General features: G+C 41.4%; 5 protein-coding genes, 3 long non-coding RNA genes and 1 pseudogene across 11 annotated transcripts in view; 3 read left to right on the top strand and 6 right to left on the bottom strand.

The window, feature by feature from the left end:
* The window catches only part of LOC148641892 (uncharacterized), an 8,364-nt gene extending 7,248 nt beyond the window's left edge, over window positions 1-1,116 (bottom strand). Inside the window, exon 1 of the long non-coding RNA XR_015929577.1 lies at window positions 965-1,116. This is a non-coding gene — a long non-coding RNA (uncharacterized LOC148641892). The remainder of the gene's footprint in view (window positions 1-964) is intronic.
* A 6,862-nt stretch (window positions 1,117-7,978) lies between these two features.
* cdc42 (cell division cycle 42) lies at window positions 7,979-41,775 on the bottom strand. Of its 2 annotated transcripts, none has more exons than XM_088617445.1 (6): window positions 41,649-41,775; window positions 21,736-21,882; window positions 20,615-20,687; window positions 17,559-17,668; window positions 16,513-16,710; window positions 7,979-9,280 (listed from the first exon to the last, which is right to left on the bottom strand). In XM_088617445.1, exons 2-6 carry the CDS (start codon window positions 21,838-21,840, stop codon window positions 9,191-9,193), a joined length of 576 nt encoding a protein of 191 aa, XP_088473571.1. In that variant the 5' UTR covers window positions 21,841-21,882; window positions 41,649-41,775; the 3' UTR covers window positions 7,979-9,190. The 2 variants fall into 2 exon arrangements, with proteins under 2 accessions (XP_088473571.1, XP_088473572.1); XM_088617446.1 differs by lacking the exon at window positions 7,979-9,280 and adding an exon at window positions 11,363-12,109.
* Window positions 41,776-48,214: 6,439 nt separating this feature from the next.
* On the top strand, window positions 48,215-54,743 carry ap5b1 (adaptor related protein complex 5 subunit beta 1). 2 transcript variants are annotated; one of them, XM_088616949.1, is made up of 3 exons: window positions 48,215-48,336; window positions 48,649-48,885; window positions 50,529-54,743. In XM_088616949.1, the coding sequence occupies exons 2-3, from the start codon at window positions 48,736-48,738 to the stop codon at window positions 53,178-53,180; spliced, it is 2,802 nt and encodes a 933-aa protein (XP_088473075.1). In that variant the 5' UTR covers window positions 48,215-48,336; window positions 48,649-48,735; the 3' UTR covers window positions 53,181-54,743. The 2 variants fall into 2 exon arrangements, with proteins under 2 accessions (XP_088473075.1, XP_088473076.1); XM_088616950.1 differs by lacking the exons at window positions 48,215-48,336; window positions 48,649-48,885 and adding an exon at window positions 48,889-49,008.
* A 580-nt stretch (window positions 54,744-55,323) lies between these two features.
* c23h1orf50 (chromosome 23 C1orf50 homolog) lies at window positions 55,324-64,257 on the bottom strand. Its single transcript, XM_088616951.1, has 5 exons — window positions 64,045-64,257; window positions 62,906-63,021; window positions 60,785-60,871; window positions 59,456-59,587; window positions 55,324-56,245 (listed from the first exon to the last, which is right to left on the bottom strand). The coding sequence occupies exons 1-5, from the start codon at window positions 64,094-64,096 to the stop codon at window positions 56,060-56,062; spliced, it is 573 nt and encodes a 190-aa protein (XP_088473077.1). The 5' UTR covers window positions 64,097-64,257; the 3' UTR covers window positions 55,324-56,059.
* A 3,077-nt stretch (window positions 64,258-67,334) lies between these two features.
* On the top strand, window positions 67,335-92,291 carry p3h1 (prolyl 3-hydroxylase 1). Its single transcript, XM_088616889.1, has 15 exons — window positions 67,335-68,063; window positions 69,102-69,254; window positions 70,443-70,632; window positions 72,488-72,619; window positions 74,844-74,983; window positions 75,473-75,562; window positions 77,840-77,892; window positions 79,395-79,516; window positions 79,995-80,122; window positions 81,080-81,175; window positions 82,927-83,077; window positions 85,417-85,534; window positions 86,798-86,873; window positions 87,603-87,743; window positions 90,206-92,291. Exons 1-15 carry the CDS (start codon window positions 67,599-67,601, stop codon window positions 90,524-90,526), a joined length of 2,376 nt encoding a protein of 791 aa, XP_088473015.1. The 5' UTR covers window positions 67,335-67,598; the 3' UTR covers window positions 90,527-92,291.
* A 1,469-nt stretch (window positions 92,292-93,760) lies between these two features.
* LOC148641887 (uncharacterized) lies at window positions 93,761-97,828 on the bottom strand. Of its 2 annotated transcripts, XR_015929624.1 has the most exons (3): window positions 97,787-97,828; window positions 97,549-97,655; window positions 93,761-95,385 (listed from the first exon to the last, which is right to left on the bottom strand). It is a non-coding gene; the product is annotated as an uncharacterized LOC148641887 (long non-coding RNA). The 2 variants fall into 2 exon arrangements; XR_015929623.1 differs by lacking the exon at window positions 97,787-97,828 and having other exon boundaries at window positions 97,549-97,734.
* Window positions 97,829-105,724: 7,896 nt separating this feature from the next.
* Window positions 105,725-108,591, bottom strand: LOC148641886 (uncharacterized). The gene is made up of 3 exons (XR_015929637.1): window positions 108,328-108,591; window positions 108,011-108,114; window positions 105,725-105,752 (listed from the first exon to the last, which is right to left on the bottom strand). It is a non-coding gene; the product is annotated as an uncharacterized LOC148641886 (long non-coding RNA).
* Window positions 108,592-124,615: 16,024 nt separating this feature from the next.
* Window positions 124,616-143,927, top strand: LOC148641884 (up-regulator of cell proliferation). Its single transcript, XM_088616874.1, has 3 exons — window positions 124,616-124,954; window positions 132,928-133,038; window positions 136,417-143,927. Exons 2-3 carry the CDS (start codon window positions 133,017-133,019, stop codon window positions 141,153-141,155), a joined length of 4,761 nt encoding a protein of 1,586 aa, XP_088473000.1. The 5' UTR covers window positions 124,616-124,954; window positions 132,928-133,016; the 3' UTR covers window positions 141,156-143,927.
* LOC148641885 (uncharacterized) lies at window positions 128,006-131,120 on the bottom strand (annotated as a pseudogene).
* Window positions 143,928-144,179: the final 252 nt, after the last annotated feature.

The raw sequence follows: 144,179 nt of genomic DNA, 5'->3' as shown, positions 1-144,179 counted from the left end.
CCCAGGTGGGACCAGTTCCATCTCTCCTTCGTTATTCCTCTTAAGCTGCTAGTACGTGTTCCAGTGGTTCAGAGTCTTGCATTTGTAACATGACTATTAATATTTAACTAGGGTCACATTACCCTAACTGCCAACTCCTCAAATTTTCCAAATGCCAACATGGTTTTGGGGGTGTGAAAATGCAAATGACATCTTTCAGGCGTGACATTACTCTAAATGATGCTCTCCTCTGGGGGACTTCTAGGGGTTCCTAGGTAAGATGGCGGAGCTCTGTCTACTTCCCACAATTGGTTTTTCTGAACAAAACATAGGTGATATTTGTAGTTATTAATAGGAAAATGTGGAGCACACATCTACCACAGATATATTTCCAGCCCCTGTATCTGTTCTTGTCCCAGCTCTGCTTATTCAGTTTCATTCTGAGAGTCACACACTCCAGCCCCAAGCAGTTTAACACTTGAGGCTCTCCCAACTTGACAGTGCCTTAAAAAGCCCTTCTTACTGCATCTCCTTGAGAGTTCGAAGGACTTTTTCCTTCAACCATAAAGGAGAAATTACACCACGTTCTTTATTAGGGCTGCTGCGCTGTTCTTCCTTCTAATCTGGACAAAAGCCACAGTGAGCAAAGATCAAGTCTCAACGTCTCCAGCACTGGTTTCTGAACTAAACCAGAGGGCTAAAAACATGTCTAAGAAAATATTTACTTCCCTCACGCTGGTATTGACCAAAATGGATGTTCTTTTTATCGAGTTTGGGGAACAACATGTTGGAGACTACAGTGACCAGATGGAATTAAAATCAAATACACAAACAAGAAATTAAAAAAATACAAGCAGTTAGAATTTCAAATGTTCTGAGGACTAGCATGTACAGTATAGGCATAAGATATGTACAGCTCACAGCATTTCTTTTTATCAGAGACACAAGAAGAAAAATTAACCATGAAACATCACATTCTTCTGACCTGCAGTGCTCAGGGCCACTCCTCCACTCCTCCTTAATTCAATGAGCTTTTTCACTTCGATTTCCAGCTTTGCTGGGGATCGGAGACAAAACCCCAGTGTCACGAACAGTTCTTTCCGGGCCCTATGCGGACGACACGATCCGGAAGGTGAAGAATCAATAGGGGGAAAATATCATGCAGGAGTGGGTCAGGACACAGGGGGGCGTGTCCGAGGTGAGCAGGTGTCCAGGGGAAGTGAGTCCGGGGGCGAACAATCCAAGCATAAACCCAAAAGGGAAATCCAATACGGGAGGCAGAGTCCAAGACCAGGGGATACATCCAAAGTAATTAAAAACCAGAACCGGGTCGGGACCGGCAGGGCAGGGAATCAGGAACAGGAAACTAATACCATAACGGAGCCAGATGCGGCAGGACCCCGGGCTCTCACGAAACGGGATTCAATGAGAAGCCTCGGGCAAACGCCTGCATCTGGCTTTAAAGGTGGAACTAAAGAAGGGCTGGAATAAAGAACAGGTGTGGGGAATGGGACAGAACGAGGAAGGGCTGGAGCACCCTTAAGAGGAGGAGTAACAAACGTGACACCCAGTGGAATTAAAATCTGCTTATAATAAACATAAAGGTGATTATTAATAAACTATGTAAAACACTGAACAAAGTTAACATTTGCAGACCAAGAGCTGCAACGTGGCCATCATGTTGACCTGCCCTTATTTTCAATTCTCACTTCTGCCCCGGATCTGTGTGCAGTGGGGCTGATGTGTGTCACACAGGTGGGGCTGCGCTCCAGTGGAGGGTGAAGTGACTCCACTCCTATACATGAAGCACTGTGTGACCCTTGAGGATTAAAGGTGCTATGCAAACACAATTAAATCCCTTGTTACATCATCAAGATGTCTGCATTATATAGCCTGTTAATAGAGATAAATGATCACTATCATCACTTTGGTTTTAGTAACCAAAGCTGTGTCAGTACAGATTGAAGTCTCTAGTCTGTGTAATATACAGTATATATGCATATTCTGCATTTCAGAATGTGATACATTAATTTACACACTTCCAGTTTGACTGGAGAGTCATTTAATGAACCAGAGGAGACACAAGTGGAAAGTATAGAGAAGCGCATTTAAAACTGACCGTTCTTTACACAAAGTGTCGTTGATGTCTAGGACAAGCTACTGATCGAAACTGATACTCTGGCTCAGATAACTTATCTGCTAGAAACTAAACAAGTTCGATTGGCCAAAAGGCCTCCTCTTGTATCTTTTGTTCTTCTGCAACACTGTATGTGTTACCCTTATCCAGTGTTGATACAGGATATAACAGCCTGATGTTGTAATGTAAATATCTGTCATATGAAAACATAGCTCAAACAGAATCTCCATAATTGGCATCAACCAAAACGTGTATTTTTTTATTTTTCTTTTTAAATTGGGAAAATCGTGTCCTGCGAAATCCTATTAAATCATGTTTACTTACCTTGCACACAGCCAATGTCCAAGCATTTATTTCCACTAAATTCTTTGCTAGGGAAAAACATAATATTTACATTTAACAGACAATTTTTACTTTTCAGAGTTTGCGGAAAAACACAAATATTTGTTTTTTCGACCGAGACCCGTTTGTACTGTATTTGCGTATTGATGGGTGCTGGCAGTTCTCTAGAAAGTACCTGAAACTGCTCCTGTTTTTCATGGCCTTGAGCTGTGGGACAGGCTTTCTGACATAACTGAGCTGCAGGTTCATGGATCAGCAGCACTTCCTCTGGGAAATAAATGATCTTGGACTGCAGTTCAAGTAATTTGTTTTGTTTTTGTAAAGGTACCTTGGAGAACATTTAGATTCTGTTTATTTTGGTATCTCACATGTACATATTGTCTGTCAGTGCTTTGCTCCTGTTATACAATGCTGGTATACTGTGTGGAATGAAATAGGTTTGTTAAATGACTGCTGTACACATTTTGTAATGTATTTTATGTATAGATGTGTTATTAAGTATAATACATTAGTTCAAGTAGGTGGCTGCGTCAGCTGCTCAGGTGTGAAGACTCCACAGCCGAAACGTTGTGTTTCTTTTCTTCTCTTTTCAGCATGGAATAAACCTTTACTTTTTCTAATACATTATTTAGATTGCAAAAAAGTCTGCAACTAACAAGCCATTTCTTTATCCTTTTTGCAGTAACCATTTCTTCTTTAAATATTTTGCTATTGCTCAGGAGATACGTGAAGTACGTGAAGATCAGCCTTAATGTCTGGTAGCCTTGAACACGTTCTACAGATTTGCTGGAGACAAAAACAGTGCAAACATTGCAGAATGGATGTCATGTCCCAATAATTTGAAAGGAACCTCACTGCAGCCCAGCAATGTAATAATAATAATAATAATTGCTTACACTTATATAGCGCTTTTCTGGACACTCCACTCAAAGCGCTTACAGGTAATGGGGTCTCCCCTCCACCACCACCACAATGTAACCCTGATTTCCTACGTGAGAATGAAGGGTTAATGTGCTTTTTAAACAGCTGTTAATTCTTAAGAACTTCACACAAGCACATCTGGTCTGGCTGAGGCACATTTGCAGGTTGGCAATTTTAGCCATTTGCTGTGGCTGTAAACCAATAAGAATGCAGGCTTAATTCCAACTCCATCAAATTAATCCCAGTCACCCAGGAATTCAGATGACAGGCTCCTATCGCCAACTAGGAGCATTCTTACCTGCTTGTATGCTGATAAAACAATAGCCCCACATAACTTAAAAATGCGTTATCGCCCTGTGTGCTGATTTAGAGGAAGCATGTGTTTTGTTAATGTTATGTTGAGGTTTTGTGAAATTTGAGCGACAGCAGGCCTGCTGATTGTAAATCAGGCATACCCAGTGCACACAATGCCTTCTGTATGAGCACATAACAGCTACTGCAGGCCCTCTGTTAACAGTATTTATTATCCTGTGTGAAATATTTAGAGACACTAAACCCTCACCTCTTTATAACTTGCAGTTGCCTGAAAGATGCTATATTTAAATAGAGATGGTTAAGAGCTCTTCTGAGTGCACAAGCTTACAGTAAATAAAACATTCAATTAAGCATATTGAGTAATACCATTTCTTTCACCACTGGAAAGCCCTTTGAGACCAGTAGTATATGTAACTGAGTAAACACACCAAAGTGTAGGAACAAGAATTTATCTAGAAATATGCCAATCAAAACTTGCTCAAATATTAAAAATAATCTTAAGAGAATATCAAATCAATATGATGGAGATATTGGTGATTTTGTTTAACTATTATTCTTGCCCTGCTAATTGGCAGTACTAAAAAGCTGAACAAAATGTTGGTTTTTACATTGAAGACTAATTACCATCAAACTCCAAACCACATTCTCTTATAAAAGCAGTTCCAGCTTGCGATCTCACAAGTCAACATCAAATTGCAAGGAACTAAGCTGTTTGAATTCTTGACTCGTCTTTTACAAAAAAACAACAACTTTAAAATGGATTTGATCTCCTGGAGCTTTTATTTTGATGGTTTGTTTTCAGTGTTTAATAAATCTATTAACTTTGGACAGAAAGAATAATACTCATAGTATATCGCACTTCATATGCATCCAGCGGAGTATTTAATGGTTATTTTTTTCATATTACCGCTTTAAAAAAAACTCACCTGCACTGATGCTGGAAGTTCATGTCCTGTGTGTCTGAAACAGTTACTGGTGTGTTATTGTCAACACCAGTAAAGAGCAGATGGCACCAATAATCTTAACTTAAGGGTTAAACTATGTGTTTTTGCCCTGCAAATCAGCAGTACTAAAAAAGCTGAAGAAAATGTTGCTTTTTACATCAAATCACCATCAAACTGCAAAGCACATTCTCTTAAAAAAGAAGTTCCAGCTTGTGATCTCTGTGCTGGATTTCTTGTCTTGTTAGTCCCCACTGCGAAATCGTGGTGTAGAGGGTCTGATATCCCTGCTGAATGAAGGGGGTTAAAAGACAAATCACAGGGTTGCAGGACGGCTCAGCTGATAAAGGAGCATCTCAAACCCAGGTGCTGGTTCAAGTCTGGGTCAGGTCAGCTGCTCAGGTCAGGACACCCCAAGCAGCGGCGCTCCACTGTCTGGATAAGCCAGCTGAAGCTCAGGGGTCATCGCAGGCTCAGAGACGCCACTCCTTCAATCCACACTGACCCTCCGGGATGTGTATTTTGAGAAACACATGCCCACACAAAGCTCCTGACAAGTCGACATCAAATTCCAAGGAACTAAGCTGTTTGAATTCTTTACTCGTCCAGGACTTGATCTTCTTGATGGAAAAAAAATGAAGTACACCACGGAAATTAAATCACTTTCACATTCACCATCATTCATTCGTGGAGAGTATTCACATTACCATTTAATTTGTGAATTTTAAGAGTGCTCTCCATAAAATGTGCACAATATGCAAATATACAGGTAGTGGACAGACCACTGTAATAGGGCATTTAACCTACTGTATTGTCTTTATTACCAGTGAAAGAGTCTGCCAGTGTCTGGAATTTCACAGGACAGACAGTATCACGGTTTAATGAGAATGTTAATTAGCTCACATCTGGGTGATTGAGGTGGAAAATGCAGTTTTGTGAGTTGATCCACAACCACCAATAAATGTTTGATAGGGTTAAAATCCATGAAGGCCATGAAGCGTGGTTAGCGTCATCACTAACATCAGTGTCAGGCTCATCAAACACTGGGGAGCATCACGTGTTTTGTGGATAAGGGCATTGTCACCCTAGAATATACACTTCCCAAAAAGAACAAGATCCTGGAATATAAGATCCTGGAATGGTGATGATCAGCCCTCTTAAGAGAATGGGGGCATCCAAACCATGCCAGGAAAAGGCACAACCATAACATGACAGAACTAGCAGAACCCTTCACTACTGGAACCGAGCACTCAGGACTGTAGAGTTATTTGGTCCGTGTGTGGAGAATATGGTGAAGGAAGATTCATCCAACCGCGTCACATTTCCTCACCACTTAGTTGTCTATTGGCTGTGCTGTTTGGAAACTTGAACTTGCTCTGTGGAGCTCTTGGTGACTATACGTGATGAAACTGGTTGCTCATGCCCCCGGTTAAAAATTGCCGTTAAGAGATGCTCACCTCTTTTGCCTTGAACTTTAAATGAGTGCACGGAGATTATGGATTAAGCCTTAATCTCGCAGCCCCTCTTTCCCCCAGAGTTCCATGCTGACACCTAAGACACTACTAATTACACAGCTGCAGGTTGAACTGTCCTGGTCATGGATTCGACTGCCACAGGTGCCCCAACAATCACCCCTCTGTTAAACTGACAGGTCTCCTCTGACAGGCCAGCCAACCAGGGCTGTCCCACATCTTCATACATGACCTAAGCATGCTGGCATGCTCAGCATCCTTAATTAACACATCAGCCATGCTGGTGTGGAAGCCCTTACTTTCAATATATTTGGTGTCCCTCATGTTTTTATTATTGTACACTGTACTATGCTAGCATTCAGTATTTAACCAGATAAGTCAATTGAGAATTTTTCATTTACATTTATTTGTACAGCAGTGCATTTAACTGAATCGAAGTGAAGCACCTTCCTCAAGGGTGGAACAGAAACTGGCCGCAGCATTGAATCCCCAGCCTCAAGATTTCCCACTTCACAGGACCAATACACTATACTGCAGCCTTAAAATAAACCCATGTGTTTTCATACAGCAGCCTTTTCTTCAGGTTGACAAAACAGAGAAGCACATTTCATGTCAAAAGACCAAAGGGTTTCTGAGATTTGAGGGTTTTACACATTCTTTCATGACTAAATTTAATTTGACTTTCATGACTAAAATTAAATTGTATTGTTTACAGCTCACAAAAATCAATATAGTGGACATTCCAGGGACGGGTTCACGTGTTTCTACCTGTATCTGAAACTTCATGAAATGCCAAACAACTTTGACACCAGATTTTAATTGGTCAGAGCCTGCCATCATAGCATACCTACCACATTTTCAGTTGGACTAGGAGTTTCTGAAGAGTCGCTAAGTGTATTAGCCCCTGGAAAGCATGTAACTTCACTGCGGCCACGTACCCGAAAGGTCTGAAAGCAACAGTTACAATGGCTCTTGAAAGTCTTGCAGAATCAAAAGGGATTTTTGTCCTCCTGGGACCAGAAGGATATAAAATGAATCTTTACAAGAACAGGAGTCTTCCAAACTTGGACACTGAAATAAAACATCTGCTTATAACAAAGTTTAAACACTCCAGGACTTGCATGATTGATTTATTGGAGAAACACTCGATACAAAGGGTCTTTTTCATTCTTGATTAGTCAAGTACTGGTAAGAGGATGCATTTACCTGTATTCACCTCTAACTTGTAGCAGAACAGGTATAGCTGCCCAGATCCCCATTTAACCCTGATGCTAGACATAGCAAAGTAAAACTTTTATATTACTGTCTTACATTCAGAGCTTCATTTGTAGCTGGATGCTTTTAAAGGGGATTTAACAATCTGCATGCTGAAGATCAATCGAGATGCACAAATTCAAATTGGTCTGCATCCCTTCTTGTAACTCCACTTGTCCAAAGAACTCACATGTAAAGTTTTACATTAATCTGCAAATTTTCTGTTCAGAACTCTGAGCTCAGTATTGTGTCAGTTAAAATCATTACTTCTTTGAATGGAAAGAAGGTGGCAAAACAGCACCTGTGGCTCCCTGCAACCGGATGTCTGCAAAAGGTCATCAGCAGTGCTAGCCGAGCAGGAGGAACTTTTTCCAAAGTTTAAAATGACCAACTACTTCACTCATTAAGCAATGTTAAACCCACACTGGATCAATACCAATGCAGTCACAATGAAAGAGGTTCGATCGATTTACTGCAGCAAATGTTGAAAGGACAAGCCTGTTTTGTGGAGAGCACTGCTATGTTAGAAATCAGGATACTTCAGGAGCTTGGCTTATTGTGTATCTTCCAGAATGAAAATCAATTTTCCAAAAAGAAAAAAAAAACAAAGAAGGTAGTAAAGGCAATTAAAGTATGTTTAATATTTTTGAAAAGAATGCATATACAAAGAACTGAGACATCAGACAAAGCATTTGGTTCAACACCAAAAGGTTATAAGATCTAGTTGGTGAAAAGTGAAACGTTCCTTTATAAAATGAAAAACAACAAAAAAGGTTTTGGTAAAAATACATAACACTGGTGTCTACAACAGCAACTTTACCAGCTTACATTATCAGTATTAATATTAATCTAACCAGAGGAACCAGACTTTGCTCACATTTACTTCAACAAGTTCTGGCCAACGCCTAATTGGTCCCGGGCACCACATCAGAATACCACTTGTTCTGCTAACACTGTAAAGTTACCTGCCTTCCAGACCGTTTCTGATTCTCCCTCCCTTGCCCCCTTAAATACTCCTCTAAAGAAAGGTTTTGTTAACGCTGCAAACTAATGTGAGTTTCACGGAACAAAAAAAAACACAAAAAATTATACATCTGGCATAAAAATCTCCATGCACTTCATTAAATTCCTATTATACAGTAAGTAAACTACAGAGCTGCTAAGACTGTAGTCTGCGTGGTGACTAGGGCACGTTTTCAAATCCGGACGTGCACACAGGGCCACTCGTGCAGACCGCTGCTTTGTTTCGGAAGGGGGACGAATTAAGGCTCATCTCCCACTGCTCAACAATAAAGAAAGCCAAGCTCCTGCTAAAGGAATCTCTAGACACTCTCTGAGCTTGACGCTAGAACTGTAATGAAAAGTGGCTTAGTCAGCAAATCATGATCATACGATGCTTTGCCTATGAACTTCTATTTTAAACCGTCACCCATCACGGTTTTAAATGGAAAAAGAAAAATCTACATAACCCTGTTTTTGGTTATTCCAATGTGGCACTCAGGATTGCAATTAAGATCTCCCCCCAACCCAATTTACTGAAATGTTACAAATGGATAAATCACAGCAGTGGCTCTATAAAATAAAATAAGATCCTGACAGTACAAATCATTAAAAACGTCAACTACTACATTGTTAGATTAAAGGGAATGTGGTCACAAAAAAGGTATGCTTCATTTTTTTTTCAGCCCATGCTGAATGCAGGGGGATTTCTTTAATTCTCTATTGCAGAAAAAAATCTGAATCTTGTATTTGTTTTTTCAAACATTGCTTTAGAGTACAAAGCTGACGAGCAGCTCTTAGCGGAGGAAGGAAGGGGAGAGGCAGGGTGCTCATAGCAGCTTACACTTGCGTTTCTTCTTGGGCTCTGGTGGCTCCAGGGCAGCCAAAATTGCTTCGTCAAATACATTCTTTAGTCCTTTCTGAAAACAGAGAGAGTGGGAGACAAGGCCGGGCCTCATTTCATTGCTCGGAAAACACAGATTAAAACAAGAGAACAAGGAAGAGAGGGCACAAATCATGACAAAAACAAGCATTTCCTAGAAAATGGCTTCTATATCTGTGGCTGAAAGGGCACTAGATCTGACAACCTAGGAGTGGATGCAAGTGGGTCCATTTGTATCCCTGGGAGAGATCAATTTAGAGAAGCTCCTTGCACTTTCCACTTTGGGTGGTCAGAGGTACAGTTTAGGATATCCATATAAAAACTCAATCCATATAGATATAGAGAGTTTTGCACTCATCAAATTGTTCTATGAACACTACTAGATAGCATTAATAAAGCATTTAGAAACGTCTTTCTCCATTCTAAAGTAGTACCTAAAATAAATTGCACCATGCGGAGATTTGTTTTAAATTGTGTAAATGTTTAGATGGTTTAATATTTTGATCTTCCATCTCTTTTCCTGGAAAGTTACTGCCCAGTAAGTTTTATTGCCCACCTGGAACCACATTTTGACCACTGAAGCAGATACATTTGTTCAATTAGTTCAGTAATCGCCTAAAACAGTGGACCAACTCCCTGTAGCTTTAAAGCTCAGCAGAGTAGCAATTCCCGATTTAACCAAATCCATTAACTTTCTAAACTGCTCAACCCTCACACAGGCTTCAAGTCAATTTTAAAGGGTGACAGAAGACCTAATGGGTAGTGGCTCTTCAGGACCAGGATTGTCCACTTCTGCTCTATATATCAGGTTTAACATTTTACACACTTGGGTCATGGAGAAACTTCTACAAGTGTGGAACTTTGATAGATTCTCTCCGACTGTATAAAACCTCAACAGGATTTGACAGGCTTTCCAGCACTTTCAACCCATTAACGTCAGGCGTGCCTTTAGCCATATTTATAGCTTACGTTGAACAGCAGGAACAACCCCAATTGCAAATGCAAAACTGAAAACAAGCCAGTCATTTACACAGTACTGTGTGTATATCACTAAATACATAAAGGCACAGATGTACAGACATTGTGCTGATAAGAGTCTTGACATAACTGGTCAATTATTTTGACAAAACCTACAATGGGGAAAAAAATGTTTAGTCAACATGCGTTTGACAAGTGGGAAAGTTTGCTGGCAAAGAAAAAATAAACCCACATTCAATGGGAGGAAATGCATGCCAAAAAATGAAAACTCAAGACAGGAATGTGACCACTGAAAACGAGACGGTTAACAAGAAAGTGGAGGTGTGGAGCACAGGTAGACACGGATTGCTCAGGACTCAAACAATTGGGGCCTAGGTGAGGGGTGAGGGGCTGCAATACACAAAGCCTGGCTTTAGACAGAAAGAAAAGAAAACGGGACACCCTGCTTACTCCGAATTGCAGGCTTTGAGCCTCATCCCCCTTGTTGCACATACCTCGGTTTTTACAGATATTTCAATCTTCGCTTGCCGTCAGTATTTGATTACCTTCACACATGATTTCACGGTAAGTCACACTGCCTCCCTGCCTGAGGGAGTGCAGTATCAATCTGTCAATCACAGACCTCAGTCCTTGTGTTTAAACAGGTAACAGGGAGCTTACAGTTATTACTGGCTTTGTTCTCGGTGTAGGATCAACTGACAACCAGGCAAATATACCAACTAAGCAAAAATCCACAATTCAGTTTTGTAGGGGCTTCGAAATCTGCTCATTAGCAATAGGAAGTTCATACAGATTATAAGACCTGTGATGGAAAAACAATCGATTCACCTGACAGCACAGAGCAGAGAGGTCATCCAACCTAGTTTTCAATTCAGATTTTATTATGCCCGTTTTATAGGCTGAAACACATCAGTCTGTAATCACATGATTTAACCATAAACCTACAGGGAAATCAAAGCATAATCTCTCCCTAGGCAATAAAATGATGTTTTAGGTAGGAGGAATAAACAATTTGCATATTGCTCTAAAGATAACACTATAATCCATAGCCCTATTGTAACAGTCCAAACTGGTGCAACAGTACGTTTTCTGGAGTTCTGCTGAAATATTGCAGGAAAGCAAGAGATAGACAAGAAGAGGGTGACAATTTCAGTTTCCTTTATTCAGTTCACACATCATTTCACAAGAGTATACTGGGTTTGCATTCAAGATCTCATGTTGACACCAACATCTTCCTCCTATGGCAAACTACAGCCATGGTGTACCATGTATAGAATTAATATTCTATCATACATTTGTAGTAGTACAAAAAAATAATACATTGACATAAGGAATGGAAAATATCTTAAAATCAGTATTAATTCACAATGCATTCAGCTGTAGATAAAGAAAAAACAGCTTCTCTTGAATCCTATCAAAAAAACACCAACCACTGAGAACACCATATAAACCATTTCTTTTCCTTAAAAAGAAAGTAAAAACTGACTCCAAGAACTATTTCAACATCTTTATCGCAAATGCCTATAAAGTGCTGATGTAGAGAAGGCGATTTTCAATGGAGGAATACATGTTAACATCCTCTTACTGGAGGTTATTCAAGAATGTGTTATTAGTCCTTAGAGTAAGGCAAAAGAAAAAATAGCACAATTTACAGTAAAGCAAGATTCCCTCCGAGGCTAGGAAACCAGTCACAATTTTAAAAAGGGGGGGGGTAGCGGAGTTTATTGGATGTAGAGACATCTTTACAGAAGAGGTGGAAGGAAAAAAGGAAGCAGCAAACAATGGGGAAAAAAGACTTTTAGAATATACAGCACTTCCGTTTTCGCTGAGTTTCAGGTGGTTCGAGGGCAGCTAGGATAGCTTCGTCAAATACATTCTTCAGACCTCTCTACAAAGACAGAGGGGAAGGGGGAGAGAACAGCATCAAGGTTAGCAGTCACAGCAAACAGGTTAGAGAGCAAGCACAACAAGGAGTCCTTCTGTGCGTCTCGAGGACCTGGCACAGTGGCTGGACAGGAAAAGACGCTAAGCTTGGCAATGATAGCGCTGAAAGAGAGGAACAGTATGAGAGAACAAAGCTCAGATACAAGTACCCAAAGGCTGCCAGCATCTGCAAGCATGTTAGAAAGTTTGGCACTCCTCAACTCCCATCCTCAAGCTTAATGGTCTACTGCTCTTTAGGCAAAAACAGAAGTATAATGGAACCAAATATTCACCTCACTGAACCAGTTTTACTAATTTCTCAGGTAAGGAAGGCAAAGCTTGGCCATCAAGGACAAGGCATTTGCTGGAGGTTTTTCCAGAACTAGAGATGCAAATGAATAAAGTCAGACCATGAAATGGTCGTTCTAATGCACCACCACAAAAATAAGACCTCCATTCTCTTCACTGGTTTTCATAACCCATGCGGCTTTTGCAAAATACTAGAGGTAGCACAACTATTAAATGATTTATACACAAATGGTGCTTAAAGTTTCCCTATCAAGAGCTACAGTATCTTTACTGACTAGTCAACATGCAAAGCTATAAAGGTGTTTTCCAAAGTGGCAAAAACTCAAAACCGTAGTGGTAGAAGAAACTTAACCTTTGATTTTCAGCAGTGATGCCATAGAATATCATCATGGATACATTTATTGTTCAAAACTGGGCCTTTTGAAAAACTAATTTGCAAAAGGAACGCAGGGTACGAAAACAAGTGTATGCAGCTTCAAATGTAGTCTCATCTGTTGAGAACCACTTGCTGTTGCAGGCTGGACAACCCCAGACATTAGAATATAGGTTTCTCAAGAGACAGAAGTGGAACAAAGTCCATCCTATTACCCATGACACCACAGAACAGAATGCAGAGTACAAGTATAGATCCATCCTTCTAGGATCAAAAATGTATCCTGTAGGTCCTTGGTGTGTCCTTGTAAGGGAAATACATTTTTATGCTAGCTGAGGACAGACAGCTGCCTCAAAGATTCGCACTGGCGTACCAATTTGTATGACAGTGCATTAAACACAGCTTAAGGTTAAAATGTCATTAGAATGGGAGCAAAACGAGACGAGCATGTTTCTTAAGCAGTTACAGCATGTTGATGCTCCCCATCATGAACCACTAAAAACCGAATGAGCATTATGGCCAAACAGCCTCATCACATTTGGAAACTATGTTCTTAGGCACAATTGTTTTTTCAACCTGCTTTCTTAATAGGACAGATAGCAGAACTCCTCAGTTGAAAATATTTTGCTAGTGCTTAAACTCAGTCCTCACAGTTTGAAGATTAATTTTAATTGACTATCTTGGATATTAACTTGTCCATCTGTTAACATTTTTAGAGCTTTGAGTATATTAAAATAAAGGTTAATTGCCAGACTACACTTGGCTGCTAAAAGAAATGTCATATTACATAGAATGAATGGAAAACACTGCCATTGGTACAGTTGTGGAATGCCGCTTACATCTAGGAGGGATTTTACACAAAATGCAGTTTAGTAGCACACTTTATGAAGCAGAACCAGGAAATTAAATTATCCCCTTGGGATATACGTTCTGGCCCTTAACATATAGGAACTCCAAGAAAGGAGACATCCACACACCTGTTAGGCCAGTAACAGGGCATGCTGAAGAACTGTGACCTGTTCATTTTACATGTATATTAATCACAGAGATATTAACTACTTCTACAGTCTTCTCTCCTTTAATGTGTGACAAAATAGCCTGGTGATGCTGCTAGTTTTTATGGTCTTGTCTAAGATATCCATGTTTAAATGGACCATCTTATACCCTTAAACTACAAACTACAATGTACAAAAGGTGCACATCAGTAGAGTAACTTTTCTACTAGAATTCAGTTTTATGCAGTGAGATACATAAGCTTTTAGCTGGATCCATTATCATATTGAAGGCCAAGAGATCAGCAACTGGATTTAGAGAAGGAAAAATTATGGAAATTAACAAGTGTCCATAAAATATTTAGATTTCTTGACTGCACAATGTCACATTGCAGTATTCAATCCCAAACATGGCTGAAGAACATGCATACCAAAGAGTTTGTAAGCAGGTTTCAGAGGACAGTTGTGTCCTTACAAGGAGTGATGACCTTTGATTAATCCTGATACTATGGAAGCAACAACATATGACAAATCTGTTGTACTTTACACAAGAGCTTTTGGTAGCAATGCATTTAAAGGTCTGAAAAGCAGATCATACATATATATGCAGCCATGCACTCTGAGGTCACAGAGTTACTATGCAGGCTCTCTATTTAAAATACTGGCAGCAGCTACTGATTCACTGCATGTCACACCTGAGTAAGAGGTAAATGAGAAAAACTATAAGCCTATTCTAAGTAACTTTGTAGGACTGACGTCAAGCCCCCTAGTGTCAATACATCCCTCTGGAGAAATAATGCAATATAAATCATTATGCATTTTAACACTCATACTTCATCTGCCCACTGATCGCTTAGCAGAAGGTTCCCACTGTTTAAAACAGAAGGCTAACAGAAGGTTAGCTTGTAGGGACTGTGTAAAATATGGGAGAAATGACGACGATTGAGGGCTGAGGCCTAGGAGGATAAAAAATTGAAATCATCACCACATTCAATTAACTCTTGCTTGTAAAAAGGAACACTGCCATATGCAAAAAATACTGTCAGTGTCAGCAATTCTGCAATAGGTTCCTGCCTCAGCAGTCACTCTGACTCTACAGAATATACTAATTTCCCCTATGTTCAGTGGATTTTGCTCATGTTTTGAAAACAAATTAGGAGTAAACATTTTTTAAAACGGGGCAGGTAAAACTTAAACAGCATCATACTATCAACTTTCCAAAACAGATCTACATATTCGGACTCAGTTTCAACAGCACAATAAATGTCTTCTATTAGAATTGCCTTTTTGCCTTTAAATATCATTAAAGGAATAAAAACTCCCAATACTTCCCAATGCTTTAGTTCCAGTCCAACACAAACACAATAGCAGCATGGTGGCACAGTGGTTAGCATTGGTGCCTCGCAGTGCTGGGGCCCTGGGTTCAGCCCCTGGGGTGCTGTCTGTGGGGAGTTAGTATGTTCTCCCTGCATTTACATGGCTTTCTTCAGCATCCTCTGATTTCCTCCCACAGTCCAAAAACATACAGGTCAGACTGAAATGTATTTCAATTGTCTGATACAAAAATCTATTAGGTGAATTTATGCACTGTTTAAGCTTCTCCCAGGAAATATAAAGCAACTAATTAAATCTAACCCTGCACTGGCTTAATAAATTGAGGGAAAAAAAGGAGTCCTGAAAAGTGATAAGTGGAATAGGCAGATTGGGGAAAAAACAGCACAACTAAGAGCAAAAAATCGGTTTAAATCACCTGTAAAATTCCAACTACCAAATCCAGACACACAGAGCCATAGTTCAGAACCTCATCTACTAATGACAGTACAGTCTATATAGCAAGGTATGACTTTAGCATGCAAAGTTGCATACAAGAACACTGGCAGGAATCTAGCTGGGAACATAAGTGAAATTTAACCACTGCATTCCGAGTGACAAAAAGCCATTTATGCCCGTGTCTCTGTGCAAACAAACAAGGTCATGCCTCCACTTTCTTGTTTTTACATTTTTTCCACGTTTCATGTATTAAAAAGTCACATTATGAAGCATTCCATTGGCAACATTTTTTTTCCCCTCAGTGCTGAAATAAAAACACTCCAACTTACCTTGGGCAGTCACAGAAATTGTACAGAATGCAAAGAAAACTCTTTTCAGTAGTGAAAAGCAATGTAGTCCTTTAACGAATATTACCCAAGTTCCACCACATAAGCAAACAATATATAATAATGGTAACATTTGCATGCTTGAATACTTCCATTGATTTTGTTAGGCAACAATTAAGTTAGTGTATTATACATGACTGCTAAATTAATTTTAATTGTGTAGGTTAAGCTATTACATCATTTATCTTTGCACTAAAAGTAGCAAAGTCTGAAGCTCCAAATATTTCAGTTCCACTGGCTTCATGAGACTCCCCTGGTTACTGCAATGTATTTGATTATATCTTAGTGTAATGGAACTTTGATACATTATAAAACATCAATAGCCTCTTTTCCATTATTCCTTTTTGCACTTATTATTGGCCCCTGGAGCTTATCATTGTCTTTAGTCTCTCTTTATTAGCTCATGTTTAATGCTGAAAATGATAGAAACCAGCACCTTATAGACCCCAAACCTCCCATGACAGAAGGCAAAGTGGCACTGCCGTGTCAGGGGGTGGGCTTTGGTATTATTTGATAAAAGTTTGGCTGTGCGTTTTACCTGCGTGAGAGCGGAGCACTCCACGTATTTGACAGCCTTCAGGTCGCGGGCCAGCTTCTCGGCCGTCTCGGGGGTAATGGGCTTCTGTTTGTTCTTGGCAAGCTTCTCGATTGTTGAGGGGTCATCTCGCAAGTCGATCTGTGTCCCCACCAGCAGGAATGGAGTCTTTGGACAGTGGTGAGTGATTTCAGGTACCCACTGCAAACAATGAAGACCTCGTCAATAACTCCCTTTCTGAAAGGAAACTGAAGGATCCATTTCGACATCCACTCCCAGTCCATTTCACTTCAGCTTGCCATCAAGAGGGCCAAATTCTTAGACTTTTCTACTGTAACATACTGGAATGCCATTAGTAGGAGGAAAATACTAAACTACACTTGATTTTATATCTGCACATAGCAACATACTTGTCACAGAAAGACACAGGTAACTAAACCTTTCAACAAGCATTTTTTTTAAAAGGACAAAAGGCTGACAACTGTGACATTTTCAAACACTATTGAAAAGGCTTACTTGAAAACACTGGCTTCATGCATTACCTACTGCATTTTTTCTTATGAAAACCCCATGAATAATGAAACTTTATTAAACCAATTCCCATCAGAAATCTAGAAAAACAGTTTTGTTTTTCACACCATTCCCAAAGGCAATACCAACATCACACTTCACTGCGTGGGAAGAGGTGCAGTTTAGTACACAGGTTGGTCCAGATGAGCCTTATTTTGGCTTTTGAAAACAGAACATGGACATAGATCATATTAAATGCATACTGTAGCCTAGAAGCTCATCAGACTCAGCCTTCTCCCAGAGTCAAACAATTTTTTTTGACAACAGGTTTATCGCCAACAATGCTGGCACTCATTTATAGACTTGGGTGGACTGGGGCAATGTGGGTAAAATAACTTTCTCAAACCCACAATCCTCCAGGAAGGAGTTCAGAAACTTTTACTACTTTACACCAACTCCCACTAACACACTAAGAAAAGGTAAAAAAGTTCAAGGTGGCAGTCAGTCAGTTTTCTCTATTACAAAATAAGAGAACTCACCTTTTCTTTAACGTTTTCAAATGAAGAAGGTGAAACAACAGAGAAACAGACTAAAAAGACATCGGTCTGAGGGTAGCTCAGTGGTCGTAACCTATCGTAATCTTCCTGACCTGAAAGGTAATAAAAAAAGGGTTAAAACTACTTTTGGCTTCTGCCTCGGTGAGCTGCAGAGAGGAACTCCAAGGAAGTGGTTTTCCAGCAAGGGGACTTAATAGCCAGCAGCCATATCATTCTACAACTCACAGCTGGCAGCCCACTGGAGCTCAGCAGGTGTGAGCCTGGTCAGTACCTGGATGAGAGACCTCCTGGGAAATACTAAGGTTGCTGCTGGAAGAGGTGTTATTGGGGACAGCAGGGGCGCTCACCCTGCAGTCTGTGTGGCTCCTAACGCCCCAGTATAGTGACAGGCACACTACACTGTAACCAGGTGTTGTCCTTCGAATGAGACGTGAAACTGAGGTCCTGACTCTCTGTGGTCATTAAAAATCCCAGGGCGTTTCTCGAAAAGAGTAGGGGTGTCCTGGCCAAATTTCCCATTGGTCCTTACCAATCATGGCCTCCTAATAATCCCCATCTATGAATTGGCTTCATTACTCTGTTCTCCTCCCCATTAATAGCTGATGTATCTTGAGCATTCTGGCGCACTACAACTGCTGTCGCATCTTCCAGGTGGGGCTGCACATTGGTGAAGGGGATCCCCATTACCTGTAAAGCGCTTTGAGTGGAGTGTCCAGAAAGTACTATATATAATGTGTAACCAATTAGCACTACACCTCTCTCACAAGGTTTCCATCGGATGACGAAGGTGCCTGAAAAGGTGTTCCTTCATGGGACAACACTGCTCCTTCAGACAGAGCTCTCGCAGAGGAACATTTCCAGTGAGCACATGAACACAGCTGTGGTCACTCGTGTCTGGTGTCCTGCTGCGGGCCTGAGCCAGGTACAGCTGCAAGCCGGTTTCCACACCTGGTGTCATCTCTTACACCCATGCAGGACAAACAGCTGTGAGTGGGCACCATCTTCACAAAGGATACTCAAGAGCCAGGAAAACAGAACTCAACAGAAAAACTAACCTTGAAACTCAAGAATAATACAAATTGTAAGTTACTGGAAGGGACAGAGGTTTTTATCACTATCTGGTATGGACAGACATAACACTGATTTTTAAATAACCGAAGACATAATGAGTATACTGCTTTAAAATATAATGAGGTAGTTAGATCCTGAGAAAACTTTTCTGAAATGATCACATAATCACAAAAATAAATAAGAGCAGCTGCAGTAACAAAAACCACCCAAAATCTGACTTTTGTTACTGATGATAATTTTCACCCAAGAACAAAACATGCATAAGAACACGTATTGGTGCACTGACTGTTTTTTCATTAAGGGATTATGCTGTAATGTTGTTAAGAAAATGACGGCTTTTAAAGTTCTGGATGAAAATAAGCTTCAATTAACAGCCATGCATCCTGTGTGAATCTATAGCGCGTCTCTACATCACTATGTTCCAGTGTTCGTCACACGTCTCCACTACCTCGTTCAAGTCAAAATCAATACTGTTCCTGCTTCTGCTCTGCCTTGTCCAAGTTAAAGGATGAGGGCTGTACTGGTCAAGTAAGAAATGATTGAAAAACTTCAGAGCAAACAGTTGTTTTTAAATGGGACAACAGTGAGTTCATCTCAAAATCACGTACATTTAAATGTGTATTTTATTTAGTGATTTTGCCAAATAACTTCCTCCCAACACAGCGTTGCAGCCAAGAGAGCAGAAGGGAGGGGTCCTGTTTCATATATTCAAATTACTTTGGCCAGTTTTAAATTTGCCATGTTTATATTTTCTATTCATCTTTTGAGCCCTAAAAAGAAAACTAAACCAATGTGTACAAATATCTTTAAGGCTTATTCACGTCTTCTTTTCCTTACACCTTAGATATGTTAATTATAATGCATTGCGTACTGCTCTCTGTTAATACTATAATGCAGTGTTCACGCCAGAAAGATTTTGGAATTAAACTTATAAATGTATGAAAAAAACTGCTATGAACATTCAGATATGTTTACGTATCTTTGACACCCAGGTCAGCAAGAGCTTTTCCTCTGCAGGTGAGACTTCCTCACCGGTCGTCTTGCCTGGGCGGGCAGGAGGCACAGTCCTGCAGCTGGGCAGGGCAAGGCCTCCACAGCGCAACTTGAAACCGGAGTAAAAGGCATGCAAGACAAATGCTCACTGGCATGATCGGCTCAGTCACACCCAAGAAACGAGCCACTGAACCCCATGTGCAGTCAAAGCCGAACGTGACTGAGGTAAGTTTACCAGTCACCCCGCTGAACCGACATGGGAGGGTTTTTATGGCAGGCAGCTGAGCCGCCCAGTGCTGCGGCACACTCCTTTCCTGCACAGCTGGCCTCCGCGCCAGGAGACTCTGGCAGGAAGCACGCCCAGTGGCACCGATCCAGCACTTCCCTTTCCACACCACAGTCTCCCAGAGCCAGAGCGCATGAGAGCTAGAAATGAGGTCAACTCCAGGAACGCCTCTTGTGTATGGAGAACAAACCCTAACTATTTTCAACAGTGGGTAGAGAACATCTGGATACATGTCAGTCCTTATTTCATATATTTGAGGCTTTTCCTAGAAGAGCAAAATTGTTTTCTAAGGCTAAGGTTTCCGATCTTAAAGCAATTAAATCATGCTTAAACAGGAAAAGAGTAGGGATCCAACCTGCAGGGGGCTTATAGACATTCAAAAGGGAAAACTGAACATTGACTATTTAACAGTATTATCACTGTAACCTGCTTCTGAAGGTTAAATCTCAATTCTAACCTGAGCAAAGACTTAAAGGTTTCTGTTAATCTTCATTCCAGATTTAATATGCAACAAGTCAGAATGAAGGAGATCTGGTACTCAGTCATGAAAATCTAGGCTAGCACACTTTTATACAGACAGACAAGTGGTTTTTGCACTTTCAATATATGGTGTTTCACACCATTAAACATCTGAAGTAGACACTGTATATACAAAAAAAAATACTGTCATTAAAAAAAAATACTGTACCTGCAGTATCAAATAATCCTAGGGTGTATGGCTCCCCACCAATCATAACCGTAACTGCATAATTATCAAAGACCTGAAACAAGACAGGGAAAAGATAAATGAGACCTTTGTTCAGTACAAATATTTCAATTATTTTTAAATAGACACTAGAATGAGCCACTTCAGTATTTTCTTTCTAAAAGAAACAATAAGCAACCACAAGGGATTGAGGAGCAGTTCTCCCCTTGCACTTCAGAGCCTGTGATCAAGACATGTGGAGAACGTTATTCTGACAGCTATCTGCCATTTCAAAGTCCGACTTCCACATGATTCAACTGCCAAGATGTTTAATGCATTTCTTATCGCGAATTGAACCAGAAAAGCAAAAGGTTTTTATTTTCTTGTCAAACTTCAACATTATCTCCGATATCCAGTTAGTGTCTCCACTTAAATCAAACTACCCCTCTTCCTCTAACAAACTAGCCACATTTTCATGAGGATCCGGTCATAATGGGTATGTGGGTTCACTTGTTAAAGCAACTAGATCAGTGTTTGAAAAGCTTTACTTGGCAACTACCACTTCAGTCTGGGGTTCTTAAGAAGTTTGTATACAAGATACTGCTTTCTGAACCGGCAGATCATGACTGCGTCTTAATCTATGAGCTAAAATCTCCACCACATGATCGGAAGGTGCAATGGGAAGACCAAGTCCACACACCAGAGAGAGCTGAGGCAGCAGATCGAGACTGTGGCGACTCCCACAATGACTAGTAATAGGCCACTATTAAACAAAGAACCTAAGGTCAGCTACCCACACCCGGGGGCCCTTAAGCATCCCCCGAATCATCTACTGAAAAAATCCCGATTTGAGCAAGTTGCCTCTGGACTACAGGCAACAACCTGCCCTCTGGGCACACACCTATAACAGCTCATCCACTCATCATTTGCAACACAAAGCTCATAATGTGGCAACATGCTTCCTGCACGATAGAATAAAACACTTCTCAACTCGCCTCCCAATCTAGACCTGCACAGCATTTGACTGCATTTAAACCATCACACAACAATGGCAGCTGAGGTGCGAATTTAAAGAACAATGCCCACATATAAACAATATTAACTCCGAAGAGAACAGGACTTACCGTTGGTACATATTCAGAGGGGAATTTATTGGTTGTATACGAGATTAAGAGACAAGTTTTACCCACAGCACCATCCCCCACCACAACGCACTTAATTGTCTGCATGGCTGCGCTCGGTTAAAATCTGCTACTTTCATTCACCAGGACCTGGAAAAGAGGACAGAGTAGGAGTTAGCATTCAGTTGTATAGCTAAGACCACAATTTTAATTGTACACTAAAAAAAAAGATGTAATAATTAAACTTGGTGTTGTGCACGATAGTAATGCACCCATGTCACTCTGCAACTCACAACTGGCAGCCCACTTGAGCTCAGCAGGTGTGAGCCGGGTCAGTACCTGCATGGGAGACCTCCTGGGAAAAACTAAGGCTGCTTCTGGAAGATGTGTTGGGGGAAGGGGGAATGTCGAATTACAACACGAGTGAGACCTAGTTATCACGTGACCAAGAACGTGGAAAACATTTCAACATGAGTGGTAATTATTTCAAGTAAAAAATGTTACGAATTTAAGTTTTCACTTAAAATGTAAACCCTTCCTCCATCTTCATCACATTCTTTCCCTGTCCTCCACTGCAACATTTCCTGACTCAAGCATTTTCACAAGCATTCAGATAATGAACGATATCACAGAACTGTAAGATACAATACTGTGTAACAATTTTCCTCCATGATGCTGCTATCTAGATCTTTCCCCTGCCTAATCCCAGTCTTACCCCTTAATACAAACTGAATACTTATGGAAACTCTGCATGATCAGTTTGCCAACCTCAATTTCATAGAAATCCTTAATTTTAAATCAACAGCAATATCGTACATTATAACCAAGACAGGAAGAGGGGCATTCTTTTGTCAAAACAATGGATATTACCCATCTTCAGGGTATGTTTCTGCATCTTTTGTTATTTCAAGTGTGTGAAATATAAGTATATGTGGCCCAGACTGATGACCTGTTCTTTCCAACGAAAGGTCTTATTTGCATTTGGATAGACCATCTCGAAGTGCTTTCGCCCACCTGGGTGAGGAGGAGTAACCATCCTGTGCCAGCAGACCCTCTACACACCAGATGAGCTAGCGGAGTGAGGAATGATTCAGCTAAGGGTGCAGGTGAGGCCGGGTGAGCGCAAAGCAGAACAGCACAGTCCTGCCACCACACCAGAGCACTGGTTCGGAAATTCTGGTGCACAAGGAAGAGCATCACCTGGATCACTTACGGCAGCAGCCTGGAGTTTTCTTTCGAAGTCACTTAATAGTTCTGAGCAGACTTAGTCCTACTTAGATTTCAACGTGAACCTGAGGCTCCAAAGCGGTAATGCTCCTATAATAATAATAATTTGCTTACACTTATATAGCGCTTTTCTGGACACTCCACTCAAAGCACCTTACAGGTAATGGGGATCCCCTCCACCACCACCAGTGTGCAGCCACACCTGGATGATGCGACAGCAGCCATAGTGCGCCAGAACACGTCAGCTATCAGTGGAGAGGAGAGCAGAGTAATGAAGCCAATTCAAAGATGGGGATTATTAGGAGGCCATGATTGGTAAGGGCCAATGGGAAATTTGGCCAGGACACCCCTACTCTTTTCGAGAAACGCCCTGGGATTTTTAATGACCACAGAGAGTCAGGACCTCAGTTTCACGTCTCATTCGAAGGACAACTCGTCTTCATGTAAACGAAGTCGGGAAGTGCGGATGCAGTATCTTTGAAGGGGTGAAACGAGGCAAGACTGACCAGAGGATGCATGTTTTTCATCGTTTCGTCTGATTGCATGCAATGCAGCCTGCTAATTTTAATTTACACATTACAGTCAAGTCGCGATTATTCAACCTAAACAGGACCGATAGTTTGTCAGATAATACAGAAACTGAGTAGACAAATCATATATTAATTGAAGAGCAGTATAAAAGTATAAGTATAAAATCTGATTTATTAATCTACTGTAATACTAAAATAACAGAGTACAGAACTATTGATAGTTATTATTTAAAAAAAATGAGTGACTGGAATCCGTTTCCCAGATGTGCTTCTCTTCCTTACAGCAAGGTCTCGCCCGCGTCTTAGTAACATGACAGCAGCAGCAGTGGCCTCCTCTTGCTGTTCAACGTAAGCTAGTGCCGTTCCGAAAAGACAATCAGAAAAATCAGCAAGCGAAGCACGTGACACACGGAGAGACAGAGCAGCATCGGACTGGGCAAAATATTATGCACGCGCACACAGTGTACTGTATACACTGCACACTGCGGTGATTGGCTATGTCTGATGAAACGAAATGTTGAATAAACGTAGGTCGGATAAGCGCAACTCTCCTGTACTTTTGTTTTTCTCGACATTACAGTACTCATTGACCACATTTATGGCTGCCAACCTCTCAAGAGCATACAACAGGTTAGTCCCTCACCATTTCTTATTAATAGAGAAAAGGCAGTTTCGCATATTTTGATTTGATTATAGTGTTAGTCCTCAATGTGTATTTGCATTACCCACTTTGCTACCTCACAGAAAGGTACGCTACTTTTCTGTATACAGAAATGCCAGAAAACTGCATTCTGAATTCAGACCTCATACTGTAAGGGATACTGTAACTTTCCCCACGAGCCCAGATAATTGAGAGCAGTCTGCGGCTGGCTCAGTCAGGGGTGTTTTCTTACTGAAGGCTGTTCTGTTTTTACAGACTGCAGCGTAACAGAATCCCGTTAAGCCTGAAGGGAGACGTTTGCGTTTCTTTGCAGATTGTGTTTCACTCTCTCTGGGTTAAAAACATGTGCAAAGCACAAGAGAAAAATCAGCACAGGTCTTCAGAACAGCTGTGTAAAAGTAGGGTGGATCCAGCTGGAGGGCTTTTTGGGGTTTGTACAGTGCCAGCCCGAACAGGCGTTTCTCATTTCAAGGGTATCGCGGATTTGCAGATAAAAAAAGAACTGGTGCAAAAATCTATTTTACATAAATTCAAAATACAGCCTTTCAAAAGGCGTCACAGAAAGCAGGCAGTCAAACATGAACCCCACCCTCCCTCCGTAAAATATTCCTTCACTTGATCGCCCAGGCAACACACACTGCAGAAGAATCTCATGTGTTTTACAGACATCTTGAAACAGCAACAGTTAATGGCTTTGCTTGAAATATTTAAATATGTTGCTCAAAACCACACCACAGAAATCTATATTTGAGCAACAATGGACACAAATGTGCGGGGAAAAAAAGTCATAATAATTTTTTCACAGAGCAGTTATGCATTTTACTCCATTCAGCCCCTTGTATTTTTTACAGTGTGCGAACTCAAATGAAAGCTTGCAATTCACAGTATAACTTGTTGCCAAACTGAAGACTTAAGAAAATGCAAACAGGGCCAGAAGATTACTTTCAATAAATAAATCATGTATTTAAGGCTCTCCCCAGAACAGTTTTCAACCTTCGTGCTGCCTTACAGCATGAAAAAGTCATTACAGTAAAAATACTCGTAATGCTTAATTAACTCACGGAAGTGGCCTGTAATGGGCTGTTCTATAGCTGGAAGCATTACCCTTAAAACCTTATATGTACAAATTATACAACATACAGTTCTCAATTTATAAGTATGGTAATTGTAGTTCAAACATACTTGTTATATGCAATGTATCTTCTTTTAATTCAGTATTTTTTGTATACAGAAATGCAAGAAACCCTTTGGCAGATGGAATAAAGTTGCTTCATATCAGAGATTGACTTGAAACAGATCTGAACAGCAAACACAAGTTCTGTACAAGTGTGATCTAAAAACTAAAGAGATCAGTAGCGTGTTCAATTTCTCCACATGACCCTCTTCCAGACAGTCAACTTCATTCGCTTCATTTTAATTCATGTAGGTATTAAAAGAAGGATAACAAATGCCTGGAAAAATCAGGATGGAGGGCAAACGTACTCCTTTTCACACCCATGAAAGCTCATCACAGGTGTGAAGCAGTGAAACTTGCTCCTAAAGAGGAGCTTTCATCAAGCGTCACGCTGCTCATCGAGAAAGCCACCTCTGGAAATTCTGGACAGCCCAGAGAGAGCGGCAACCCATTTGGAAAAGTCCTAAAAGAACATCCTTCACACCAGAGAAGGCAAGAATACTCCTGGCGGTGGAGAAAAACTGCTTGAATGAACAGGGCTGCCGCTGGCCTGGAAGAGATGGACGGCGCTGACAGAGCTTTATTAAGTCCACCTCCTTCGCTGCTTATTGTTTTTCTTGGAAGGGCCTGTACATGCTGACCCAGGCTCTTCTTGCAGGAAATTAACACATTCCTAGGCCAGCCACACCATCACATTTAACTACTACTTTATTGCTCATGGAGGGCATATGCAAACAGCTCCCACAGCTTGTTAACAGAGCGACGGCTGTAGAACTTCGCTAACGGAGTGGGTCAGCGCTCATTTACAAACCTAACTTAAGCCCAATGACAAACTATACCTGAAAACAATGGCAAATCTTAATCAAAGGCACTAGAATCCCAGTTCCGAGGGTCAATTATTCATTCATGCTTTTAACCAAAGTAATAGCTTAATCTCTACTAGTTGCTCATTTATGCCTGTAAACCGTAGAAACAAAAGCACAATGAAGTTAAGATGCATTAAAGAAGGGCCAATTACATCAAATAAGGTTGAGTTTGAATTATAAGGAAATGATGAAAATGTGACCCTGAATGGTAGGGTTGTGGCACTGATGTTAAAAGAGTATCCTTTCCCCAGAAGAAAAAAAAAGGTCCTTTCTGCCTTGTCATGCAGTAGCAGTTTCACCACCACCTTAAGAAAGGATGGAGCTGTTTCTGTGGCTCCTTCTGGTTAAGCTGAAAAGCCAAAACCCTCAGACTGTTGCTCTTGAGCTGCTCTCTCTGAACATAACAGCACACCACTAAACATGCAGTGTTCTTATTATTCACCGCACATCCTGGACAATGTCAGTTACATCTATTACAACACCTTCACATACTGATTGAGCCCATGATAAAATGGAAAGTTAGGTTCTTAGTCCCTGCACTTGACGGCAAGGGTCATTAATATCTTGAAATTGTCAAGGTTTATTCCCAGATAGAACAGCAAGAATCCCAGATAAAAATAATAATAAATCCATGTAGTATTCTAAATACATCTACCAAGTTATTTCACTATTTCTTTTTCTCTTCCTAGATCAACTGCATGTGTATATCAGGTCCTTAAATCATTTAATTGAAGTATTTTAAATATAAATTTAAAGGTCTCATCAAACAGCACAACGTCCCCAGTTACCAGTCTAGGGTATTGGTTTACAAAGTCTGGTCTAAAGGGAAAAGCACTGCCTACTGGTCTTCCAGCACCAAGCACAGCTGCAAATGGGTTTTCCTTGGAAGTCACCCATCCCACCATCCCAGTACTGATCAGGCCTGGCCTGTCTTCCGAGTTCTGACACAACCGGTCCACAAGGTGGTAACATTTCTGAAAGTTACTGCAGATCCTTCTGCAGAAAGCTGAAGCTTATTTTGAATGATTTCTGGGATTTGCAGTAAGCACAGTTGTGTAGTACTTGAATGGAAACTACAGTACAATCTTTACTATCTGGCATTCATGGTGCCAAATAAGCTGGTTAATCAAAATATAAGCACGTTATCACAAAAAGCAAGTTGGAGCACATTCTTTTTCTTGTACTGTAAATTCACTATTACAACTTTTTACAGTGCAGTAAGTAATTACAATATTACAGTACTGTAAAGTCACTAAGAATTTATACTACAAACTGTAAAACCTATGCCAGACCATGTGCATGTAAGGGAACATACGACTCAAGCTATGCTGGATAGTGAAAATATTTTGTGATAAAACTAAGCAAATGATCTACTGTCTGTGCTATGGCGAATGTCTACTGTAATGGAGCGCACTGAATGATGGCAGCGACAGAGGATGATTTTAAAGTGGTTTATGGAGAAAATTCCAGTTAGTAAACAACTAGATACTAAAGCTTTTTTGAGAGTTTACAGTACAGAATAGGTCTCCTCATGCAACCCAAGATCTTGCATTAAACAAATTACAGGACCAAGTATACAATTATGCCATCAGAAGTTACCAGTTAGGAGGCAAGTCGTTCTTCAAGAGAACAGTTTGATGACGAAACGTCATTACGGCAAGAATTAACGGCAGGTGGTGAATATTTTAGAGAAAATCGCCTGGAACCCAAGACTCCTTATCGAATCACAGCTAGCTTTCCCACTGACAAAGTAAGCAACAGTGAAACAAGTGGAATACCGCTGGGTTAACTTAGCTTTGTAAGTAATGAGAGCTGTCAAGCTTTATTTATCTGGCAAAAAGACTGAACAAAGGGACAAATAGTCCAAGCTGCACCATTTGCTTAAAACAAAGCAACGCTGCTTAGAACTGAGCCAGGATACTTTAACATAAACCTGCTTATCAGGCAACAGAATGGATCCCTGAAAAAGTCACTGCAGAGTAAAACTCCCTGGCACAAGGAAGCTGCCATGACAATTCTATTTTCTCCCACAAAGTTTAGATCAATTGTTTGCACTGTGAATGCTTCGCCTCTGAAATGCAGTCACCTCTCTCAAAGGCATATCACTGATCGGTGTCTGAAAGCCCTGAGTTCACTGGCGACAAGAAAAAACTGGAATCAGCAGCCCAAGGATGGTAGGAACGTAGAAAACAAGCTCTGATTAGCACTGCCGATGACACTTGTGATTCTCAGCTCCAAAATAGCTTAGGACGTTCGTCATCTATGCACTGAACATTTGGTGTAAATTAAGAGTGAGAGTGTTTCAGAATTTCTTCCAATCTAACAGTACATCAAATTAACAGTTTGCAGTTACAGATATAGAAGAGGGTAAGAATTCTTAGGTATGCAAATTAAGTATGATTCTTACAAACACAGGAATATAAAATTTCAATCTTGAATTAGACTAAATTATTAGATAGATTACTCAGTTGCAAGAGTTTTGGAAATCACACTGGAAATGTAATTAAACAACATGTTATAACCTTAAAAACTAAACATGCATTTTAATCACAATATATTGTTTACAGTATATCGGTGATAAAGCAGTGAAACCCATACATTTATTCCAGAAATGTGCTACTTTAGAAATGAAGTCAATCAGTAGGGGAAGATACATATATGGTAAAACTTGGTCCATGGCTGGGTGGCACAGTGATTAGCATTGCTGAGGGGTTCAACTGCTGTTTCAACTAGCCGTGTGGAGTATTCCTCCCCGTATTCACTTGGGTTTCCTCCCACAGTCCAAAGACATACTGGCAGGTTAAGTGGCTTGTGGGAAAAGCGGCCCTGGTGTGTGTGTGCATGTCTGTCCCGTGCTGGACTGGTGTCCTGTCCAGGGTGTAGCCCGCCATGCACCTGCTGCTTGACGGAATAGACACCGCCTCCCCCGCGGTCCTGAATTGGATGAAGGGGTTAAAAAAATGGGGGGACGGAACATGGCGAATTTCTGAACAATGCATGCGCCAACTGCTGGTTTTCTGCAGCAAAGTCTCCTCAGGACCCACTTGCGTGATGATTAGGTGAAAAACGAGGGCCAAGTGTGCATTTTTCTAATATGCTTACTGCGGTGTTCTTGTAACAAGCGAGGGACCAGCAACTTCCACAAACCCTCCTGGGTCCCCTCTCCTCTAGGTCATGAGTGCTGTGAGCTGACTGATGTGAAAGCAGTTAAGCCACTTTCCTACAACGATGCTAACTGCATCCTCAGGGAACCTCAGGGTGAAGCCACCAGAATCAAGAGAGCTAGCTGACTCTTCTTGCCCTTAGAGCATAGCTAATAAGCTAACAGCGCACTTAAAATGGAATCTTCCATCAATGCTCATAGTGGTCACTAGTGCCTGAATCATGAGTGTCAAAAACTTTTTTTTTTTTGCTTTTCTCATTGATATATTTAAATAAACCACACACTGTTATTCAGACTTAAAGTATACTGCCGTCTGTACCTTCACTGTGCTAGTGCACTTTCTGCTAGGAACTACTTCCCAAAGCTACTTCCCAAAAAACAAGCTTTTTTCCCCACTATAATGTGCACATCATGGCAGGTTATTACAACAGAACCAACTCAGAATGCAACCCAGGGTTAAAGCTGTAGGTCAAGTTCAGAGTCTGTGCTTTACATGAGGACTTAAATAAAAGTGGTTAATGTATTCTAAGTGCAAACAAAAAGAACAAAGGTATGTAGGAAGGGTGGCTCACCCTAAGACACAAACATGTCTGTTCCATTTCTCGAAAAAGGGTGAGGAGTTTAATTAAATATAATAATAATTGCTTATACTTATATAGCGCTTTTTCTGGACACTCCACTCAAAGCACTTTACAGGTAATGGGGACTCCCCTCCACTACCACCAATGTGCAGCATCCACCTGGATGATGCGACGGCAGCCATAGTGCGCCAGAATGCTCACCACACATCAGCTATCAGTGGGGAGGAGAGCAGAGTAATGAAGCCAATTCATAGATGGGGATTATTAAGAGGCCATGATTGGTAAGGACCAATGGGAAATTTGGCCAGGACGCCGGGGTACACCCCTACTCTTTTCGAGAAACGCCCTGGGATTTTTTAATGACCACAGAGAGTCAGGACCTCGGTTTTACGTCTCATCCGAAGGACGGCGCCTGTTTACAGTATAGTCTCCCCGTCACTACACTGGGGCATTAGGACCCACATGAGTCGCAGAGTGAGCGCCCCCTGCTGGCCCCACTAACACCTCTTCCAGCAGCAACCTTAGGTTTTCCCAGGAGGTCTCCCATCCAGGTACTGACCAGGCTCACACCTGCTTAGTTTCAGTGAGTTGCCAGTTGTGAGTTGCAGGGTGATATGGCTGCTGGCCAGATCATATTTAAATGAAATCTACAGTCCTGCTGAAAGAAGAATCCATTGCAAGGAACACTGACAAAATACAAATAAGATGCAGGGCTTCATGGCCAGCTGGTTTCAACTCAAGATCTCTCTGCACAGGGAGAGCAGGGGTGAGAGCTGTGTCAGCAACAGACCAGCCTAATTAAAACTGAGGGGTTTCTGGGAAACCAGCGTTAATAAGCAGTTTAAATTTGGCCAGAACACCAGTTAACACCTGATCCAGCAAGAAGGACTTGGATCCTCAACTTACAATAAAATCCAGAACACATGAACTATATATAGTACCAGCGCATACAATATTAAGCCACAGATAGAAGCCCAATCAATAATGATTAAGAAAAATCAGCTGGATTGCTATAACCAGTAGCAATCTAGTACTCCAAAGCACACAGGCATACCTGCCTCATTATCTCTTTTCCCAGTCCAATCGCATGAATAAAATATTAACTTTAAGAATTTCTCTACTGTAGCCTTACAGGCTGGCAAGTCGGACTTCTGTTTGGAGATACTTTCTATAGTTGATTTGGGTTAAACAAAATATTATAACACAACATTTCATATTTTGTGAAAACTAATTTACAAGCATTAAGGTACTGTCCCTGATATTAGTTTTGAGAGGCAAAGAACATTAAGTTTGTAACCTCTGTTTTCAACAGCTAAACAAGACTTTTTAAGTAAATTAAAACCACTTCAGAATAAAGCACTGAAAAAGTGTTTCCAGTGCAGTCCAGTTCTTTGTGAAGAACAGAAATACAAAACTTAACTCAAAACGAATTAACAGCTTTAAACATGGGTCAACTGTCCCATTTGAAGGTGGAACTGAACAGGTTTCACCCTTCATCACAGGTTTTAAGTGGCTAACGACCTTAAGAGACTTTCTGGGCAGCAGCTCTTTAACGGATCTAATCCCAGAGGCTTGTTTCTCACGACTTGAGGTTTCCAAAGACAATTCTCAATCGGAAAACGAAGAAACGTTTCTAAAGCCCATGAAGGATTTAGCAACTAACAAAAACAAACAGAATTCTGAAGGACAAGGGCTCCGACTGAATTAGAAAGCCAAGCCACCTGCCTCTTGAGATCTAAACCAGACATAGGGGTTATAGGGGTCTAAACCAGACATGCAGGGTGATATGGCCAGCAGCCATATCACCCTGCAACTCACAACTGGCAACCCACTGAAGCTAAGCAGGTGTGAGCCTGGTCAGTACCTGGATGGGAGACCTCCTGGGAAAAACTAAGGTTGCTGCTGGAAGAGGTGTTAGTGGGGCCAGAACGGGGTGCTCACCCTGCAGTCCACGTGGGTCCTAATGCCCCAGTATAGTGACGGGGACACTATACTGTAAACAGGTGCCGTCCTTCAGATGAGACGTAAAACCGAGGTCCTGACTTTCTGTGGTCATTAAAAATCCCAGGGTGTTTCTCGAAAAGAGTAGGGGTGTAATTTCCCAAATTTCCCATTGGCTCTTACCAATCATGGCCTCCTAATAATCCCCCTCTATGAATTGGCTACATTACTCTGCTCTCCTCCCCACTGATATCTGATAAGTGGTGAGCGTTCTGGCGCACTACGGCTGCCGTTGCATCATCCAGGTGTAAATCTATTACCTGTAAAGCGCTTTGAGTGGAGTGTCCAGAAAAGTGCTATATAAGTGTAAGCAATTATTATTATTATTATTATTATTATTATTAAACATCTTCCTATGGTCCACACTACCTTACGAACAAGTGAAGAAATGACAGCAGATTGTCAATTTACTTAATCTAGGGCTAGGCAAAACATTAACAGCAGTTCCATGTATGTTACCATTGCAGTCCAGCCACTGGCTATACTCGGCAAATTCAGGTTCAACCTTCATTAAACCAACATATAGCTTTCACTTTTTCTGGCTCTTGAATTCCGAAAGGAGCTCCACTTGAGACCTGAGTGGCCGTATTAAATCAAAGTAATCAATACACTCCCAAGAGCAACAACCACTCGCGCTGAACGGTGCGCTGAGCTTCTCGAAGTGGAAAATGCACTTCCTCACAGGGTCTGCCAGAATGGATTTTTGAAAAAACTCCAATTGCTGGAGAGATTACGTCAGTTCAGAAAGGGGCTGTTCAAGTAGGACTTGTACAAGGCTGCAATACGGAGTCCCCCTCAACTAACAAAAGTAAACTAGACAGGATGCATTTAAAAGAAACCTTCAATAAGATCTTTCAGATCAAAGCATCCCTACAAATGGCAAGATGCACAAAACCGTTATATTCAATTATCTGATTAGATTTTCTGTTATTTCAGAATTACATTGAAGCTACTCACACTTCAAATTGAAGGAAGACGGGCATTGAACCAGTGTGAAAGTCCAGTTCACCTGGTTCTAGAAGGAAACGCTCCACATGGCTCAGAGTACATGCGTGGAGTCTGGTCAGAACCGACACAAACATCTCCAGCTCCCAAGCAGCTGAACAATCATTCAGAACGAAACTAACGATTGGCATCTCAAGTTCAGATTCAGCTCACCTTCTAAAATGTTATCTCCAGATACGAAACATTGGAATTAAAAAACTGTATAATACAGCTTAATATTTTTAATTATGCCATTATGGACTTGAAGAAATCTCCCATCACAGTTTTAAAATTTCATTCACAAAAACACATTGCATCTCTCTTTGAAAAACAGGCAGCACAACATTGATGAATATATGTTGGTGTTTTGGAGCAAAGCCACCCAGCTGACAGGAAACAGAAAAAAGGTTAATTTACAAAGGCATCAACCCTCAGAGCCTGTCTGCGCACAGACGCTTAAAAACCAGGCATTCAAACTAATCGGAACAAGAACCTACAGCAATAGTATTACAGCATATATCTAGATCAAAAGCTTTCAGATTAATAACCAATATACATAATTGGATCACTACTATAAATACCCTGCTCATCACTGCCCAAGCAATTTTGGAGAAGAAAGGGCTTCATTAACATACAGGCTTGACTAGCAGACAAACTCCTTGACCAAAACTGTCCCCAAACTCATATGAAACACACAAGGCAACATGTATGTGCTTTCACCAGCAAATAACAGAAATTCTCTCAAACAGCAGAAGTGTACAATGGGAATCAAATACCAGCAAGGCAGTATGAAGACATCCATTTCCACAACAAGCCCGTTAGGATATTAATTTGCCTATTTCTGTTTCCAGGCTGCCTAGAGGTAACTCGAAATAAACAACCAGTATGCATCCTTGACCCATCCCTGGGAGACGATCCTTTTCAACACAGCCTGTCACTCAACAAAAACACGGCAACATTCAGTTCGTCACCCCCCCTCCCGTGCATGCTTGCAGTGGGGGGGGGGAGCACTGCGGCTTTAAAATAAAGCATGACATCATCTCGTTAACAGCTACACCACCCATGCATAAAACAAGAAGCAAGGGCGTTTGCGACCAGCTATAATGATAAGGCGTGAGCGCTTGCAGCAAATGCTAAACGTGCAGACCGATACATCTCCCCCTGCTTTCTAAAAGAGAACATTCTAAAACGTCTCTACCTCCTCCTTCTGTTGCAATGAGGCCGTGACAGGCTGCTTCTCTCCTCGGTGCATTCACTGCCTCTGCAGAGCTGCGCTGCAATAAGGCAACAGCACACTGAAACCAAGGGGGACTGCTCAGCCCTGACTTCCTTCCACGCAGCCCGACAGCTGCGGAAGTCGGCTCTGACCTCATCTCTGCAATTCAGACCTGAGGAGCAACTGCACTGCAGCCATCTCCCAGCCTCCCCAACTGCAGCGGGCTGCCTTACAGATGGAGTATCAAATTTATGGGAGTTACAATGAACAGCAGCTCTCAATATTCATGCTTTTATTTGACCCAGTAAGTCACAGTGCGTTAACACCGTGCTCCCTTTGCATTCAAAAGCTTTTCAGCTCAGAGAACAAAAATTACTCCAGAGCACTAGGGTCCATTTACGAATTGGAAGCTGCAGAATTTTACAACCTATACTTATGAGGCAGGAAAAAAGGTTTATGCATCTCAATTTGCAAAGAAATTGCAATTAGTGAAACAAGCCTGAAATATCAAACACCTGCTGTGTACTTGGGCAAGAGCCTGCAGCACAGAAACTAGATTACATCCCACTGCTACAAAAAGTGGACACTTATGTGCTGTCTCAAGAGATTCAGGTCTCTTCGCCTTGGATGAGAATTTAAAACCAATCCTCCAACAAAATGGCCAAGTCCAACAGTGGTGACCAAAGGACTGTACAGCAACAGCAGTATTAAGGTACTGACCACTTTGTCAATAAAGATGCCACAGCACTGTTCCTAAAAAAAAGGGTGTTAAGCGTAGTGCCTGGCTGAATTCCACTCGGGGCTTCCTTACTTACCTCTTGCCAGTTAAAAACAAATCAGAGCAATTTCGCACATTTCTACCCGATTATTGTTTAATGGGATTACTAAAGCAAAACATGTACCGTATGTACAGGTGGTTGATCCTCTCCTAGACAAAGATCTTTGAGATCCTTTAGGACAAGGGGTGCTATAGAAAAGCAGGTGCTTATTTAACTTGAGCATATCCGGAGTTCAGTATGTTTTAGATGTCTGATGACATTTAGCTTTTATTTTTCTTCTACTGCAACTTCCAACATGGAAAAACAGTACTTTTCTGAAACCACACAAAAAGTAAGATCCATTGTTCAAGCCATGCACAAATGCAGAGTAATCCCCTTTTTCCTAACAATCATTGAAAACAGCACTGCTGAAGAAGGCAGAAAGAGATCTCTTCACTGCTGCTCAGGCCCTAAAGCTTCAACACCTAAAACATTCAAACAGCAGTTCAACATCCCCAGACTGTCCAGCAGAGAGGGGTTTTCCAACTGAATGTCAGAACAATCAAAATGGAAAAAAAAAGTCAAACAATACCAACCCATCTCTTTTTGGAAAGAGATCTTGAATTCTGATTCTTATACTTCCGTTGGATTAAAAATCACCAACAGTTCCTGTAATACTTCCCAGTACTGTGACTTAATGATATTCCATTTTATTTTTTTCCAATCTGTGCTGTGATCAACATCAAAGGTAGTATTAGTCTTGACGGATCCCCTTAAAAACTAAAATAACTATCAAAGAGATGCATGCAACTTCTTGGGTTTTTTTCCTTGTTCTCCAGTTAGAAAACCCTACAACTGCTTTTAACTCGTACCTCATTTCCATCAACAAGGGTAAAATGTTATACAGCCTGTCACATAGCAGAATTATTTTGCATCCTATCAAGAGAAATGTTCCATACTTCTCTGGCACAGCTGGAAACACAAGGCAGCCACCTTCCTGTAAAGCACAAACTCCCAACCACAGACTGAACAGGAAGCAGCAGTTCCCCGCTGCCCTTAGCCCTAACTTTAATTCAGCAAGACAGAGAAAAAAACTGCAGAGGATTACTTTCTGTAACCTCAAACTCCAGTCTACTGTAGAAAAATCCAGTCAAACTTATATATTTAAGTTTGATAGAATAAACCTGTAGAACCACATATGAATCTAGAGGTGCTGGATAATTTAAAATGCCAAAATATCCAAATTGTGAAAAAAGAAACTTCCCATATGTTTTAGCAGATCCCTGTTCATTGAGATTCATAAACTGAACCAAGCATCAGCAAAGCTAAATTCAAAAGAGCCACAAATTCAACAGCCCTTTTCACCAGCACTTCAGACACTGAACCGAAGTTACATTAAATCTAGCATTTGGATCCCAAACTGAAATCATTTTTTGTGAAGTTAACATTTCACATTAAAGGTTAGCCCCATTACAATTTGATTAATTATTTCTTGCAGTATTAGTTTTTAAAAAAATTTTTTTTAATTATTTGGTGTGGAAAGCTTGGGACCCTAGGTGTGCTACAAGCTGAAGGTTTGGGAAAAGCTGCTCTACGCTTCATTCACAGGACTATTTTGTTAAGCAGTTTAAACTCAATCTCTTGCTCAACAGAGAGGAAGTTGCACAGTCTGCAGAAATGTGCCAAAACTGGACTGCACCTTTCCTATACCACCCTCACAATGTCTCTTCAGTGTGGCTGTAAAAGGCTTTGCAGATCAAAGCTAGGAGACCTGTAAAAATCTTACATCCGAAAAGGTAAAGTCTGTTAATTGGCTTCATTACTCTGCTCTCCTCCCCACTGACAGCTGGTGTGTGGTGAGCGTTCTGGTGCACTATGGCTGCTGTCACATCATCCAGGTGGATGCTGCACATTGGTGGTGGTGGTGGAGGGGATCCCCATTACCTGTAAAGCACTTTGAGTGGAGTTTCAAGAAAAGCACTATATTAATGTAAGCAATTATTATTAATATTAAAAGCAGGCATGCATATTCTGATGACTGTCACCCAAACATCTGACAGGGGAGAGATAAAACACAGATCAGACTTCAGACTGAAACTGCGCAACATTTGGTCATTCCATATTTGAGAAGATCAGTGATGCTGGTTTTGCAACACTGGGACCAGAGAGCTCCTCAGAGCAAAAAGCATTCACACATCCCCTATTTCAAACAGAATGAGGACGTGGGTATTTTATTATGAAACGCAGAACATCAGCAACCCCCAGGTTACAGACACTTAACCCTTTGGAAAAGTGTTAGGACTGGGGGAAGGGTGCAGAGCGAGCTTCACCACATAGGGCTTCAAGCAGGGACCGGAGGAAGAGGGAACAGAGTCTAGGCTCTGATAATTAGACCAGACTGTGCTCAAAGGCACACCCATTCTGAAACATGGGAAAGCTGCTAAAACTCCAGCTGACAAACCCTGATTCAAGGATGCGCTCCACCCTTTGGTCACAGTGATAAAGTGCAGAAGTAAGAAAATAAAGGTTACAAAACAAGAGGCCCTTCAACCGAAGAACTCACCCAGCTGTTGTTTGAAAGAAGCCTGGACATCGGCTTTCATAACATGACTGGTTAGCTGCTCCAGACACCCACAGCCCTTCACGTAAAGAAGCCTCTTAAGCAACAATCAAAATCGCTAAAGGACCACTAAAAAGAGATCAGCTTTGCACACCGCACAGTCCAGAACAACGCCAACTACAACAAGTTCCAAGGAGAAACAAAATAGTGAACCGGGGGGGGGGGGGGAGGGGAAGACAGCATGCAAATAGACAGAACGGGCCTGTCTGCTGGGCGCCCTCCCAGCTAGCCCTGCCAAAGACCCAGGTGCAGCGAACGCGGTTTCCAACACGGCACGCGGGCGTGCTCCGCTAACTGCGGCGCGCCCTCCCCCTGCACCGGCAGCCACGCTTCGTGGGCACATTGTCGCCCTCCACTCATGTGGCAAGCAGTCAGCCTCAATCCCCGTCACCGCTCCGGGACCGCCAGGGTACGAGCGGCCCACTGGGCAAAGTGTTCGCACGGCACGACCAGCAAGGCGAGCAAAGCACGCACCCCGGAGGGCAAGCTCCAAGATAACAAGATTGGTTATTGTTCGATAGTAACAGTAACAAAAATGTGAGTACAGTAATAACATTCTACAGCACCCTGTCTTGCTGCACTAATAAAGACAGCAGTTGAGATACAACACTGATCTGGCAACCAGGACTAAATTTCAGTCAGAAGTAACCAAGGCGTCTTGCTACAAAACTAACATAAATATGGCTGGAATCGATCTGCATTGCATTGGATAATTTACACACAGATTTACTGTTAATTTGGCAAATAGCTTTATCTAAGCTGCACGACTGTTTCAGGGCTACAGTGTGTACCAAAATGACGCACAAAGGGAAACAAGCTACAAAAATGATCAACAAGATTACAATAACTTTTTTACGGTGTGTTATCACTCATCAACTTAAGAAAGACAACCGTGCTTAACTTACAACTACAAAAATCTCTGAACTCAACAGTCATAAACAAAAAATGCTACAGATTTATTGCTTGTATAGATACAAACGTATTTATAGCCAAAACAGAACAGGTTGAAGTTAAATATCCCATTTCCTAAATTTTATAGGAGAGCAGAATGCCTAATGCATTGTAAGGGAAAACGGTAATAAATTCAGGAGCAATTAGTCTTCTGGACAGCTACAGAGAACATGTCTGACTTTCAGTTGATAGAAGGTAAATGCATACGATCACTGATGCAAGAAGAAAGAGACGGTTTTGAATTGGTCAGCAATGGGGGGGGTCAGGCTGCTTCTGGGTCAAAGCCATCAGCTGGCAAGAAGAGGTGACGATGTGCCGTCTTCTGCGCAGAAAAAGAAGAGCCTGGTCTCCGTTAGCATCCTCCTTGCATTTTGTGCGACGTCCACATTCACGTTCACACAGCGGGACATGACGACCGATCAACATCACGAAGTCGGAGCCAGCGAGCCACCGTGTGCTCCGCGCCTTCCTTCAAGACCACATTTTCCTAACCAAACATCCCAGTGTGGCGACAAGAGACACTGTGAGGGTCCTGGCCTGGAACAATCTGGTCCCCCTAACGTCCCCCCTTACATTCCAGTGGTGAACTGACTCCTCACTCCTCCCCTGATGTGCTGTGCAGTAGCTCTGCTGGGGCAGAACGGCTGCACTGTCACCTAGGCCTGGTGCTTCACTTTACGTCAAGGTCTCTGGGACCTTTGGGGATGAAAAACGCAACTAACTACAGCTCTGGAGCACTGGATCCTTCAGGAGAAACAGAAGAGATCCCTGGATCAATAAGCTACAAGCAACCAAGCATGCGATGGGCTGGGCTGAATGGCCTCCTCTCATCTCATCTCAGACCTCTGTTGTTCTTGCATTTTTCATCAGAAGACAATGACACAAATATGCAGCTGAAAAAGCACTAAGGCCAGGACTAGTTTTAACACGGAGAAAGCAGAAGGTAAAATAACTGACCCTAAAAATCTATCCTTTACTGCCTATAGATCCTGATAATCCATCATTTAGACAGACTGAATCAATATATCTGATCATGGCTTTTAGTCAATAACAGTAGCAAATTGGATGTCATTTGAAGATGAAAGAAAAGTGGGGAAAAAAAATCTCAGGGGAGAAAAAAGTACCACTCCTAAATAACTGATTTCCTGTTTCACAATGCTTACTCATTTGAAAAGTTCACATAAAATAATAAAACACGCATGACAAAAACAGTCCATGCAGATCCAGAAAAACAAGCGATTAACTTATATTGTCAAGCTACTTTTCATATTTCAAAAGAAAGTTACAGCCCTGTCAATTCCATTCAATGATTCTCTTTGTAAAACACAGATTTGGAGTTACAGAGCACAATTTCAACATCTCTCAATAATCAATTGCCCCTTCCTCATCATGAAAGGCTTTTCCAAGCACGATACTGACACAATGTAAAATCCTTTCTAAATCATTTCACAAGTGAAAAAACGAGAAGGGATTAAAAAATACTGGGGGATTCTTCAGCAACATTTACACAGGCAAATGCTCTTAAAAGGCACAAGAGGAAAAGGGATGAAGTTATTTGCCAGCATCAGCAACCTTTGAAAACAGCCCTGGCAACCAGCGTATCAACCTCTACCATCGAAATGTTGCTGTATTAAATCCTCCAGCTGGTACATACAGTCATAGCCAAGATTCTCCTCCCACAAATGACCAACTGGGCTCAGATTTATTTTGCTTGAAACAGATGCATGGTTTCAGAAATATCCTGAAAATAAGCAAACCAGTTTCACAAGTAGGTTTTTCTTGAACAATTCCCCCCCAATACGTTGTTGCCATAATTTGTTTTCAGTATTTATTTTTAAACAACTGGTTGTTTTCTAGACTAACAAAGGAGATCACGTCCTCTTAACTCAGCGCCCTTATCGCGGTGTTCAGTAAACTACACTGCTCCAGGACACACATCTAAAAATACAACTCCTAGACAAAACCCCTCTGGGACCTCTGCGAAAGTGGGTTACCAGTACCTCACACCCCATCAGCAAAACTGACCTACGTTCAGAAGCACTTTCTTCCCTATGTGAGAAGAGGTGTCTTTGCGAGCTAATTCTTCTGCCAAGTCCCGGTTTTGAAACTACATTAAAAGACTACTGCCAACCTCCGACAAACCTCAGAGCCACAGACTATTGATATGCTGTCAAATAATAAATCGATATGCATATCCAGCCAGGCAACCATACCCCCCTACTGGGGGAGCTCTCAAAACATTTTCACACAACATCACTGTGGCAGGAACTGAAAAGCGCTTTCAGGGGCGTGAGAAGCTGCCGCGAACAAGGACGGGGCTCCTGCTGGAAACACCCGGGCGAGCGAAAGGAGACGGGACGGCACGGCGAGCTGAAGTCGGTGGCATTTCACCAGCTGCATTTCACCGTGTCCCGGCGGTACGGACAGGAGCACCCCTCCCCGGACATGGGCAGTAACGCTCTGGCAACCTCCAGCCGCTCAAACCCCCGACGAGCCGCAGCCCGTTACCACTCCAGAGGGAGAGGGACATGTGCCTAACGGGTTTTTTTTCTTATCCTAAGCAGGTCACGCCTCTCAAACCCACACAGATGCCCTAATCTCTCGCCCGGCCAGCAGCCCCTCAGCGCCCGGCTTCCGGCAGGGCATTTAAATCGCCCAGGACCCCCGCTTCCGGGGGGCAATCACGGGTTTCGCTGCCGTACAATAACCGCTTTAAATCGCTTAACGGGGGCATCCGTATCGGGGAATCCCAACCGGTCGACAGCCGGCCTTATAAACCGCTGGTCGATGTGTCTCCCGTTTCCTTCCTCCCCCTCCTGCGAGCTCATCGCCATTCCGCTGCCGTCCGGCGCATAAAAGACAGAGGTCTCAATTTTACATTTAAAACAGAAAAACAGTCCCAATCGCTCCCGATCTTAATGCAAGCATTTGTCCTCCTGGGTGCGACGGTCGGACACTTCCCCAGCTGTCCGCCGCAGAACATTTTATTGTTATTTTTTTATTGCTGAATACGAGAAATCCGCTCGTCCGCAAAAGCTCCTGGCTTTCACGCACACTAGGAGAAAACAAAAGCGAAAACCGACGTTCGGCGGGAGAAGAGACGCGACCCCGCACGGGAGCCGAAAGGTGATCCGCCGCTTTTTTAGGGAGAAATGTGAAATAAATTTCGGACGGGCAGCCTTACCGTGCCGCTCGCTGCTGGTGTCTCTGCGCCGGGCGTTGGCAGCTCCGCGCTCGGGGTTCCTCACTCAAAGCTACAGGGGCACGTACTGCGTCGCGTCGGACTTCCGGTCGCTGGGGAGAGCGACGTCACCGGGGGCGGGGCAGCGCTGCGGCGTGCCTGGGTATCCCGAGCCGCCAGTTCCCAACATTTCAACAGCGTTGGTCAGTCTTAAGGAAATCCTTTCTAATCTGATGATTAATGCAGGGCTTGAAAGCAGCACAATCACGACGTTGTCCCTTTCTTAATTGAAGGAATGGTATATTGAGGTGTTTTATTGTTATGAAAGCATTGTTTTCTAAGGAAGAACAAATGTTTCTGGAGAGCTAACTTTGAAACCAGCTGTTGTTGTAGGCTTCCCAGTCCGTCCTGGTCCTGCTAGCTGTCAGTCTAGCTGAGCTGTCAATTGCTGTCTTTATTTGGTCATCCCGGTTACTGAACTGATTACTTGTTTTTAGTGTTTTTCTTTCTTAAAGTGGTTCAAGTCTGAAGTTTTATAAGTAATCTGCAACATTTTATGGAAGACAGGATATTCACTTATCAAATTAGTTCATTTAGGAGTTTTAATTAATTAATAAAGGATTCAACAGGAATGCACCACCTACAAAGACTGAAGTGATGAGGACAACACAACTGAAGTCAGTCTCTAAAGCAGGAATTTCCAACTTGCCTCCTGGAGGGACAAATATCTTCTATTTTTTCTTCTTTCCAAGCCCTCAGTTTCTAATTATTGGCCTAATAATTAACTCTATAATTGAGCTTTTCATTGAGCATGTTTCATAGTCAGCTGTACTTTAATGTAGTGAACTGTAATGTAGTTTTGAGTAATAATCAGCTATGAAAGAATGATTCTACTTATGTCTAAGAAATAGATTAAGTTGTGTAATTGACTGTTCAGTTTGGAACAAAAACAGAAGCCATTATGCCCTCCAGGAACCAAGTTCGAGGTGTCTTCTCCAAAGCGTTGTTTCCCAGATCTGGTCCTTGAAGTACCCTTGTGTCTTTTAGCTTGAATTCCATCTGAACTTTTAGTCAATAACACTTGCCGAGTCATTCATCCATCGTCTAACCTCTTCATCCAATTCAGGGTTGCAGGGGAGCTGGAGGCTATCTCAATAAGTAATGGGTGCAAGGCAGGATACACCCTGGGTGGGACGCCAGTCTGTTGCAGGGCAAACAGCAAATACACACACTCACCCCAGTTCCAGTTTTCCTGGAAGCTAATTAACCTACCTGTATGTTTTTGGACTGTGAGAGGAAACCAGAGCAGCCAGAGGAAACCCTCACAAACATGAGCAGCACATACAAACTCCACCCAGATAGAACCCTTAGTCCAGAACCCAGAGTCCCTGCACTGTGAGGCAGAAATGCTTAACCACTTTGCCACTGTGTCACCCATAATTGACCCAATGGATTGATTTTTAACATGTTTTCAGTGCCCAGGATTTATCTCACTATATCTTTTATGTGCATGTTTTCCAAGAAACAGAGTGAGCAGAGCACTTTCAACTTGATTTAAAATGATTGTTCCTCTAGAACTTTCTAAACAACTATTGTTGTGTATTAATGATGTGCAGACAAAGGTGGGAGTGATACTGTCAAGCACTCTCACATCCTGCATTCTTAGTGCTGCATGGGCCCATTGTTCACTCGATCAAGTCTTTTAAACAATAAACCTGACTATAAAGCGAGAGGGGGGTTGAAACCCAGGAACTGGCACAATCTATATGCTTCAAACCTCATTCTGCTAACACTCAAATGGTTTTAAATATCCAAACAGGTCAATTTAAGAGCAGAATGATCGGAACAGACATCTGTTAGAATGAAAACCACCAACGTAAATAATAATAATTGCTTACACTTATATAGAGCGGTGGCTCTGTGGCTAAGGATCTGCACCTGTAGCTGGAAGGTTGCTGGTTCCTGCTGCCAGCAGAGAAATCCTACTCCATTGGGCCCTTTAACCCTTTAACTGCTCCAGGGCTGCTGTATAAATGGCTGACCCTGCGCTCTGACCCCAAGCTTCTCTCTCCCTTCTCTGTGTGTCTCATGGAGAGCAAGCTGTGGAATGTGAAAAGACAAATTCCTAAAGCAAGAAGGAGTATATGGCTAATACAGTGATCTTATCCTAACTTAGATGGTGCTTTTCTGAACACTCCACTCAAAGTGCTAGATAATGTGGACCCCCTCCACCACCACCAGTGTGCAGCCCCACCTGGATAATGCAGCGGCAGCCATAGTGCGCCAGAACGCTCACCAAACATCAGCCATTAGTGGGGAGGAGAACAGAGTAATGAACCCAATTCATAGATGGGGATTATTAGGCCATGATTGGTAAAGGCCAATTGAAAATTTGGCCAGGACACCGGGGTTAAACCCCCTACTCTTTTTGAAAAATGTCCTGGGATTTTTAATGACCACAGAGAGTCAGGACCTCAGTTTTACATCTCATCCAAAGGAAATGCCTTTTTACAGTATAGTGTCTCTGTCACTATACTGGGGCATTAGGACCCACATAAACCACAGGGTGAGCGCCCCCTGCTGGCCCCACTAACACCTCTTCCAGCAGCAGCAACCTTAGTTTTTCCTAGGAGGTCTCTCATCCAGGTACTGACCAGGCTCATACCTGCTTAGCTTCAGTGGGCTGACAGTTGTGAGTTGCAGGGTGATATGGCTGCTGGCTGTCTTTTTTTTATAGACTCACATTAATTAAAGGAAGCATTAAAAGTAAAGTTTCTCTACTACCTATCATCAATTGCTTTTCCAAACACTTAGATTCTTGAAATAAACACATAAATTAGTTAAATGGCAGATATTTTGTACTCATTTAATGGCCTTTTAACAGTATATTTGTAACAATAATTTATTCACTATAAAACAAAGTAACTTCATTCAATGTATGAGAGAAAGAGAGACAAAACTCACTCACAGAAGAAAGAGAACACAAACCACCAGTTCTGAGCATTAGCATCACAAAAACCATGGAAAATAATACAAATCTAAATGACTGCCAAGGATGTGGATATCCTGAAGCTCTGGCAGAAGGGTGAGGCTTTTCTGTGTGCCATGCTCCTGTAGCATGGACCCTAGCATGGTGGGAGTTCAGGAGACACCTCAGAACACATTGTATTCACACCCCACCCTGCATCTGGGAAGCTACAATATTTTCTTTAACCCATCTTTAAAAAGGAAGTTCCACTGAGATCATTCCAACAAAAGACCTAGGGACAGAGCAGGAAACAGAGTTTTACTCAATTAAGCAATTTGATCCAGAACACGTTTTATTATGTTTATTTTATTATATCCTGTCTGGGGATTTGGCCATTATAGCACTGTTGACATACTGTACGGTACCTGAAGTATGAGGATATTTAAACAAGTACAGACTATACCAAGTGCACACACGTGACCTAGACATTCCAGGGTTACAGAGAGGTCATCGGATTAGTTCAACAATTTTATTTATTGCATCACTTTTTTTGCCATTTGCATCAGTGAAACAAAAAGACTGGCTGATCCTTTCAGGGAAAATATCAGGACAGTACTCTGTCCGTGGCAACACTCACCTTTCTGACTGTATCCTTTCACAGGGATAGAGGAATCTTGCTATGAAAACCATCAGAAGATGTATTTTTCCTTAAATGTGGTCTATCATGTAGAGCTGCAGAAATGTGCGAACTTTCATTTTTTGGAAATAACCATGATTTACAGATTTCAGGATTCCCCTCCTCTAGCAGATTTCGATTTCACTGGACACTCTCCCTCATTCTCCTTCTCAACATTGCCTCCTTCTCCTCCTGCTCTTCCTCATTCATCCACACACCTGAAGAAGACTCCGCAGTCAAAATGTTTTTGTTCTCTCCACTTTTCAACATGGAATTAAGTTCTTCTTGTACCTTTGCAGCATACACACGGACGTAGCTCCCCGCTTGATGCTATGTGGGGTTTTGCTTTTCAAGCAATATTGAACTTTTTTGCCGGGAAGTGAGATTGTGAAAGGACAAAGAAATCAGAGACTAAAGCTCAAATATGGCACCACCATATTGAGCCAACTGTAAAACGAAGAAACAATTCCAAAGGGGTCCTAAAAATACTCACCATATACCATAAAGGAAACACATGGAGGATATGTAGTAACACACAGCACATAGCAAGAGGGGACAATACTCTTTTTAGAGCAGGCTTTACAGATAAGTTTTCTATACCATTGAGCCGTTCTCCTTCACTATTTTTCAGATCAAATACGTATTTATTTGATGAATACATGCAAAGAGACTGCGTTTGTGGAGGTAGCATAGGCATAGGTAGCAGAATTATTGGTCAAAAACACAACCAGCTGAATCACATCTATACTAGGAGTGTTTACAAGAAAGCCATGTTAATAATAGATGATGCCTCACATCCAATACACTTCCAAATTGAAAAATTGCCATCTGGATGACATTGCAGGAGGTTGCAGAAAACAATTTTAATGAGTGCCATTACTCTTTTAAACTCTGATGAATGAGCCCCTTCAGTGCATTGCATTGACAGCGTATATATATACTGTATGTGCATGGAGCTTACACTTGAATCTTATGTTTTGAACTGTATTGTATTGAATGGTATTGCTAATTATATTAGTTTAATTGTATACAGTACATCTCTAAAACCCAATGTATGTTTTATGTACTGTGTATATACACCATTTTTATTGTTGTCTCAGTGAGGCCAAAGGCCAATTTCCACTGTATGTGGACAATAAAGTAAATTCAGATTCCATCCAACATGATATTCTGGCACCATAGGTGTATCTCAACAGACCTGGATGTGTCTCGTAAGGAGTATCTGCTGGTTAACAAGAAAATTTCTGTTTGGTTATTCTAGCTTGCTTGGTACGTAACAGCTCATTGATCCAAGCATCTCATCCAACCACTTCTTGAAAGAAGCCAGGGTATCCGCTTCAACAACACGTCTGGGTTGCTTGTTCCATGCTCGCAAAACTCAACGCCTCCTGTTGTTAGCTTTAGGCCTTCTTGGCAGCTGACTGTTCAGTGATTAAATCCTGCAGTGTTTTCAAAGCTGAAGGGTGAGGTGATTGTTAAGTGGTGCATTCCAGAAACTATTCCCTAAAAGTTATTAAACTAACTGGGGAAACCCTTAGGAGAGATGTTGCAAGCAAAGCATACAGTCACAGCAAGTCACACTAGTATTAGAATCAGTGGCATCTCCTATATGTTAATAGAAAAGTACCTGCATCTGAAGAAGGAAAAAGTTTGTAAGAGTCAAATCAGTCTTAAGTTATTCATTTCCTAACATAATTCCCTGCTTAGAAAGAAATCTTGATTATACCTGAACTTTGGAATAGAAATTAGCTCAATAGTCGCATGCTAACAAAATCACACTTTTTGCTTAGTACCCTGTTTCATAACCACACTAGTGACACATAAGGACTTTCACAATGCGGACATCCATGAGCTCCGTTCCAGTTTTACTTCTGGAACTTGATTGAGTCAGTCAGCAACTGAATTTTAGTTGGGCAATGAAGACAATGTTTTTTTGTTTACCTGTGGAGCACCACAGAGGGGTTTGTCTCATTTTGTTTCACAGGGTTGGTTTGAAAATGTTTCACATCCAATACTGAATTACCATTCCTGCTGCAGCTACGTACTGCCCATGGTGATTATACTCAAGCAGCAAAGTAACTAGTGTATTCTAGACATCTGCATTTGTAAAGTATACATTATATTTTCCCAATAAGGCCAGGGGTCTCCAACCCTATCCTGCAGTGTCTCACTCAGTAGTTTTTATAGACCACTCTTGTATAAAGATTAGGATGTTTATGAAAGCATGCTAAGTATGTTCAAACTAGCATTGCTGCCTTGCAGCGCTGGTCCTTGGGTGCAATTCCTGGGGTGCTGTCTGTGTGGAGTCTGTATGTTCTCCCCATGTTCACATGGGTTTCCTCCCACAGTCCAAAGACATACCATAGGTTAAATAACCTCTGGGAAAACTGCCCCTAGTGTGCATATATGTGTTTGCTCCGTGATGGACTGGCATCCTGTCCAGTTTGTATCCTTGGAGCCCGTTGCTTGCTGGGATAGACTCTGGCTTCCCCGCAGCCCTGTACTGGACAAAAATCCATTTGCAAATGGACGGATGGTACAATTTTAATTATGTGATTGGTAGCATCACTTACGGTCTTTCTATAAAACACAAAGCATAGATGAGTAAAAAAGCAACACAGAATTTTGGAGTAGATTGTTAAGTCTTCTCAATGTACTGTAATCAGCCAGGGCTTCAATGTAATCTAAAGAAAATATCCAATCATCCTGATGCATATACCACATACGTTAAATAGTATTGCATGTTTCGGTGTGCTTTTGACACCTTAAGGTTTTCCAGGAAAACAGAGTAGTGAAACAATTCCTAGGAGATGTGCAATAGGATCCGGAAAAATAGACCCTTTGCATTTCTAAACAGATTGTGCTGCGTTAGTCTCCCTCTAGAGGACGAGAGAGTCCGTTTGTGTAAGAACAAGTTTGTCATATGACACAGCAGCGTAGTCACATGATACTGAAAACAGGAACTGGAGAATACAGTAAATGGCGAAGGAAGAGAATTCCAAAATGAGCATATAACTGCATTATTTTTTCCCTTATTATTTAAGAGCGTAAGTGAAACTGTACGAAAACGTGCATTTGTGTTTTTAGAATGTATATACTGAGGTGTCTGTACTAGTTTATAACGCGTTTTAAAATTTCACTCACTGGATCACTGCCCTTAGCTCATGAATGAACCTGCTGCCAATTTAAAAAAAAGGTTACTTTTTGTTCAACGCAGAGATGCTTAAGACACAGTAGCCCATATTTAGAGCTTTTATAAATTAAAAAAAAATCAGCTGCCTGTGGGTTCTGTGGATCGGAGAGCTGTCGAAGGGTACCTATCTCTACACATTAATATATCGCAGGTTTTTTCCTTCTAGGTCGTGGGCGCAGTTTTTCGAGAAGGGTCTACTCGGTGAGGGTGACCCGGAGAGGGGGTTCAGCCTGCAGGCTAGCAGAGCGTCGTCATGGCAGCCCCCGGCCCGATCTCGTGGGCCCCGCGGGTCGCAGCCTTTTCCGGCAGCCCGAGCCGGTTCCTCTCCGGCACGAGCCCCGAGGCGTTCCTGGGCGAGCTGCTGCGGGACCTGCGGGACGACCGGACCAGCGAAGCCACCAAGGTGCGCGGGGGGCTCGCGGTGGGAGGAGGGCTTCCTGCTTGGGTCGTAAATATGGCGCACGGCTGCCTCGTTAACGAAATAACTGTTTCTTAATTGCAGTCTCTGTGCAATGCAAACCAGGACGTAAGTTAGTCAATTCTATTTTTTTTAATGCAGGGACTCTACTAATTATAGTCTAATTATTATACTAGTTCATAAGCAATTGCAACATTTTAGAACTTAAAAACGAATTTGCTGTTTTCGGAAATTTTAAGTGGTAACGATAAACACATTTTTTAGTTTTCTTCAGTGACCAAAGGATTGTTTTGCTTAACTTTATTTCAAATACATGGCTAATCGCTGTTATTCCAAACATTTTGATTTGAAATAGCTTTGTGCTATCGGTTTTCGTAGTATATTTTATTTAGACGAAAGAAGTCCATTATGTCATACTGTATGTTTATGTTTTGACATCATGGAACCATATGGTAGCAAATAATTTCTTATTATACTGAAACGGAGGTGATACATTGGTTATGCTCTGTGATGCTTTAATAACGGATGCGGATTTTTCAGTACAGGGTTTAACTCTGTACCCTTGGAGGCTGAAGTTCCCAGTCCTGATCATGGAGACCCACACACCGGTTCTATCTGAGCACTTAATTAAATAACTGAAAACTGGGCCCTTAACCGACCTCTTAATAGGCTAAATTTAAACTTGAGTTGGTTGCAGTTTCTGAACATGTGGAAGGTTGCCTTTCAACTTCCTAAATAAATCAAAATCTCCAACATCTGAGTAGAAAAAGAAACATGCAAATGTTCTAAAGAGCCAGCTTGTAGATTTGAGCAAAACCCTCACCTGCAGCTCAGCCTACAACGGGCATATGGGTCCTCAGAACCAGGGTTCGGAGCCTCTGTCCTAAAGCACTAAAGCAATAGGAAGTGTGAAACTATGAAGTAAAAATGACTGTTGAGTTGAGCTAAATATTATATTATAGAATAAAAATGTTCAGTTTATTTGACATTTGTACGAGTGCAATGAGCCTGAAACTGGATAATTTATTTAAATTAATCAGTCAAGGATCAATTCAAAAAGTCATTTATTGGAATGCTCTTTGATCTTTAATGATGTGGAATGAAACATTCATCCAGATTGTCTGCCGATGTGGCACACACTAGATATAGTCACAGCACACACCTGCCAAAGTTCAGGGATGGGTTCCAAGAAAAAAATACTGCTTGAACAGTGTCAGTTCATGGCTGGTGTTCGGGCTCAGAGAAGGAGGTTCTTTGTGACCACCATGTTCCCTTCTTACTGTAGCCAAGGGAAAGGTTTATGCAGTTAAGAGTAAAGTACCAGGAGGACATGGGAAAGGAAGAGCCAGGAAACCCACCAGTTGAAAAGAACTGGAAAAGAGGAGTGACACAAGATGCCCCCCGTGTGTCTCTTTACACCTGAATCAGTATTCTATATAGGGTGTAAAGAGACACACGGGGGACATCATGTGTCCAGAGAGGGAAGAGCTCCCCAAGCTGAACCTGAGTCGGTCTTGTTTTACCAGGGAGTCCACCTGGGAGGTCTGGGCCACTCTGTCAATATCAGGAATGTTCCACATTATCTGCTGCTGCAGTATAACCAGCCTTGTCTCACCTTGGTGTTTCAGGTCCTCCTGTTGTCCCCTCTCCAGGAGTACCCTCTTGTCCTCTGTCCATCCGCCTCAGTGGGGGAGGAAACAGCAGAGGAGTTGATGACTCTGTTTGCACATGCGCCGCCCAAGTCGCTGAATCTCAGGTGTCACCTGATGCTGGCCATCACCAGTGTGCTAATATGCACGTCCTGTGTGAAGAGGGACGTGAAAGTGGCGGGAAGCTTTCTGGACCTGTTAGTTCTGACGATTCAGGACACTAATGATCACAAGGATGGTAGTGCTTTTCGGCCCCTCAGGGCCATGGCATGTGACTGCCTCAGAGAGATGGAGACCTGCTTCCCTGGACTGCTATCTCAGAAGCTGGAAGCTCTTTACTTTCTAAAGCAGCAGGAGACAACAACTCTGCATCAGGCATACTCTCTCTTGTATACCTTGGTGCTAAAGAATGCTGTACACCTCCTTTCTCAGCAGACAGGAGCAGGAGATGGTGATCTGAAGTCTCTTTTGGCGGGCAACGAAGACTTTGACTGGCAGGCCACTGAGAAGACCCTGCCGCCCTTTCGCGTGAGCACCATGGAGCAGATCCCCATGCTTCAGACCAGCACAGAAACCAAGGAGCTGAAGTCGGTCGTCTCCTTGCTTTTGGAGGAGTCCTACCTGCACAACCCGGTTTCCCAATCCGCCTTGCTTCGGGAGCTGATTCAGGTGGTTGCTATTGTTCAGGCCCTCTCCCCTGCCATCTTCAAGTCCCAGCTTCTGCGTCTCTTTGGGACGATGGACATCAGCTTGCTGCACTCCACCCTCCTGATGAAGGGAGCCTTCACAGACAGCCTGTTCACAACCGAGGATGAGAACTTCCTTCTCAAGCGCTTACTGGGCATGGCTCAGCACCCGCTCTTGAACACCTCGCAGAAGCTTTTCTATATGGATTGCATCCTCCACTTCCCTGAGAATCGTCCCATGTCCTTAAACGGAGAGGAGAGCCTGCCAGTGCTGGTCACCCCACGCTTGGCCATCTCACTCTTGCCTACTGTTTTCAATGACAGCAGTACCATGCTCTGCAGAATGAACCTCCTCTGCCTTGTCTACCTGGAGGCCGATAATGAGGAAGGAGTTGGCTACCTTTACGATCATCTGATGGCGCTTCGTAAAATTGTAGATAACCAGGGCACCCGAGAGATGACAACCACTTTTTTTAAAGCGGTCTTCCTTTTCCTAAGTTATTTCTACCACAATGAGAAACTTGCTAATGAGATGACAAAGAGCCTCTGTGAACTCTATTCCAGGCACTGCAACTTGGCACCAAATCTGATTAACCTTACCGATCAAATCCAAAAGCATTTGGAAGACCCTGGATGGGTGATCAAACTGCTGAATGCCTTGCAAAATCAAATCGTGGAGCTGCCTGTGTCCCAGGTTAGTCTTCAGAGTCTGTGTTGGCACCTCAAAATCCTGGGTAGGGTAGCAAAGGAGACTCAGGTTTCCCAGAGGAGCACTGTGCACTTCCTCTTTAACCTCCTTATCAGCTCTGACCTGTGTGGGTCTGGAGACTGGCGTATGGGCAATGCCATTCTTGCCATCTGTCGCAACTTGCTCCAGCATCCCAGCTTGGATCAGGTGTTCGTTGACCTGGCGGATCTCTTGCAGTTCATGATGCACCGCTACGAGGACACAGACATCCGAGATCACGCCCGCTTCTACTACACCCTGCTGACCAATTTGTCACGAGAAAAGCTCTCTGGGGTTCTGGCGATGGGGCCTGAAGTGGGCCAAGCCAAGGTCAGATCTCTGTCATCCATCATGGCTGAGAGTGAGGAGCATACCAGCTGCTTGACCATTCAGCCAACCAAACAACCAGTGCTGCAACTTGTCAGACTACGAGATGATCGCATGCTGGGCAAACTGTGTAATGGCAGACCAGAGATCAGCAAAGGTGAAGACTTCCTAAAAAACTATCACGACCAGTTCCTCAGCCCTGGCTTTGCCTCTGAGGTAGTTCTGAAATACCATTTAACCTTTGCAGGGGAGGTAGATTCTCTCTTTCACAAGCTTTTCTCCATCTGCTTGCATTTTGATCTCACTGACTCTAATTATGAAGAAATGAGTGACATCAGTGTGCCTTGTTTGTTCAAAAACAGAAAGCCGCCTGTGGTCTTCCTTAAACTTAAGCCACGGCAGCCGTACCCTACCTCACTGCGTGCCTGTGCCATATTCACCACGGAGGATGGGCTTTCTTGGCACACTGATTTGGCGGACGTTCCTGTTGCTTTCCCAGATATTTTCCAACCCTTGCCTGTGCCAGCGGACTGGCCGCTGGAAACCAGAGAGCAGCTCTTTGAGAACCTGTGGAAGTCCATGTGTGCTGATGAGTCTCGACAGTCTGCCATTAGCCTGTTCTGCTTTGAAATTGGGGAGAGGTCTCTAAGAGATATCATCGACTCCCACTTTCACCGCTTCTTAATCTCTAAGCAGGCCGACCAGGAGTTGCAGAAGGCCTTGCTTTTCCTCCCCCCACAGTTTCACGTCTTGTTGGAGATCAGGAACGCAGAAGACGCGGCTCGTGTTGATGTTGCCATGGACAATTGGAAGCTGTTGCCCTTCATTAACTCCTACCTTAAAAGCATTACAAATCCAGCCTGCGATGATCAGGGTCAGGGACTCATTTAAATTGTTTTGAAAAACTGATCCTGTGACTTGTCCACACCTGACAGTCTGATATACTGCAAGCTCCATAGTGCCTTACAGAAGTCATGTCAAGGCTCTTGCTGATGTAACAGCAATGTCACAGGAGCCTAGCAGGTCCACAGAGTCGCCAATCTGGTGGGACCATGGCTTACTAAAGGCTTTCCAACCCTGGATCCTCAAACACTTACAGGCTGCTGCTCAGCTGGTCTGGCAACTCAGGCTTAAAGTGATGCCACCTGGACCCTCTAAGTGAACCTTTAGTGGTCAAGCAACTAGGAAGTCACTTTGCACAAATTTCAGGATGTCACATCAGCTATATATTTTTTACATAAGGCATTTGTGCATTCATGATATGACTAGATGTACAGTATTATTTGAAATTAAGTATTTGTTCAGAATCCTGAGCAATACCTCCAAGACTGAAGTCTAGAATTGTCCTAGAAAAGCCTGAAGACTGTCAGTGGAAATATCATAAAATTAAAGTTACTTTGAAACATACATCTTCCTGAATAGATAGGGAATTTTGCTATTTTCCTTATGAGTTTACCTCTATAATCTCTCTTAATAGTTTAACAGTTTTACCGCAGTGAATGATTACAATACTGTAGTGTTGTATACAAGTGGTCTCTGATGCACCTCAGGGTTAAGTATCAGAAAGTCATGACATACAGCTAAATGATGTATAAAAGGGAATTGTTCCCCATAAGAACGATGTAAATGCAGGGTTCAGAATCGTTAAGAATGTAAATTTTGCCCAGTGACTTAAAGCAGGATTAATGATTGATTGATTAATTAATTAAGAATTAATGGAATAGAGTCTGTTGGGGACCATAAGTTAGACTGAGTGTGTGTTTCAGAAATTGCTTCAGTTTACCAGTCATTAGTTTAGATACATCATGAAGACATTGAGCTCGCAGGTACTGTACCTGACAGGTGGTCACAAGGTCATGCTGCTGATAAGCCTAAGGAGAACCTGGACACCCGAAGCCCCCCCCAACGTCAACAGCTCCTGGTCCATTGTGTAGCAATTCTAGTCTATTTGTGGTTTTAGTATGTTACCAGATTCCCCAATGAACAAGCACACATAAGGGTAAGGATAAAACTGCAAGACAATATACTGCATTTGTTTTACTGCTGTAATGGTGGGTAGTGTGTAAAACCTCATATTGGTTTTAATACAGGGTAGTGAGTCTCACAATCCAGGGGTCTGCAATCGAATTCCTGGGTCCAGTTCAGGTCACCTGTTTCTGAAGATACAGATTATGTTTTGTTCACTTTAGCAAACTGTGCCCATTGAGGAATGAAAGGTACTCGGACGTTGGTTTAACTAATGATCTGCTTTACAGAAAAATGTATAAATCTTGGGAGTACGGCGGCTCTTCAATACCAGGGGTGGAAACTCCTCTCCTAATCTGATCTCTTTTTAAAATAAGTGTGACATCCACTGTGTAAACAGAGCCCTGCAGTTCAGTAACCAAGTAAAAGAAGATATAAAAAGGTCAAGGTCACACTGTGTTAACAGTGTTTAATGCACAGCAGTTTACAGTGTGATGCACAAAAAAAATTTATCTAACCCAGTAAAAATAAACATACTTCCATGTCCATGTTTTTAGTGTTTGTATTTGGTGTTGATAATAGCAATAGCTAGCTTAATCAATTCTGTTAATTATTTTAAATTTAAAAATCTAATATTAGAAATATTATGTACATGTAAGCAGAATAAACTTTACAGTAATTTAAAAATTTGAATCAGAAGTGGGTTTGAAAGTTCTCCATTATGTATTTCTCATTACACAAAGCAGCCCTGCATACAGTAAGAGGTCATATGGATCTTCATCTTCTCTCCTAGAGGGAAAGTTAATATACCTCATTATTGTAAAGCAGTTTTTACAAAGTCTGAACAGCCTGTTTTATATTTAGACCACACTGTTATGGAATGGTATTTTGGTATACTGTGCCCTTTGCCTCTTTTATATCTCTGATGTATTCATAAATGTGACCAATTAACTTAATTACTTTCTTAGACACACACAGGATGTTTCTTATGACCTTTTACATTCAATAACTCATAATATTCGCTTCAATAAAAGTACAGTTTCCAATAATACAATTTGGAGATAGACAATTTGAAGTTAGAAATGTAATTGAAAACACAAATGTATTTACACGCAGTCATCTTGCACGCAGCTGCTGTAAACTGTGAAGATGTGTGCTGTGACCCAGCCAGTGAAGATAAGGCTGTGGAGAACAGCAGCTCCATACAGGCTCCCTCCTTGAAGAGGGAAATACTGAACTTCTAAACTGAGAAACAGGAGGAGGAAAATGGCAACAGATTAAGCTGTGAAGGAAATGGACACTTCCACTGAATAGCCATACAGCTGCCCTCTCAAGACAACAGAGAGGGACACAGTTGTCTGATGATGGGTCTCTCAAAGGCCCACAGACATTTTCATCCCCAGAGACCATCACCATTCACCCACTGGAGTCACCCAGGAAAGTGGGCAGACATTTCAATTTGCCCTTATTCTAAACCTACAAATAAAATGGCACTGATAGATTTAAAAACAATACACCAAACGACATCCGACCATTTATATTATCTATATTAAAAATTGGTGAATGTCACTTAAAACTAGAAACAAAAGGTTATCTGTATCCTCTCTGACTGGATAGACATGATCCGATCAAGTAGGACATTTGGGAAAAGGGGATGAATATTGCCCTTACCTGCATTCATGAAAACCACACAAAAAACATCTCCCACTGCACCCATATCTCTCAAATGCCACACAAACCCCAAAGTAAAACCCATGAATCCAACAAAGTCTCAGTCACCACGAAAGTCTTTGCCAAGCCCTGGTTTAGGAAGACAGGCCCTGGAAGTTGGGCTCTGCGCAGGAAGGCAGGGCAGTCTGCTGGGTCAGCAGCTTGTCAATGATGTTGATCTCGGAGTCCCGCCTGTCCATCTCCTCAGCTGGAGTCCAGGACATGTCGTACTGCAGCTTGTAGCCGCCAAGGAACTTGTGTGGGCAGCTGGGTCCCCAGTCCTGCACAAAGAAAGGGAAATTAATTTAATCTCCACAGTCCCAAACACACCAAGCATTCTTACAGTACACCACACCATCTGGTACGATTCCATCAGCTTGCGTGACTATTGCTTTGTATATACTTCATTCTGTCCAACAATTTTCATTGTCAATTCACATTGTTAAGCTGCTACTAATGGGAAGAAGGGGGTTAACTCAAACCTATGGCGCTAAAGAGACAGGGGTTCCAGGGTCACATAAGGACACATGGTTACATGGGTTAATTATAACAATTTTTTAACTTCTTAAAATGGTTCTTTTTAGTCAGTCTGTGTGTCCAATTTGTACGGTAAGATTCAGGATTCACACTGGTGTCCCGTACCAGGTGCACCCTCCAATCTTGTCAGGACACGCTCCTGGCCCCCCGCGACTCTGAATTGTATGACGCAGTTAGACAAAGGATGGGTCAGAATTCATACTCACTTGTGTAATTCAAAGTGCGAATTTAATAATAATAATAATAATAATAATAATAAACTTTATTTTATATAGCGCCTTTAAAGGTGGCTTCTCAAAGCGCTTTACAGGATGACAATAACAATAAATAAGAAGACTACAACAATAAATAAGACAATTTCACAAGACAGGACACAATTATAATTACAACAATACAACAATAACAATAGAGGAGACCGTGGAAGATGGTATTAAGAAGAGCAGAGGGGTGAAGAATGGAACCAGTTAAGTAAAGGCTTTTCTGAAAAGGAGGGTTTTGAGTCTGGATTTGAAGGAGTTTAGAGAAGGTGACTCTCTAATATCCTTGGGCAAGGAGTTCCAGAGCTTGGGGGCATAGCAGGAGAAGGCCCTGTCGCCCATACAATGTAGACGGGCTTGGGGGACAGTAAGGAGGGCAGAATTTGAAGAGCGGAGGTTGCGAGGTGGGGAGTAGGGCGATAAAAGTTCAGACAGGTATTGAGGTGCTAAGCCATGTAAAGCCTTGTAGGTGAGCATGAGGATTTTAAAGTCTACGTGGAATTTGACCGGAAGCCAGTGCAAGGACTCCAGGATAGGAGTAATGTGAACACTTGCACTAGATCTGGTCAGGATTCTGGCTGCTGAATTTTGGACATACTACAGCTTGTTCAGAGTAGATTTAGATACCCCAGGGAGCAGAGCATTGCAGTAGTCAATTCGAGAGAATACAAATATGTTGATCAGCTTTTCAGCCACAGTTAATGATAGCATAGGGCGTAGTCTTGCGATATTTCTAAGGTGAAAAAAAGATGTTTTGACAGTATGCTGTACATGTGGGTCGAATGTTAAGCCAGAATCGAATATAACCCCAAGGAATTTAAGTAGTATAATTTTGTGATTAAGTGTTGCGAGCTGCATCAGGTCAAATTGTTTTGAATAATATACAGTGCCTTGCGAAAGTATTCGGCCCCCTTGAACTTTTCAACCTTTTGCCACATTTCAGGCTTCAAACATAAAGATATAAATTTTTTATTTTATGTGAAGAATCACCAACAAGTGGGACACAATTGTGAAGTGGAACGAAATCTATTGGATTTTTGAAACTTTTTTAACTAATAAAAAAATGAAAAGTGGGGCGTGCAAAATTATTCGGCCCCTTTACTTTCAGTGCAGCAAACTCACTCCAGAAGTTCAGCGAGGATCTCTGAATGATCCAATGTTGTCTTAAATGACTGATGGTGATAAATAGAATCCACCTGTGTGTAATCAAGTCTCTGTATAAATGCACCTGCTCTGTGATAGTCTCAAGGTTCTGTTGAAAGCGCAGAGAGCATCATGAAGACCAAGGAACACACCAGGCAGGTCCGTAATACTGTTGTGGAGAAGTTTAAAGCCGGATTTGGATACAAAAAGATTTCCCAAGCTTCAAACATCCCAAGGAGCACTGTGCAAGCGATCATCTTGAAATGGAAGGAGTATCAGACCACTGCAAATCTACCAAGACCTGGCCGTCCCTCTAAACTTTCAGCTCAGACAAGGAGAAGACTGATCAGAGATGCAGCCAAGAGGCCCATGATCACTCTGGATGAACTGCAGAGAACTACAGCTGAGGTGGGAGAGTCTGTCCATAGGACAACAATCAGTCTTACACTGCACAAATCTGGCCTTTATGGAAGAGTGGCAAGAAGAAAGCCATTTCTCAAAGATATCCATAAAAAGTCTCGTCTAAAGTTTGCCACAAGCCACCTGGGAGACACCCCAAACATGTGGAAGAAGGTGCTCTGGTCAGATGAAACCAAAATCGAACTTTTTGGCCACAATGCAAAACGATATGTTTGGCGTAAAAGCAACACAGCTCATCACCCTCAACACACCATCCCCACTGTCAAACATGGTGGTGGCAGCATCATGGTTTGGGCCTGCTTTTCTTCAGCAGGGACAGGGAAGATGGTTAAAATTGAGGGGAAGATGGATGCAGCCAAATACAGGACCATTCTGGATGAAAACCTGTTGGAGTCTGCAAAAGACCTGAAACTGGGACGGAGATTTATCTTCCAACAAGACAATGATCCCAAACATACAGCAAAATTTACAAAGGAATGGTTCACAAATAAACGTATCCAGGTGTTTGAATGGCCAAGTCAAAGTCCAGACCTGAATCCAATCGAGAATCTGTGGAAAGAGCTGAAAACTGCTGTTCACAAACGCTCTCCATCCAACCTCACTGAGCTCGAGCTGTTTTGCAAGGAAGAATGGGCAAGAATTTCAGTCTCTCGATGTGCAAAACTGATAGAGACATACCCCAAGCGACTTGCAGCTGTAATCGCAGCAAAAGGTGGCTCTTCAAAGTATTAACGCAAGGGGGCCGAATAATTTTGCACGCCCCACTTTTCATTTTTTTATTAGTTAAAAAAGTTTCAAAAATCCAATAGATTTCGTTCCACTTCACAATTGTGTCCCACTTGTTGGTGATTCTTCATGTAAAATAAAAAATTTATATCTTTATGTTTGAAGCCTGAAATGTGGCAAAAGGTTGAAAAGTTCAAGGGGGCCGAATACTTTCGCAAGGCACTGTACATACAGTAACGAAGCTTAGGACCTAGATGTCCGAGATTGTGTCTTCAAGTCACATTTTTTAACTCCCAATATCTAGTGTCATAAACACAGCTGAGACTTCCAATCAGTGTTTTGTGAGGAATCTCTTTTCCTTGCAATCTAGCGATTTGTTCTTAGCTCCTGTCTCAAATCTCTAGTTACCTGCGGGGAGAGGATGGAGAAATAGCGCTGGCCAGACTCGCGCACGTACAGGTAATACATATTCCCCGGCTTCTTGACAACATTGCAGGCGGCGTGGTGCAGGTCAGCGTCCTTCTTCGCGTCCTCCAGAACCTGAAGAAGACACAAACGGGGAGTTTCACAAAGGACTAGGCCTTTGGAGAACTGCCAAAGTGAAGAGCAATTCAACTCGTCTAACTGGCATCTCTTTCCCAGCGGAAACTGCGACATATCGAAAGGGACCTGAAATTTGTTCCGGTTTGTCCTGCTTGATGTAAATTTTCAGCTGATAGGGGGCTGCAAGAAAAGCAGTTTGGAGTTGAATGGCCTACTCCTGCTTTCAACCACTGCTATGATTAAGAGCAATACAAAAGTAATGTACCAGTGGTTTAAACCTGACATACATAACCAGATACAATTTCTGTTTCCTTCTGAACTGGCCCAGCCTGAGTTACAAGCTAACCCAATTCTTAAATGCTAACCCAAAATGGAAAGTTCAGTTTTACCTGGTTTAATTAAGGCTGGAACCTGAGAAAACTTATACCAAATACCAAAATAAATGATGATGCTTTAATCTATTTGTAACTCAGAAGCCTCCTTATTACATCTTTCTTCTCCACATTATTTGAGTGACTAAAAATCACCCAGGACAGGAGTCTCCAGACCTGGAGAGCCCCAGTCCAGCAGGTTTTATCATTCACTGGCTATCCCCCTCTGGAAAGACGATCGACTTCCATGAATTTATGGAAATTTCCATGGAATTTATTAATTTTTCCACACACTCCCTGGTGGGTCTTTTTTATGGTCTCAAATTGCTGGGCTTCTTCAAGGATATTCTTCCTCCACCTACGGTCAAGGGCCCCAGGAGCTGATCTCCATGTCACTCTCTTCCAGTTTTCTTTTAGTACATATTTGTAATGTTTCATAGGGTGCCATCATGGATCTAGTAGATTGGATTTCATCGTCATCAGTTAAGCAGGGGACATTAAATGAAGTATTTGGAGATCACTTTGGTATACAATCTGAGTGCTCTTTAGCACTCAAGGATCAGCATTGTCTAAACTGAAAGGATCACTCACTTAATTTATTAATATCTGACAGGTGTTGCCAATGTTTAGAAAGAGGTATATTATAAGTCTAACTAGAACAAGGTCCTAAGACCAAGGCTTGAGACCTCTGGCTCTGATCTAAGATGTAAATTGTAAGTTAGTATGGACATCAACACAAAGCCATTTAAGGCTTTTCTGTATACTTCTGGTCAGAATTCTCTCTTTATGAATATGTTTACTCAGAAATCTCCTTATGTCATACCTTTCTTGCTTGTTCCTGCAGGTGTCTGATTTGCTCTGCTATGACAGTCAGCTTGTTGCATGCATTAGCTCGAACAAACTCATCAGCCTGTCGGAGAAAAAAAAGGTTTTCAATTGGCACTGGTTCTCCATTTAAACTACATAACTTAAAGTTTGCACACTTGTGTAGAGTTCACATGCTTCATTTTTCAAGCTGAGATCTAGGGTCCTCATAATATTTTAATACCTGTTATAAAAACATATGCAGTATATGAATTTAAACACTCAGAACACTAGATTATTCAAAATCCACATTCATAGTTAAGAACAAAATGTACCCAAACTGGTTCACATGCCCACTGGTCATCAACATTACTGGAGCTGAGGATACTTAAAATCCATCTATCCATTTTCTAACTACGTATCGTGAGGGATGCAGGCATATTAAAATTAACAAAATATACTTGGTTGGGCTTGATTACTGAATGATCTCTGGGTCTCAAATGTAACCTTTTTTTATACATTCTTACGAACAGGAAGGATCGAGTACAGCCCTTCCCTGATATTACCCTAACATTTTATCTCCGAGATAATGTAAAGTTGTTCATGTGATACATTAATAACACCAAGTTCATTCCCTAGGGTCAACTGCATGAGACAGCTCGTTAAATGTTAAATGTTTCTTATTGTCTCCATATTTAACACTTAAGACGCATCCAGGCCCTGTATCCACCACCTCCCATCATCCCTTCTGATGGAGCACTAATCTAAAAGGATACTGTTGTTAACCTTCCACAACCTGTTTGGGTTGATACGCGAAACAGTGGTAGACAAACATGGCAGCAGCACTGATGAAACTCTAAGTTGTAGAAAAAATTAAAACATTTGAATTAAGCACAAAACTGTGAACTTTGTGAAAGTACTGTACAGTTGGCATTGTTGTTGCAAAGCCCTGGTCTTGCCAATAGCGAGAGCGAGAGTTTGTGAGAATTGCGACCTGATGCCTCCCTTCCTGCTCACTAGTCACTGTGATGACTAATGTAATGTGATGTATGAGTGAGTAAGTACAGGTTGTACAGCAGACATTTCACCACAGAAATGTTCCAACCTGATCTGCTGGCAGAGTTAACAAGATTGTAGTATTTAATAATATTAATAATAATAATAATAATAATTATTATTATTATTGTTTCTTACACTTATATAGCGCTTTTGTGGACACTCCACTTAATGCACTTTACAGGTAATGGGGACTCCCCTCCACTACCACCAGACCCACATGGATGATGCAGCCAGAGTGCACCAGAACACTCACCACGCATCAGCCTTAAGTGGGGAGGAGAACAGAGCCAATTCAAGATGGGGATTATTAGGAGGCCACGATTGCTAAAGGCCAGGATGCCGGGGTTACACCCCAACTCTTTTCGAGAAATCGCCCTGGGATTTCTAATGACCACAGAGAGTCAGGACCTTGGTTTTATGTCTCATCCAAAGGACCACACCTTTTTACAGTATAGCGTCCCCGTCACTATACTGGGGCATTTGGACCCACATAGACCACAGGGTGGGCGCCCCTTGCTGGCCTACACTAACACCTCTTCCAGGAGCAACCTTAGTATTTCACAGGAGGTCTCCCATCCCGGTCCTGACCAGGCTCACACCTGCTGAGCTCCAGTGGGCTGCCAGCTGTGAGTTGCAAGGTAATATGGCTGCTGGCATTTGTCTGCAAAACCGTCTCTAAATCGAGAGCAATAGTTCTATTGGATTAATAGAGATGTATTCACTAGCCTGCTAGCTTACAATGTCACAGGGCTGCATCATGTCACCGGAGGTTTTGTTACTTGAATTGCAGAACATGGCGCTGTGCCTATTTGGAAATTTAATCTACTTTGTGATGTAAATTGGAGGTTTTACAAATTGCTGTGTAGATTTTACTTTCTTTGTGATCTGAAATGCTCTCATCAATCCTGATTCTTTCTAACCCCAAAATATAAAAACAGCGTTGCATTTGTCCTGCTTCTTCCCCTGCAGGACCCTACAAGCTGAAAGAGGAAGCCTACAGTAAATGAATGGGCGCTTATGCCTCAGGCTTCTGAAGGCAGAAGAGAAGAGCTGGCTGTCATGGCTCTAATGGCTCACCCACCTTCTGCACCTGCTGGGCCAGAGCTACGAGGTCCATGGGGTCCCCCAGGCGGTTGGTGTGGTAGGAGCTGACCAGCTGCAGGCCTGTAGGATTGCTGTTGCTCTCCACAAGGACCACTGCAGAGCAGACAACAGGGCAGCACAGTCAGCACTGGATAGTCGACACCCCCTCACCCCTGGGCTCCCAGTGCCCAACTGGCAAACTACCCCTGCGCCCACAAGTGGCGCCTGTAATACTAATTTAGCTCTTCCGAACCAAAAACACAACAGAAGGAAAAAGGAAGTGAGAGCTGGCAGAATGCAGCACAGTAAAGTGCCAGATGATGTTCTGATATATCAACAAGGAAAGAAGTGCTTTTAAGAAAAATGTGCTACTGCTGCAACAGTTTTTTTTAACTTACTTTTTTAAATAAAAGACGATCTAAAGATCAAAATTATGTGTGGAGCTTTAAATAAGCGATAACATTAATCTCCTCTTTGAAGCTCCAGACTCGATTTAGTAAATTAACTCGATTATTGTCTCGATTATGTAAATTATTTCAAAATCGGGTTTTATATATCTGTTTTAAACCTAAATAAATAAGGTGTAATATATACGTGGGTTAATATCCTGATTAAATTTTGTTTATTGCTCCACAGGACACGCGAGGCAACTGTCTTCTCTCCTTCCCTTACCCTCGTCTGAAAAGGTACGATTAGACGTAAAGGGAGGCTGTGAGTTCTTGTGTAATGAAAGCTTTATACATGTAGGCTTTCTGGTAGGAGAGGCTGCGACTGTACTGATTATACAACACTTGACATAGGCAAGAGATATTACACCTTAATTTGTCAAAACTATGGGCGTATTTTAAGGAAATGTATTTATATAACTTACAAAAATAATAGTTACAGTCCATCTTTATGAAATACGTTTAGAAATTTACATTTGGTTTATGTTAAGCTTTTAATTTTCTAAACTTCAGCTAGACGTATAACTAAAATGAACAAAACAACCTCCTGCAGAACAAATGCACATTATAAATTAATTATCCACATGTATACAGCGTTTTTCAGATCACTTCTCGATACTGCTGTGATGTTACATCAGTGAAGCACAGCAAACGGATTGTATAACACAGACACGTGTGCTGCATATCTTACCTGTTGTAGTTCCAGCTGTTGTTGACTTTGATAAGCTCACGGCTTTTTCCATTGTGTGTACAGAAGCTTTTCAAATAAAGAAGTCGAACTGTCTTCCTAAGTAAAAGGTAGTTTAAAATCAGCGGTCCAAATGCACACTAAACACACTGCCGCACAACTAATCTCCCAGAATGAAGTCCAGTTCCCTAGTTGTGGGTGTCTCTGGGTCCTAGATGGCAAGCAAGGTTCATTATGGTTTCCGTAGATAACGCCTGACTGTAAATCAGCCGTATGGACTCTGATAATGGGGTATGTGGATGTTAACAAAACAAGTATTGGCTTCTAACTAACTCTTAGCTCACCTGGTACCATTAAAAACCTGCGAATAATACTGTAGATAAATAACAAGCTGTTTACTATTAGACCGCGCGAAGGCCACCTAAATGTCTTTTGACAGAGTTACGCAAACCAAGAACACGATACCATACAAGATGATATAAGCCGGTTTAATGGGTTTGACACCTTACTTTATTTTACTTGCCCGGATATGTACCAAAAGTTTATATTTATAATAAATTTATTACTGATTATGTGGAGATACCATCTCCATAAAATGAAATGGACAACGTCCACTCCAAATATTAACCTATTTAAAATAGAAATTGAATTTTACGTTAAAACTATTCAAAATCACTGAACCACTGACATGTTAAGTTATGTTAAACTGTTTCTGTAAATTAGTTAAGTACCTCTTACTTTCTTATAATGTATGTTTACAATATTTTACTTCGTTAAATGTCAATTAAGGAGGTTCGTGTTTTTGTTAATGGTTATAAATAAAGCATTAAAAAACATGGTATAAACCGTACATGTACAGAATAAGGACTAAGCAGGGTGGTTTGTAACTCCAGGTTAGTATGCTGATTTCAGTTCGTTGCAAATAGCCCAGTGTGTGTTTGTTTTTGTGAGTTAATATTACGTTTTTGAACGTACACATTTTATAAAAGTGACCATTAATTCCTGATTTATGTAATAGTCGTGTGGCTGGTTTCAATATTAGCTAAACTCCTAGCCTTGTGTGCTTGAAAATAACACTAGATAATACTGATTTAGTGCTAATGTGGATTTGAGAAACAGCCTGATATGGCCAGATCATTGGGTTTGAGCAACCTCTTGCGGCCTAATGAATAATGAACTCTTCAAGACGGCAAGACCTATGAGATCCGCAATGCAAGTTATAATAATAATAATAATAATAATAATAATAATAATAATAATAATAATAATAATTGCTTACACTTATATAGCGCTTTTTCTGGACACTCCACTCAAAGTGCTTTACAGGTAATGGGGACTCCCCTCCACCACCACCAATGTGCAGCAACCATTATACGATTGTTATTGTACCTGGTTACACTTCTGCTTATGATTTTTAAAAATGACATTTACCATTAAATCATGATAATTTAAATGAGTCTAACTCCATATCTATTGTTGTGAAAACGAGTTTCAACGGCAATGTCAGAAAGTGGTTCAGCTACAACTTTATTTGACCAGCAGCTACTGTATATCACCCTGAAACTCACAGCTGGCAACTCACTGAAGTTAAGCAGGTGTGAGCCTGGTCAGTACCTGGATCGGAGACCTCCTGGGAAAAACCAAGGTTGATGGTGGAAGAGGTGTTAGTGGGGCCAGCAGGGGGTGCTCCCCCTGTGGTCTGTGTGGGTCCTAATGCCCCTGTATAGTGATGGGGACACTATACTGTAAAAAAGGTGCCCCCAGGTGTTATTTTAAAGAGTAGGGGAGTTACCCCGGTATCCGGGCCAAAGTTCCCCCTGGCCTTTACCAATCATGCCCTCTTAATAATCCCCATCTCCGAACTGGCTTCATCACTCTACTCTCCTCCCCACTGAGAGCTGGTGTGGGGCTGCACTGGTGGTGGTGGAGGGGAGAGATAAGAGAGTCCCCATTACCTCTAAAGCGCTTTGAGTGGAGTGTCCAAAAAAGTGCTGTATAAGCATAAATGCAATGTTTACAATTGCATGCATTTTTATCCTTCTGCAAAGGAAATGCAATTGGTCACATTTCTGCTGACACAACTGAATGAGGGGAGCTCTGAAACTCAGAGAATTGATACAGGGATCATAGCAATTTACATCTCATACAAGCTTTTAAAAGCTGAAAGCAAATTGAAAAATTTGCCCCAGCTAGAAGACTTCACTCAATTAGCCAATGATTAAGAAGGAGTAAAAACAGGAGACATACTGTATTAGTGCCCCAAGACCAGGGTTCAAATGCTTTCAAACTCAGTTCCTGGTAGGCCTGTGTTATGTTTTTTATTCTGCCCTGAGAAGTCAGTCAAAAAATTCACCGAATTATTTGCAAAACTAGATTTTTTCTTAAAGGCTTTGAATTTGATTACACTAGACATCACTTCATTAAGGGTACAGTTACCTATAACTTGCCTTCAGAGCCGCATGAAAGTATTACAATTATGCAGTTAATTGAATAATTAGACCAACTATGTAATTAACAACATGGGTGGAACAAAACCAGGAGACAGTGGGTTCCTTGACTGTACTCATACCCCTGCCTTAGAGGGTAATGGTGAGACAGAAATTAACGCAGGACAACACACTGTGTGGGATGCAAGTCCATTGCAGGCTACACACATTCAAAAGGGCAATTAAGAGACATTAGTTACCCTGGACAGCATGTCTTTGGACTGTGGGTAGAGAGCACCTGGACACAAGCCACGTAGACGTGGGTATAACATGCAAAATCCACATAGAAAGTGTCCCATATTGCATCAAAACCCAGAGTTGCAAGGCAAGAGCACTGACCCCCATGACTGTGTGTTGCTCTTCACAATCACAATAGTTTCCGGTAAAGGGAACATCAGATTCACGAAGTGAAATAAATGAAATAATTTAAGTATTGTACAGTACGTTGCAGTAAAAATACAGTAAGGACACTGCATGTAAGGTGTGGCGGTTGTAGGCATGGGAGTATTGAGACGTGTTAGTTCCATAATTACTAACACATTATTTTTACAGAAATTACACTCAAAAATCATAATTCAAGAAGAACAAAACACTTGTATTAAAGTAGGAATATAATATGAAAGTAGTATCGAAGATTTCCAAACGGATTTACGTTAAAAATACTAATACGCTTTACGTCTTTTTTTGCTTGTGTTTTTTTTTTACTTATTTTTAGATTTACCCGTTTTGGAAGCAGATTAAAACACGCTCTAAGGTCGCCCATATTTGCATGCGTGTTCCTTCGTAATAAAACCAGTCTGTAACTCGGTGCTCGCTCGGGAGCTATCGTCTGGAAGCGGTTTACAAGTATTGATCTTAACTCGGGACAGGAAAAATCCACGTCCACGCAGGCTGCGAAAGAGCTGCTGAGATTTTAAGGGGAGTGTTGAGCGGGTCTCCGTTAACTCCACCCTCCCAAATCTGGGCTGCTGCCTCTGGCCAGGAATGTAGGCTTCTCCAGCGCAAGGCACACGCCGACGGGATCTCTTGGAATCGCTCGCTTTCCACCAGCGAGGCCCGGTTACCACCACCATGTTCCTGTGCATCGGCGTACTTTTTGCTCTTTCCCTGCTTCCAAGATCCTCCACGGATGTACAGCTCAGCGGCAGTGTCCCCCTGGAACCGTACGACTTGCTTTTCGATAACGGGGTGGAAGCCTACTACAAGGGGGACTGGAAGTCGGTCATCCTGAACATGGAGCGGGCGCTGCTGAACAAGGGCGCTATACGGCGAGTGAAGGCGCACTGCCGGCTCCTCTGCGCCAACCAGACCGGGTTTGGGGAGTCCTTACCAGGCTTGGGGGAGATACCCGTGCCAGGCAACGGAGCTGTGGCGGACCTCGGGTTTTTCCAAAACGTATTAAAACGGGCCCAGTGCGTCAGTGCGTGCGAAGAAGAGAAACTGGGACCACCGTCTCTGCATAAGATCAGCGAAGAAGTAGAAATCGAGTTTCGGAAGAGGTCTCCTTATAATTATCTCCAAGTGGCTTACTTCAAGGTAACACAGTCATTTTAAACCACATGCATATAGTGTAATGCAAGAGGTAGTGCTGAAGTCACTTTTAATTGAAAACTAACTTTTTGAAACAACGTCTTTTTCAACTTTAGATAGTTGTTCTTGTATGAAAAAGTATGCAATGCATGCGAATATCAAAGTAAAATTGGTTCTAAGTCTACTAAAACAATTGAATAAAGTTTATGTATTAAAATGTTAATAACAAACCCCCGAAAAGTATGTAGAATGAATTTTCTTACATGGGGATGTCTGCATGTTTCCAAGTCTCACGGCTCCTACAGGCCACTTGTATTTTGGCACAGTTCAGTTTTCAATGTAACTGTTGTTTCAACGGTGATTTGTCAGAAATACCATTATATCCCGTTCAGGGTTTTATGGAAAAACAGCTTCAAGCATGAAAAAGGACTAGTTAAATATGTAAAATGTTTCCAAATCGCCCAGGACTCCGGTAGAGCAGTCTAAATGTTTAACAATTTAACTCCACGTTGTCGCAATAAACAGTAACTTAAACAGTTTAAAATCGTAACTGACTGTTTCGCGTATTATGTACTTTCGCACATGTTTCAATTATAGTTCTCCCTCCCCCCCATCCACAATTTCTGTGCCACGTAGTTAGGTGGCGGCTCTGTGCTTTTAACCTCCCCGATGTTTAAGTAAAATTTAAAGGGACAGGCGCCCTTTCCAGCGGCTCAGACTGCAAATCAAAGGAAACGTCCCACACACTCTGACGGAACTTGGCCAAAGACGTTTCACATACCGAAGACTTCAGACAATGAGATTTTAAATAAAAATGGTACACTTCGTGAATTGTTTTATTTTGTTTCATTCTCTCAAGGAAACATAAATCGGTCCAGTGCAATATTTCACTTTCCGAATGCTTGTACATTGTAATTTCATTTGCGTCTGTGTGCTCGGAGGAACTGCAAAGCAATATGATACCCAGGCGCACCTCTACACAATCCGCGCAGGTTTCCGGAGACGGGTTTGTACTGTATCCCGCTGTTCTGCCTTCTCCTAAAGATCAACCGCCTGGACAAAGCGGTGGCAGCTGCGCACACCTTCTACCTGGCCAACCCCGAGCACATGGAAATGAGGCAGAACCTGGAGTACTACAGGATGATGGCGGGGGTGCAGGAGACTGACTTCAAAGACCTGGAGGCGAGAACCCACATGGTGAGGGGCTGCTCTCTTGTCTGTGCATTAATGATCTTTTCAAGAGCTTCTTAAAAACAGCAAACCTCGGGGCTGTTGCTGATATACTGTATAATGTATATCAATGTATAATGTATAATGCTGATGCAGCTACACACCTGAACTACTGTATAATGTTATATATAACATACATATAAAATGTTTTGAAAAATTCTCAGCATAACATATCTTTAACACTCTTTATATGTGCATTTGTATCTAATACATTCGATAAATTGTGTACTAAACCGAAAATTACATTTCAGGTTTGCATTGTTTTCGCAAATCTATGCCCAACCTTGGTGTGGAGTTTGCATGTTCTCCCTACATGGGATTTAATTTGGTCCCATAAGGATGTAGTCCTGACTTGTGCTTCCAATAAAGGCTCCAGTTTGTCTATACTGGTGGACCATTTATTTTACCGATGAGTTTTTAAACTTTTCTAAGAAAGTTCTGCATGAGTCTGCTACCATAAACAAAACTCTTCATGTCATGTGTGCCAAATTCTATCCTTAATGGAATCCAGATTTTAAAGTACTAGTTACCACATGAATCTTTATTTAATCAAAGTGTGATAGAATATTTTATGTATTTCTTGAGTGTTGAACAGTTCCTTTTGGTACCCAGCATGGTGTATGCTCCTCAGTCAGTTTGTGCACCATTTGTTTGTTTTGGATAAAAACCTGACCTGTTTGCAACCGGTAGTACCTTCAACAGGGACCCACTATTCTATAGGTGCAGTAGGTGGCACAGAGGTGCAGAGGTTGGCATTGTGCGGGGGTCCTATGTTCAGTTCCTGGGGTGCTGTTTGTGTGGAGTTTTGTGTTCTCCCTGTGTTCATGTTAGTTTCCCCCTGTTGCTCCGGTTTCCTTCAGCAGTCCAAAGACATGCTGGTGGGTTAATTGGCTTCTGGGAAAACTGGCCCTGGTGCATGTTTGTGTCTGCGTGTGTCCTGCGATGGACTGGCTTCCTGTCCAGGTTGTATCCTTGCTTGTCCCCAGTGCTTCCTGGGATAGGCTCCGTCTCTCTTGCAAGCCTGATTTGGATAAGCGGTTGTTGAAAGAGATCATGATGATAATAACATCTAACAGCCAATCTCTCTGTATCGGGTTCACTTCTTTCAGAATCTCTCTCTTACTTGTGTTTTTGCCCATCTTTCTGGATTTTCAGGAAGAGTTCCAACAAGGTGTGAAGTTCTACACAGCAGACAGTTTCCTCCCTGCGACTGAACACTTTGAGGCCGCAGTGGAGGAGTACTTCGTAGCCTATCAGGAGTGCCGTGCGCTCTGTGAGGGAGACTATGACTATGAGGGCTACAACTACCTGGATTACAGTGCAGACCTCTTCCAGTCTATGACAGGTGAGCACTGTTTGGCTGAATGGAGCTTTGAAATTTCCTCAAGACAGCTAAGATGTTCATGCGTGTACAGTATAATATAATGCATATGTTTCAGAACAAGGCTGAAGGCATCAAACACTAACTGGACAAATACTAGGCTGTGGTTTGAGTAGAAGTGTGTGGGACTGAACTACTCTTTTTCACTAATTTTCGGTCCATTTGAGATCTAGGCGTTGTGATGGAGACAGGCTTAGAGAAGATGTTAGGATTTAATTACAGAGCAAATGGTATAGAAGAGAACGGTAATTATTCATCTGTTTGTTTCAAGTTTAAATGAAAATAAAACAATCAGTTGTCTTCACTTCGTATCCACGAAATGACATGACTATTTGTTTGACACACCAGGTCTCTTTGTGCAAAGACTATTCCTCTGTTGTAATTAATGTAATTCCACAGTATCGATATTTCTATCTTGTATTCTCTTGGACCAAGGGTTTCCAGTTTCCTCCATTAGCCTTTATTCAAATAAGGTAAAACATAATTTTTGGTAAAAGTTCTTTTCCTCCACCCAGACAGGAAACCAATTCTGCTCATTCTTACCTTTCACATGTAGAACTGGCTTGAATGAAAAAAATCCACCTCTTAAAGAAAGCTACTGAGCTGTCAATGTGAATATGCACTTAGCACTATGAGTCTCACATATTTAACTGACAGGATGGTGAATACACATCCATTTACTGCTGTTGACACTCTGGTGTCAAAATAGTACTGACTTTTTCCAAAACCGAGAGCTGTTTTCAGCTGTGGGTGTTTTAAAGAGAGTTGGCTTTCTGTTACAGCATGGAATTAGTCAAATCTTTCCTGTCTGCGAAAATTGTTTTTCTAGCAAAATTGATACATTTCCTGACTATCACATAACATGATCACAGGTAAATGGTGCCACATAAGAAATGCAAGTTTTGTGCACGTTTATTCAACCATGTCTGGAGCAACCAGCTAAGCAGTGTGTTCTTTGAACTTTTACAAACTCCCAAAACATCAATACACCAATAAAAAATACTAATCTTGAACTAATTTAGAATGACAGACTTATCTCAAGCTGATCTCATATTTACAACAGCGTGTATCACAATTAATCTCGCACTAAAAATGACAAGAAACCACAACATACATGTGAATACTTTGTATAAGTCAGAAAATGGACCTTCCTGATCTAATATTTATCATGTTTTCCAAGAAAAAGCTAACTAAATGAAATAGCAAAGAGAATCACAGATTTGAGTCACACAGTTGATCTGGAATGTGGTATACTACAATGAAAATTGAGCTTTTGAGATTTGTTTGCAGCCTTAATTTTCCCTCTGAGAGCTGGCAGGGGAGAACAGACTTGATTATCACATTCAGTCTCCTTGAATGTTCCTCATGTGAATTTCAGAACTTTTAGGGGCTGTGCTGTCCAGTGGTAAAGAGTTTATCAGGATGTTCCCAGTTCAAGTCTTAACTTGTTATTGATCATCCTGAACCAAATAGTTAGCTTCCTCAAACTTTGGATGGGATTTGAAGTCAAGGACACTATTGTGATAGTCTTGTGTTACAAAGAGCCTTTCATGTTAAAAATGGCTATACAAAGCTAAAAAGATAAAATTGAATATTAATATTAATGAACATATATTAATCTTGGAAAATGAAATGAACTTGTAAGTATTAAGTTACAGTAATTCTCTGTATCATCAGTGACTATGGTGTAGCAATTACTCATGCATCCTCAGTTTTTGTTATCTGATTTGGAGGAGACTGTCTACTAAATAACAAGTTATGTCTACTGTCATGTTTTGTCTATTTTTGTCTTTAACACTGTTGCTATTTTCCCTCACAGACCACTACATGCAGGTGCTGAACTGCAAGCAGAACTGTGCAGTGGAACTGGCTACCAAACCAGGCAAAGACAAGCCTGTTGAAGACTTCCTGCCTGCCCATTTCAACTACCTGCAGTTTGCGTACTACAACAGTAAGTCCGGAGAAATGCCAGTGATGTCTGGCATTCAGATTTATAGTTAAACCTTTGGTTACATCCTTTGTGGTTTATAGTATCAGGCACGCAGGAAAATGTTTAGACAAGTAGATTACAATCAGACTTCATGCGATCATTCAGAATCTTGGAAGACATTGTGAAAATCACAAAGCCACCCAGTGGATTAGTTTACATCCAGCAGTGGCACAAGAACATGAGAGCACAACCCATAGTGACAGGGAAATGAGTACAGGGGGTTTGTTTCGGGCAAAGCTTGTGAAACACAAGCTCTCAGGCTTGTTGCTGATCCCAGTTCTTCCAGAAAAATTGAAGAGCACCTATGTACAGAACGAAACCCATTGAGCATGAAGGGACGAAGGGGCCCCTTGTTTGTAACCATCTTATGTTCTTAGAGTTTTATGTTCTTCTGAGTGCCTCAGACTAGAAAGAGGAGGAAATCCTCACTGGATTAAAATGCGGCAAACATTAAATGCTCGACTTGGCAAGGATCGCTGTTGTCGCACTGTGCAGAAGACGGCAGGGTCACCAAGCCTGGAGGCTATCTCAGTGTTGAGGGAGTATGCAGTAGGAAAGTGATTAGTATGCTGTGCGTCTTTCAGTCCTTTCCATTTGAAAATAGTGACTTTAGTCATATGTTTGTTACAGTGCAGAGAAAGAGTTTATTAACCCCAATATAATAATGGATATTACAACTTCATATCACTTTTTTAATCAATATTGGTTATTCCTAAAAAAGTAATAAGGTTTATAATCCCAGTGTTGTTTTTTAAATAATAAAGGAAGCCCTAGTAGCTTTTGCACAATTAAGGGAGTAATTAGAATCAAGTGGTTAAACTGTGGTTAATGGAGATTGAGAAGCCCTGTTCTTTTTAATGATCAGAAAACGAGTTTATGAATTTCATCTTCATCATACGGGTTAAACACATCATTACTCGTACAATAAAAAGAGATTTCAGAGGATCTCAGAAAACTACTTTCTCATCAGTCTGGAGAGGGATACAAAACTATTTCTAAACTATTGCTTTCTTTGAGGCTTCATCCACCCACTGTCAGACAGGCAGTATACAAATGAAAGATATTCAACACCACAGTGAGTCTTCTAGGACTCATACAGGAGTCACAGAGAACCCCACACTAACACCTAATGACCTCTAGACCTCTCCTGCTGTGGCTAATGTCATTGTCCATCCCTCAATCATCAGGAGAAGACTGAACTGGAAAGGTTTTCATGGGTGCAGAGCCCCCATGGGAAGAAACCATTGCTCCCTAGAAAAGAAAATTGCTACCCATCTAGGATTTTGTAAAGAGCAGCTGGATGATCCACAAGATTAGTGGAAGAATGTCCTCTGTACAGACCAGTCAAAAATTAAACGTTATACCACAAAAAGGAATATTTTCAGCAGTGAAAAATAGACATTGCCTTACATTATAAGAATCTCATCCTGACCGTCAAGCCTGGTGGTGGGAGAATTATGGTTTGGGGCTGCTTTGCTGCCTCAGGACCTGGGCTACTTGCCATCACTGACAAAACCATGAATTTGGTGTTGTCAGCAAACTTTGGAAGAGAATGTCAGGTGATCGATTTGTCAGCGGTAACTCAGCTGAAAGTGGTTCATGCAGCAAGACAATGATCCTAAATATACAAGCAGATCTACAGTATATAGTGAAGAAGGAAGAAATTGTGTATTTTGGATTGGTCAGGTTAAAGTCTTGTTCTAAACCCACTTGTAATGTTATAGTAGCACCCAAAGAGAGCTGTTCATGCAAGGAAACCCTCAAATGCCACCAGCTTGAAGCAGTTCTTTTAAGGAAGAATGGGCCAAAATCCCTAAAGTATGATGCAAGATACAGGGAAGGTCTAGCTGAAGTATTTTCTGTTTAAGGAGGGGCCACCGAATCCAAACATTTTGTTAATTAAACAATTCAAATATATCTTCTCTCTTTGTGTTTTAATTAAGACTTTCATGAAGGTCTTCTTACTTTATGAGATCTTGGGTCTAAAATTTAAGAGAATACAGACCTGCTGAAGGGGTTCACAAATTATATCTCAGCAGGTACATGTATTACTGTGCCTGACACTGACGTTACTGAAAGTCTTGAATCCATCTGAATTACTGTAGGTAGCTCAACCCTTTAAATGTGCAAAGCCTAGGAGCCCTCTGTGCCTTCCAGACAGACACGTATTCTGATTCTTCTGCAGGTGAAAACTACGAGAAGGCCATCGAGTGCACAAAAACATACCTTCTGTTCCACCCTGCTGAGGAGGTTATGAACCAGAACCTGGCTTACTATTCTGCAGTGCTTGGGGAGGAGAAGGCTGCCACCATCACTCCCAGAGAGGTGAGCAGCAGTGAGCTGACCATGTTTTCTATCATTTTCTATCTATTATAGCCATTTTAAAGTAAATAAACTGGCTTTTACATCACACCATAAAATGTTTGTTTTTTAAAAAAAGATTAATTCACCTTCCAATGTTTAAGTCTTTTTGTAGGTTGAATTGTGCCTCATTATAAGTGTAGGAAACGCGTCTGTTTTTGTGTTTTCATTAACTATGGAGACTTAATTGTCTTACATCAAGTAAATTATATGGTGCATTAACAGAAAAGATAAAACAGCATATAAATAAATAAGGACATCTAAAATATAATGAAGTAGTTTAAGGTTACTTTGAATCTGAAACTGTATGGAGACAAAAAGGCTTTTGAATTTTAAAATGTCATTGTTTTTCCTGCTTGTGTTTCTCGAAAGCATTTTTCATGATGAAGGTGGTTGATATTGTTGAAAGTGTAGAATGAAATACTAACTTACTGGTGATCAATGTTCTCTCAGAATGTCCGCCAGTACATACAGCAATCCCTTCTGGAGAAAGAGCTGCTGTATTTTGCTTATGAAGTTTTTGGAATCACTTTTATTGATCCGGTAGGTGAATTTTATTTAATCAGTTAAATTATTTTTCCCTTTAGTCCTTTAAGTAATCATAAACAAGTATGATTTTTGGCAGTAATAGGTGCTGGACAGGAACTGAATGAGGCTACACTTCCAAAGATTCTACAAAATTCAAGTATTTATGGATTGATTAAATTAATACATAATAAAAAATGTATTCATTAACAAAATCCATACTGTGAAACCTTTCCCATATTGTAAAACAAGCACAGGCGTTATCTTGAGTGATCCAGAGTTTATGCTTTTGTGTATTCCAGTAGCTTTTAATAAAACATTTTTATGACTTATATCGGAATCTATACATTGGTATTTTCTGTAGCAGAGAGTACCAGAATAGTCCTTTACTGGAATTACTATAAATTTGACTCATAAATGAGTCACCTTTAGCACCACTGCCTCCAAGCTGTTGTTTTCTGGGTTAAATTCCAGACTGGAGCACCTTGTATGTGAAATTTGTTTGTTCTCTCTTTGTCCTTTGTCCTTTTCATGAGCCTGGTGCTCCCATCTTCCAGAGACATGCTAGCCTGGTCTGTTGGTGTCATTAAATTGTCCCTGTGTATATGTGTGTGTAACACCCTGTGATGGGCTGATGTTCTGTCCAGTGCGTAGTCCTGCATTATGCCCTATGTTCCTAGGTAAGGCTCTTGAGTTTACAGGATCCTTACCAGGAGTAAATCTTTTTCTGCTATTGGATAAATGGATGACTCTCTCAGAACACACATCTCTCTAACATTAGCATCATATAGTTCTATGAATGTGCCGTAGACTGTTCTGTTCAAAGAAAGAAAATTAAGAAGTGTGAAAGTGATAGGACTCTTCACTTATGTGCTGCACAGGTCTTAAATGCAGTTAATACCTAGTTATTTAGTATAAGTGCAGCACAGAAAAGCAGTGAAGGTGTTTAAAGTAATGTTTCTTTTTTAAGTGACTGCTCAACTAAACAAATGCTGTAGCTGTCCACAGCATTTTAGCCACATGCATTTGACTCAAAAGATTTATGAGCATTTGTGTTTTCTGATTTCATTTCACCCCATCTTTATTTTAAGATAGTTCAGGTGGGGAGCTGCGTCAGCATGCATAGGCTGCAAAGGAACAAGTAATAGGTTTATTCCTTGCTGAAAAGAGAAGAAAGAAAACACAATGTTTCGGCTGTGGAGCCTTCTCACACCTGATGACACATGTTTCTTATGGTAGAGAGGATCCGTTAAAACATGTTGTGCGCAAGATGACAGTTCTGTTTTTTAGTTAATGCAGTTTTAAACCTCCCCATAGCAATAATGATAAGGCACCTCCACAGTAAACACTCTCAGAAGGATAAGTGAATTCTTAATTAATCTTTTATACTATTTAACTTTCTGTTTCTTTCTCTCTAGCCATGTTCCATCCACCTATTATAAGAAAACTGATTCCTGGCAAGGGTATCAGCAACTCAGCATGTATCCCAGAAGTATAGGGAACAAGGTAGATGCCAGTGTATGGCAGGGCTCTGACACACTACATGCAGATTGTTTCTTCTACAACATCAAACTCTACACGCACGTGCTTCTCACAAAAATAAATACAAAGTTTGTAAGAAATAGCGTGAAAGACTGTGAGATGATAATACATTGTGACGGGGTGCCATAATGAGATATTTAAAAGTAGGCAGGTCCAGGACAGCAGACACACATACACAACTGGAAGGTTCAAAATAGTGATCTTTGTTTACAGTGAAACAAAATAAGCCAAACAAAAGCCTAACTCCATTTTGAGCTCCTAACTTACTTCTTCAGGTCCCTGACTATCCTTGCATACTGGCTTCAAAACGAACAGCTTCAGTTTCTCTCTGTGACCTCTTTGCGAACATCTCAAACAGAAGTCTCTCCCAAAGACTATCTACAAAAAACAGTCATCCAAGCACAGACATCCCCCCTCTCACACTCTTTCAGAATACTTCCACATGTACTAGGATCTCATAGCTCTAAAGTTCATGGTCAGTCCTTTATCCTCTGGCAAGACTGCAAACAGAGTATCTGCTCTCTGGCATCCAAATAGCAAATATCACCAATTAACACATAAGCCTCTTCTTACTGCTTCTTACTGCTGTTGTGCTCCAAACAAGGTTGCCATCTTTTCTGCATCAGCTATGCTCTAAGAGCACGATCATGACATAGCAAAAGGATCATACTCATGTCATCTGTATCTCAGTTCCAACTGTAAAAGCTTTTTTGCCTGTAAACACTTTAATCCTCTTGCAATCTTGTTTTTCAGGATTCTTGGACACCCATAGACATTATGCCACCAAAGCTTCGGGAGAAACAGAAGTAAGACCCTGTTCTCCAGACTGCACTCTCAGTAGGATGCATTTACAGAGCAATGAATGGTGTTATTATAGTTACATTGACAGTTGCATACAGTTCTGCTTTCACATGAGTCTGCAAAGTCTCTGTATTCAGACTGGTTAACTAGTAATAGTAATAATAATAATCACCTTCTTTTTTGAGAAGAATCCTTTGGTAATAAGGAACATTAGGGTTTTTGCTGAAAACAGGCCAGAAACAGGTTGTGATCTGATGAGAGGAAAGGAAATGCCCACAAATTCTAGACTGCAGAGTAGCACAATTTCCTAAATGAAGTCCAAAATGCAGGTGGGACTTTGATTTCCATCAATTAATCTGAGGAATGAAGCTCCTACAGCATAACCTTATATAATAGTTCTGATTCTAGGTCATCATGTAATATTTCAGCATTTGCACAGTCATTCAAACATGTTGCCTGTAGCAGGCCTGACATCTGTTTTAAGAACAATTACCCCTCTTTAAGCAATTAGCACAGAATTGCTTGTGGGCTTGGGTTAATGGCAGCTCACGTGTGTTTTTGACTCTTGCGGACATGAATAAGTCTAAAAATGTGTGAGTGGACAGATCTGTACAGCATTTGAAAGTAGAGCTGTGGTTCTCGGCCTTGGTCCTGAGGGATCACTGTGTCTCCTGGTTTGTGTTCCAGCTACGTTTTTAATCACAGGCAATTTGATTTCAATTTTCTCTTTTAGGTGTGTTCTTAAAATGTCTTCCAGCTCTTTACAAGCTATATAGGGTTTGTAATTTATTATTTGAGCACTTTGTTAATTAATGAGTGCGAGAGCTGCCCTGATTCAGGTGTGCTTGGCTACAATATAAACAACCTATCTTAGGCAAGACGGAAAAAATAAACATTAATTGTGGGAGAGTTTGACAGACTGTCATTCCCATCCGTATCTGTTCATCATAAATATCTCACCTATTAAAAACTTCTTAGTTAGAAATAAGAGAACAAATTCTTATTTATGAAGTGGGAGAGTTTGACACACTGTCATTCCCATCCGTATCTGTTCATCATAAATATCTCACCTATTAAAAACTTCTTAGTTAGAAATAAGAGAACAAATTCTTATTTATGAAGTTGAGGAAAGGATGTGTGAAATTCTGTATGTACGTTCTTGGGAATATTATGCTTTAGAGTATTTTTGAAAGAAAGGACAGAATACAGAAAAAAGCCTAAACAAGCACGCAGATCTATTAGTAAGTATTGGTGATTTAAGGGTCCCATTTGGAACAAAACATTTGTCTCTCAGGATCTGGGCTGGGATGCACTTATGTATCCCTTCCTCCATTTCTGGGCTACAAAGCAAGATGTATCCCTGATATTTCTTGCATATGTTGCCAGAATTATTTTGCAGAAATTTACATATACTGGACTTTGGTAATGTACAGTGCATCGGACCTGGAATATTGGTAACTCATGTTCCTTGTGCCTGACATGGATGTCTGTACCTTTGCTTTTCCAGAGCAGAGCGGGAAACGGCAGCTAGAATCACTGAGGAAATTGGGAATCTGATGAAGGAGATTGAGACTCTGGTGGAGGAGAAGAACAAGGAGTCCACAGAGATTTCCAGGATGGTGAGGGAAGGTGAGCATCGGAGACGTGGGTAGGGAACTTGTAACATCAGTTACTTGTGCTTGCCAGAACACATTGGGGGTCATCTGTGTAACGAGCCTTTTCTCAAAACAAGTCTTAAAGGAGGAAATTCAAGAGGCTTCTGTTCTTATAAACCCATGCCTCCTGAGGGTTTTGCTTAGGAACAGCTAGTAATCACAGAAATGGCACAGAAAGAACATGAAAGGTGGTGTGACAGTGTGCCTCTTGTGTACTTGTAAAGTCCTGTCTTGCCTAAGGCCTAGATCTTTTTAAACCAGCCTCAGCCTCATGTATCCCCTCCACCGCATGTGGCTCAGGGAACTATAATAATACAAGCCTATTATTCTAAGAAATCTTAATAATAATTTAAATTCACTCAGGAAGCTTCTGCTGGAACGTCTGTTAAGGGTTGTGAGTTGATGTGCCTGCTGCAGAGGCTGTGCCTCATGTTCCCTGCTGGCTCCTCCAGGTGGCAGCGTGCTGTACGATGGAATCAAGGTGACCATGGCCTCCAAAGCCCTGAACGGGTCCCAGAGGGTGGTGCTGGATGACGTCATCACAGAGGACGAGTGCAGGGAGCTCCACCGCCTGTCCAATGTAGGTGTGCGGGTGTCCTGCGAGCTCCTCAAGCCAACTCACAGCTCTGCATCTCAACTGTAACCCCACCTAAATCCTTACTCTGCTCTTCATCATAACCCTGATTATTCTAACATCTCATCCTGACAATTACTATTCCCCCCGGCCCCGTCCCTGACAGTTCCCCCTGACCCTGTCCCTCAGTAGTGTCTGCACACTGCACAAGCGCTCCCAACTGGAGAGATTGGCTGCCTACAGTTGGCAATGCAGAATTCTAATCTTGTGACGTGGCTGCTCTTACCTTGACTTTATGCATTTTATTAGACTGCCTATGAGTCTGGCATTTTATACACTGATAGGATGTGTTTTTTTTATTCTTATTTTTATAAAGAAATAAGGAATAATGCAATAAGTATTGTGTTATACCAGTACTCAGTACAGGGAGAATTATTCTACTGGCCACTGAAAGTAATTACTGTGTTTCAGATGTGCTGTTTCCTCGCAGGCAGAGGTTAAAGCTCTCATTTGAGATCTTTCCTTCTAACCTGTAACTATTTTTTCTGGTTAACTCATGAGTTTTGTTTTTCATTTACAGTTCCCTTTTTTCTAGTATTGGGAGTAAAAAGCAAAGGAAAATAAAATATTCGATGTCTTGTTTTGCATCTGTGGCTTCTGCACATTATATTGTTCAAGCGGTCAAATGTCATACTGATGTAAGGTTGCAGAGGAGAGGAGTCAGTTCGGCCTGTCTGTCACATTTGAGAGTTAATAGCTAATTGATGAGAGAGTCTCAGCCTTGAAAGAAACCAGGGTTTCAGCTTCACCAGTGTTTCTGGGCACCTTGTTTCAGAGCCACAATCCAAGTGACGCCATGTCATATGCTGTGCTGGTTGTTTGTAAACAGGTAAACGCACAGTAGTTGTGACTGGATTATTTGGTGTACGCAGAGAACAGCCGTGTGTTTTTTCTGTTTCCCAGGCTGCTGCTCTGAAGGGTGATGGATACAGGGGGAAACCGTCTCCTCACACACCCAGTGAGATGTTCCAGGGAGTCACTGTCCTCAAAGCTCTGAAGGCAGGTTTTGCTGTTGTGGTCTCGGTAGTTCTGTTACCTCTGCCAAGTGTCAGTGTTAGCTCAGCTCATTTCTGCAGACTTTTACCTTGTGTGTTTCTGCTTTAGAGTGCAGTGGTAGTGAGGGTGTGTTGTTTTTTAACTTATACTGCTCTCTGGTGTCCAAATGTCGTATTACAGAATGTCCTGTAATTATTGTAAGATTTCAGTTCACATGCACCACGGGGATAAATCTTTCTGTTTGTTAAAAAGTATTTTAAAAGTTTGTAATAGTATTTAAAAGTATTTCCTAGGATTAAGCATACTATCTTGATTAAGAACCAAGGTTACAATGTAAAATATTACAAAGTGTTTTACAAAATATGCCAAAGTTTTCAGGTTTTACATTGGTAAATATTGTAGTTTGCTAAATTATACCAGTGTTTACTTCCCTCTAGAACATCACACTGTGGTGGTGCTAGTAAATATTCAGGTGTTTCTGGAAGTAATTTATATATAGCTTGATAGGTATACCGACATACTGTAGGACAGTCCCTGAGTTAGTCCAGGCCAAGACAAAATCATTAGAAATCTTCATATACTACAGGCTCTCTTGTTTTGTATTGTTATTGCTATTTCTTAACAGCCAGAATGCCCCCTCTACCTACACATAATACTGCCCTAAAAACGGCATCTTGGAGCTCCGAGATGTCCAGCATCCTGCACAACACTGTGGCAGTTCCAGATCCCTTAAAAATAAACTGTTTATTGATATGGCCAGCAGCCGTATCACTCTGCAACTCACAACTGGCAACCCACTGAAAGCTAAGCAGGTGTGAGCCTGGTCAGTACTTGGATGGGAGACCTCCTGGGAAAAACTAAGGTTGCTGCTGGAAGAGGTGTTAGTGGGGCCAGCAGAGGGCGCTCTCCCTGCGGTCCATGTGGGTCCTAATGCCCCAGTATAGTGATACTGTACTGTAAACAGGCGCTGTCCTTCGCATGAGATGTAAAGCCAAAGTCCTGATTCTCTGTGGTCATTAAAAATCCCAGGGTGTTTCTCAAAAAGAGTAGGAGTGTAACCCCGGCATCCTGGCCAAATTTCCCATTGGCCCTTACCAATCATGGCCTCCTAATAATCCCCACTGATAGCTGATGTGTGGTGAGCGTTCTGGCGCACTATGGCTGCCGTCGCATCATCCAGGTGGATGCTTCACATTGGTGGTGGTGGAGGGGAGTCCCCATTACCTGTAAAGCTCTTTGAGTGGAGTGTCGAGAAAAGCGCTATATAAGTGTAAGCAATTATTATTATTATTTTCATACACAGCTTTCATAGTGGTTTGTAGTATTCTGAGTACCTGTGGTCCAAACATTAGTCTATATTCAGCGCTGCCTTCCTGAAATTTATCTGTAGTTTGACATATTATATCCAAAGGGACTTACATGTGTACCCATTTATACAGCTGGGTATTTTACTGCAGTAATGTGAGTGAAGTGCTTTACTCAACGGCACTACAGTACTTGTAAACTTTGAGTGAGCACCCCTCCATTTTCAAGGCTAGAGCTCTAATTATTCCTGCACACTGTTGTGTAAACCGTTTAACTCTGTAAGATAACTTAGTTATAAGGCCAGAGTTTAACAAAATTTAACAAGACATCAGATTTCATTTAGTATTCCCTTATAGACAGGTGATCTCTCATCATTGCGGTTATCTGTTGTTGTGTCCTGGGGGACAGTCATTACGTAATAGTGGATTTTGTCCCTTTTGCTGCTGCAGTTGGGCCAGGAGGGGAAGGTGTCCATGAGGAGCGCCAGTCTGTTTTTTGACATCAGTGAGAAGGTCCGCAAAATCGTGGAGTCCTACTTCCGCCTGGAGACTCCCCTCTACTTCTCTTACACACACTTGGTGTGCCGCTCTGCCATTGACGGTGAGGCCTGGTGTTGGGACGATAATGGAGGAACAAAGTTTTGAAACCATGGCAACGGCAGCAGGCCTAGTTCTGTTGCTTCCTGTCGAACAGTAGACCTCTTTCTCACAGCCACTTTGAAATCAGAGTGATGTGCAGGGTAAAACAACTTCCTGTATACGTTTGTGCAACAGAAGTGGCATGGGCTGGCATTGCGGCTGCTTCTTTAAACTGTCCCTCTGTCAAAGCTGGGCACTACCAGTGTAATGATGCAATTTGTTATGGATTAGGCTGATAGTGTATTTTCACATTTCTTGATGCAGTGTTTAAAACTCGTTAAGAGATGCAAATTATTTTCCGATGAATACAGTAAAAAAAATCAACTGACGTTTACAGAAATATTTAGACTGTACTGCAATTTAGGGCATCATTTTTCTAGAGTTAGGCGAGGAATCTAGCTTACTATGAACAAAGCACCTCTGAACTTAAGTGAAGCATCTTGCAAACACAATAGCCTTATGCCTTAAGTGGCAATTTTTTGCCTTTTCATTATTTCACATCTTTGTATGTAGTTTGCGCCCAGGTATTATGCAAGGCAGTCATTGCCTCGAGTCTGATATACTTGAGTCACTTGGAACACTTTAGAGTCAAAGGAAGTGAGAATTCTGTCTAGCATGTGAGCATTAGAACATAAGAAATGTTACAAATGAGAGGAGGCCATTCAGCCCACCTAGCCTGGATGATAGTCATCTTGTAATTGATCCAATGATTGTTTCTTTCAAAATTATAAGGGTATGAGCTTCAATAACATGCCTGAGAAGCTTGTTCCATCCTCCTACAATTCTTTGGGTATAGAAGTACATCCAGTTATTGGTTTTAAATGCACTTCCATTTGTGCCTGAGGTTTATTTTGCAATATTTGTTCTGAAAACATTCACTGAGTTGACTTTGTCAATGCTTGTATAGTTTCAGTACTTGTATAAGGTCAACTTGTAGCCTTCTGTGTTCAAGACTGAAAAGTTTCACTCTCCTCAGAGTGGGACATTTCTTGAAACACTGTGGAGCAGGGCTGTAGAGCTGTGTCACCAATACAGGCAGATGAACTGAAGATACCCTTCAAATCAAACGTCTGGTTTCGTGAGCTCAGTTACTTGCGAAGTGTCTGTTAGGCAGAAAGAGAAGTGGTCAGTGCTAATGGCAATAGTGCAGAATGAGGTGTGAATTACATGGGAACCAGGGGGAGCTGAGCTCCTCTGAATAAGGCACAAGCTCCCCTGAAGAGACCATTTGTGAAATTTTGGGGGGGGTCTCTAAAATATGGAAACTGTCAAAATTTCCTGTTTATATATGTCACTTTTTTCCGGTATAGACTGTATTTGTTTCTTTTTTGAGCATGTTGTTTCCATAGAAATAACTAAGCAACTTAATACAATTACTGATCAAGGCCATTGGCAGCACTGTTACTGTTAGTAGGCAACGTTTCTTCTTTAGATTTAAAAAAAGGCAGACAGTGAATTTGCAGAGAAAATTTTTATTTACATTTAGTTTTCTATATTTGTTACTGAAAAGCGACAACAATGCCCAAGAGAAAACAGGGAACTTTACTAGCTAATTTTGGGTTCACAAAACAACCAAAACTGGGCGATCTGACTGTTGCTGATAGGAGTTGCTCGTCAGACAACTCTGTGGTCACTCCTATTTTAAGGTCAGAGTAACTCCTGTTAAATTATAACTATATATAATAGTATGCTCACTTTGTATGTGCTAGTTGACTGGCCCTTCATGTGTAATGTGTCCCCCGTGCCTCCAGGGGTCCCCCTAATGCCTAGATATAATTCGCACCCTGGTGCAGAACAAATGGATAACTACATTGACGATAAAAACTATAGCATGTTTGTCATTGAATATTTTTACGACAATATTATTGGCTTTTTGATCATCATCCCACCCTAATCGAGGATACCCGGTCGCATATTTCTGGTCTTTTAGTGAGCTTGGAGCAGAGAGGTCCATTATGAAGATTAAAGGATAATCTTATTATTCTGTCTGTCATTCTTGGATTAAGGATGCACAAGTCTGGCTGTGTTTTCAGAATCATTTATGATGAAGTCGAATATGCTCTTAGAGAAACTCTGAAGATCCTATTCCATAGGAAGAGAAACAGAGCAATGCATCTCAAACATGACTCCTGTTAAGCATGGGTTACTGCCAGATTATCCAGGGAGGGGAGTGGAGGTAGCTCTCCTGCAGTATCTGTGTTTTCCAAAAGATTCCAAAGATGCCTTCTGATTGCTGTCTCTGGGAACTGAGTAAAAACAACTTTCGCGTTCCCCTGAATATTTATCTTTCTTGCAACCCAGAGAAACAGGAGGGGCGTGAGGATCTGAGCCACTCTGTTCATGTGGATAACTGCCTGCTGGTTTCAGAACTCATGGAGTGCATCAAAGAGCCCCCAGCCTACACATACAGAGACTACAGGTATGGTTCAGCTGTGTCCACCAGTGGACTTCTTTTTAAACACATTGCCAATTTTTTCTTGTTGTAAACCCACCTGATTTGGCATCACCATCCTGCATTTTTCATGTCTCAGCTCACAGCTGCAAAACCTGCAGACTCGCACACGGGATGGTGAATAAGTGTATTACTGTCCACTCAGGCCAATCTGCCAAATGATATCAGTACACTGTGGGCAACAGTAACTCCCACTGAAACGTGGAAAGATCACTGTGCACTAAAATACATCCAGCAGCTTTCATATACATCGAGTACATCGAGGCCACATTTAAAAGTGAAACTGGAGAGACATGTCACATATTGATGTTGTATCCAGTCCTGCAGGTCATTCAGTAATTTAGAGATCATTTTGATTGAACTGTGACCAACCTTTTAGTGTCAGAGTTGCTTATTTCTTATGTACCTGAATATATTGTATTACCCTGTGTGTTGTTTAAAAACCAGCAGGTGCTCCAAACTTTAATACATTTCTTTACATGAGGGTGATATTGGAAACCTGTTGCTCTGTGACGTCAGGGTTGTGCACACCTGGGTTAGACTTTGTGGTTCATCAATAGAGGATCCTTTAATATTCAAGCAGTCAAACACAGCAATTTCATTCAAACTTTTTTTAACATCCAGCTGAGGTTACGTGGCTCTTTAAGTGTTTACAGTGTATTTTGTAACCTTGCAGCTGGTCTTGGTACCTGAACTCTTAAAGTCTAAACTCAGTCAGTGTCTTTCTTTACTGGTCTTAACTACAACCGTTTCCAAGTCTTAAGTGACTGAGATGCTGGACTTCTCAATATAATTGCAGGGCCGTGGCTATCATGTACCAGAAGTGAATTTCTTTCACTTTCTTTCTTTCTGTGTTATAAAAAAATCATTTTAAACATTACTTTGGAGCTATTACTTTTTCAACACCTTTCCAATTTTGATGATCCTACATATTTTAATCATGTGAGTGTCACCTAAGCAGGCAGTATGGTGGTGCAGTAGTTAGCATTGCTGCTTCTCAACACTGGGGCTCTGGGTTCAATTCCTGGGGTGTTATCTATGTGGAATTTGTATGTTTCCCTCTGTTTGCATGGTTTTCCTCTGGGTGCTCTCGTTTCTACCCAGTCCAAAAAGACACAGTGGTAGAAGTCTTCCAACCAAATGTAAGCAATTAATTAGCAGCTCATGTTTAGACCAAAGTAGACTTTCTTCAAAGACTTGCAAATGTCTAAATCTTCCCCTGTATTTCAGTGCTATCCTGTATCTGAATGATGACTTTGAAGGGGGTGATTTCATTTTCACTCAGCTGGATGCCAAAACTGTCACAGTAAGTGATTTGATTGTACAGTATATGTTTTGTTTCTGTTTAATTATTTGATGTAAGCAGAACAAGACCATATTCTCATTTAGTACTGAATTAATTAAATGTACGTCTTTTCTTTGAACAAACTATCCAGTCAGGCTTGGTTTGCTTGTAGAAATGTTTTGTAAACACACGTACATCCTTAGATTTAGACTTCATTCTTACTGAGTGAAAGTATTTATTGTAAAATTGGATGTGAAGGGTAAGCTCTTTCTCACAGAAAGTCAAAAGAAGATAACTTGCAGCCCACTGGAGCTCAGCAGTGTGAGCCTGGCCAGTACCTGGATGGGAGACTCCTGGGAAAAGTCTAAGGTTGCTGCTGGAAGAGGTGTTAGTGGGGCCACTAGGGGGCGCTCACCCTGCAGTCTGTGTGGGTCCTAATGCTCCAGTATAGTGACGGGGACACTATACTGTAAATAGGTGCCATCCTTCAGATGAGACTGGTCTTTACCAATCATGGCCTCCTAATAATCCCCATCTCATAACTGGCTTCATCACTCTGCTCTCTTCCCCACTGAGAGCTGGTGTGTGGGGAGCAGACTGGTGCACTCTGGCTGCCCTCCAGGTGGGGCTGCACACTGGTGGTGGCGGAGGGGATCCCATTACCTGTACAGCCCTCTGAGGGGTGAGTCTAGAAGAGCGCTGTATAAGTGTAAGGACTGTCTGTTATTCAGGAGGTGTCTTGTGTTGCAGGCTGTGGTCAGGCCCCAGTGCGGCCGAGTGGTGGGGTTCGGGGCCGGGAAGGAGAACCCGCACGGAGTGAGAGCCGTGACCAGGGGGCAGCGCTGCGCCGTGGCTCTGTGGTTCACACTGGACCCGCGTCACAATGAGAAGGTACAGCAGTGACAACCGGCCGTCTGCTCCACTCCACTTTCTCAGGGTGAACAATAAAAGCTGGTGCTCCCTTTTTAAATCCTGGCTCATCATTACCTCAGGAGTCATGATTCAACATTATCTTGATTTCATTTCATCTCAGTTTGTATTATGATTTATTATTGCTATTATTAATAAAAGTTTAGGATGACACTGTGGCGCAGTGGTTAGCACTGCCGCTTTGCAGTTCAATTCCAGACCTAGGCTGCTGTCTATGTGGAGTTTGTATGTTCTCTCTTTTTTATGTGGGTTTCCTTCAGGTGCTTCAGTTTTCTCACACAGTCCAGAGATACTGGCAGGTTAATTGGCTTCTGGGAAAACTGGCCCTGGTGTGATTGTGAGTGTGTTTGTGTCTGTGTGTGACCTGCGATGGGCTGGAGTCCCGTCCCAATGCTGTACCCTGCCTTGTGCCCGTTGCTTGCTGGGATAGGCTCTGGCTCCCCCGTGATCCTGAATAGAAGAATGGTTAGAAGTTGGGTGGGTGGATAATAATTTAGCATCTTGCAGCCTGGTCTCAGAGACAAAACAAGGCTGAGCCTGGTCAGCACTGGATCAGATGACCACTGTCATTGCTTTATTAATTCAGGGTTGCAAGGGCGCCAGAGCCTATCCAGGCCAGCAGTGGGCGCAAGCCAGGGTACACCAGCCCAGTTCACTGTAGGGCTAATATAGGAGAGACACAGAAACAGATGTGCACACTCTCTCTCCAGGGCCAGTTTCTACAGAAGCCAGTTAACCTGGTCTCTGGGCTATGGGAGGAAACCCATACAAACACAGGGTGACCATGTCTCCCTAATTTAAACCAATTTATTTAAAATTAAGTTTGCCATTATGAATGGTATTAGTGGCCAATAGGTGGCCTATTCTTCACTCTGAACCAAGCTGAAGCTTGATTCTACACCTGGCTTTAGGATATACAGGAACTGTCATTCACATGAAACCCTGACTACTTGGTCATTAAAGAATCCATGAAACTGTTCCTAAGATGGTGTTTTGGTGTGAAATCAATCGGTAAAGTTTTCACCTCTCTGCTAGACATGCTGTGTAAAGGTTTTAATAATTTCATGTAGGACAAATGAAAGCTCTTATTATTATCTATTATCTCCCTGAAACATTTATTTAATGTGTTACGAAATATAACTGATTTGTTGAGTCGTACCAAAGCAATAATGCGGTGCAAGATATTTGGTAAGTGGTTTCAGGTATAATTGCAAAAGTACAGTAAGGTATGAAAATGGTGAGTAATTATTTAGTTAATTTATCTATATTCTCATGTTTAAAACTGTAGCTCTTAAGGACACCCCTTTACAGTCTACTGGTAGTGAAGCAGCTGTTCACTGATTATTAGAACACTAATTATTCAGCAGCACAGCTGCATCAAGTCCGTCTTAATTTTAGGTCAAACCTAGAGTTTACGGTTCTATGTATTCCAAGCAGCTTCAGCTTTGGCTGCTCTGACATTTTAAAGGGGAACTGAAGTCCCAATTTTTCAGACCAGTTTTAAAATATCTGTAACAAAGTACAACAATTTACAGGTTGTGCAGCAGGCTTTTCACCACAGAAATGTTGCAAAGTGATCTGCAGGCAGAGTTAACTATTATGTGTCGGCAAAGCCGTCTTGAAGTCGTGAGCAATATTAAAGGAGATGTGTTCACAACCCTGCTTGTTTGCAGTGTGATAGGGCGGCTTCAAGCCATTGGAAGTTTAGTTGCCTTGTTCTGAATTGCAGGCATTGACGACAACAATGCGCTGCACTGTAAATTCAGTTTATTTTTTTACATGTTACTGTTATATTTTACTTTCATTGTGGTTAGAAATGTACTTATCAGTGGTGATTCTTTGTAACCCAGAAATATGAAAAAAGCGTTTCGGTTCCCCTTTCCTGCTCCCTTGCAGACAGCATGGTGGCATGGTAGCTAGCACTGCTACCTCACAGCTCCTGATTCTGCAGACTTACGGGTGGAGTTTTCATGTTCTTAAGGTGTTCACATGGGTTTTTGCTAGTTGCTTCATGTTCTCTGCAGCTTCTAAAGGCTAGGTTGAGTATTGTTGTCTCTAACTTATCTGTGTGTGCCCTGCGATGGACTAGAGTCTGTAGTTTCTTGCTACCAGTTTAGGCTGCAGGTTGTGGCAATATTTACCAGGCACAAGTGACTTCCTGATAAAGGGTGGGTGTTGTATTGCAGCATCAGTGATTTTATTTAAATCCTCCTGATGAAGAATCATCCTACAATAAATGCATTGCAAGCAGTTTTAACCCATTCCACCTTTTACATTTTCAGCTCTTCCACCATTGTTGACAAAACCCATTCAACCACATATCTTGTGACTTTGTTCCCACAGTGTTTGAGTCTTGAGTCTTGGACATTCTGTGCAGTCTGTGTGTAAAACATCTCTTTTTAATTTTTCCATCTCTCTTCCAGGAACGGATACAAGCTGAAGACCTTCTGAAGATGCTCATCAGCCCTGTGGATGCAGAGTTTCAGGGTACAGCTAAAGAAAGCATCCCAGAGACACCCACACAGTCTGAAGGTGGGAAGGATACAACACAGGCCACTGCTGAGCCCCCCAGCAGTGACTCAGGGACAGCATCAGTACCAGCTGAGACGGCGTCTGTTTCTGACCCCTCTACAATTAACAGATCGGACTCCTCCGCTCCGGAGGCGCAGGGTTTAGACACTGAGGATAGCAAACCTGCTGTCAGTGCAGCAGTGGACTCGCACAGTGCCAAAGAAGAGTTGTGATTCTGGAATTACATTGTTTTTTGTGTTGTTTTTTATATATATAAACTTGGTTGTGTGTTTATTAAAGATTTGTCTGGGGTTGTGTTAACAGAGTGGCTCCCACTGTTTCTGGGTAATTGTATTTTAATGCCTTGAGGAAACAGGTTGTTAAATACATATTCCTGATTGTATGTCCTAAGATTAATGTATCAACACACAATGTTGCTCTAAATTAATTGACATCATTGCAACATTGTTTTGTAACATTTTTGTAAAATTATTTCAATTCACTTGGAAAACTAAATGCTCAAGGATGTTAAGGTTTTGATGTCACATAGATTGAAAACTGCTCTTATCATGAAAGTCGAAGAAACTATCTGCTGTTTTCCAATCTGATTACACTCCTGTCATTGGCAACATTGTCTTATTTAAATATTCTGGATCTGCCACTAAGCCAGTTATTTCTTTTCCATTGGATAGTTCTATGCTGAAATATGGAGTGTTACTCTATGTAGGTCAGGTTTTGACAGGACTATAGGAACTACACTTCAGGTGTACATGGAATTGCTATTTATTGAATCAGGTGCTGTTAGATTTAAAGAGGGTGCAATACTTCTGCAGCTTTGACAGTTTGTCCATGAATATCTGCCTGTATCTTTCTGTAGATTTGCTGCTTAGTGCTTCTAGGGTAGATGGGTGTTGTTTTGTACTAATAGTTGGGGAGCTTCATGTTGCACTGTTGTGAAAGGGCTAATAGAAACATTAACAACAAAGATCAGTCAGGTGGGTCAGGGGTAAAATGTTTTCAAGTCTGAAGAAGCAACTCTGACCCTTTCCACACCCTACATGCTTTAGTCACCTTTAAAGTGGCTTGATGGTGCTATATATGCCAACAGTGCAGCCCATTTAATAGTGTACTTGAAAACTGGACTAAAGACTACTACAAGGTGGGGTATCTACAGTCCAGTTCTAATTTGGTCACATGAAATAGTGCAGTTTGTCAGCAGAGTGAATGGTGTAATACTGACCTACAATTGATATGTGTTCAGCATTAGTCCTGACTAAACAAGACAATGTACTGCAGTGTATATGGACTAAGTTGGACTAGATGCAATATTTTTGAGTACAGCTCCTAAGATGGTTTATGCAGTGGGATTAAATACCATTTTTAAACTTCGTAGTTCAATGGATACATCTGCCTACCTGGTGGTATAAATCAATCTTTCAGTTTATTGATTGATTGAATGATTTCTCTAACAACATTGATCTCCTGGCTAATACATATTGTCTTTTTTCATAAAACCTGTTTTCATTTAATTACATTGTAGCAGGGGTATGAATAAATATGAGGCCAAATGTAAATATAAATGACGTGAGGAAGAGAAAGATTGAAGCTGAATGCTTTAAGATTCTTTATAGTGGACTTTAATCTAAACCGCAAACCAATGCATTTTAGTAAACGCAAAAGAATAAAGTTTATCTGTTATCTGTAGAGAAAAACCTGTCAGGCATCAGGCTTCATCTGTACTGCACTGTGGTAATCTTAATCAGCAATGGGTTTGTTTATGTGGGAACTTTTGAGAAATAGTGATGTGAACATGTGCCAAGCCTAGGACCCTTTATGACTCCAAGGTTATTTTAAACACAAACATAGGCTAGGTAACTGGAACCATCACATATCTGACACTTTTAACAGAAGTATTTAACACAGGTATTAAACCTTTGCTGGACTGAAAATGTTTTTTTTTTTACCATGTATCAAAATACAGGTCATTTATCTTTTAAATGTATCGTTTTTATTATTTTGGACTTGCTAATATTTAAATATTGCTGTCTTGTTGATTCTCAAAATATTTCTATAATTTCAGTTCTCCCCCTCATTTCTTCTCTCCCATTACAAATTCCGTCCTCAAAAGAGTCTAATCTGTTTTTTTTACAAGTAAACTTGAAACACTTGTCAATTGAGGTGGTTGTCTGTCAGCACTGGAGAGGTCTATAATGGGGATGGTCAGTCTGAAAGGTTGAAAGCCACGTGTACCAGCACAACAAACTGAGAGCAACTGGACACCTGGATTGATAAGAAATGACAGCAACAGAATAATAATGTTTGCATCTAGTACAAGATTGTTGGAATTAAACAGGACATTCTTAGTGTCCATCCCGTATTCCAGATACATAGTTGCAGGTTAATTGGCTTCTGGGAAAGTGTTTGTGTCAGTGTCTGTGCCTCTGTGTGTCCTGCGATGAACTGGTGTCCCATCCAGGATGTATCCCGCCTGGCACACTTTCCTTGCTGGGATTGCTTCCAGCTCCCCTGTGACCCGGGATTGGATAGAGGGATTAGAAAATGGATGGTGGGTGGATTTTTGGTGTCATGGTGCTGATGTAATCAGCACCATCAGTTCTGCAATTTCCCTCACGGGATCAATAAAGTATCTATCTATAAATGTGTTTAAAAACTCTTCCGTTGAGATGATATGCAAGCACGCTGGTTAGAGCTGGTTTCATTTCTAAAGAGTCTATTACAAGACCAAAGCCAAAGCCTACAGCAGAAATACTGAGAGTGAATGCCAAGCTAGTAGAGGAAGTCTCGTGTAGAGATCTGAAAGTGTAGGACAGGAGGAGAGAGAATGTAGAACCCGTCAAGGTTTAGGCAGGGTTTGTCAACTGCTTGGGCACGCCTAGGGCACACAATTCTCACTGACTACAAGGCCACGTTTTAAACATCAATTTATAAAAATGAAGACTCATATTCTAACTGAGCTTCTCCCAATATTTGGTGGTTTAGTCACTGACTTGTATTTGCTACTAAACAGCTAATTCTTCAAAACCCAAAATAAAATTGCAATTTATTTATTTTTTTAAGTGTTAAAATAAAATTATTAGCCCATACACCTAGACAGGGAGTGTTGTGGATTTGTGATAACTGAAACGGGGGCACTGTGTTTTCAAAACTGAGAACTTCTGTTTTAAGGTAAAGGTCTCGGGCTCTAGTGCTGAAGGTGGCAGTATCTTCTAGTTTTTAATCTCAAATGATGGCATTAATGATATCATTGTTTTAATTATAATAATTGACAAGTAATGATAATTAGTAAAGTTAATAATTAATCAAAGTCATAATTATAATTAGCATTTGTAAGGATCAGAGTGTATGTGACTATAGATACAGTTGGGTCCTAAAAAAGAGACCAGATAACAAAGATGGTTGTCTCATGAACAACGTTCTAAAGATGTGGACAAGAAGGCGGTGGAGGCTTATTGCAGTCAAAGCAAAGTCTTTATTTTAAGGAACAACCGCACACTCAATCACTTAAGAGTCACTGCTCAAAAGGCAAGAGAAAAGTGCACAGAATTGGTTAAAAAGATACAATAAGAAGGATAAAACAAAAGATACAGTAATACTGCAGATTGTAAATCAGGGACAGGCAGCTCCAGTCCTGCAGGTTTTGGCACTGCTGAACAGCAGCAGCACATGATTAAAACACAACTGATTGTTATTCTTAATTAGTTCAATTAATGGACATGATCTATATGGATGCCTGGATGCAATTCCTGGATCAATTATCTGTTAACTACCAAATATTCTAGATCAGTGGTTCCCAGTTCTGGTTACCCACACACCTGCTGGTTTTTGTTGCAGCCGAGCCTCTTGTAACACAATCAAACCCATCTCTGACTTGATAATAATTCAGATTAATCTGAACTGTTTGTTCCCAGCTCTTTAACATGTTGGAGCTTTGACCATTGTGTTTAGTAAGTGAAATAAAATCCCTAACTTGTGACAAGTAACAAATTACAAATATTCCAATGAAGCCACTACTTCACTAGATCAATCAAGGCTTCAATGATCTGATGGAGGTGTGTGGGGCACCAGGACCAGGACAGGCAACCACTGGACTGGATCAAAGCTCAGCTCAGCTCAGCTCTTAACCACCTGCAGTAAATAAGCTCTTGAGTGGCTTGAAGGCCAATTCACCAGCTTCTCCCTCTGCAGCTCTTCAACTGCTGCAGCTTTGAAGAGACGTATCAACCTGCAGACGCAGCACCGCTGTAGGTGACCATGTGGCCTCCACTCTTCTTCAAGCTCTCTTCTTCTGTTCTGATTCTTTAAGGTCTGAGAGGAATGAAAACCAGACTGAAATGTGATGCTGAAGCACTGCCACTGGCTGGCCCTGTTCTACACTATACTGACGGTCAATTGATTCAAATCTTAAGTAAATTTAAAAAAAAATGTATGCATATAGTATTTGAACATTTTTGGAAAGGAAATGAAGCTTGATGGAAATTGACAGGATACTGTTTTGCCCAGTGCAAGAAAAAAAAAGTTATTGTGTTGTATGTATGCCTGTCACAGGTCCTACTCCTAGCGCCTGGACTGCCCTGTGAGGGGAATTTTACTTCAGTGGCATAAAGGAGCTCCCCTTGGGACAGTGTATGGTCTTCCTTCATAATGCACAGGTTTACATGTATTGTCTTTCAAGTCACAGCCGAGAATGATTTTCCTGTATTTACACTTGGCTCTGTAGGAACATCGTGTGTTTGTTCTCTTTTTCACTTCACAGACTTCAAACCGTCTAATACTTTTACACAGATTATTAAGATTGACTCTCCGTCCTTCATTCTGGCACACCCTGATCACTTCTGAAGTGCCGTTAGTGATAAAGGAGTTTAATTTCCTGTGACACAGTCTTCTCTGGTGCATTAAACTACTCCATCCCCTATTGTTGGTTGGTTTGGAACCTAGAATATGTTTTATTCTGAAGCTGTCATAGCCATGTTGGTTCTGATAGTAGCAAGCTTGCTGGACAGCACAGTGCAGAAGTGCCAGCAAGGCAAGGCCCATTATCACCAACTTCACCATGTCTCCTTGTACTCAAGATCTGTGGGAAATACAGAAGGAAAGAATTTCAGTCCTACATGCTTGAACAATGAACAATGAATTAAGCTGATCGCTTTCTTGGTCTGACATAAATTTGGGGATTATCTTCATTTAGTGTAACAGCCTTTCATTGTTTTATCTAATAGCCGTTTCTTCTGAGATTGTAAATTAATTTTAAAATTAAGGAAGTCTAGAATTACTTAATTTATTTGTTCTCAATCCTAGTTCTGGGTAACCCCTGAATCATCTTGTTTTGCTCTCATCGAGGTCTTTGTTACAAATCATTTGTTCAATTTTCTTTGTCAGAACTTTAAAAAAATGCTTTCTGCTCTTAACGAGCTGAATGAGATTTGAAATCAGTTCGAACCCTGTGTTAATCAGCGATGCCCTTATTCATGTGTGTGAGCTGAAATATTGGAATGACTCACTGTGGGAGTTGTGTGATACAGCGTCATTCCCACCTGTGTCTGTTCATGGTCACCTATTAAGATCTGTGTATTCTGAAATAAGGGAGCTTGTTCTTAATTAGCAAGCTGAGGAGAGATGGCATAAGGTTCTGTGTGCTGGAGGTGAAATAATGCACTTTAATTGGTGTATTTTTGAAGTATTGAGGGCAGAAAAATTCTAAACCGACAAGTAGATTATTGACAAACACAGGGATTCTTCAGAACCAGGCCTGAGGACCACCGACTTCACTGCACTCCAGTGGGAGAGACTTGTCTTTAGCCTTCAAGGGAAAAAAAACATGGGGCTTATTGAATACCCATGTTTTTGAAGACTATTTTTTATCATAGTTATAAGCTTTAAAAGCTGAAAAACATACAATTTATTAACATCATACAATTTATTTACTATTTTTTATCATAATGATTTTCACAACTCAATAGGTTAAAATAAGCCTTTTAGATTAAAAAGCTGATATTTTATTGCAGGATTTTTTTCACTGCAAAATTATAACTCTTTGTATTGCATTCAGTAAGAGCTGTTGATTATAATTTCCAATTTTAAACTTACAGATTTGGGTATTCAGACAATACAAGGTGCAAATATACCCTGGCCTATGTGCTATCACTTCTCATTATTTATCCACTAGCCTTTTCGACATCCTTATTGGACAATTCATATGGTTCTGCTTTGGCACTGACTGTCAACATGTTAGCTTTGTTCTTTACGTTAGTTTTTGTTCTTCACTTTAGTGCAGTGATGGTATGCTATTATATTGCACTGTTTCTCTGATGAGTGATATTTTCAAATGCATTTTGGATTTGGAAATGATTTGAGTGGGTGTATCCTTATTGTTATATCCATAATATCCATAATGTTATATAATTATATAGTATCTTTGAAAAGTTCTTATGTCACCTTTGGATGACGTGCTTTGAATTGACTAATCATATTGATCTGTGTCTGGTGAATAATGTTTTAAATGGATTCGTATAGATACTGGATGCTATCAATTATTTGATTTGTGATGTCATTAATCTTGAGATGTTTGGTGAATTCAAATAGGCAGCAACGATTTTCTGCCATTCTGAACTTTTTCAATAGTAATTTATTTAATTCAGGTGGGTAGCTCTGTCAGCATGCGTAGGCTGCAAAGGAAAAAGCAATAGGTTTATTCCATGCTGAAAAGACACTGGTCTCACCCGAAGAAGGCTCCACAGCCGAAACATTGTGTTTTCTTTCTTCTCTTTTCAGCATGGAATAAACCTATTACTTGTTCCTATTTATTTAATTCATTCAGTACTTCATTTTTCGCTGCATATAAAGGAGGATCTTAGATTTAACTGTTTTAATTGCCTCAACATAAAATACACATCTAAGTAATGTCTTAGGTGTGTAGTTTTCATTTTCTCTGAAACATTATTTGAGTACAGCAATTTTAAAATCCTATTCAATTGATTTTTATATAGTGCCTTTCACAACAAGGTTGCAGCAAGGCACTTAAAGTTATTTTTGAACACCTTATTTCAACACTAGACATTTCTCATAAGCCTGTGCATATATTATACTGTAAACAGTTTCCATTAGGCCTAAATTAAATTAGTACTGTACATTTTCATCTTCATCTCTCCTCTGTGAAACACAAAGAAGTCTTTTAACAACAAACAAGAAGAACAATTAAAATCAATGAGATGTACATTAAGAGTCACTCTATACGAACCCAACAGGTCCAAGCTGCAGCTGTTGTACTGTTGTGTAGACTGGGCGCTGTTCTTGGTGGAGGGTCTGGTCTTTGTGATCCACTTCAGCCAACAAAGATGTCTTTCCCTTCAAAGAAAAGGACTTCAAGAAATTAGGACTGTTTTATAATACAACCTTTTTGACTTCAGAGCTGATAATACTTAGCTTTTACCTATAAACTAAAAAGAATGTGTCTTATAGAAGAACAGATGTCTTACTGTCTGCACCAAGTTACTGTATTTACCTCTCTCCCTGTCTCTAGAGATGTGTGGCTTGAAGTTCCTCTTATTTGCATTTTATAGTGACAAGCAGAGCAGCATCTTGATATTGAGTTTGATTAGATATCATTCTTTAACACACTGTTGTTGTTTCCTAAAGGCAAAACTGCTTCTTAAATTGTCAAGTGAAGTGTATTTTATTATCTTCACTTTGCTGTGACTGAGGTAGTTTGTTTCTCTTACTGGATTTCTTCAGTACTGCTTCACAGAATAAAAGGAATAATTGAACAAAAGATGCTGATTTATCTGAAAGAGAAAGTTTTGTGTTGCACTGCGTGTCAATAGTAACAATCAACATAATTTGAGGTGACAAAGTATTAAAAATCCTCAAATACACTAAAAAAAGTTTGTCCAATGCATTTCTCCAAATAAACCAGAGGATATAAGCAACTTTGTTGAAGCGTATTTAAAAATGAGAACAGGAGACATGTCTCTACATAGTGTTGGGGGAGTATGGAACAAGCTACCCAGCCATATTCTTGAATCTGATAACTTAATACCTTTTTTTCCAAGAAATGACTAGATGTGATCCTTTTATTATCAACCAATCTGGTAGGTACCTAAGGGTTTAATAATTTGAGGTCCTCCAGTTTTTTAATCATTTTAATAAAGCAACAGTGCACACATGAATTTTGATTATTAGATACATTTAAATAAATATGCATAAATGCACACACAGTGCTGAAAAAAAGCCTGAAAAGATAATGGAAATTTCAGTTTTTACCAGAAAATCCTTCTTGAAATAAAACCGTCTTAAAAAATATTGGATGTGAAAAAGTGAATCCATAGTTTCAACGGTTCAATTATGAGAATAATTAGAATCATCTGTATAAAAAATTTGGTACAGCGTGGAGGCTGTGGGGGGGAAGGCCCATCCTCTATAAAGATCAGAGCCATTGTGAGTTTGGTCTTCATCAGATAGGGGTGTGGATGAAAGGGACAAACCTGTCCCATTCCTACTCCAGGACCCCTGGCACGCTCAGCTGGGCTTACCCTTCCACAACTAGTCTTCCCTTCACTGGAAGATATGTGTTCCATGATTTTTGAGACTTACTGACATGCCTTACCCTTTAGCACCCAGTTTACAACTACTAGTACTAGTCTACTACTCCTAAGAGATTCCTGAAAATTGTAATAAATCCAGGAATACAGTACACACTAGAAAAACAAATGCTATACTCTGTATCTCTTTTTTTAACTAAATCCAATGCCTAACAAAATCCTTGCAAGCCTTCATTGTCTCAAACTTCTCAAGCCTAAAATGGGTTAGCACTGCCAGCTGGCTGCTGATGTTTAAGCACAGGAGTTGAAGAAACACTCCTCTCTCTCTTTCCTAGCGTTAATCCCGCATCAGCAGGGTCCGCTTGTCGGCACGCCCGTTTCCATTTGGTGGTTTGAACCAAATCTTTGAGCTGACGTTGACATTAACTGCGACTAAGAAATACTCCAACCGGCGCGTCGCTCCACCTGCCATCTGAGTGGGAGGGGGGGGAGGAGAACAAAGTAATGTAGCCAATTCATAGAGGGGGATTATTAGGAGGCATGGAAAATTTGGCCAGGACGCCGGGGTTACACGCCTACTCTTTTCAAGAAACACCCTGGGATTTTTAATGACCACAGAGAGTCAGGACCTCGGTTTTATGGCTCATCTGAAGGACAGCACTTATTTACAGTATAGTGTCCCCGTCACTATACTGGGGCCTTAGGACCCACCTGGACCGCAGGGTGAGCACCCCCTGCTGGCCTCACTAACACCTCTTCCAGCAGTAACCCTAGTTTTTCCCAGGAGGTCTCCCATCCAGGTACCGACCAGGCTCACACCTGGTTAGCTTCAGTGGGTTGCCAGTTGTGAGTTGCAGGGTGATATGGCTGCTGGCATTTGAAGAAAAACTCCTGTGCTATCTAAACTTTCAATAATTCAATAATCTATTAAAACACACACCCTCCCTGAACAACAGAAGCTTAGATGCAGCTCTTATGACCTCTGCACCTGACTGCTGTTATACTGACTGCTGTTACTGCTGAGCAATGTCCAGTTAAAGCACAGGGCCAATCAGCTGATCACTTTCCTGCCTGTGGAATTCCATTCCACAGGAGCCCAATCAGTCAGTCAAGGCTGGTGTCCACTTTACTGCAGTGAAGGAAGAGGTTTTAACTAAGCCTCAGCCTGCTCCATCACATTACCACCCCTCACACCAGATTTGAACAAACGGGGAATGTAAATTGAACAGCAGGCTTGACATACCACCAGGGTATGAAAATATTTTTTGTATAAACCCATTAGTTTAAGAAATCATGTAGTTAACAAGATTAAACATGGTCAATTATTGTAGAATAAATATAGAGAGAGCAGGAACTGATACAACTATGCAATTCAAAATACATCAAAGTTGATTTTCTAAATAGACATACATGGATCAGTTCAGTGTAAATTCTATCTCTCAAAAACAAGTAGTTTATTTTTGTAAGTTAATCAGGGTATAGTGCTGTCATTATTTGTGTTGTGGCTTTGTTTCCAGTGTTGAATTTCCTAAATGCGATAGGTCTCGACTGTGGTCAAAGCAGGATCACACTACACTGTAGGGATGTTGTAACATTCACATAGTATCACTGAAGATCAGCAACTGTAGCTTCTCTTTCAGATGAACACAAGTGTGGCGCTTCCTCATAAGCAAGATCTTTTGCAACAAACTATTCTGGTTGCAGAGTAGGCCTGATGAAGCTGGAGTTGCACAATATATACTGATCTCGGATGTATAAGAGAAGCTGCTAAAAAATAATCCTTTATGCACATCACCATAATACAAAATAATGAGATAAGATAAGATCACTTTATTTGCCATATACAATTTCTTGCATTAGGAATTTGTCTTTTCACATACCCCAGATTGCTCTCCATGAGTCACACAGACAGGGAGAGAAATTTGGGGTCGGAGCACAGGGTCAGCCATTTACACAGCACCCCTGGAGCAGTTGGGGTTAAGGGCCTTGGTCAGGGGCCCAATGGAGTAGGATTCCTCTACCAGCCATGGGATTTGAACCAGCCTTCCAGCCACGGGCACAGATCCTTAACAACAGAGCCACTGCTCCGCCCTGAATGTAATACACAATGTAATACAATAAATGTGACAAACCGAGTCATTCTCACCTTTGTGCTGGGGACATGTCTCCAAATTTGTAGGTGGATCTTGAGGGCTGAGAACACGGATCTCATCATGAATAATAAAATGCAGTGTACAGAGTCCTTATTTGCCACATAGACCAACAAGACATGCTCTAAAATACCCCAACACCCAACTACCACTGTGAGTGGTATACGATATATATTAGTCTAATCCCAATATGAAACTGTGTATCTTACCCTCTAATTAACCACTTATATAAATTCTATAAATACACAATGTGCCTTGTATGAATTTATTCATAGATAACAGAGGTAGTGACCTCTAGTGGCAAGTCATCTGTAACTACCATCCTCCCTACAGCTGGCTTGCCTCACTGACATGATGGGATGAAAATGGTATTGTCACCTTTAGGGTGATTCTATTTTTTCTTTAATCATGTAATGAGAAACTGATCGTGATTTCTGTGGAGTAAATCAAGGACATGCATTTTCAAACTGGTTGTCATTTTTAGAGGCATACATAATGAAAAAGTGCATTAACTGAATATTTCTTCATCCATCTGGGCCTCATTATTTCTATCAAGGTTCAGAGTCTACCATACAGTATATCTAAATTAAACTGATGAACAATAAAACTATAACAGAATCAGCAGGTAACAATACTGATTGATTAACATTACAGTCTGACATACTATGGATTTCTTTCGACAAAGTACAGAGTATACAGTGCCCTACAATAGTATTGGGAAGGCAGGGTCAAAACTTAATGTTGCTTTGCAGTCAAGATATTTGTATTTTTGATTAATGTGAATGATTAATACAATTAATCATTTTAATTTTTAATTCCATGCATATACTTATCATATTAGAACAAACATACTATGCATTCAACTCAGTAATTTCAAGTGGCCGTACTGCTAGGATTAGGATAGATTGACTTCAAGTAAAAGTTGAAGAAAGCATATTACTTTTGTGGCAATAACTGCATGTAGCCTGTGAGCTTATCTAACACTTTGTGTAATTATTTGAGATATATTGCAGAGGTCACTTTCAGTTCTTCACTATTTTGGGGTGTTCTGATCTTGCTGAAGAAAAAAAAATCATGTTAAAAAACATTTAAGTCTGGAGATTTACATAGTATAGGAATTTTCACTTTGCACTGGCTGTGTCGTTTGGGTCATTGTCATACTGTGTGATGGGGCACCGCCCAGTATGTATGGAGACATTTTGTTCTGCATGAGCATACAAAATGCGTAGGTGAAGGCAGAGCTCAGTGGCCTTCTTGTCTCCCTGGTCATTTACCTGTTACTACAGTATCTGTTTAGAGAAGGAGATTTAGTCCTTGTCAGGATGCCTTTGTTTAGTTAGTGAGGCCAGCAGGGGGTGCTCCTAATAATCCCCCTCTATGAATTGGCTACATTACTTTGTTCTCCTCCCCCCCCCCCCCACTCTGACGGCAGGCGGAGCGACACGCTGGTTGGAGTATTCTCGGTCGCATTTAATGGCAACATCAGCTCAAAGATTTGGATCAAACCACCAAATGGAGACGGGAGTGCCGACAAGCGGACCCTGCTGATGCGGTATTAACGCTAGGATGAGAGAGGATGCCTTTGTTTTATGAGGCTCAGTGACCACAGACTGACCAAACTGACACAAGGACACATGCTCCCACAGTCAGCAGTGAGCAGCTATGAGTGTCACAGTGTGGGGTTTGAGAGGTGCAGCAGCAGTCGCAGGGTTGAATCAATGTCTCTTTGACAGGGGTAGAGGACCAGCACGAGGTCACTGTGAGAAAAAAAAAAATTTAAGGTGAGTTTGTGTGGCTCAGGAGTAGAATATAATCTCTCTCTGGGACAGAAATACAATTTACTTTCTGGGACTGAAACAAACAATTGAGCCCTGGCTGGGGAGCTATAGGCAAGGTTCTGTAATGAACAAAGAATCATGGTTATCCTGTATCGTTGCTCCTCTGAGTGGGAGGGGCTGCTGGCAATGATCTTGTACTTGCTGTCAAGGAGGTGAGAGCCGAATCGAATTCCTGGTTCTCTGAGGACCTCTAACAGTGAGCCGTGTCAGTTATCCTTCCCCCCAGGGCAAACCGAGGCTTGAGAGGATTGCAGAGGTCTATAACGGGGACGGTCAATCTGAAAGGAGTTGAAAGCCATGTGTACCAACACAACCAGCTGGACACCTGGATTGATAAGAAAGGACAGCAACAGAATAATAATGTTTGCATCTAATTGAAACTTGTAGGAATTAAACAGGAAATTCTTAGGGTCCATCCCGTATTCCAGAGACATGTGTTTGTGTCAGTGTCTGTGCCTCAGTGTGTCCTGTGATGAGCTGGTGTCCCATCCAGGGTGTATCCCGCCTGGCACACTTTCCTTGCTGGGATTGGCTCCAGCTCCCCTGTGACCCGGGATTGGATAGAGTGATTAGAAAATGGATGGTGGGTGGATTCTTGGTGTCATGGTGCTGATGTATAAATAGGTGTTAAAAGACTCTTTCGTTGAGATGATATGCAAGCAAGCTGATTAGAGCTGGTTTCATTTCTAAAGAGTCTATTACAAGACCAAAGCCAAAGCCTACAGCGGAAAGACTGAGAGTGAATGCCAAGCTAGTAGAGGAAGTCTCGTGTAGAGATCAGAAAGTGTAGGACAGGAGGAGAGACAGAATGGAGAACCCGTCAAGGTTTAGGCAGGGTTTGTCAACTGCTAGGGCACGCCTAGGGCACACAATTCTCACTGACTACAAGGCCACGTTTTTAACATCAAATTATAAAAATGAAGACTCATATTCTAACTGAGCTTCTCCCAATACTTGGTGGTTTAGTCACTGACTTGTATTTGCTACTAACAAGCAAATTCTTCAAAACCCAAATTTAATTCATGAAAGATTATCAATAGCAATTGAAATTAATTACAATAATTAACAAGTAATGGTAATTAGACCAATTAAGATATATTCCAGCCATACAGGAAATAAACTTGAAACTCCCAGTTTATAATTAATCAAAGTCATAATTATAATTATAATTATAATTAACATTTGTAGAGATCGGAGGACACAGTATGTGACTATACAGTAGATATAGTTTCATGTAGATGGTTGTTTCATGAACAATGTTGTCAACAAGATGTGGACAAGAAGGCAGTGGAGGCTTATTGCAGTCAAAGCAAAGTCTTTATTCAAGAAACAGCAGTACAATCAATCACTTAAGAGTCAATACTCAAAAGGTAAGAGAAAAGTGCACAAAATTGGTCAAAAAGATACAATAAGAAGGATAAAACAAAAGACACAGTAATACTGCAGATTGTAGATCAGGGACAGGCAGCTCCAGGCCTGCAGGTTTTGGCACTGCTGAACGGAAGCAGCACATGATTAAAACACAACTGATTGTTATTCTTAATTAGTTCAATTAATGGACATGATCTATATGGATGCCTGGATGCAATTCCTGGATCAATTATCTGTTAACTACCAAATGTTCTTGATCATTGGTTCCCAGTTCTGGTTACCCATACACCTGCTGGTTTTTGCTGCAGCTGAGCCTCTAGTAACACAATCAAACCCATCTCTGACTTGATAATAATTCAGATTAATCTGAACTGTTTGTTCCCAGCTCTTTAACACATTGTTGCTTTGCCCATTGTGTTTTGTAAGTAAAATAAAATCCCAAACTTGCGACTAGCAACAAATTACAAATATTCCAATAAAGTCAATTCTTAGATCAATCAAGGCTTCAATGATCTGATGGAGGTGTGTGGGGCACCAGGACCAGGACAGGCAACCACTAGACTGGATCAAAGCTCAGCTCAGCTCTTAACCACCTGCAGTAAGTGGTGGCTCTTGAGTGGCTCAAAGGCCAATTCACCAGCTTCTCCATCTGTAGCTCTTCAGCTGCTGCAGCTTTGAAGAGATGTGTCAACCTACAGCACCACTGTTGGTGACCATGTGGCCTCCACTCTTCTTCAACCTCTCTTCTGTTCTGATTCTTTAAGGTCTGAGAGGAATGAAAACGGGACCGAAATGCGACGTTGAAGCACTGCCACTGGCTGCCCCTGTTCTACACCATACTGACGGTTAATTAATTCAAATCTCAAGTAAATTAAAAAAAATGTATGCATATAGTATTTGAACATTTTTGGAAAGGAAATGATGCTTGGTGGAAACTGACAGGATACTGTTATGCGTAATGCAAGAAAAATAAAGTGAGACATTTGCTTGTTCTTGTGTTGTATGTATACCTGTCACAGGTCCTAATCCTAGTGCCTGGACTGACCTGTGAGGGGAATTTTACTTCAGTGGCATAAAGGAGCTCCCCTTGGGACAGTGTATGGTCTTCCTTCATAATGCACAGGTTTACATGTATTGTCTTTCAAGTCACAGCCGAGAATGATTTTCCTGTATTTACACTTGGCTCTGTAGGAACATCGTGTGTTTGTTCTCTTTTTCACTTCACAGACTTCAAACCGTCTAATACTTTTACACAGATTATTAAGATTGACTCTCCGTCCTTCATTCTGGCACACCCTGATCACTTCTGAAGTGCCGTTAGTGATAAAGGAGTTTAATTTCCTGTGACACAGTCTTCTCTGGTGCATTAAACTACTCCATCCCCTATTGTTGGTTGGTTTGGAACCTAGAATATGTTTGCTTCTGAAGCTGTCATAGCCATGTTGGTTCTGATAGTAGCAAGCTTGCTGGACAGCACAGTGCAGAAGTGCCAGCAAGGCAAGGCCCATTATCACCATCTTCACCATGTCTCCTTGTACTCAAGATCTGTGGGAAATACAGAAGGAAAGAATTTCAGTCCTACATGCTTGAACAATGAACAATGAATTAAGCTGATCGCTTTCTTGGTCTGACATAAATTTGGGGATTATCTTCATTTAGTGTAACAGCCTTTCATTGTTTTATCTAATAGCTGTTTCTTTTGAGTTTGTAAATTAATTTTAAAATTAAGGAAGTCTAGAATTACTTAATTTATTTGTTCTCAATCCTAGTTCTGGGTAACCCCTGAATCATCTTGTTTTGCTCTCATCGAGGTCTTTGTTACAAATCATTTGTTCAATTTTCTTTGTCAGAACTTTAAAAAAATGCTTTCAGCTCTTAATGAGCTGAATGAGATTTGTAATCAGTTTGAACCCTGTGTTAATCAGCGATGCCCTTATTCATGTGTGTGAGCTGAAATATTGGAATGACTCACTGTGGGAGTTGTGTGATACAGCGTCATTCCCACCTGTGTCTGTTCATGGTCACCTGTTGAGATCTGTGTATTCTGAAATAAGGGAGCTTGTTCTTAATTAGCAAGCTGAGGAGAGATGGCATAAGGTTCTGTGTGCTGGAGGTGAAATAATGCACTTCAATTGGTGTATTTTTGAAGTATTGAGGGGAGAAAAATTCTAAACCGACAAGTAGATTATTGACAAACACAGGGATTCTTCAGAACCAGGCCTGAGGACCACTGACTTCACTGCACTCCAGTGGGAGAGACGTGTCTTTAGCCTTCAAGGGAACAAAAACATGGGGCTTATTGAACACCCATGTTTTTGAAGACTATTTTTTGTCGTAGGTATAAGCTTTAAAAGCTGAAGAACATATCATACAATTTATTTACTATTTTTTATCATAACGATTTTCACAACTCAATAGGAGAATGTCCGGCCATCTGTTCGTGACCTCAAGCTGAAGCGCATTTGGGTTCTGCAGCAGGACAATGATCCAAAACACACCAGCAAGTCCACCTCTGAATGGCTTAAGAAAAACAAAATGGAGACTTTGGAGTGGCCTAGTCAAAGTCCTGACCTGAATCCAATTGAGATGTTGTGGCATGACCTTAAAAAAGCGGCTAAGGCTCGAAAACCCTCCAATGTGGCTGAATTGCAACAACTCTGCAAAGATGAGTGGGCCAAAATTCCTCCACAGCGCTGTAAAAGACTCATTGTCAGCTATCGCAAATGCTTGATTGCAGTTGTTGCTGCTAAGGGTGGCCCAACCAGTTATTAGGTTTAGGGGGCAATCACTTTTTCACACAGGGCCATGTAGGTTTGGATTTTTTTTTCCCTTAATAATAAAAACCTTCATTTAAAAACTGTATTTTGTGTTTACTTGTGTTATCTTTGTCTAATATTTCAATTTGTTTGATGATCTGAAACATTTCAGTGTGACAAACATGCAAAAAAAAAAAAGAAATCAGGAAGGGGGCAAACACTTTTTCACACCACTGTATAATATCTGAGAAAAGCTGAAGAACATACTGTAAAATTAATTTACTATTTTTATTATAACTGTTTTCACAACTGACTAGTTTACAGAGTTACATAGCTTAAAATTAACCCTTATAAATTAAAAGGTTTGTATTTTATTGCAGGATTTTCACAGCACAATAACTGTGTTACATTCAGTATGCGCTGTTGGTTGTGTTTTCAAATTTTAAACTGTTAACGATTTGGGGGTCAGGTAATAATGGGGTTAAATATACCTTACATGTTATCGGTTGCTTCCATTTCTTTCAGTTGTAAATGGTTTATTCTTCACAATCTGATAGGCTTTTAATTGTTATCTAGGTAGTTCTCAGAAATTTTCTCATGAAGTAGTTTTAGCCAGCCTTTTCAATATTTTTACTGGACAATTCAGAAGGTCCAAGAAGATTGTGTTACCTAGCCCGTAATTATCTTAGTATAATTTATATATATTATTTTTATGATGATGTTACATGTGATCCTAACTTTAGTGCAGTAATGGTACTGTATGCTATTATATTGCACTGTTTTCTCTGATGAGTGATACTTTCAAATGACCGATTTGTAAATTATTTGAGAGTGGGTGTATCCTTTTGAAGGTCATACTGTTATATAATTAGACCATTGAAAAGTTGTAGTTTCACCTTTGATGCCTTGGTTTAAATAGACTTATCATGTTCATCTATGTATTCGTATAGATATTAGCTGCAATTGATTATCTGATTGGTGATGTCATTAGACGTTTGGTGTTTTGAAATAAGATTTTCTTAATTTTTTTATGGTAATTTATTTAACCTTTTTAGCAGCATCTAATGAAGACCTTAGGTTGAAATGTTGCCATTGGCTCTTCAAAAAATGCACATCTAAGGACAGTCTTGAGTCTTGAGTCTTCTTTTTCTCTGAAACATTAGTTAAGCCATTTTTAACACCTTATCATTTCAACACTAGACATTTCACAATTGTCATCCATGTATATATATTACACAGTCAGAGTTTCCATAGCATTTTCTTCTTCATCTCTCCTCTATGAATCACAAAGAAGCCTTTTACCAACAAACAAGAACAACAGTTAAAATCAATGAGATGTACATTAAGAGTCACTCTGTACGAACCCAACAGGTCCAAGCTGCAGCTGCTGTACTGTTGTGTAGACTGGGCGCTGTTCTTGGTGGAAGTCTGGTCTTTGTGATCCACTTCAGCCAACAAAGATGTCTTTCCCTTCAAAGAAAAGGATTTCAAGAAATTAGGACTGAGCTGTTTTATAATGTCGCCACCTTTCTGATTTCAGAGCTGACCCAGTAAGCAGAAAGACTGTGGTCCTTTATTTAACAATAGACATCTTAATTTCTGCATCAAGCTCTGTTCTGTATCTCCCTGGCACTAATGCAGTAAAGCTAGTTCCTCCTATTTATGTCTTCTGGTGACAAGCAGAGCAGGATCTTGCTCTTTTAACACTTGATTGTGGTTTCCTAAATAAGGCAGAGCTTCTTCTCGATTTTTTAAGTGTGCTATATTTTTCAAAACATATATCTTCACTGTGGCTGAGGCAGTTCATTTTTCTCTCAGTGAATTTAATCATATTGGCTGCACAGGATAAAAGGAGTAATTGTCTGGAAGTGGAAATGTTGTGTCAATAATTACTGTTGATACATTTTAAGGTTACTTGATCCAAGTATTCAAAGTCCTCAAAATGCACTGACAAAGTTTCCCAAATATAAGATAAGATCACTTTATTGGCCATATACAATTTTTTGTATTAGGAATATGTCTTTTTACATACCCCAGCTTTTCCTTCATGAGACACACAGATGGGGAAAGAGAAGCTTGGAGTCAGAGCACGGGGTCAGCCATTTATATAGCACCCCTGGAGCAGTTGGGGTTAAGGGCCTTGCTCAGGGGCCCCAACAGAGTAGGATTCCTCTGCCAGCCACGGGATACAAACCAGCAACCTTCCAGCTACAGGCCCAGACCTTAGCCACAGAGCCACCACACCACTCCAATATATCAAAGTGCATTTAGAACTAAGATCAGGAAGCGTGTCTTAACACAGGGGTTATGGGAGTGTGGAAGAAGCTATGTTCTTGATACTGTAACTTTTTCAAGAAATGGTTGGATGAGATCCTTGGATCAATTAGCTACTAGCTAACAAATAGGCTAGATGGGCCAACTTGCCCTCTCTTGTTTGTAACTTTTTTATTTTCTTATCAGATGTTATAATCCAAAGATATGTTTGTACTCATTTATAGAGTGTTTAACTGAAGCATCTGAATGAAGCTCCTTGCTCAGACATGCAACATCGGTCTCTTTAAACACACAGCCTTGCACAAGACAGCACACTGTAGAGATCCTCTCCCCCTGCATGCATGCATGCTATCACACACCAAGCAAACAAGCAGAACAAATACACCACACAGCAACATGCAAGCTATGTTCTGTATATGTACTGTACTGTATAAGTACTCTATATACAGTACTGTATATATGACAAGTTAATATGCCTAGACTGAAGTGTATTGTGATTCCACTTTGACCACACTCCTACCACATTTAGAACACTCCAACATAGATACAGGCCCAGTGTGACAGCACTATATTCTGAATAGTTTCTAAAATAAATCACATGTTTTTGTGGGCATAGAAGCTCTACTTGTGACTTGTGGCCATGCATATCATTAACTGATCTATTATATGTAGCTCTATTTAGAAAATCAACTCTGTTGTTGTTATGCTCTGTTGAACACGTGTGTAATTATATTTCAATCAATCAAAGTTTATCAAATGCATGACAATAAAGTGTGCAGCATTAGTTGCTAGCAATGAAATGTCTTTTCTATGAGCTCACCGGGAGGGATAAAAATCACAAAATTAAAGTTACAAAATGAGGTAAGATAATAATAGATAATAGTGCAATAGAAATTGAATAAAATAACCTCAGACAAAACTCAATATAAATAGAGCTGCTATGTGTTTAGGGTGTATGCAAAACGTTATGTAAATGTAGTGCAGTGTGCCGAATACGATGAAAACTATGTCCATGTAGCCATTACGGGTGATTTGCTAAAGGAGCTGCAGGTTGGCTGTTTAGCAGTCTTATTGCCTGGAGATAGAAGCTGCTCTGTTATCTGTTGGACTTTGACCGAATGCTTCGATACCGTTTACTGGATGGTAGGAGAGAAAACAGTTTGTGACTGGGATGACTGGGGTCCTTGAGAATGGACCTGGCCTGCTTAAGACATCTAGCTGAGTAGATATCCTGGATGTTTGGTACCTCACAGCCGGTAATGAGCTGCACTGACTTTACCACCTTCTGCAGTACTTTGAGATCCCGGGAGGAGCAGCTCCCATACCAGGCAGTGATGCAACCAGTCAGAATACTCTCAATAGTGCACCTGTAGAACCTGGCCTGGAGATGTGACAGCGCTGCTGTGCTGTTTTGACCACAATGTTGGTATGGTGGGTCCAGGTTAATTCCTCTTTGATGTTAATTCCCAGGAACTTAAAACTGCTGACCCTCTCCACTGCAGTCCCATTGATATAAATAGGTTTGTGATCTCCTCCTTGTTGTTTCCTATAATCCACAATTATCTCCTTAGTCTTACTGATGCTCAGAGAGAGGTTGTTTCAACCTCCTGCCTGTATGCAGATTCTCAACATCTGTGATCAGGCCGATGACTTTTGTATCGTCCACAAAGTTAATGATGGAGTTTGAGTTATGCCTGGCGACACAATCAAGGGTAAAGAAGGAGTAGAGGAAAGGGCTAAGCACACAGTCTTGGGGGGCTCCAGTGTTTAGAGTTAGGGTAGAGGATATGCCCACCCTTACCACCTGCAGATGTTCTGTCAAGAAGTCCAGGATCCAATTACAAAGGAAGGTATTCAGTCCCAGGTGCTGGAGTTTGATAATGAGTTTTGAGGGCACTATGGCATTGAATGCTGAGCTAAAGTCAGTGGCAATAGCATCCTCTGTTGACCTGTTCTGGCAATAAGCAGATTGCAGTGGGTCTAGGATGTCAGGCTGTGAGGAGGTGATGTATGCTTTGACCAACTTTTCAAAACACTTCATGATAACTGATGTGAGTTGTAGCGGCAATGCTTGTTAATAAGACAGAATTAAGTGTTGCTGTTCTTTCCCAAATGAGGCCCCATCTCTCTCTTCATCTCTGTGGTGCAGCCACAGAGAAACTATTCATGCAGGCTGATTTAAAGATGTTTTCTTTTGATAAGGGACAGCTCCCAAATGGGGATGCACTTAACTAAGCCTGGCTATCACGATCAATGGTCATCCATTGGCGCCTATCTGTCTAGGGAGTGGCAGATGGACATCTGGACTGCATTCCTAAGTGTCAGGAGTAAGTGACTCATATCTCACCTTGATCAACCAATCAGGGACTGGTAGGGCCGAGTAACCCACGTGGGTCTCTGATGCCCATGAAACTTTCAGCCAATGAATGAGCTGTAGTTCCTCCAGGTAAAAACAGGCAACACAAAGAGCCTGTAGGGACTATTCTAAGGAGAATCCCTAAGGAGAATTCCAGGGGTGTGAGACAATTCCAGGGCAGGACAGCCCAGGAGCAGAAAGGCTCCCAAGGGCAGGACATTCTCACAGCGCGCCTCCTGACCATCCTGAGACTCAGCCCGGACAACCACGGAACGGCCAGTGTGTCCGAGTGCCAGAACTTTCCTCTGTTCTAAGAGTCTAGAGCGGAGGTTGCCAGAGAGTAACCAGAGGATCCACCCAAGGTTAGCACCAGCAGCAAGCCTCGTGAACAGGTCGGAACTGTGGACAGCTGAATCACTATTCAGAACTAGCGCTTCATCAGGACCAAACCGGTCCTCTTCCTGACCTGCTGGGACCCACAGTCATCTTTTCTCCTGTGCACAAACTTTGCTAGTTAAAGCCAACACTAACTAGCCGGTCTTCAGAGAGCATCAGCAGCGCACCGTCGCAAGCCGCATAGGACAGCCTGGTACGGAGCCAGAGAGCGCGGATTGGACAGCAACAAGCCTGCAGGAGATCTGAATCCCCAGAGATTGGATGAGTATTCAACTTCACTGCATTACTGCTCGAGAATTCAATTGTTATCCCAACCAGTTGATATCAATTTAATTCCTAAGAGTTATGTACTTGTTTTGAGTATCTAATGTAGAAGTTGTAACCAAGTTCAATTACGAAACGGTCTAAATGAATGATATACTGAAAGTATGTCCTCTTGATATGTGTAACTCTTCGTAACTGAATGAATATATACCTTTTGTATTCTGATAACCCTCACGATAAGATCTGTTAGGTTTATATGCATATTCTATGTATTAATAAAATCCTCGTGTATTAGTACCTGTGTGGGTGCGTTGTTTGAGTTATACCGCAAGGTTGGATTCTAAAGCCATTAAAAGAATCATTTTGTGATTTACTGCTACAATTAATAATTGTTCCCGTAAATGCCCAAACCCTACAGAACTGGTGCCTCGTGAGAGCATCCGTCTGGGATTTCTGGAATCCTCCTAGCTGGATCTGCGTTACCGACCTCAAACTGAGTATAGAATGAATTTAGCTCATCGGGAAGAGAGGGAGACTGTTGTGTGATATAGCTGGGTTGCATTTTGTAGTCTGTAATGGTGTGTATACCACTCCACATGTTCTGTGTGTTGCAGCCGTGATAATATGACTCTAATTTAACCCTATAGTTGTATTTAGCTATTTTGATGGCTTTCTTGAGGTAATATCTGGATTTTTTGTATATATCCATATTGTCAGAATTGAAAGCAACTGTCCTAACTTTGGCACGTATCTCACCATTTACCCACGGTTTTTGATTTGGGTAGGTGCTGACAGTAATCCTAGGAACCACATCTTCAATGCAATTGTTGATGTAGCCAGTAACGTAGTCCACATACAGATTGATATTATTGCTGGCAGCTTCGTGGAAGATTTGCCAGTCAGTGATAGCAAAACAGTGACTTAATATAAAATCCAGCCAACGTTGAATGGTTCTTAACATTGGCCTCTCCTGTTAATTATCATGTTTGTTAAGGTAACCGTGTAATTCATCCAGTGCCGATGTGAAATTTACCTGTGGCAGAATATACACCACTGTGAGAACTACCAATTTGAACTCCTTTGGTAGATAGAAAGGGCGACATTTTATTGTCAGATGTTCAAGATGTGTAGAGCATGATGTTGAAATAATCTTCATGTCTGTGCACCAGGAATTGTTTACTATGAAAGATACCCCGCCGCCTTTGGTCTTACCCGAATCTGTTGTTCTGTCCTGACGGTAAATATAAAATCCTCCCTGGAGGATAGCAGAGTCCAGAACAGACGGGTCAAGCCAGGTTTCAGTAAGCGCCAACACGTTGCAGTTCTTGATGTACTGTTGGAAAGCAAGTCTTGCTCTGATCTCATCCAGTTTATTGTCCAGTGACTGAACATTAGCAAGAAGTATACTCGTGAGTGGGGCACGATTGCTGTGCTGCCTCAGTCTTGCCAGAATGCCTTCCCATTTACCCCTCTTCCTCCAACATTGTCTTCTTCTTCTTCAGTACAAGTACAGGTAAGTCACCACAGTCCAGATAGTTGGCAGTAATTATTGGTGTAGATTTAACTGTGCCAATATTTGATCTTATGTCCATAAATGTTTGTTGGTTATATCTAATCACAGAGCAAACAGTTCACAGTACGAAAAACAACAAAGAATAAGGAAATTGACAAGGACATAGGGGAGCTCGCAGGACGGCTGCCTTCCCTGTCGGCGCCATCTTACTCTCACTCTATTTAAGAGGATCCTGGACGGAGTACCAAAAACATATGGACAGAAAAGGTGAGAGTAATTACCAAATTACAGTAATTACCGCACGATCTCATCTGGCTGGCGCTGCGACAGGACCACGTCCCCGAAGCCTATGTCAGCTGGACAAAGCTCCTGTACCAAAAGGCCACTAGCTCAGTACGTTTTGCAGCTGGAACTTCAGACACCTTCTCGATCAATGCTGGTGTCCACCAAGGCTCAGCCTTGTCTCCTCTGCTCTTCATACATTGCATGGATACGGTGACCAAAGTATCCAAACGAGGCATCCATGGACGATATTGTATGCCGACGATGTTATGATAGCAAGTGAAACACGACACGGCCTCGAACAGCAAGTTCAGGAGTGGAAGACGCACCTTGAATGATTCGGGATGAAACTGAACATCAAGAAGATGGGGTACCTGGAATGCGGTGATCAAACCGATGGCACAATTGCAGTTGGTGGGGTACAATTGAACAAAGTGACCCAGTTCAAGTACCTAGGCTCATGTGTCAACTCTGACTGCACTACCCTCCAAAACGCCAAGACGTCACTGGAGTACTGTGCGACAAGAAGATCCCATTGCTCCTAAAATCCAAAGTCTACCGCTCAGTGGTCAGACCAGTGGCCCTATACGGAACCGAATGCTGGCCAACATCAAAGAAACATGAACAGGCACTCCATACGTTGGAAATGAAGATGCTGCGACGGACCCTCGGCTTGACAAGACTAGACCATGTCATGAATGAAGAGGTGCGAAAAACATTCAAAGTCACCCCGATCACTGAGAAAATGAGGGAATCGCGCCTGCAATGGTATGGACACGTGCTCCCCAGCAATGACACATCAATGGCAAAGACCGCCCTCAAATTGAATGTGGAAGGCCGCTGGCCCTTTGAACGACCATTTACGCGCTGGCTGGATCGGCTGAAAGACGACAAGCGCCTTTCAAAATTCACCTGCCGAGATGCCACAGACCGTACAAAGTGGAAAAATCGGTGCAAACAAGCAGACACCACATAAATGGGAAAATGCGAAGAAGAAGAGTTAGTGAGAGGTGCAGTAGGACCTCACGCATGACCTTGGAGGAGGTCATGAAAGCAAAGCAAGGCATGAAAGGGTTATCACAGGGAGTTATTGTAAGAAATTGCTACTTAAGGTGGAACTGTAGTTTTTGGGTCAAACTATGAAACCTAGAGCTGGAACAGGTAAGTATTGTGCAGCAGGTGAGCATTGCAAAGACATAAAACACACACCAGAATGGAAGTCAGGAGCCAAGCACAGTTCAAAGCTGAGGCCCAGGGAAGCAATCCAGGTACATAGCTGGGAGAATATAAGGGGGATGCGAAGCCAGAGTCAACACAAAACATGGTTGGGAGACCCCAAAAAAACATGGACTAAATTTGGGAACAAAGCAGTGGCTCAGAGCTGATCTCTACAATGGAGCATCTGCATATAGGCTGCTTCACTGGGAGACTGGGGATGATGTGATCACAGGTGAAGGTGAAGCGAGCTTCCTGATAGCATTTCCATGACAAGGAGAAGGGGTGTGACTGGCTCCTGCAGCAGAAGTAGCCTATGAGCCAAGCGAGGGTGGGATGACAGTTATGTTACTTGGCATACAGTTAAGTGTTACTTGGCATACAGAGCTCTGAGCCAGGAATACGGCATGCAAATGGTTTGGAGATGCTAAATTAGGCTAGCCATCAGACAGAGCTAGAAAAAAATTCTGGAGGCTTCCCTGTTATGGCACCTCAAGTTCTGTTTCTGCAGTAGCTTCTCTTTCAGATCAACATGTATTTCCTAAATTTCCTCAATTCTGGTTGGAGACCTCTGAGGTGGCACGATGAAACTGAAGTCATACAGTATTACTTGACACTGCTCTCAGACATGTAGCAGTGATCTGTGCTGACATAACAGAGACTGATAAAAAATAATGTACAGTAATATGCACATCTCCATTTATAATACAAAACAAATATTCAACCACTTAATTGGGTCACTCTCACACTGAGTAAGATGCTTTTGGGATTAAAAGAGATCAGACTTGAACTAGATTATCCGAGTGTGAATCTCTTGTCTTAGACTCTGGTCTTAACTCCCTCCCATTCTAGAATTTTGGCTTTATTTGTAACTTATAATTAGAGGCAGCAGCACTGTCAAGATGTCAAGACTCTGTCAAGGCTCTGATGTTCATCTAATTGTTCTACTGTAAAGGTTCATCAGAAACCCTCATATTCGTGGTAAGGGTTGTGACATTTCAGATCCTATCCTGGAAGCACCGTGTGTAAAGTGGGACTAGACCCTGGATGGGACATCAGTCTGTGACAGGGCACACACTCAATTGAGAACCTGCCGTTAACTTTGTCAGCATGTCTGTAGGGAAAACCGATGTGTATACTAGGAAATCATGTAACACCGAGTCAGCACTTCATCAGATTAAGAGTGCACAATTCAGTTATCTGTTGCTGTTGGCTAGCTGAACCCCTCTGGGCTTCTAAGTGGTCCCCTTTCTGAGAAGCCTTCTTAATCCCAAAAACTAGTCTTTCACAGAGGTATTAGTCCCTAAAAAGATCTCCAGTTCCTCTTTTCATGTGGAAGAACTCTCCAGCCCTCTATTCTACTGAGAGAGCTGGAACAGACAGATGTCTGACAAACTCCAGAATTTTTCATTTCTCTTCCTTGCAGCTATTTTGCATATGTTTAGATAAACATTACTTTCCCTGCAACCCTTGGCACACTCAACCAGACTCTTCCATTCATAGACTATCTTCTTTTCATTGGAAAGTACACATTCACCATTTCTCCTGAGACTTACTGGCACCCAATTTCAAACTATGAGCCTTAGTCTCCTACTCCTTAGAGATTCTGGAGAATTTCAATAAATCCAGGAATGGAGTACAAACTAGAGAAACAAATGCTACACTCTCTGTTGACCTCTTTCTATGCCTAATCCTACGCCTAACAAAATCCTTGCAAGCCTTCATTTCTCTACCCTTTCAAGCCTAAAACTGGTTAGGACAGTCAGCTGGGGCTGCTGATGTTAAAGCACAGAAGTTGAATAAACACTGTTATACTGACTGCTGCTACAGCTGAGCAATGTCCAGTTAAAGCACAAGGCCAAACAGCTGATCACTTTTCTGTCGAGTTCAATCACTCAGTCAAGGCAGCTGTGTCCACTTTACTGCAGTGAAGGAAGAGGCCCCAATTAAGCCTCAGCTTGCTCCATCACATTACCCTCCCTTCTTAATTTGCTCAAGCACCAACTTTGAGAGAAAGGTAAGTGTAAATTGGACAGCAGGCTTGACAGACCACTAGGGTACAAGCAAGTTTTTTTTTGTGTCAACCCATTAATTAAAAAAAAAACTGGCAATTAACAAGACTTAACATTATTGATTATTGTAGAACAAATACATTGGAGAACAGGATACTAATGCAACTACTGTATGTAATTTAAACACAATAGTGTTAATTTTCATACATGGATCAGGTAAGGGTAGCTTCTATACATTCAAAAACAAGTGGTTTATGTTGTAAGTTAACTAGAATATAATGTCATCACATTGGTTATGTTTGCAGTGTTGAATTTCCTAAAAGCAGTAGGAATATGGTCAAAATGGGATCACACTACACCGTAGGGCGGTTGTAACATTCAAGTACTATTAGCTGTAGCTTTTCTATCAGATGAATTGGTTTGGTTCTTCCTCATAAGCAAGATCTTTTGTGACAAACAACTTTGGTTGCAGACCTGTGAGTGGGCCTGATAAAACTGGAGTCATACAATATTATTTCACATTGGTCTCAGATGTGTTTCTATGATCTGTGCTGGTGTAACAGAAGCTATTAAAAATAATGCATTTTTCACATAACCAAACAAATATGAAACAAAAACGTGACATATTGGGTAAATCCCACACTTGTGTTAGATGCTTTTGGGATACAAATGATCAGACTACAACTGAAATAACTGAGTGTGACAAGTCTCCAAGTTTGTAGGTGGATCGTGAGGGCTGAGCACGTGAATGTCATGATGATTAATAAAATGTAGTGTACAAGCAGTCCTTTTTTGCCACATTTTCCTCATAGACCAACAAGACTTGTTCTAAAACACCCCAACACACAACTCCCTCTCATGGCTCCCCTTATGTTTTTGTCTCTAGTCCTCATGTGAAACTGTCACTTACCCTCCAATTAACCAATTAACTAATTATAGAAAGTCAATAAATACACAATGCACCTTATGTGATCCTATTCATAGATACCCTCTAGTGGCAGGTCAGCTGTAATGGGATAAAAATGGTATTGTTGCCTTTATAGTGATTCTATTTCTTCTTTAGTCATTTCATGAGCAACTGATTGTTATTTCTGTGTAGTAAAAGGAGGACATTCATGTATGCTGTGTTTTCAAAATGGTTGTGATCTTTAGAGGTATACGTGGAGAAAAACTGCATTAACTGGATATTAATGAGACATTCTGAAAATAAAAAATACAATAAAATATCCTGACAATAAAAATACAACAGAAACGACATCAACAAGTAACAGTACTGATTGATTATTATTACAGTCTGACATACTTTGCATTTCTTTTGGCATAGAGTATAAAGTGTCCCTAGATGGGACAGGAAACCTGCCTATAAGAAGTGGGACAGTACTACCCAGAGAAAACCCATGTGAACACTGAACTTGAACTTGAACTTTATTGCCATTATTGACAGCCTTTATTGACTGTTCTCTGTGATGGCCAGAGGGGTCCCTATAGAGTTGTTTAATCTCTGTGAGACCACAGCTGATGATCTTCTGGGCCACATTCACCATTCTCTGCAGTGCCTTTCTCTCTCTCCCTCGAGAAGAGGTGTTACCATACCACACAGTGATCTCATTGGTGAGGACACTCTCAATGGTCCAGCGGTAGAAGTTCACCAACAAAGGTACTGGCATCCCCCATCGCTTGAGGCAATAGAGGCGCTGCTGAGCCTTCTTCAAGATTATGTCCATGTTCACAGTCCAGGTTAGATCATTAGAAATGTGAATTCCCCAAAACCTAAAGTTGGTGACTGTTTCAGCTTCCGTTCCATCAATACTGAGTGGGCTGTGAGTGTGCGGCCTGTGTCTCCAAAAGGTCACCATTAGTTCTTTTTTTTTGCTCACATTCAAGTCACACATTCACACCACCAACTTGCCAAAACTTGGTTTAGGAAGCCCTTTGTATGCCCCTTTTATTGTTGTGTAGCAGGGGTCCAAAATATTGACTCCTCTTGTCGGTACAGTGACATGCAGAATATATTTTTGCAGTACTTTCCTCAGAGTGCAGTGGTTGTCCCCACTACAATTGAGACGGCTTCGGGGTGGGAGTTTTCATGCTTGCTGAAAATGTGGTGGAGTTTGCTGTGTGCTGCTTCCATGCAGGCTTGAGGTTGAATGTAAACGGCCGTAATAATGGTGGCGGAAAACTCTTTCTGCAAATAAAAGGGTTTACATTTTATGGTCAGCTGTTCTAGATTCGGCGAGCAGGATTTAGAGATTACCTTCACGTCGGTGCACCATTTGCTGTTGACCAGAAAGTAAACGCCTCCTCCTTTGAGCTTGCCGGTTGCTTGGTGGTTTCTGTCCATGCGGTAAACGGTGAACCCCTTTGGCTGGATGGCGGTGTCTGGGACGCATGCACTCAGCCAGGTTTTGGTGGTTTCAGCACTGCTTCATCTTCTCTGTCATCTGCACACCTGTTGTTGATGTTCGCTGCATCCCTGTCTGCTCCGGCAGATGGGGTCCGGTATGTGAAAAAAGTTGTTTGATGACCCTAAGGAAGAGGTGCTAAACCTTTTTTGAACCCCTCTGGGCTCCAAAGTGGTCCCCTTTCTGAGGAGCCTTCTCAATCCCAAAAACCAGTCTTTCACAGAGGTGTTAGTCCCTGAAAGATCTACAGGTCCTCTTCTCATGTGGAAACAACTCTTCACTGAGGGAGCTGGAACAGATGAATTCCTAACAAAGTATTTTCTTAGAAAAGCAAGTTCTTTTTTGCAGGTGTGTATTTTGGAATGAAGCATGAAGGGAATGAGGAAATAATGTTTTTTTCTCAAGATAACACCAGTCATACAAGTCATACAAGAGAGAGACTGCACCTGCACACCTGAGCAGATGGATTCAGAAAGTGTCCACATTCCCTCTTGGACCCCTGGCACATTCAGCTGGGCTCACCCTTCCACAGCCAGTCTTCCCTTCACTGGGAAGATACATACAAGATACATGTTCCATGACTCTACTGAGACCTACTGGCGCCCCTTACCCTCTGGTACCCAGTCAGTTTCCAGATATTAGCACCAGTCTACTATCTAGAGACTTTGGAGAATTTCAATAAGTCCAGTGTGGCACAGCAGATGGTCTTTTTCCGTTGAACCAAAACTCCTCTGATCAGCACTAGAGGCCATAATAGGACAACAAATTTGGCTCGGGTAGGGGTGTCCAACCTTTTTTAAAGTAAGATCTACTTTTTAATTTGCCAGTCCAGCGTGATCTTCCAGTGAGAATTTGAAGCTCTGATATAGGAAAAACAGACTGTGGGCATCACTGCTGATCATGTCGATGACATTTTTATTTTGTCCTTGCAGCTCGACATTCAGCTCATTCAGCAGTTCAGTCAAGTGTATGAGAAATGCTAAATCCAGAAGCCACTGGTCATCCTCTAATTGGGCATATTCACCATGTTTAGATTACTTGAGAAACTCTTTGATTTCAGGCAACAGATGTCTGAACCTCGCCAAAAATATTTGTTTTTGAAATCTCCAAACAGCAAGTCAGCAGCCCCAACAAATGCTTTTTTATTACTTCTCGATCCCTGAATGACTTTTTGTGTTTAGCCAGGACATTGTTCACACGGATTGATGCGATGATTGCCGCTTTCCCTCTTGTGTTAGGCCTCGTGAAAACTTCGTCTAGTTGAGACTTTATTTTTCCACTTTTCTTTTCCGTAAATCACTTTTAGTGGGAGACTCCACATCATACGTTTTGTGTGAAGTTTTGAAATGTTCTATACTGTATTTCTCTTTTTCGCGTAGATGATAGCATTGCACATTTGAATGCGAAAGGACAAAAAAATAATCATGCTCCCATTCCTTGTGGTAGTGGTATGTTTTTGGTCTCTTTGCATTTTCGCTCAAACAATACAACTAACAAATAGGCAATCCAATTTATCAAACTGTTGTAAATTTGTCACGGCCAGTCAGTTTTGCTCCACTATGCACTGTAGCGAATGTGGGGTTCATGTGGCAATAACCAAGAGAACATTCTTGGGTAGCACACACAACTCTCCTTATTTATGGAGCTCCTGTAGCTTTTTTTTAGTGTCAGCCAGCACTCAGTGAAGAGACTTTCACAGCCCATTCAACAAGAGTTAAACACACACAAGGGCAGTAAAATGTATGGCATTACATGCACAGATCTGAATGAATTTCTAGGCTATTGAAAAAAAGTAAATAGTCAAATAGCCCATTAATTTTTTGCCCAAACATTCTTGTGATCGATCGACTGGCATGATTGCGACCGGCTGGTTGGGCACCCCCGGCCCTAAGGAGTTTGTCCTCTGGTTTAAAAGTGTTTGTCATAAGTAATGACCGCCATTGAGCATCCAACACAAAACAACAACATTAATGTATAAATAATCATTAAAACAGTCACATAACAAGAGAGCTTTAAACCATCGCCGTCTTGCCGGCGCTGGAAGCATCTGATGATGTGCTACTCATGAAGCTACTCTTCCAGTATGCACCTTATTCGTTTCACACACCTTTTTAGCTTTTGACTAGTTTCGCCTTTATACTATGGCTTTTGGATTACGGCTTGGTTTGGCAAGTACTCTCCTTGGTTTTGGACGTCTGGCTTTCACTTTCGACTACATGCTCGGATTGCGATTTGAGGAACAAACTCAAAGTATATTTTCCAGCTCCCGCATAGGGTCTATTTTTCTCTCTCTCTCGGCTTTAATATCCAGATTTGTAACAAGGAGTGTGTGATTCAGTATCTGTAACTGTTGGCTTCTTGAACTCCTCTGGGCTCCTAAGTGGTCCCCTTTCTGAGGAGCCTTCTCAATCCCAAAAACCAGTCTTTCACAGAGGTGTTAGTCCCTGAAAGATCTACAGGTCCTCTTCTCATGTGGAAACAACTCTTCACTGAGGGAGCTGGAATAGATTAATTCCTGACAAAGTCTTTTCTTAGAAAAGCAAGTTCTTTTTTGTAGGTAGGCTTTGTATTTTGGAATGAAGCATGAAGGGAATGAGGAAATAATGTTTTTTTTGCAAGATAATACCAGTCATACAAGTCATACAAGTCATACAAGAGAGAGACTGCACCTGCACACTCACCTGAGGATAAGGATTCAGGAAGTGTCCACATTCCCTCTGGAACCCCTGGCACATTCAGCTGGGCTCACCCTTCCACAGCCAGTCTTCCATTCACTGGGAAGATACATACAAGACACATGTTCCATGACCCTACTGAGACCTACTGGCGCACCTTACCCTCTGGTACTCAGTTTCCAGATATTAGCACCAGTCTACTATCTAGAGTCTTTGGAGAATTCCACTAAATCCAGTGTGGAACAGCAGAGGGTCTTTTTCTGTTGAACCAAAACTCCTCTGATCAGCACTAGAGGCCATAATAGGACAACAAATTTGGCTCGTTTCTCAACTGACAGCCACGTGGAAATGTAATTACAAGATTGTGACTAACAGCTGCTCCCAGTGAAACAGGGCTGCTATATAAGATGCTCACACAGATGTCTAGGTAATCGCTTACAGAACCTCGCATGTGGCTCCCAAGCCAAGATGCCACCTCTCCCTCCTTTAGAGAAAACCCTAGTGTATCCTGGATGAATCTGAGTGATCACAGGCAAACGACTGAGTACGACAAACCGTAGGAGGACAAAGTCAGCTGCTGGTTGCACTTGCTCAAATAGCAACTCTCAAGTTTCCCCTGCAGCTGATCCAAAAGCATCACTTCTTCGCTGAATTGCACTTCACATCACAGAAACCTCCTCCCAGAGATTTCAACAAAAACATCAGTTTAACATGCAGCTGGAAAATCAGAGTTGATCACACCAGGAATACAGTACACACTAGAGAAGCAAATGCTACACTTTAGGTATCTTCCTTTACTGCTGCAAGAATTGGGTAGAAATTAGATAAACAATCTTTGCAAAAAAATCTGATCCCAGAAGGATAGTAGCTTCCAGTCCTGGTGCAGCCTAGTATGTGTGACCTTTACTGTTCTGGCTACACTTTAGTTCATTTGTTATGCAAATAAAGCTTGTTGATCTTGAATTTATATATAGCATCTGCCTGGAGCCCTAATGGTGTTGTGTGGTGTGGTGCAGTGCGGTGTGGTGCAGTGGCTCTGTGGCTAAGGATCTGCACCTGTGGTTGGAAGGTTGCTGGTTCATACACTGTGGCTGGCAGAGGAATTGTCCTCCATGTTGTCCCTGGAAGGTTGCTGGTTTGTATCCTGTGGCAGGCAGTGGAATCCTACTCTGTTGGGGCCCCTGAGCAAGGCCCTTAACCCCACCTGCTCCAGAGGTGCTGTATAAATTGCTGACCCTGTGCTCTGACCCCAAGCTTCTTTCCATGTCTGTGTGTCTCATGGAGAGCAAGTTGGGGTATGCGAAAAGATTAATCCCTAATACAAGAACTGTATATGACCAATAAAGTGATCTTATGATATACTGGGGTTCTCAGAAACAATAACAAGCATGAATTAACGCAATTAAGTTTTATAAGATCATGATTGCAAAACTGCAACTTATCTGCATGCGTGTCCCTCCACAGAAATATACTCCATTGGCAAATAGACTCCATGGGGTACGTGACAACTATGAATGGCTTTGCATCAGAAAAAATATAATTTCTTCTGTGGATAGTACTGTGAATTAATGGGATTCAATTCCAAGTTGTTTTTGGAAATGTGAACTTGTAATAATGTTTAAAGAAAATCTGGATATTTTCACTGAGATGAAAAATGGATCTCAGCTTATCAGGCTGTAATTAGAAGTCTTATCAACTCTTATCTTCAGTCTTACGGGAATTCTTATCAGTCAGTCTGAAAGGGAGCTGTTTACTGGAATACCAAAGTGATCAATTAGTCCCACACATGACAACATCATGACCTGGGAACACCTGAATCATTTTAACTTTCCTACTTTTAAGATATATAATCTTCTACTACATTTCATGTGACGAAAGATATAAGAGGTGAAGAAAGGGTTAACTGATTCTTTTCTGCACAAGGACTGGACTTCTTGTGACACAAGGCATTCCAGGAAAGGGGAATAACTGATATGGATTCCAGATGCCAGCTAGAACCGCCCCCCCAAGGAAGGAAACCTAAAACTGAGCATTAAGAGTGGTCAAAGCCTGGGAGACTGTCTGAACACCGTGACCTCTCCCCATGACCATGGTAATGAGCTACATCAGAAGTGGCTGAAAAGTGCTATATAAACAGGAAGTTTTGTACCGGTACTTTGAACAATACTTATTGTTACTTGCTATAATTAGACTGCCCTGACCCCACCTCTGAAGTGTGAGGATTAAGCCAGGGGTGTAGAGGGGTGGTGGGAGAACTACGAGAAAGATGCACAGTGGAAAATCCTGTGTATGAGACTTGTGTGTTCAGGGAAGGGAAAGTGTACGAGATTAGGATCTACTTTTGTTATAATCCCATACAAACTGAGTTTAACTGATAAACACCCTTCTTAGAAAAGCAATTTCTTTTCTGTAGGTGTGTATTTTGGAATCGGTTAACATGAATAATCATGAAGGGAATGAGGAAATAATGCTTTTTTTTCTCAAGATAACACCACAGTTAATAATCATTCAAGAGAGAGACTGCACCTGCACACTCACATGAGCAGAAGCATTCAGGGAGTGTCCACATTCAAGGATAATGCTGAGAATTCACATATTAAAGGTAAGCTTTTTAGTCAACTTTAAAAGAAAACATTACTATTAAGAAATCCTGTGTAATATATTGATTCAGTTTGAGGTAGGACTAGGGTCTTGGTTAGGGCTCTGCAATTGCAACTGTAGAGTTGTGAATTTGAATCCCATGTGAAACACAGCTGTTTTAATTCACTGTTTTAATTGAAGTAGGTAATTGACCTGAATTGTTCCAGTAAAATTCCTAGCTCTACAAATAGGAGCAAAGGCAAGTTGCTTTGAATAAGAACATCAGCTGAGTAAATATAAAACTAAATATATGAAATACTTTCAAGAGAAAATGAACCTAAAATGGAATGTATTTAGAATGTTTGCTTTCACCTTTCCAAGCCAGACATCTTGGAAGCTATAGCTTATTGGATTATTAAACACCTGGACCTCAACAGAAGAGAAATATAAAGAAACATGCTACACATTTTCTACATATATACTCACATAATAGCATTTATATATAGCAATTTACACTTATTTCCAATGAGCACTTTTTTGGCTTTTACATTTTGTTTTATGGAGATATACAATGTAAGTAAACAAACCAATAGAACCTGCGGCAAAGGTAAACGTCTGCAAATTATGTTTGGGAGAGGAGTTAAGGGCTCCTCACACTTTAATATGATCAAACGTACAGTTGCAACTGAAGGGAGGATTTTTGTCCCATTTTGCTCATTTGGTAATTCGGCATTTTAAATTAATTTGAATTTTATATCTTGTTAAAGGATGTCAGAGTTTGGGCTTTAAACACTGAGACATTAAGAAAACTGTAACCTCATCTTTTTGTGTGAAGGAGAGTTTTTTTTCAGTCCTAACTGAACCTCCTTTGATTTTCTTGTGCCCACTCACTACAGAGCTTGAAAAAGTTACTGCTGTCTGTACCCCTTGCTACTGTATGTCACGTACGCTGTATTTGGATCCAATCTCTGCTTGATCTCATTTGTTTTAAAATGATTTAGCTGCTTTAACATGCAGTATGTGTGATGATCTCTGCTCTTTTCTGTCAATTCCTGCTGGTGGTATTCATGGGTGGGATATAAAGGCAGCAAAGAGGTGGAGAGCGTCTCATTTTGAGAGACTGGATGGAGATGATGTTGGACAATCTGATGCTTATGTGAAGGGGTCAGTGCAAAACCTATCCATGCTGGCATGATCTGAAGCCATGTAATGCAGTGGAAAAATACAGCACTTATTCCCCATCTAAAACTTCCCCTTTCCTTAGGACAAGAAGGATTACAACATAAAGACAAAAGAGGAAGCTCCAGTACATATTTTGCAAAGATTAACAGTTGCATTCGGCTAATTTGGTAATCTAGACAGTACATTCTGTTGTGAGAAACAACTGTTTTATGACAATCTGCACTTAGCACAGCAGTTACACCCTGGTTATATATTTTCAAAGACTCCTTACATTTTAAGAATCAATTTACCTATTAGATTCCCATTTCAATTCCCTCCTTTTTATTCTTAAAATGTTTAAAAGTTAGATCCTTTATATGGATCCCCAGGAGGTTCCCATTCTTCGGATTCTTGTGTTCTTAACAGAATATACTGATGCGTAAACATACTTATTACCATATTGCGAAGCATTGGAATAATATATGTCATACAGCAACATAATAACAGGAATGGAAGTATTGTAGCCACTATAACCGGTGCCAGCAACTTAAAGAAAAACATTCTCCATGGCCCAAACAGTGACTCTAACCAGGAGAAGAAAGCAGGGGATCTTTAATTCCTTTCTCTGTTTTCTTTAAGTGCTTTCAGGTGGTGGATAGCAAGAGTAAAGTTCCCATGATCATCATCATTAGCAGGAACATATGTACAACAGGAGTCTCCTATTAGTGCACAGACTTCTCCAGAGGCTGCATTTTGGAGGTCTAAAACGAATCTATTCTGAAGCTCCATTAGTCGGACTCCTCTTAATTCTTGTTTGATTGCGTCTAAGCCTTCCAGCATGATATTATTAAAAGAGTACATTTCATAGCGAGTGATTTGTAACCAGTGGGCATTAGCTATAGACTGAATACTTAATCCTGAAGAAACTTAGTATTTCATTTCAGCTGTAGTAAATAGTCTATAGTCATTTGGTATATCAGACATATCCGGGCCATATCTGTCAGCCCAACTGAGAGCGCGTTTGACCCTTGGATTCCTCTGAAGGGGCTTCTCTAAATTTAATAAGTGAGAGTTTACTGGATCCAAGAGAATGGGGTGATGGAGAGTGACTAGAGCACACACTCCTCTCCACTGGGAAGGAAGGCTTTCATAACCGTTCGCACCGCATTGCCAATACCAATCCATTAAAACCAGAGTACCGTCAGATAAAGTATGGTTCATAACCGTGGTGTTACAGCCTCCTGTTCTTCCTAATGAGGGGCCACAGCCTTTGTTTTTGTAGCAATAAGGGTGAGAAATCATTGAGGACAGGTGGACTACTATTTCAACAGGAGAATCAGTTCAGGTAATATGATATTTTAGGTAATCCCATAAGCTAGGACATTCTGATCGGTCACCACCAACATTGGAGTGAATAGCAAAATTCCCTGCTGAATCGCTGGGTGTGACGAAGTCCAATGCTACTGTAGTAGATCTCTTTATCTTCTGGCCTTTTAAATATGAACGCCCCTTGGAGTAATTTAAAGACATTATGGTGAAGGTAGGAAAATGTTTAGGGTTTGGCTTTGGAAATCCTGCCACTAGACTTTCATTCATCCTGCCACTAGACATTCAGAGATGAGACTAACAACCGGTCGGGGAACAAGTCATGTGGGTGAGGCTGTAGAATGAGGCATTATGGTGCATATGTAACAAGATACATTCAATTTCTTTGATTTAACAGTATGATTCATATATTTATACCACAAATTATTCATATCCCCATCATAATCAGTCTCATTCAGCCAGTCTGCACACGAAGGGACTTTGCATTTAGTTTTTTCTTCTTTCGGAGTGGTGACAGGCTTCCACATAAAAAGAGCTGTGCACAGCAGTCCCAAACAGGTGAGTCCCGTCCGTCCTCGTGGAGAAATCACTTCTGCATTCCTCCTAGTTTGCTCGTGAGCTTTTTACAGTGGGATGAGTGGATCCAAGGCACCCTCTCAGCGACCTTCATGGCGGAAGCAGTAGTCAGCAACACCTGATAAGGTCCCCTCCACCTGGGTGAACACCACTTCTTCCTTTTGAAGTCTTTCACCAGAATCCAGTCTCCTGTCTGGAGGGGATGGCAGCAATCCTGGCCAGGTGCAGACAGCGCAGCTTTAACCTGTTTATGAATATCACTAACAAGTTTAGACATTTTCCGGCAATATGCTACCAAACATTCGTCTAACCGGATGATGTCCGTGGCCTCTCCCTTCATTCCTGGGAGCCCTATTCTCATGTAACGTCCAGTAAGAACCTCGTGTGGTGAGAGCCCCGTAGTGGAATGTGGCCTGGCCCTTAAGTACATTAGCACCAATGGGAGGCACATCACCCAGTTCATTCTTGTTTCGGACATCATTTTGGTTAGTTTATTCTTTATGGTCCCATTTACTCGTTCCACCACTCCACCACTTTGGGGGTGGTACAAAAAATGCTGTTTTAAATCAATGCCCAGGCCCAGGCAGCTTTCAACACACTATTTGACAAAGACGCCTACGTCTTGCCAGCGAAATCCTGATGCTTTAGCAAGGGAAACATGAGGGTGCGTTCCTGCTCGATAAAGTGTTTTCTGTTAAGGCAATAGCTAGTGCTGCAAAGTCTGTCGAGATTAAATACCCATTGCCTGTTAACCTATCACTACACTGTCCGACACGGAACCACGCCGTCTCAAATTCTTCAGCTGGACCTCCAAAGCTAGCCTCCGCAGTACAATGTAAATTACTCACATCTTGAAAATCACCAAGGCCTGACCACAGTATTTTAACATCCTGTAAAAGGAGTTGTGGTGTTTGTTCATCATCCTGCACTAAGTCCCAACTGTAGAAGTAGTCAGGGACTGTGGTGCGTGGCAAGCAGTCTTCATTGCGGGTTAGCTCAAGCCCCTGTTCTGAACAGACGATGCTGAGGCCCATTTTGCGGAGTAAAACAAATTAACAGGGCACTCTTTAGAAAGGAGGAACGAGTGGTTACCAGGCCCAAATCCATTCTGCTGGCATTCCACTGTTAGGGGTGTAGTAAAATAAGACTTTGTGGGATGTCCTGTTACTCCTACTGTTAAAATGGACTTTGAGGAAGGTTTGAACCTATGGATATTGTCCCTGAGCAATGAGTGTGTGGCTCCGGTATCTACTAAAAATTCATAAGGGTCTCCATTTATGTGTAAAGCAACCTTGGGTAACTGGGACGGAGGGGAGAGGGCAGGTAAGATAAAAGTCTCTGTGCCCTTAGGGCCTACCTCAGCTTGCGATGAAAGTCTGTCCTTTTGCTCCCTCTGCCAGGGTGAGCTCACGGTTACCCCGGCTGGAGGGGGTGGATCCCAGTTGTCGTCGTCGTTTTTTCCTTCAGCTGCATCTTGTTCGGGGCAGTCATGAGCCCAGTGTCCCACTCGCCCGCACTTGAAGCAAGCCTGGGAGTCCCCTCTCGGGCCTCTGCCTCTTCCTCTTCGTCCTTCACGGCCGCGCAGCCCTCGCCCTTGGCCTCTACTGTGGTTACCCTGGTAAAACTGCAGTTGAGCCATTTGCAGTTGGTAAAATTGATGACTGTCCTTTCGGGTTTTTCGCACTCTTTTGTCTGTGAGCTGTCATTCAGTGTGATAAGCATGACGACATACTTCTGTTAATCGGGCGGTGTCCCAACCGACACAGGTAGTTTTTACCATGCCGCCTATCTCGGGAAGCAGTCTCTCTACAAAAAGGTTAGTGAGTTGGGTTTCATAAACTGACCCTTCCCCTCCTGCTAGGGGTTCAGGCAGGCCACTAAGATTACTGAAAAGAGGAGTCAGTCTCTCCAAAAAGTCATTGCAGGTTTCCCCGGGTTTCGGCTTAATTTGCAGCAGCACCACCCAATCCACTTTCCCCGGATATCTTGCCTCTATTCTGCGACATATGCCATTGAGCTGGTTCTGGTAGCCACTGTCAGCATCACCGCTGTATGGGTAATCGGGGCTAAAGGCATCTCGCACATCGCCTTAATCAAGCTTTAAAGTCTTTTGAAAAATAGTCTCTTGCTCTCCGCTCGTGGGTCTACACTGTGCTATCAGGGCTGTCGTATACTTGCGCCCATTGGTTTTGGGGTTTTGTAGTTCCCTAATGACTGCTGCCATCTCAGTCAGTTTCCATGGGCAGAAAATGAGGACGGTAGGTTCCTCATCATCACCAGTGTGGGGATTAGGACATTCACTCGCTGGCGTGTGAGGCACCCTCTCATCCTCATCTGAAGACGAGTGGGGAAGTGGAACGGTGGAGGGGTCCGTGGAGCGACCCCCACCATACTGTACCCCTCCTCTGGTGTGGGGTGGAGAGAGCACCCTGCCAGGATCACCCTTTCCCCCATTACGTCGCCTATTATCTCCCCCGTATGGTGGAGGTGGCGGGGGGGTCAATCACAGGAGCAGTAGCTACTGCAGTACAATCCAATTCGGGGTATACTTTAGTAGTACTCAACATCATCTGTTCAGGCTTCTCACCCCATGGTGGTCTATGTCGTCTAGCACAGTCATCCCACACACTTACACATTTTTGCATATACTCATAATTCCACACTGGATCTCCCTCTGGGTTAGGCGGATCTGTCATTTCGTGTATTAATCGTATGGCCTATGGCTGAAAACTACCATCACGGGGCCATCGTTCACTTATCCATCCTGACATATCGTCAGTAAAAGGTTGACAATATACTAACCCATATTCTCTCCCCACTATGTTCATGGGTGTTTCTGTCTTTTTTCCACTGTTGCCCAGTTTAATTTGTCTGTCTCTAACCTGCGCCTCAGTTTTCCACAGCTCAAAACCCTTCCAGTCGACTTTCTTGTTTCCCTTTTTCTCCTTTTCTTTAAACTGTTCTTCTAGTTGTTGTACCTGTCTGGTGCTAAAACTACCATTTTCTGGAAAACCTAACTTACTCCATAATGGAAGACACTTTATTCCTACTTCCCCAAACTTATCGTACATGTATTTCGCTGGACCACTCGGTCCCGTTTTTGTCTTTGAATTTTCATTTCCCATCTCCCCAATTACTTGAAAGCCTTACTTAAAACCTAATCACATTAACTACCCCGCAGGGCACTAACCACACGTCTGCGTTAAGATAAGTTCTTTTCATGAGTGCCGGACTCATCAAACTCACGTGAGAACACCTTTGTCGGCCTCCTATCCCTCTGCAACAAAACTGCAGGAAACACTCTCAACCATCTTTTTACTTTTTGACCACCCATTTACTCAAGCCCCAGGCTTATAATGAGATCACCTCTATGGTTTGGAAAAAAAGATTTGTTAAAAGGATCACTTACTGACCTCAGACTGCCGTGAATTCTCCAGACACTCTCTAAGCAGTTTATCCCCCGAGATTCGTCCAATTTGCTAAAATTGCAGCCGTCCGCACTCAGGTTTGTGATCCCATCCTCATCGCCAAAATTGTCATGGAAAATATACCTATCAAGGAAGCCACGAGAGAGCTCTCACCTGAGTAAGGTCTTTATATCAATATTGAAAATATTGTCTTCCTTGATAGGTATATTTTCAATGACACTACAGTACTACAGGTGCTGCATTGGTCCACTGTTGTAAAGTGACAATTGAGATCTCGAGCAAATCCTTTAGTTTACATGGCAACCAGAATGAAGTTTCTCTTGTCACACTGTTGGGTTCATTCTGTGTGAGAGCAGTCAAACCTCGTAAAAACAGTAAACCAGTCTGTGCAAGTGACATATGCTACAAATACTTCAGTAGGCACTAATGAAAAGTCTTGCCATTTTTACTTTACATGTCTGCTTAAGCTTCATAAAAGCCTTACAATTTACCATTCTCTAGAAGTGATTGTTTTGGTAAATCAGAGGTTTCATGTCTGATTTAGGCTCCTTAGATTCAGATCTAAGCCTGATGTAGGTGCTGACATACTATAGGTAGAAAACCATTTAAATTAGCAGAGGAAAAACATAGGGGGAGTGTCAAGCACAGAAAATCATTGTGCTAAATGACATTTAACATTAATAAGATAAATTCATACTGGTATGGAAAACATACAATATAAATATTATAATGTCCACTGCTTAAGGTGGAACTCTGCTGGAGTCTGTGGGTCATAAGGTGAACCTATTGTAAGAGCAGGCAATGGTGATCAGATAAAACACCATCCAGGTCATGGTCTAGCAAAGAGGACAGATCCAGAAAGACATGGTAGTGAAGCACAAGAAAAGTCCAAACCTAAGGTTGGCAGGATTGAAACTGAATAAACACAGAAGACTGTATCATGTGATTGGGAAACAAAGCCAAAACCATTAACAGAGTGATATGCACTGCCAGGTCAGACCCTAAATAGAATAGCCTGCATCACCAGGAGATGGGGATGATTACCCACAGGTGAAGCAAGCTCCCTGTCTAAGTGCATATCCACAGCAACTGGCACTGAGTGACAGATGGAAGAGGTGTGGCCAGCAGTACTCCACAGCACTCCAGTGAGGGTGGAGGGTGGGCATGACACATATCAGGGATTGAGCTGGAAGCTACTAACAAAAGAGACTGGATTAACTACTGTATGTGGATTTTTCTGTTTCCATTTCTATTTGTCAAGACAAAGTGTGGAAGTACTGGTAAGACCTCATCTAGAATATTGTGTTCAGTTTTGGTCATCACACTACAAGAAGGATGTTAGATTTCAAAGAACAAATATAATGATGGTTAAGGTCACTATATCTTTTATCGACAGTCTTGATGTCTTTGCAGAAACTGATCATCGACAACATTAAGCTACTAGTGACTAAATAAGAAAGATAAGTTAAAAATGAGAAGAGATGATTTGACTTATGTTTTTCAGATAGACTTTTTCTCAGACTAAGACACTGAAGAAAGCACCAAAGTCACTGTTGCCAGCTGACGCCAAGGATTCTTCCAAATCTCTTCATCATGGCAGCTGCACACACCAAAGGTGAGAATTCTTGGAAATGAAGGTTTTGCTGTTGAAAGGTTGTCAGGCTATTCTTCCCATACACAACAGAAAAAAACCGTTGTAGACTCATCCATCCTTCTATCCATTTAATAACTGCTTTATCGGTACAGGGACACCAGAGTCTAACCCAGAGGTTATGTGATAGATTTATGACCCTGTTGCAGCACACACACAGATAAACATACACTCATACCAGCCAATTAATGTATGCCTTTGACAGTGGAAGGAAACTGGAGCACTGGATGAAACCCACACAATCTTTGGAAGAACATAAAACTCCACACAGATAGCACCCCAGGAATCGAATCATGCCAGCATGCTGAGCTGCCCACATTGTAGAGTGCCTTGCAAAAGAATTTACCCCCTTCCAAAGATGTCCCTTTGTCTTGAATGATAAAGGATGTATATACAATCTCTTAAAATTAATATTTGATCAAATCTAAAATAAATATGTTTGATCAAAATGTTAAGAAAAACTGCAAAACACAAAAACTAATGTTTTTGATAAAAACTTAAATTAATATATTTGATCAAAATGTTATGCATACTTATGCAAATAATATTGAAGTTCTTTTATTTTTAACGCTGTTAATTTAAAATCTAATATTTAACATCTCACTCATAAAAGTGTTCAGTTTTAACTTCCAGGTTCCAATTAAAATATTCACTTAAACACATCAAAGCATTATTCATAATTTATCAAAGAAGGGGTTGAGTAGAGATTGAATACTTTTACAAGACTTTATATACAAAGACCTTTATTTAGGAATTTAGGAACAGGTAAAGGTTTATTTCATGCTGAAAAAAGAAGAAAGGAAACACAATATTTCCAAGTGTGACACTTCTTCCTCTGACACCTGAAGAAGCCTCCACAGCCAAAACGTTGTGTTTCCTTTCTTCTCTTTACAGAATAAAATAAACTTTTACTTGTTCCTTCGTAGCCGATGCATGCTGACACAGCTACCTACGACTATAAAAGTTGTTGAGAAATAGGTATTGAAATAAAATAACAGTTTTAAAAACAGTATAAACATATTTTCATATATGTTTTGGACACACACCTAATGTGTTCGCATATTTGAAACACTTTCGCAAACTGTACATTTTCTGCATTGAATGTTACTGTGGAAAATGATTACAAAAAGAATTTTTCTATAGTATACTTTGCATCAAAAGAAACATATCACTCTAATGATGAAAGTATGCTTTATAAAAAATATATCATTATCATTTCATCAATATATCATTAGTCTATTTTGTGATTGTTTTCACAATGCCAGTTCCACTCCATCAGAAACACAAGGTCCTGTAGTTCCTACAAGACAACATCTGCAACCTGATGCAGAGAACGCACTGCAGCTTGTAACACTCCCGTCAGGAACCACACATGCTGCTAGCGTGTGACTTTCACAGTAGACGTCTTCTTCTGATGAACTCTGTTGATGTCAAATGATAATCAGTATAATGCCTTCACTTAGGTCAAGTCTAAATAAAATATAAATTATCATTCTAAAAGATTGTCATCCCCCTGATAACCATGCATTTGTAACAGTTCTAAGTGATATGTTTGCTCTGTATCAGCTTCTTCTGTGGCTTCAGACTGAATTTAGTGACAGAGCAGTACTTTAGTACTGGCATCTAATTTGTGAGGCATTTAATTTTTGAGGAACAAATATAAAATTTAGGCTAAAAAAGGTGCCTTAAAGGGGATCTTTAAAATAGGCATGGCCAGGAATACAAACAAACACATCTGTAAGGTAAAAACAAACTTTGCTTTTTTATTTACACTGCAGGAATCATAATATAAAATAGAAACCAAAAGCCAAAATTAATTTTTTGATCTACTGACCGACTTCCTCATTACCTCCCAAAAAACAACCAGGCAGCTAAGCTGTATACTGGCTTCTTAAACTTTTCTTAAACACAAGACTCTCTCTAGGACTATCATAAAACTCTTCCAAAGTTCCCACAACTTACAGACTCCAAAGGTTCAAGGTTTGTCACTTAATACACCCTCTCATGAATTTTCAAGCAGAGAATCTACCCTTTGTACCCAGGCAGCAGATAGACCAACTCTGGAAGTATCTCCTTCCTGTTCTTTAAACTATATCCTCACCAGCTGTCTTCCACTAACGGATCCGGTGACTGAGGTTTGCAGCTAATTCCTCTCAGCACTCCGGGAAATGTAGTTCAGACAAGGAAATCCATCTTGTCTGAACCTTACTGAGAGCTGAAAGACACATCTATAGTTTGTAGATAAGATAAGATCACTTTATTGGCCAAATACAATTTCTTGTATTAGGCATTTTTGCATATTATTATATATCATATTACTCTCCATGAGACACACAGACAGGGAGAGAAGCTTGAGGTCAGAGTGCAGGGTCAGCCATTTCTATGGCACACCTGGAGCAGTTGGGGTTAAGGGTCTTGCTCAGGGGCCCAACAGAGTATGATTCCTCTGCCAGCTGCTGGACTTGAACCAGCAACCTTCCAGCCACAGAGCCACCGCACCACCAGCCAGTATACAGCTTAGCTGCCTGGTTGTTTTTTGGGAGGTAATGAGGAAGTCTGTCAGTAGCCCAAAAAAGTAAATTTCACTTTTCTTTTGGTTTCTATTTTATATTATGATTCCTGCAGTGTTAAAAAAAAAGCAAAGTTTGTTTTTACCTTACAGCTGGTCAGTATTCCTGGACAAGCCTATTTTAAAGATCCCCTTTAAGGCACCCCACCCTCAAGTACTGTATACCTTGTACAGGTATATTAGTGTTTAGAGGAAACCCCGACCCAGGCAAATGTGGAAGAGGCCACAATAAAACTGGGTGAGTACGAAAAGTAGGAATAATCGACCACAGCAGGTAATGGAACTAAAAGTAAAGACTAAACTTTTTTAAGCCTAAATTTTATATTTGTTCCTCAGAAAATAATTAAGGTTAATTCTACACTGAACAGTGGAAAGAAAGGACACAATGTTAAGGTCTTCTGCGTGTGTGCTGCACTGTCACAGTTCCTCACTTGAACCTTTAGTAACATGTACGACTGTTTGGATGTATGATGACACAATAAAAGCATATAATAAACTGTATATATAGCATTTGTAGACAGCACACTTGATAAGCTCTGAGAATGTAAAAAAGCTTTTAAATGGCAAGCTGAAATTTAGAGAAATACAAATACTGCATAAAAGCCCCTTGCTGGAAAAGATGTGCAGTTTATGTCTGTTAGGTGTTCATTGTTTCTAAAAAAACATTCCATCCATCTGTTTAGAGTTTGCACTGGGTAACTTCAAATGGTATTTATAGTGTGAGACTTGGTGAATATGAATGTGGATTTCTTATTCTCTTCTTCAAATTGTAGTGGATTGTCTGGAGGAACTGTTGTGCAAGTTGGGACTGGAACAACTCTATCCAGGCAAGCTGACTCTCAGTTCTATGTTGGAGATCAGCCGAGAAAGCATAACTGATGAACAAATGCCTTCACTCAGGACTCTGCCATGGCTCTTTCTGAAGAGGTTAATGATGATCAATGCAGATGCAAGATGTATTTCATTCAACAATGAGGAAGCAGACATACAGAAGATAGTGGAGAATTTTGAGAGCATGAAGAGCATTGTCAACCTCTACAATGAAGAGAGTGCTGATGAAAATCTTGTGAATCCTCTGGACGTCATCACAGCTCTCTTCCTCTGTGCAGACAGCTTCCTCCGTCAGGAGATGATGCTGAAGATGTCCATGTGTCAGTTTGCTTTGCCTCTCCTGTTGCCTAAAGGTCATGGTAACCAGTGTACCTTAATGCTGTGGGCCCTACAGGATATCCTGAAGGAGTGGAGACCCCATTATTTGGCTGAAACTAGGGGGTTTGAAGAAGACAACATTGTCCATGCTGAGATGCCTCTCATCTCTTTCGTCAGGCTGAGAGACTGCAGTTTCTCCAAGTCGCAGGTTCTCAATCAAGTGTTCAGCAATCCTCAGCAGTTCCACAACTTCTTCATGCACAGGGGCATGGAGTGTGGGGACATTCCCAGGACAGTCTCCAGTGGCTTGGTGGAGATCTTCTGGTACCTCCCCTGTGGGAACAAAAACCTTGACATCTTCCCAGGTCCTGTGGCCATCACCAACTTGCGAGGTGATATCTGTAGCTTTCAAACACAGTTCACCTTTCTTATGCAAACATCATCAGCTGTTTTTGTTTTTTTGGACAGAATGCAGGAGGCGGAGTACAATTTCATGGCATCTTTAAATACTATCTCAACTGAGCTGTTTCTGGTGATTAATTCTGAAGGAGTGAAGAAGAAGATGGATTCTGATGCAATAACAAATATAGTGAAAGCACTTAAATTAGAACCAAAAAATATGTTAATTAAAACACAAAGAGTGAATGAAGCCAAGTTTGCTAATATGCTAAGTGCAGCCATTAAAAGAGTCATGCAAAGTAACTGCAAAAAATTTAATTTGCAAAGCATATCAGCTAAAGCACAGGACTTGGGCATCTCACTTGATGAAGTTCATGATAGTGTATCATGCAGTATTGCAAAAACAAGAGCTGAAGAAATCATCAAAGGGATTGGGGTGCGTGTTATAACAGAGTACAAGGCAAAATATTTGCCTCTTCAGGGTGAGCTATGGAGGAGACTGGCAAAACTGGAGAAAGAGGAGTGCAGACTCAAGAACTCGGGAGACCAGAGATTGGAGGAGTATAAATCTCAGTTAAAGGATGAGAAACAGCGCATTAGAGAAGACCAGAGCAAGTACAAAGTGACAAGACCAATGTGGAGCTTCATTGATGCTGTGTCAGCCCCAGACAGAACAGAGAGAATCTTCTTTCTGAAGTGGCTGAGGATTAAGCTGGATATGTTTTCGCGCAAACGCATTTCTGTCCTGCGCCACAGATACAATGAGCAGTGCAACAGTGCAGCCCAAGACAGGAAAGCCATTGCAGAGTTGGACCAACAACTCCTTGACAGCTCTCTGGGGATTGAGCATTACATGAGGGAGATGGGCCAGATCTATGAGGCTTCCCTTTGTGGCTCAGATACTAAATCTCCACAAGTACTCCATCTCCCTAGTCTGGCTGCTGACCTCCTTCTAGATGGCTTCCCACTGGAGCTTGTGGATGGAGATGCATCCAACATCCCAGTGAAGTGGGTGAGTGATGTTCTGATGCAGCTCCACAAGAAGGCTGGTGAATGTAGCCGGCTTTTAGTGGTAGCTGTGCTTGGGGTCCAGAGTACAGGCAAATCCACGTTATTGAACACCATGTTTGGGGCCAACTTCTCTGTCAGCAGTGGCAGGTGCACCAGGGGTGCCTTTATGCTGTTCCTCAGAGTAAAAGAGGAGCTAAAAGAGGAGCTGGGTTGTGATTTCGTACTGTTGATCGACACAGAGGGCCTAAAGTCCCCAGAGCTGGCTCAGCTGGAAGACAGCCATGAGCACGACAATGAACTGGCCACACTGGTGACAGGCCTCAGTGATGTCACCATTATTAACATTGCCATGGAGAACTCTACTGAAATGAAGGACATCCTGCAGATTGTGGTACATGCCTTCCTCAGGATGTCAGAGGTAGGCAAAAAGCCCAAGTGCCAATTCGTGCACCAGAATGTGCCTGGAGTGTCAGCACACAAGAAGAACATCACAGAAAGGAAGCAACTCCTTGAACTGCTGAATGAGATGACACAGATAGCAGCTGCTATGGAGAAGCAGCCTACAGTAAAAAAATTCACTGATGTGTTGGATTATGATGCTGATAAGAATAACTGGTACATCCCAGGGCTCTGGCATGGCACCCCCCCAATGGCACCAGTCAACACAGGGTACAGTGAAGCTGTGTATGAGTTCAAACAGAACCTGTTTGGAGTTCTAAAAAGCTGCAAAGATGAGAAACCTCCCTCCCAGATACCAGAGTTCCTGCTGTGGATGAGTAGCTTGTGGAAAGCTGTGAAATATGAGAATTTCATTTTCAGCTTCAGAAACACACTGGTGGCAGATGCTTATAACAACCTGTGTATTGAATATTCAAACTGGGAATGGTCTTTTCGAAAGCATATGTACTCTTGGCTGGCCAATGCAGAGGATCATATTTCTAACTTTCAGATGGATGGAAGTTCTGATGAGATTAGCAGTTTGGAAGTATTGCTGAGACGTTTGAAAATGGAGGCATCTTCAGAACTGACATCTGAAGAAAAGATGATGATGGATAAACTAAAGAAATATTACGGAAGAAAAGAAAGACACATCCCTCTGGTAGAGAAGTACAAGGCTGACTTTATAAACAGCATCAAATGTCTTCGAAAAGAAGTAGAGCATTCTTTGAATAACAAGTTGGAAAATGCTGTTGAGCTTTCAAAGGGAATGACAAAGGTGAAAGAGATTCATCATGAGCACACAGCCCTGGTTGAACAGAAGGTACTACAGTTGTTGGAGCATTGCAAGAACAGAAATATACCTCTGAGCAACCAGCAGCTCAAAGAAGAGTTTGAAAAGATGTGGAATGACACAGTATCTAAGCTGAATTTTCGAGGTCTGGAACGAAAAGATATTCATTCAATTGTGCTTCACCAGCTGAGACACAATTTAGACAGACGTGGAAGTTCAGTTAATGAGGAACTGAACAAGATTGAAAATTTAGCAGAATATGGAAACAAAAATTTTGAAGCTCGTGGCAGACATTTAAAAAAGAGGGAAAAAATTCGGAAAGTGTTTCTTAAAAATGATAAAAAAGCACAAGTTCAAAAAGTTGCAGACGCTATCTTTAAGGACTGCGAGCAATTTGTTTTAGAAAAAACACACAAACTGATGGATTTCAATGAGATATACATCCAAGAGTTGTTACAAAATATTGATGAATTCTTGAAAAAAAACACACATCTTCCAACGAACTCCAAGTTTGAGGTAGACCTAAAACTCTGCATTTGTGGCTTTGCTGCCCAGGCCTTCCATCAGATGCATGAGAACTTCCTCAGAGAAAAAGATCCTCGCAGACACCTTGAGAAGTTCAAAGCTCAGTACTGTTCAGATTTCCAGGACCTGTACAACAAGAAGGATCAGGATCAAAAGACAGCTCAAGACTTCACTGATCTGTGCCTCAGACCTGCGGTGGTAGAGTCCATCAGGAAGGCTCTGGGGATTGAACTTGTGGATAAGATCTTAGCCAGCAGCCAGTCTGTGCAGTACAGTTCACGGTACTTCTTTCAGTTCACCATTCTGAAAGAGCTGTTGGAGAAGAATAACTTTCGTGATTATGTTTCTTATATTCTAACATATGAGACTTATGTCAAGGACTGGATATTTAATCACATCATGGAACATTTTTCAAAAGAAGCTTCTGTTGTTGGTTTGAAAGTAAAATGCCTTGAGAACATAATGGCAAAGGTTGAAAGGGCTATAGAAATGGCAAGAAACCATCTTCCATCAAACTACAGTGAAAACCCTGCAGAGTTTCTTCAGCGTGTGTGCAGGGCCCTGGGCACAGACATAGTCATTCCACTGGATGCCATAAGAAGATTACAGCTTCACACCCCAACCAAGTGCGATCTCTTTGCACAGTGTCTCTTAGCTTCTGTGAAGGAATTGAAGGCAAGGCTACAAGCAGAATTCTCTGAAATATCAGATATTGAAGGGACCCTGGTGAACCTCCCTGTGAGACCCCAGGATGAGCTGTTTAAAAGGGTGTTTGGCTGTGGGGAACAGTGCCCCTTCTGTAAGGTTCCCTGTGAGGCTGGGGGAAGAGATCACAGAGAACACTATGCCTTGGTACATCGACCTCAAGGCCTTGGCTACAGTAAATATGTCTTTAATAACAAACTGGTGGAGACAATTTGCACATCTGAGATATGCAGTGAACACACATTTGAGAACATTGACACACAAGAGAAACCTCACCCATTTAACGATTACAAGGCTGTTTACCCAGACTGGAATATTCCCCCAGATATCAGCATAGAAGCCTCAGACTACTGGAAGTATGTGTTGGTGCAATACAATGAGTTATTTGCAGAGTGGTATAATGTGGTTCCAGCTGATTTCCCACAAGACTGGAGAAGTATTACCCAGCAAAAAGCCCTGGATAGTTTAAAGACATCTTTTAACATCAAATAACTGGACTGAAGTTCTTGTTCTTTGTGCCTTCTGTGAGCCACTGACGATCATCACTCTGCATCTACAGTATATAGGATTTCTGTTTTCAATTTCTTCTGGTAATGTCAATTAAAATTCCACTTCTTCTCATGATGTTTAACAATTTTCATTTGCCATTAAATATAAGTAAATAAACATATAAGAATATCATTTCAGGGTTTTGGACACATCATTGGAAAGTCATAGTTTCACATCTTGGGTGGGTCTGATAATGGACCCTTGAAGTGCGGCGAGGAAGCAGATTGCAACAACATCATGCCAGACTTTACAGGACACCTGGGTGCCCCGAGCTCGTGTCTGGTTGACCCAGTTCTACACACTGGTCATGAACTAAAGCACCATCCCAAAGATATGATGGAGAGCTAGGGTCATTGCCACACCTAAATCTGTAAAAGACCCCAATTTTCTGTAAAAGACCTGATTTCCCTCATCTCAGTGCCCTCCTTGAGAGCCTCATCCTCCATCGCACAACACCAGTTGTTGAAGAAGTTCTCAGTGTGGACCATGCTGGTTCACGCTCTCACCTTCACTGAAAATGATGTTCAGAAAAACCTGACAGGTGCTGTGTTCCATAACCTTCCATAACCTCCTGGCAGCCTATGACACACTCTGGAACTCTGTTAATTCATTCCTTACACTTATATAGCGCTTTTTTGGACACTCCATTCAAAGCGTTTTACAGGTAATGGGGATCCCCTCCACCACCACCAATGTGCAGCCCCAAATGGATGATGCAAAGGCACCCGTAGTGCAACAGTAAGCTCACCACACATCAGCTATCAGTGAGGAGGAGAACAAATTGATGAAGCCAGTTCATAAATTGGGATTATTAGGAGGCCATGATTGGTAAGGGCCAATGGGAAATTTGGCCAGGATGACCACAGAGTGTCAGGATCTTGGTTTTACGTGTCATCGGAAGAACGGCACCTTTTACAGTACAGTGTCCCCGTCACTATACTGTATACACTATACTAATCCCCCTGCTGGCCCCTCTAACACCTCTTTCAGCAGCAACCTTAGTTTCCTCTCCAGGTACTGGCCAGATGCACACCTGCAGAGCTTCAGTGGACTGCCAATGGTGTACTGCCGGAAGGTGATACGGCTGCTGTTCTTCTACTGAAGCTGTTGTGGGAGCTTTCATCCTGGGCTACCCAATAAATTTAACACTGCTGAGCAACATGCAATTCAGGGTTCACCTGGGACAGGGAACAAGTTCATGGAAGCAACAGACACACAGACTCCCCCAAGGATTGGTATCGGTTCCTACCCTGTTCAATCTGCACATAATTGACCTCCCAAAAACCAAATCCTGAAAGTTTATAAATGCTGATGACATCTGTCTGGCAACACAAGCCCCCTGTTTTGACGCCTCGGACCAGATCCTAAATGAGGGCCTAACACAACTTAGTACTTCAATACATGGCGACTCAAACCAAGCCCCACAAAAACAGAATCTAGTCTATTCCACCTCTACAGTGCACAAACTACAACAAAGCTCAACATTCAGATGAGCAATCTGAAACAGCAGCACCAGCCAAGGTGAAAACAATGAACAATCTGATCTCTGAACTTGGTGAAATATGGGGCACTGCCACTGCCACCCTCCAGACCTCATCCTGGGCACTGTCTTTCTTAGCAGCAGAATACTGCCCTCACTGTCTGGTCAAGATCATCAATAGGCATCCAGCTGAGTTCTACCATGAGCAACATCACTGGAGCCCTACACTCCACCCCACTCCCCTGACTCCCACCACACATCTGATGACTTGCAATCACCCAGGAAATGCTCACAAAGTTCCGAAATGCTGCTCACTTGCCCCTACATGGGGACATATTTAATACAAAGTCCACCTGGGCTCAAGAATGGGAATCCCTGGACCTAACAGTCACAGGCCCTATCCAACATCCCCCTGACCTTCTCTTCCCAGGACACTCTGTGTCTGTGTCCTGCCAGCCTCTACAGACGGGGAATCGATGTCTGTCTTCTTGTGGGATTTAGCAAACAATGCAGCTCATCCTAGATACCTGCCCACTCCACAGACTCAGTGGAGGTCTACTTACCCTCAACAGAGTGACCAGAATCTATCGCTGGGCTCAGGGACTTTGGATTCACTAAATAAATATAAAATTGTTCTGAATTTACAGTGACAGCTTTACTGACCACATTCAATACTAAATTAATACAAGTTTTAACTTATTTACAAAAAACGTGGTTGTTAATTGGAACTGCTGATGGTATGTATATATATTCATCAATGTTTTTTTCAGAGCTGTACTTCACCTTGAATAACATCACACATTATTAGAATGATATAATGCACAAATCTAAGCTCACAAAGAATTCCAATAATTTAATTTTTATCAAAAGAATTTATCTTTCAATTGTGATATACCCATTCATTGGGCAATTTATGATGCAATTAATAATGATTGGCTGATTTTTATGTTGTTTCTAATTGTCTAATTTCGACCTATAGCTTGCCAAAATATGAATATAAGTATGTACTAATAACTGTATAATTGAACTATATAAAAATCTTTAAATATTTAAAGATTGGCGTGAATTACCTAATCAATATGCATATATTTTATTTTTTTCTATAGATGCACTCAAGGTGAAGGCAGCTATGGTTCAATTAGTCTTATTCCTAAAACAGTGGATTGTCTGCCAGTTCCACATGGATTACTGCACATGATTTGGATTGACTTGAGCCAATAAATGATTAAACACAACCATATTTGCACAAGCTGATCTTTATTTCTTTCTGTTCTTTCACATTTTATTTTATTGGAAATAATAAAGAAAATGCATTTAGGAATTTTTATTGAGGCATTTGGCATAGAAAACCACTTGACTGAGGACAGACAAATTGAGGAATTTGTAACTTTTTGGGAAGTGATGTCATGGATTATGAGCTAGAGTAGCAGGGGAGAAGGAGAACCCATTATCCGTTATCCCCTTCCTATCCTTTGTTTCAGACTCTG

The sequence above is a fragment of the Lepisosteus platostomus genome, chromosome 23 (genome assembly GCF_059453375.1).
Source record: "Lepisosteus platostomus isolate fLepPlt1 chromosome 23, fLepPlt1.hap1, whole genome shotgun sequence".
Classification (NCBI taxonomy): domain Eukaryota; kingdom Metazoa; phylum Chordata; class Actinopteri; order Semionotiformes; family Lepisosteidae; genus Lepisosteus; species Lepisosteus platostomus.
Note: the sequence above shows the minus strand (reverse complement) of the source record. Positions and strands in the feature narration are given on the sequence as shown.

What these genes read in the sequence shown, in the direction of transcription:
- LOC148641884 (XM_088616874.1), top strand. Translation starts at nt 133,017, where the DNA reads ATGGCAGCTGCACACACCAAAG. An exon ending in GGCAGCTGCACACACCAAAG is followed by an intron (nt 133,039 to 136,416) that starts GTGAGAATTCTT and finishes TTCAAATTGTAG; the next exon opens with TGGATTGTCTGGAGGAACTG.
- cdc42 (XM_088617445.1), bottom strand. Translation starts at nt 21,840, where the DNA reads ATGCAGACAATTAAGTGCGTTGTGGTGGGGGATGGTGCTGTGGGTAAA. An exon ending in CCTCTGAATATGTACCAACG is followed by an intron (nt 20,688 to 21,735) that starts GTAAGTCCTGTT and finishes GTCTTGTTTCAG; the next exon opens with GTCTTTGATAATTATGCAGT. An exon ending in AGGATTATTTGATACTGCAG is followed by an intron (nt 17,669 to 20,614) that starts GTACAGTATTTT and finishes ATTACCTTTCAG; the next exon opens with GTCAGGAAGATTACGATAGG.
- p3h1 (XM_088616889.1), top strand. Translation starts at nt 67,599, where the DNA reads ATGTTCCTGTGCATCGGCGTACTTTTTGCTCTTTCCCTGCTTCCAAGA. An exon ending in TGGAGGCGAGAACCCACATG is followed by an intron (nt 69,255 to 70,442) that starts GTGAGGGGCTGC and finishes CTGGATTTTCAG; the next exon opens with GAAGAGTTCCAACAAGGTGT. An exon ending in CTGTCCTCAAAGCTCTGAAG is followed by an intron (nt 81,176 to 82,926) that starts GCAGGTTTTGCT and finishes TTGCTGCTGCAG; the next exon opens with TTGGGCCAGGAGGGGAAGGT.
- c23h1orf50 (XM_088616951.1), bottom strand. Translation starts at nt 64,096, where the DNA reads ATGGAAAAAGCCGTGAGCTTATCAAAGTCAACAACAGCTGGAACTACA. An exon ending in AACAGCTGGAACTACAACAG is followed by an intron (nt 63,022 to 64,044) that starts GTAAGATATGCA and finishes TCTGCTCTGCAG; the next exon opens with TGGTCCTTGTGGAGAGCAAC. An exon ending in TCTCCATCCTCTCCCCGCAG is followed by an intron (nt 56,246 to 59,455) that starts GTAACTAGAGAT and finishes TTCTTTGTGCAG; the next exon opens with GACTGGGGACCCAGCTGCCC.
- ap5b1 (XM_088616949.1), top strand. Translation starts at nt 48,736, where the DNA reads ATGGCAGCCCCCGGCCCGATCTCGTGGGCCCCGCGGGTCGCAGCCTTT. An exon ending in GGACCAGCGAAGCCACCAAG is followed by an intron (nt 48,886 to 50,528) that starts GTGCGCGGGGGG and finishes TTGGTGTTTCAG; the next exon opens with GTCCTCCTGTTGTCCCCTCT.